Here is a 125,291-nt window from a genome sequence, read left to right on the forward strand (position 1 = left end):
TTTGTTATCCTCACTTTTCATGCAGGAAATGGAGTACAGAGAAAAGGTGCTGTTCCTGAGGGCACGGGGGGAGCACATGGCAGCCCCAGGGACTGGACACACTTCCAGAGCCACTGTCAACAGCTTTAACCACATTCCCTGTCTATAAGGTCAAGATCAGTATTGTTCCAGACTGCAGTAAATTATTTAGGTGCTGTATTTAGATTTAGAGAAGATACTGAGGAGCTCAAGTGATGCAAACCTTTTGTATGGTTGACTTTGAGGGGAAAAAAATGTGTCTTCAATTTATTCAGTGGTACTGTCATTGTAAGCAATTTACTACTTGACATAAAGAAAAGCCTCAGATTTTGTCTCTAAGATACTGCAATGGGTTTTGTGCAGGTAGAGATTGAGATATTTTAAGTCTATGGTTTTGCTAATGGTGATGTGCCCAAAAAGCCCCAATATAGGTGTCTCAAATATGTCAATGCAGTCATGAAAAGTCTGTGGTTTTCTTTGCAAAATACTTTGGGGGACTTCTGTGAGATCTAATGGTTGTTCACAGAATTAATGCAAAATACCTAACTTAGAGCCATGCAACATCTCCTTTCTAAATATGTTTATGCTCAACTGAGCTCAGCTTCCTATTTTTATTTGTGGCTTAAAGTAAATGCCCTGAGCATATTTTGCACTCAGATTAATAACCACTTTATCATCACAAGCCTTCCTGGGGCTGCCCATTTGGGGTTTTGTTTGGTTTTGATTTTGTTTCTTTCATGGAACAGGGTCAGCATGGTTCTGTCTAGCATTTGTAAAGAGGGAAGTACGTGAACTATCTGTGCCCTTTATTCAGATCGTTCATTTCACATTTGGAAACTGGCCTTATTTTCAGTAGTCAGCCCAGTACGTAGAAACTGGCTGGTGTAAGTGCTGTGGTTGGGGGTTTTCCTTGGTTTTGGTTCTTGTGTGATTCCAGGTGGGTCTGGGGGAGCGGGGTTTCACTTGCAGTCAGTGCTCAGAGCTGCCATCAGAAGGAGATCTCCGGCAGCGCTCGCGCTGTTTCCATATCACAAACCGGGAGCACAACCCACGGCGCTGGGCTCGGCGTGAGCCTCCTGAGATGAGTGTGTGCAGAGACCTGGGTTAGCTGCCTCTCACCAGTGCAGGGGGCTCCCAGCTGTGGGATACCTCTCCTCCTCTCCTGCCTTTCACTGCTAGCGCTGCTGGGGCAGAGTCAAGTGGTGCTGCCCAACTTCTCAACAGGTAAATCTTGTTCCTTTCTTACTGCGTCATCTGAAATGTGCATGAAGAACCCCTCCGCGAGATGCTGGGGTTTATTGAGGTGTGGGGATTAATGAATTGCAGGTTGGTAATTGAGAAAACCTACTTTGAAGCAGTCTAAGGTACAGAACTTGCTGTCTGGTATGTCCCTGTGCCAAGTTCCACAATGTCAGTCCTTGGCAGGAAGTGCAGAGAGCCATTTCCTGGCTTTGCACAAGTGGACAGTGCTTTGCAGATGTCAGTAGTTGAGCTGTACAAGATATTCTGTAGAGGAAAAAGGCCTGATGCTATCTCAAATTAAGTAACTGTGATTTTTAAATTCTTACTAAACACAGATTTCTACTTTTCCTGTTACTGTACTGTAAATACTGTTGGGTTTTTCTCCACTGATTCAACTCTGCCGTGCTTGAGGTGCTTGCTTTTTGATGGAAGTGTTTGGACAGCGACTTAGGATAAGAGTCCTGTAGAAAACGTTTGGGTCTTTGGACAAATTCCCTGAGGGAGGCTTATAATGTGTAATGCTAGGGAGTCTACCGTCCACACAGGAGTCTCACTGATCTGGCTTGATTTGGGAGAAGTGCTGGAAATGTCCCGAGTATGAATGAAAAGTGTTTCAGACCCCAGGCCTCAAGACTTGGGATCCTGTGTCTGGTACCGGGTTTCCTTGGATAGACACAGTGAGCTGAGCTGTCCCTTCTGCCTGCTGGGGCTTGGGAGTGTGTGGTCAGTGCTGTGTGGCTCCAGAGAATCCAACTCCCACTCAAATGCTCTGTGCCAGGTTCCCAGGGCAGGGAACTCCACCGGACAGCTTTGGGCCAAACTGGTCCCACGAGCCTGCAGCTTCCTGGGGAAAGAGGGTGAGGCTGTGTTCTGCTGCTCAGAAGGATGTAGCTAGTCCTGAGCTGTATTTCTTCAGTTGCCACTGCCTCTCCTTTGTGCTCCCAAACATGACATGGGGGAGGCTGCTGGTGCATTACTCTAATGATGCCTTGCTCTGTTTGTTCTCTGCTGCTATTAGTGTCACTCTGCAAAAACGGGTTCTTAGCGTCACTCTGCAAAAAGGAATTACTTAATCCTCAATTCCTCCACCCCAGGTTGAGGGAAGTGTTAATACTTCAGTGCTATTCCATAATCTTATGGAGAGAAAATGTGAAGCGTAGAAAGATTACATGACTTGTGAAATTTAGAGTTGGGAAGAGATTCCAAATCTCTCTTCTTTTTTGCTGTTTATGTCCCCACAGTGCTTTTCCATGGCTTTCTGGGATCATTAACTGCCTCCTTGGTTTGCCTGCTCTGACCATAAGAAGCCTGGGGCTTTGATAGGGCTTGGAAGCTGGTGACGCTGAGGTAGGATTGAGGTTGAATCCTTCACTGTGGAATTCTGTGGCAGCCTTCACAAAAAGTCCTGTGCATGTGGACACAAGCAGGACCTTAGCCTAGCCAGGATTGCATGTGTGCCTTGACTCATGCACATGCAAATCCTCACTTTTCTGAGGAAGAACTGGAAATACTTTAGGCTAACTACAGCAGAACCATGGTGGTACTTCGGTGACTAGTTGTGGTATGGATTAGGCTGAACAAGGTGCCTCTCAGAGCAATAATTTCTGGACAAAGAGAAGCTGGCAGGCAGTGCATCAAGCACAGCTTATTCAGGAGAGCTCTTGCAGTGCCTTGATGCTGTGCTGATTCTGGGCACTGAGGAGTTGGGAAAGAGGAAACAGCCCGTTCGTGTCCATATCATTGCTGGAAACTCAGTAATCATCAGCCCTTTTCCTGTGTAGCTGTGAATGTCTGTAATGTTAACAAAAGCTCCTGGCCCTGTTTTTTGGCAGATAGATCTTTAGTCCATAAGCTCCTGCCTCTTCTTTGCTGGTTGTGTCAGAACAGGCCCGGGCAGGGTGGCCTTTGCCTGCCTTGCTCAGGCTCTTTGCCCCCAGCCCCAGTGTAGCTCAGCAGTCAGGGAGCTACACACCAGTTTGTGGTGGAGAACTGAGACACACAAGGGCACTTTGATTAGGATCACACAGAGGAGTCTATAAGAGTTGGAAATGTAACTCTATTGAGCTACAAAAATTCTCATTTGGACCTTGAGCAAGTCTTTAGAACTGACGTGAAGCACGGAAGCCCTTGTGGTTCCTGTATCTTTTGTCCTCTGTAAACTTAAATAGTTTCTATCTTCTGACCTGGGTATTTTATCAGTCAGGATAGGCTGGAGGTGGTGGGATAGGTTGCTGGTTGAATCATTTTGGAAGCCAATGCTATTAACATTATGCAAGAACTAAATCTTCCCTGAAGTGGAAAGTTTCCCTGAAGTTGGAAAAACAACTGAAGTGTTGCTTAGCCCATGCTTCTCAGATTCATGTGAAGTAAAGTAAGTCAAGTGAAAATAGTTTTGAGAGTAAGAATCTTACTCAGAGCGTTGAGATCAGATTTGAAAGGGTGTAAATTACAATCAAATTGATCAGGAGATACAATCACATCTAAGAAACAGATGTGCTGGTTCATTCACAAGATAACATGTGTAATCTGGTAGAGTTTAAAAATGGGGGAAAGAGAAATGTTGCTACTGAAGGACTTCATGATGCAAGAACAAGTGACAATAAATTGCTCATTAAAAAAACCAGCCTACCAGGCAAGGAACTAGAAGACTTTTAAGCACAAGATCAAAGCTTTAGACTTAGTCACTCAAAGTAGTCAGGGAACTCACCTAGAGAGGTTAGTTATGATTTTGAGAAGCGATTTATGAGATGGTGGCAGTTACCTTCTGTTGCCACAAACTTGATTTAGTAGCCCGTAAGTTCCTCTTTTAACAGAAAAGTCTGGCAGAAAGGCCACATTTGCCAGAGTGTTACTGCCACTGTACTTTCCCAAGGGAGCTGTTCCAGTGCTTGGCTAGCCTGCCTTTCTGTAGAAGTGTCCATGGGGAACCACAACGAGCTGTGTTACATCTTGATCTACTGCGAGACCTGAAAAGATGTGTGCATTTGATTTCTCGTAATACAAGCACAAATCGTTATTGCTGCAATTATTGGAATGAGAGTTTTCTCCCTGCCTGGTCTTCTTAGTCCTCTTCTTTATATGTTTTGACTAACAAAGTCTTTTATCCTCCTCTGCTTGATGCGGGGCTTCGGCCAAATTTTTCCCTCTGTCTTTTTCCAGAGGGAATAAAGAGTGAACACGTTGATGGCAGTGACGCTCCCCTGGGTTTGCTGTCACACATGACAGCAGCACAATGGCACTGTGCTGCTAAGTGGGAGTTGTGCTTGGGAGATATTTTTTCATGTTATTATAGAGACAGTGATGGAGTTAAGGCTATAATGCAGATCACACTCCTGTTATGCTTTGTAAAAGGCTTTGCAAGCTTTTATTTTGTGAGTGAGCACTGCAGCCAGAGAAGCATTTCTGGCAGTGAATTGCACATGGCTTAGGGGGGTTAGTGTGATGTCTCATACCATGTCTGTCCCAAGGACAAAGCCTAAAATTTGCCCTCTCTGAGGAAACAAACAGGGAGGGGTTCTGCTGTTCAATTTACCTGCCCAAGTCAGCAGCCTCATCCCCAAGGCTTCCTCTGTAGTCTGTGGAAAGGGAAAAGTCCCTCAAGAACACTGTTCAGTACTCTGTGTTAGGCTACTACTGCATTGCCCCCCAGGAGGAGCTTTTCTTTCCTGAGAATTTGTGATGTGAGAAAAACTGGCTTTGTACAACTTAGGACTTAAATCAGGTGTAAAGTACTATGACTGTGAGGATTCTCTGCCCTCTGCCAGGTGCCTGAGAATGCATTTAGGACATGAGGCTTTCTTAAGTGGCATCTCTGCAACACAGAGGACTCAATAGTGCCAAAACCATGCATTCACATCCCTGTGCCATTTGCAAAGCTGTGTATGTGACTGACATCAGGGTAGTCTAAGGCCCACAAACATTTGGATAGGTTTTTCAGATCTTGTGCCCTTGTGGACAGTGTAGGCCTAGGCTTCATCCCTGCTGGATCTAATCCCAGCAGGGAATGCTGACCCTGCAGGACCCTGGAAGGTGTACTTGGTTTTTGGTATACAGTGCAACTCAGTGTTGGTTTGGGGGTTTATATGTATGTGTGGAAAGCTGTTGAGACATTTAAAGTAAAATTGTGGTGGGTGCTTTTGCTTTGTCTGCATCTTCCTTGAGTCATGTAAAGCTGACAAAAGCCCTAAGGGCTGATGCTTGTACAGTTCTGCTTGTGTGTTTTTTTCACACCAGGCTTCGAGAAGGATGTTCCTTCGGTGGGTGATGGGAAGGTGGAAGAGATGTACAAAGCAATCGCTATATCCTGGCAGTCTCTGGCATTTGTCTGCAGTCCTGCCTGTAGAAAACTGGCCAGATATGTTAAAGGTATTGTAGAGTGTATTAGTTTAGCAAGGTTTAGCAAAAAAAAAAAAAAAAAAAAGAAAATTGTGCAAGACTTGACTTCATTTGCATCTGGGGAAAGATGAATTCTGTGCACTGTGGTTGCTCCCACTTGAATAATGACATGCAAAATTTGGATTCCATGCAGGTGTCAGTTACAGTGAACCCTTGAGAAAGGTTGTGTCAGTTAAAGCAATGGCTTTAATGTGTTAGGATATGGAGTGGAGGTTGGAAGTTTCCTTGCTGCATCTGTCAGTGACACTGTCAGATTCAGTGTGTCCAGCCTGTGATGACCAAGCAGAGAATGCAAACTGAGACTGAAAAATAGAATGAAAATGCTTAACTCCACCCTCCCATCAGCACAGCCTTCCCTAGAAAAGCAGCTGTAGTCTCTGCTCAGGGATCTGGCTTGGACAGCACTTTTACACTTGTCCATTCCTATGGTCATATCTGTTCCCTTTCCACTGGTAGCTGAGGGAAGGCTCAGGCTCTGGAGGCTTCAAGCCACCCTTGCAGCACCTTGCGCTGATCCAGGAGCAGATGTGTGTGACATAAGCTGGGACTGGCTTAGACCTGCCTTTGGGAAGAGGCACTAGGGTTTCTCTCCCCCTAGGGCAGTCCAGAGTGTCAGTAACCCCCTCCTGCCTCAGCCAGCTCCAGATGCTTACACCAGCCCATTTGAGCCCCAATTCTGACCAGAAAATGCAGGCTCAAGGAACTATAGCTGGCCAGAGGGCAGAATATTTGTTGTCATCCTCAGTTAAGGTCCTCTCATCTTCAGAACTTGAACATCTGATCAGACTACAAAACTGTCTGTAACAGCACAACTCTTCTCTGAAGGAGACTGCAAGTGTTTCATGCTTATCTCTCAGGGACTTGGTGGCAACTGTGCATGGCTCTGCAAGTAGAAAGAAATCTTTTTTTTTCTGTGACTGCCTCTCCTCCAGATGCAGCCTGAACTCAGAGACCTGAGCTGTAGTCTTTCCATCACCCTCTGATCAGAGGGTTTGATAGAAAAGCTGAGTGTGCAGCAGCACCTGTGAGCTGGGGCCAAACAGTGTGCACAAACAGGCATCCAGGGAGTTCTCTCTGTAGGGCTGCTCATGCACGAACTGGAACTGAGCCCAGCTGCTGCCCTCCAGCATTATTTTGAAGAAAAAAGTCACACTCTTCTATGTGATGTAACTGTGCCCTTAGTACTGCCTTTATTGCCTCAGGTAGAGCCTGCTGGAGGGACCTGGGGACTCAGCAGTGCTCAGGGCTGATGGGGAAAAGAGCTCTTTAAGCTTGCCATTATCTTTCATTTAACAGGTGGAAAAGATGACATAAAACAGGTAAAGTGAAGAGTTACAAAAAACAAAAAAATTCTCAGGTGACGGTTTTTCAGAGAAGGTAGAAATGCATGATTCATCAAGAGACTCCTGCTTTCCCAAGCAGTAAATGATGCTGCTTTCCTAACTGCACTATTCTCAGCTGTGTATTTTGTGATAAGAACTACTGACAAAAGAGAATTTAGCAGCACTGCTGGCCTTTGTCCAGCCGAGCTCAGCCTCTTCATCTCCTCCCGTTTTCTTGAGCTCTCCCTTGTGTGCCAAAAGGAAAGGAAAGCCAAGGTCTGTAGGTGCTGTAAAGTGAACTCAGATCCTTGGCTAGGTTTTGACTTGCACACAAGCAAAACTTCAGTGACCCCCACATCTCCTAATGTGCCTGGGATTCAGGTTTCTGCTGAGGTTCTGGTTGAGGTCTCCCTTCCTCTTCTTGCTTTGGGATGTGAGGGTGTCCAGACTCACAGTCAGACCTCCATCTTCTCTGGCAGGGAAGCCAGAGAAGGAGCCTCAAGCAGAAGCAGGGAAGGTCACTGGTGTCCTGTGTACTCTGAACAGCTCACGATCTTGGTTATTTCTTACTGCAAACAATTTGGCTGAGGGCACATTCCAGCCACAGCAGGCACTAAGCAGAGCTGCCAAACCTGCTGATTCAAACTTCCAGCAGACAAGCTAGTGCTCAAGATCCAACAAAATCCAGGTCTAGGGGTTTGTGTTGTCCTGTAGAAAACAGGACCAAGGGCTGAGTGCACTGAACAGGGTCAGGCCACCTCTCCAGACAGTGCCTGTTCAATCAGTGACTAAGAACAAACATTTAAGGGGCAGCTCCAGAGCCAGACTTCTTAGAGTTTGTACCCTGGGACTTGCTCTCTCAAGCATCCTCATGTAAGGCTCTCTTAGCTGTAGATTTTGATCTCAGGATTAGCATTGCTATTTGACAATACAGGAGCTCCAAAGGAAGCTTTAGTCTTGACTGGTGCATTTATAACTCAGCACCACCACTTTATTTCCCACATCTTTCCTCTTTGTGCAGAGGAAGCCTCCAGAGAGTGGAGCTTAGAGAGCTGCAGACATTGTCTTTTTTAGTTCAGATAAAACAGGGAAAGGTAAATGCAGTTACCAGCATAGTCCATGCCTGGAGCAATTCAGCTCATTTGGCCAAAAGCCTCAGAAAGCTGAGGAATAGGCCAGGTAAAAGAATGGTTCTAGAATACTTGTAGAGCACAGTTATGCTCCCAAATATCTGCTGGGTCCTGAGCTCTTGCAGCTGATAAAAACAATAGCAAGCTGCCCTACCTGATTCTTTCTCATCATTTCAGCCTTGCAGGTAGAGGAGAATCCATAACAAGATAAAGCAAAAAAGAAGAGACAAGTTTTCTGTCCCAGTCCAGGAAAAACAACCTGTTGGATTTTAATCTGCAAACAGTGGAGAGTGCCAGCATGAGCAACGAGGGGCCGGAGAATCCCATTTCATCTACACTGACTGAGGGCCTGAAGAGAAAGAGGGGGAGACCAAAGAAGCAGCCACAGGTGAGGGAACATCATCCCAAGAGGCTGCCTGAGGATGCCATGGCAGGAACCTGATGGGATTTGCAGGCAGCTCTGGAAAACTGCTTGCTAGCAAGAACAGGGGAAGGAGAGGTGTTCCGTGGTAAATGCTGGGGCTACCCAGGACAGCAGCAGGATCTGCACCCTGGGAAATCTCAGCTCCTGGTGTCAGAGGTACCTCTGATGTGACAGGCAGTGACAGTTCAGCCAGGACATGTGTGAAAGGGGCTGACCAGGTCTCTGTTCTAGCCTGGAGACTTTCACATGTCGTCACCTTCTATTTCTGCACCAGTAATTGGATAGAACAGGCAAGGCCCCTTCACCAGAGTTCTTGGAACTTACTCATTTCCCCAGCCCAAAAGACAAAGAGGTAGGAGTATTGCTGATCATCTTCTAATGCACTTCACTCTGCTGGAAAAGCAGAGACAGCCTTAGAGATCAGGGCACACTTAGTGGGGTAAGACAGTCCAAGACCAACCAAAATGAGAGAATGTAACTTGTTTCAGGGATCAACCTACTTAAATGATTTTCTCCTTTTATCCCAGGAGGATGGTGGAAACACAGGTATTATCCCACAGCATGATGTGGAATCTCAGCCAGTGAAGAAACCACGAGGAAGGCCAAAAGGAAGCAAGAAAACAACTGTTCTAACTGGGGGAACGGTAAGAGGAAATAGCTTATTTTCATATCTATTTAATGGAGAAGTGCTGCCAGAGAGACAAGCAGTGATGTTTCCCTTAGCTTAAAGATAGTGAAAGTTGCCCCTAATTCAGCTCAACATTAATTGCTACTGTTGGACAAATCAGTTATTGTGGTTTTAGTCCTAACTCACCTCCCAGCTTTCCTGTGTTGCCACTGTCTGTTCAGCAGTTTCCTCCCAGTGTTTCTCCTCCACCACTGCCAAATAATCACAACCAGTGCAGTCAGGCAGGTGTTTCCTCCTTAACTGTCTTCTATCCCCAGCTTTTGCTTTTTCTGCTACTTGTGAGACAAGACCTTTATACAAAGGTCCCCCTGGCCATGTTGAGTGGTTTAGTCACAATGCCCAGCAGATCTGAGAGCTGACAGTATTTTTCCTCCTTTGTTTTCAATAAAGGCAGAACCTCCTGCTGGGAAAAGGCCAAGAGGGAGGCCTCGCAAGTGGGTGAGTACCCTGTTGAGTCCTTTCCCTCTTCTCCAGTCACACATCCTGGGGAACTTTCAGCTGTGTTTGCCCTTCTCAGACTCCGTATCTGCCACAACATTCTTTCAGCCTTGGTAGCCTGGAAATAATTAGGGAAGCTCTGACTGCCTTCCTGATGGCCTCCAAGATTCAGCTGCTGAAGAATTTGGAGAGCCCAGGGGAGATGCTGTACTTAATTCAAGACAGACTGGACTTCCACAGTATAGCACGTTCTCAGGTTTGGAATGTCAGACCAGAGATTCCATCCTTTCTTACAGAGGGGGGTTGTCTTCCCAGGAGACTTGAAAGACTGAAGCAATTGCTTAGCATGTCAGTTTGTCTCAAAAGAAGAAACTTAAAATTAAGGTAAAGGAGAGTTTTGATGAAGGGAGAAACTTTTGAGTCCTGCCAGCAGGAGACTCTTTTATGCAGCAAACAAAAGATTAGTAAGAATCAGGAGCTAAGAATAAAACATTTCAGGTGTGAAAACAAGACAAAAGCTTTTAACCAATAAGGATACTCAGTCCTGTGAACTATTAATGGTATGTTACCTGTCATTAGGAGTGATTAAAAAAACCCACAAGAACCCCAAACCATTATTTAGTATGCATCACAAAAATTGCTAGATCCAAACCCAAGCTGTGCACTTGCTGCTGGAATCCAGAGGTTTGTTGTGCAGCTGTAGTGGCACAGGAGTGCTCGGGGGGAAAGGAACAATTTTGGTCAGCAGAACCAGAGGGACAGAGCAGCCTGTGAGGACCATGCAGAAGGCTTGGAAGGAAATGTTTGCCAGCGAGGAAGTGCCAGGATATGGGAGAGATCAGAATTGTGACAGTGACCTTGCCATTGCAGGTATTTCCTGGATAGCAGAAAACCTTGCAAACCCTGTGCAGAACTTCCCAGACAAGGGAAGTGTTCCATAAATCTGTTTGTTCTCTGCAGTCCAGGTGCAAAGGTAACAGTCTAGTTCAGCACACTGCTCTTGCTCAAAGCCCATTGCTTTTCCTAAGCCCAGTTATGTTATTTGAATACACTGATTAGGGAACCCTGTGTTACCAGTGCAAACTGGGATCCTCAAACTCTATGGAAAATCATCAGAGGCAGAAGTGGCCATGTCTTACAGAGCAAAACCTTGCCCAGTGAATTCTGCTGGTATCATTTGTGGACTGACAAATCTCAAAGACAAGCAGAAAGACCTAGAGTTTTTAACACTTCAAAATGTCATTTTAACTTTCGTTAGTGAAGTATTCTGATGTTTCAGTTCAGAATTAAACAGCTGAAGATTTTTTGAGGGGCAAAACCAAAGCAGAAGAAAAAGAAGAATCATTTTTGTTTTAACTGCCAATAGACAAAATGTTCAGCTGGTGAAGACTGGGAAATAACCTGAAATACAGAAAATATTCTCAATGAAAAAAGTCTCCACAGCTGCATAATGGGCAGATTTTTTCAAAGTGTTGGGCTGTATCTCATAAGGCTATTAATGGGATGGTTTATTATGGATTCTGACAACTATTCAGAGACTTGTGAAAGTATGTGGACACTACATGCCCTGATGTGTGCTCTTGCCTATGGTTGGATGTAGGAGTTGGTGGGAATGAATGTGCTGTCAGGGCTGCACAGTCTTGTTTAAATAATAATCCATCTACTTTGCATAGTTGCAATTTTGTCTTTCAATACTTGATTTTGCATGGGGGGGCTTATTTATTTTTGGTGTTTTTCTTTGTAGCCTCAAGCAGCAGTCCAAGAAGGAGAGTCTCAGGAAGGAAATCCTCTGGAAAGCAATGACTTGAATTTGAACTCAGCACCAGCCACACAAGGTTTGAAATTAGATAATCATAATTATACGAGACCAAACAGTGGAGCCAAGCTCTGGCAAACCATGCACGAGCCCACAAAGCTCCAGCACTGGCTGCAGTCTTTCTGGTAAATCCTATAAACAGAGAAGCATTTGGAAGGCTTCCGGGCACATTCCTTCTATCTAATTCAGTTGTGACTACTTCAGCAGAAGTGCAGATAGAAAAACAAGAAGGGAAGAAAATCTGTCTGTCTTTCCAAGAAGTCACACGTCTGAGGTTCTGGTCACTGGTACAGGTACAGCTCAGTGAAATTGGCTGGCTGATGTGTAAAAAGTGAAAATAATCTGCTGTTAATGTCTTGCCTTACTTGAAGAACTTTCTGAATTGAAGATCCCTTGGTATTTGGGACATTTTAATACTCTGGGTTAATGCCAGAATGCTTCCAGGATGGTCTTCCTCTCTCCTTCCTGGCTTGTACTCTAACAGAGCTCTCTGACAGTGGCTGACACTGGCAGAGTGCCTCAGCAGCACAGAAAACGATGGCACGGCCAGTTTCTGTAGAAGGCTTCAGTTTATGTAAGCTTCTCTGAGATGAGATGCCAGATAACTGTTATTGTTGTAGGAATGTACAGGTGCACCATCCCAACCTTGCCTGAACCCTGCAAAAATACAAATCTGAGTCTATACCATTCAGGACTGTTTCTGAGGTAGCTTCCAGGAAAATTTGTGTGCATCTGTGTCCTGCCTTCAGTGGGCCTTGTAGAAAGCTCTTCATGAAATGTTTTCCCTGGAGGGAGAAGGGGCCAGGAGCCCAGGGGAGGCAGATGTTGCTTGGTTTGCCATGTGGCAGCAGAGCTATTCCCTCCTGCCATTGGTGTGCAAAGAGACACTGGGCAGCCCAGCCCCGGGTTCTTAGAAAGTCCCTGGAAATGCCACATGATTAAATGCCAGAGGAGTTAACCTCAGTAGCTCAATGCAGTTTCCTCTGGGGCTCCTGCTCCCGTATCATTTCCTGCCACGGCGTCGTGCGCTGACATCAGCGGAGCCACAGGCTCACGGGGGATGAGCTCACCTCCGCCCGGCTCTGGTACAGTTAGACATCGCCCCAAACCACAGCCAGAACGGGACTTTCTTCTTCCTTTCAGTTTGAGTGGGGCCCAGGGCGGTGGCAGGAGGATCTGTGTCCCTGCTGCTGCAGTGAGGTGGCAGCAGATGTGACAGGATCAGCGGATGCTGCGGTCGCCGGGAGATGGCCGTGCAGAACGTGATAGTGCAGCCTCAACTGCTGTGCTTCCCCATGGACAGGGGACTTCTGCTCCTGGGGAGTGTCTGCACTTCTGTGAGGACAGAACATGGCCAGGATTTCAGTGGGGATAGCTGTAGGAAACCAGGCAATCCTCTGGAAAAGTTCTTAAGTGGCTTTTTGCTCAGGAGCTTGAGATGGAGTGGTAATCCTGGCTTAAAACTCCTGACTGGAAAAGGAAAGCACACTGTTCTGGCTTACTGGGAACTGTAGATCCTCAGGATTGTTTGCAGGCACAGTGCAGCTGCAGCAGCTTGCACAGGTAGTTTCTGGATTAACCCATTCTATGGGTCTGGGTTTAACTGGGGTATTATATGTCTTTTTGTGCAAGTTTTTGTGCTACTCCTGCAGGAGACTACTGCTCTGAGACTTGTTAGCAGGAGTCTGTGATCTCATAATGGTATTCTTCTATAGACACAGCCAGAGCTTTGGTCATTGTGGGGTTTGGGGATTTTTTTTTTTCTATCCAGGTGAGGATTTTTGAGGTGCCGCACCAGGGAGGGGATGGGAGGGTACAAGTGCCTGCCCATCCTGCGAGTTGTTCACTGCACAACTCTGAGTGGAAAAGAGATCTGCCCTGGGCTTCATGTCTGCCGCATTCTGATGAATTGCTGACATAAACACAGACTGTCTCTCAGTCTGTTATGGAGAAAATCAAGATATATGCAGAGCTGAATTAGAAATATGCAAGATTTGCAAGCCTCCAGTGGGGCATTTAAAGCCAGGTGGTCTTTTTTCCTATGGCCTTTGCCTGGGGGTCTAGCTCTAGGTTTCCCAAGGCAGTGGCTATGGGGCACTCCAGGTTATCCAAGAGCAGGCAGGAGTTTGTTAATGGATCAGACTCTTATCCATTGGTGGATTGTGTTGCTACCTGTAGATGCTGCCAATCACAACTCCAGCATTGAATTTCTGTTTTTCTGGGTCAAGAAGTACTTGGGTTTTTTTTCTGTGAGTACAATTACTGAAGGATTGATGAATCTCATTTCATAGGGCTCCTAAGCCACAGTGGCAGGTGTGGTTTGTCCAAATAACTGTTCTTGGCTAATGGACTGTAGGTGTGAGGAGGAAGAAGTTTGCTTTATGGTAAAATTTCCAAGAGCCAGTGCAAAGCCCAGAAGGAGCCTTGGGATCTTGCTCCTTTTTGTCTGTCTTGCCATCCCTGCATTCTTTTTAATACAAATTTTGTCTCACTTTGTTTCCTCTGCTGCCCCAATGGTCACCTGGGCTCTCCTGAAAGCCAGGGGTGAGGCAGAGATCACAGCAAGCCTGTGTAGCCAGAAACATTCCCCACTCACACCATTTCCAGACATTCTGCACATCTACTCCCTGGTGTTTAATATTGGCTAGGGTACTTCAGGTATGTGGTGTCTCATAAGGATTTGAGGAAATACATAATTGCTGTCAGCAGAGGTGGTTGATGAGTGTTTGCAGAGCAGAAACCAGACAATTTGACACTGCCTTGTCACTCCTGGGCCCTCAGTAACCTCATGTTGAGCCCTGCTGCCAGAGAAGCCATTTGTGTCAGGAGCTTCATTTAGCCATGGGAATGTTGTTGTGAAGACCTTTGGTTGTTGGGGAGTGGATCCTTGTACTGGCTCTGTAAGGGGTACTGGGCAGCAGGGCTCCTGACCCAAAGCTCTAACCCTCTCTCTCCTGTGATCTTTCCTTTAGGCATCACTGGAAAAGACGGTTCCAGGTCTGGCAAAACCACTGGTCTTAGGAGAGGTCTGAGTAACAACCCTACTGCAGATCAGTAATGTCCCACCTGTTCATGACTTGCTGAAGCCAGAGGACTGGAAATCAAACAGGACTTTTAATGTTGTATTTCAGATTCTTAATTTGTGATAATGTTAGCCAAGCTCTCTCCTGTTGCCCGTGGACTTGCTTACCACAAACATCCAAACAAGGACTTAGGGGAAGAAATGGCAAATGCCTTATTGGAGAGATGCCTTTTACAGTTCATAGTATATCTTTTGTGAGTGTAATAATTTCTCTTTAAAATAATTGGATAATCTGGTGCCTTGCCCTGCCACAGAGAGCAGTGTTTCCACAGAAGTTGACTTAGCAATACAGATACAGGAAAGGAAATCAACTTACACAGCTAATGGCTGAGCTTGTCTGCCATATCACCTCTGGCAGACTGATGGAACAGTGCCATGAGTTATATTTTGTTGTATTGCCCATAGGGACTGCAACTGAAAAACAGCCTTTGAGTCCTTTGACTATTTCAGAAAGAAAAACCTTCATGGCAGTTCCAGCTTGCACTGTGCTGCTGTTCCAGTGCCCAGTAACTTGCATGCTTTAGGGGAAAGTTTGCACCCTGATGTCTTAAGGATTGATTCTGAAATTTTTATGTTGACATGATCAGCTCAGGGTCTTCTCCTATAACTTCTTCTGGCCTGGTGGCTCTCCCCCTGAGTCTGATAGCAGCTCCAAGTGCTTACAAGCTTAGTCACAGCCACTGGATTTCATCCCTTCAAAGGAGTGTCTGTAAAGAACCAGTTATACAAAAGTTGCTTCCTTGCAGAGCCTCGGGATTCAATTTAAATTAGTTTAAATTCAGTCCCTACCATGCGTGTGTGGGGTCCTCTAGTGTCACAACTATGCAAATAAAAGCTGCTGATAGTTTAGTCTTGGGGAACAAGCAGTAACCAGTTGGTTTGAGATTGTTGCTGGCTGCTCTCAGTTTCACACTGTTTGCAGATTTGTGCTTTTGGTGTCAGAGCTGAACTTGTTAAATTCTGAGGAATTGAGAGTATTTCCAATATCCAGTTGCAAATAGTGAAATCCCAGTGCTATTTTCCATCTCCTGGATGTTCTGCCTGCCTGTTAAAGGGACAAAGTGGGTATTTCAATTATCTCTGACAGGATGTAAAATAGGCTAGCTTTACATTGTTAAATATTTAAACAGAACATAATTGGCTTTAAATTTATGGTGGTGCAGAGCAGAAACCCATGAAATGGCTGTATGTATTGAACTCATTTATTATCTTTTCATCAGAGTTCTGTTCCCTTGGCAAGTATTTATTTAACACAAGAAAATGTATGCAGAATTAAGAAGGGCTGATTGGAGAGATAATGGGGGGAAAGTGGGTTTTTTTTTTCCTTTTGGATAATTTTGTCCAATCCACCCAGATTAGTACTGATGATTCCATTAATTCTGCTTAGTAGTGATGAGAGTCCCAGTCCTGATTCTCTGTGGTGTCTGGTTTGCCCTAAGGGTACTCTGTGTGTATGGAGCTTGGTGGTCTCAGCAGAAAACTGCACCACAGATAATCTTTGTGCCTCCACTACCAGACAGCAGAGAAATCAAGGACTAAATGGATTAGATCACAGGGACTGACCTAAATCCTGTGCTATAGGATGAGTTGTGCTGCCAGATACAAGGAGGAGTTTGACCCCCAGCCCTGCTGTGGGGGTAACTCCAGGTGGAACATGACAGAATTGCATCTGTACTGTTGATGGTTACATGAGAAGGTGCAGCTGGTGCTCCCCTGAATTCTGCTGCTCTTCAGTGCACACACAAGTTCAGCTGCAGTTCATGTCTGTGTTCAAAGGCCACTCCAGTAGCAAACCAAAATATTTTACCAACTTCTGTGCCTGATTCTCAGTAGAACTGGCAGGTTCAATACTCTGTTTGCACAGCTTTACTGCCTGTTTAATTAACCCCTGCTACCTGACAGCAAGAGCTGTTGCAGTGTGAGACTGGAAGTTCAGCTTCTAAATGGATTAGGGATTACATCTGTAAGAGACTCAGGCTTTTCCTGTGACATCAGTCCTTTCTCAGGTGGTGGCATGGAATAGAGGTGCAAACTGCATTGGCTAGATAGTAAATCCATCTGCTTTAGGTTAGCAGTATTTCTCTGGGAAGTGCATGCAATGTACTTCTCTTAAAATTAAAAAAAAAACCAACAAAAAATCTAGTCTTTGCTACCTCTTACCACTCTGCTGAAAAACCACAGTAGAGAACTTGTTTCCATAAAAATGCAGGTGTGGGAAGAGAACAGACAGAATTCCAGCTCTTCTGTGAGTAGGTGAAACCCTAATCCATAACTTTCAGCTTCCATGTTTACACAGAGAATCAGAATGAAAGTTAATGGCTGTGAAAGGTGGGCAGAATTCCAGATATCTTCAGGGACCTGGGATCTCACACTGGATCACTTGGATTGTCTTTTCTGAAATTATAAATGTTTTTATTTCCCATACAGTTAATTACCTTTTCTGTGTAAACAAACCTACCTCTAAGCAAGTGCATGTCAAGTGTTTTTAAGCTCAGGTAGTTTTGGTCTGACTTGGCCAAAAATAAGAGGTCATTACAGTTGGTTAAACCACAGGAGGTGAGCAAGGCTTGTTGTCTAGCAAAGTTTGGAAGTTTCCCATAAATGGTTTTGGTGAAGGCATAGAGAGTGTTGGTAACTTGCAAATTAGCCTTGAAGTTTGTTTTAAATAAAGGTTTTAAACAAAAGCCCCTCAGCTCCTGCTTTGCCTCCTCCTTGTGCAACACTCTCAGCACACATACACACACCGCTGGACAAGGTGGGTGTCTCTTGACCTGGAGTTTTGGGGATTATAAACAAAAACTTGGTTGTTTGGGAGCTGCCCCAGATGGATGTGAAAACAAGAAATGATGAGCAGGAGGAATCACACATGGAGAAAACCAGACAGGCTCTTAAGCCCAAGTGTGGGTGCCTAATTCCATCCTTTTGTGTGTCTTGGAGGCTTGATTGGAACACAACCAGTTCTGCTTCACATGTACACCCAGAAGTCTCCACAGTTGAGTCTGCTCTCCCCTGCACTGTTCTCTGGGCTATACAGCTATTTAGCTTTTCATACAATTAATTCTCTGCCTGTGCATTGTCTCCTCAGTTCATATCGCAGTTTTCCTAACTAGTCCCGAGTTTTGGGGCTGTGGGCCAGATGAGGCAGCAGCAAATCTGAAATAGATCAACAGTGTCATCATGTTCTGTTCCCATTGGTGTGGGCAGAGTTGCAAGTGAGCTGATGAACCCCTGGTTTGAACAGGAATTCAGATCAAGGATAAGTTAGGATTTCTTTTTGTACTCTGGATGCCCAGGGCTGGCAGCTGGAAGCTCCTGCCCTCCTGACTTCTCCAGCAAGCCTTTCAGAAGAGATCTGAGTTTCTGTGCTGTAGAACACTAAACTTTGAGCCCCACAGAGCTTCCCCTTCCATGTTTTTCACATTTAGTTCAGTTTTTAAAAGAGCAGAGGAATTCACTGTACACAAATTACCAGCAGATACAGGGGCTACACTCCCAGCAGTTTCTGTGGGGAAAATGCAAACGACAGGAGAAAAAGACAATCATACCAGACTTTCATGTAAATAGTTTAATTATATTTCAATGCTTTAAAACACAGAAACACTTGAATTAAATTACATCATAATGCTTCTGCTACTGTATATCCAAGAACTGAGAGGAGGTGCTATGCAATTAAAAGAATATTCCAGTATGAGCCCAGCAATTACCCATAATACTCTTTTAGTCTTATTCTCTGTACTTCTTTAAGGGCAGTCATCACAGGACAAAGCCTACCATCACAGGGAGAATAGTTCAAGAGAATTCCTCTGTAGGTGTGTTTGTTGTGCTGCAGCACACTGGGCTGAGGCATTGAGGAAACAGCTCAGCTCACACTTTTTATTGAGTTTAAAACAACCATTGAACTTCCAGTCCTAAGAGTTCTGGGGAAAATGCTGCAATTTAAGACAGCTGGACCCCCCTAGTGCCACGTGCATCCCTGTGCTGATGGAGAGCAAGGAACGGGCGACAGGCAGTGAAGGGAGGAATCAGATGTGTGGCTGCTCTCAGTAAACACTTGCAGGAGCTGGGAAGTGTGTGTGTGGTGGGAGGTATTTGTCTCTCAGCTGATCACTGGGAATACCCACAGACAGATTCCAAATTCTAAGGACCTAATCTGCGTTACACTGAGCATTTGTACCCCTGCACCTTCCTTCCAGCAGCATCCCTGGGGGGCAAACAGTAACAGCCTGGGAGTGCCTCCTGCCAGATCTCCTGGCAATGAGGACTGGGCTGTTTTCCATGCTCCAACCCCTAATATACTCCCAGAAATCCCTAGTTCTAAAAAGACAGCTGGATACTGAAAAACTAAACCAATTTAGCCCTGTGGGAAGCTGTGTCAGTGGAAAGGGAATGCTGGTAAGGAGCTGTGCCCTGCAGGGGTCATGGGCAGGAAAAGGGCCCAGGAAAGAGTCTGCATTTAATTAATATGGGAAAAACAATCACACAGGGGAAGAAAATAAAGTATTTGGGAGAACAAAAACTAACTGGCAAGTCCAAACTTGAAACAAAGCACATGATACCTGAATTGCCACTCTGAAACAACTCCTTGCATAAAGCTTTAGATCTGCATTCAGATTTTGGCTTGTCCTGATTCCCTTTTACCTGGTGCTGTGGATGGAATAAAATCTGATGGACAAATGCCTGTAACCACACAAAGATCAGGAGGTGATCAGGGCATGGCTGGGCACTGATGCTGGTCTGCAGTGCCCACCAAAGGGACTGCACATGCCAAGGTGGCCAGAGACCCCTTTGCACTCTCTTCCTCCAGCAGCCCTGAAGGATGCACAGGCAGCAAGATGCTTCAGGGCTACAGGGAAACCCCTGGCTTACCTGTCTAGTCCCACCTACCTGTTCCTAGCAGGTAACTTGAGCAGAGGCTAATGCAAAGCTCTGTGTTCCCTTCAGCAGGAAGAAGAGAAGGCTCTGACTGCAGGTCCTGGCAGGTAAGGAAGTACAAACCACCTGTTAGTCATCTCTGGGGGCAGACATTGGGCTGTTGTTGAGCCAATACATGTTCTTCTTTTAAAAGAAAATATTTCAAAGCTTCATCTTTTTTCCTGGATAACACTCTGTAGTGTAGAAACTTCCCTGAGCCAAAGCAGGAGGGGATAAATGGTGATGGAACCCTAGTTCTGCTCAACTCCTCTTTGTGGCCCAAGCACTGTTATTCCTAGCTCAGCAGCAGGGCTCACATAGCCAGAGAGTGACAGTTCCAGCCTCTAGCTGTGTGAAATAGCCTCTGTCTATACAGCAGCTCTAATTTGGGATATTCAGCCACTTCCTCAGTTAACATGTTATCAGCCAAATGTTTGGTTTCACTTTTTAAAGCCAGTGAATTCCCTGTGCTTCGACATCACCCTGGTGCACATTTATCAGCAGCCACAGGCCTGGGAGGGGATAATCCCGTGGTTGTGTCCCCTGCTGTGCCCCAGGTCACCCCTCAGCTGGGGCAGGCAGTTCTCCTCTCCCCTGGCTCAAAGAGGCTTTGCCACCATTCCCTGCCCAGAGCTGTGCTCACTGCCCAGAGACTCATCCCTTGCCTTCCTTGGGGCCTGGGCACACCAAGCCAGTGGAGAAGGCTCTGAAACGTGGACCTCTCTCCTTCCCTGGCCCAGAGAGCACAGCTCTGTGCTCTGACAGATTCATCTACACAAAGCAGGCACTGTTCCTAAGCACAAAGCTTGGTAGGTGGTGTCAGGCAGTGCCAGCCCAGGAACTGGAGCTCAGGACCTTTTAGTGGGAACACACACACCAGAAAATCACCACTGCCCTTACAAAGGTTTGCTTCCCAGAGTGATGGCACTTCCTGTGCCCACTTGTAACACAAACCAAGAGGTGACCAGCTGGGCTCAGTGGATCAGCCATGCTTGAGGGAAGTCACTGCTTTGTTGGCTCCATCCTCCTGGTTGTGAGCAGGCTCCGGGAGCAGGGCAGGTCCCAGTCAGGCATTGATGGCGTTGGCCACATCGGTGAACACGAGGCGGCTGGGCCTCTGCAGGGCCCCCTGACCCGTCAGCAGCACCTGCAGGGAGCAGGAGAGCTCAGAGCCAGCCAGCCTTGGCTCAGGGCTGGGCTCAGACACAGGCTGCCTGCCTGGAACTTGATTCACCCCTTCCAGGGGAGGCTGCCTGGCTAACAAGGCATTAACAAGGCTGTGACAAGAAAATACAACAGGCTGGAGAGTAAGGCAGCACATCCATGCCAGTTTAAAATCCCCACATCACTGGATTACTGGGTCTTGCTACTTATATACACAAAGCAGCATGAAAAGGCTTGAGATATCAAGGAGGCCTGGAAATGTGCCATTGCCTCAACTTGAGTTGCTGTTTTAGACTCTCCCTCTTTTTTTACATTGAATCTGTAAACTCTTGTGCTTCCCAAGCATTAGCAAGAGGGATCTGAGGATCCTGCTGGCCAGTCCCTGGAGAGGATGATTCTGGTTCTACTGTGCTGAGGTTAATTTTGGCCTTAGAATTTCCCCCCTTTGCTACCTCCAGGTAAGCCCCTATGTGGACTAATAGAGGGATCTGATGTTTCCTAGCATGTGCTACTTGGAGGACAAGATCCTTTGCTTTAATACACTACATTTCCTGCTTTTCCAAACTAGTATATTCCAATGTTGGTTATCTTCCATATTCCAACACATCTCCTTTGTGCTTTTTAGCAAGTTGAGAATATCTCAAGGTAATATTTTATAATTACAGTTGTATTTATTATTTCTTCTTTCCTTTTCTGCTCACGCCAAGCTTGCTACAGATTTTCTGAAGGGATAAAGTGTGTGGAAACTGAGAACTGTTTGGGAGAACTCCTGCTCTTCCCTGGGATGGGAAAAGCAGGGGATGACATGGGCAACACAGAGCAGCTGGAGAGGAATGCATGAAAGGAAAGGTATGAAAGCTCCAAGGACAGGCTGTATCACTGGGTGAGACACACCTGTTCCAACAATCCCTGCTGGCTCTTTAAAAAAGGCTTTTTGTGTGGTAGTGGTGACAAAGGGAACAGGTATCATTGTGAAGCTGGACCCAGGCAGTGGTGAGAAGCCCTTCTTTCCAATTTCTGCTACCCCTTGTTACACTGGGCAGGAGAGAGCCTCCTGTAAAGGACCTGCCTGACTCCTCGGCCCACCCTAAGCACTCCAAAATGCTCAAGTCCCTATCTCCAGGGTTGGCAGAAATGGGGAAGTCCTCCTGAGGTCTTACATGGCTTCCCTACCCTAGTGCAGCTCTACAAGGTCTCCTTGGCCCTGTCAGCAGGCAGTGCAGGCAGCAGTGGCTGCAGTGACCCACGTGGAGGTTGCTGCCTACCTTGCTCTGTGATGTCTGGGAAGATGCTGCGTCCCGCCCATGCTCCAGCAGCTCCTGCTCCAGCTCATCCTGCTCCTCCGTGGGATCAAAGTTGTACATGGGCATGAGCTGGTGCCGCAGCTTCTCCAACCTGCCCGTGGGAGGGGAGGGAAAGGCTTGGTTGAGAACGACAGGGAGGGCTCAGGCTGCTTCCCCACCCCACTGCTGAGGCTTTCTGCATGCTGCTGCTCCTGCTGCACAGGGATTCTGCTTCTGTGGCTGGATGAGGCTAAAAACCCACTACACACAGCTGGCAGGAGTGAGAGACACCCAGAATGCAGTTACAGGGATTAATTGCCATCACTAATCTATGTTGGCAGGCATTTACACACAGAGGAATCAGGATTTAAGTTCCTGCAGACCTTAAAAGATTAGGCTTTATGTGGAGGGACAAAAGAAACAGTGGAACATACTGGCTTGGCATTTTATGGCTTCTGCCCCTGTCCCCTCTGCCCACACCAGCCTATCCTGCCATGTCACACTCTGCCAGCAGCAGTTCACTTCAAGCTCCAGTGGCCCATAAGTACTTTAACTCTGGGGCTGAAGTACACAAAATTAAACAGAAAATAATAAACAACAAATACAAAATAGGAAAGAGAGAGATTCTCACAGGGGGCTGATGCCTGTGGACACTGTCCCTGCTCTTGTATCACTGCTCCAAGAAACAGAGCTATGAATTATTACTCAAAGGGTCTCCTCAGAGATGGATAGGGTGGCTTCTGGGAAAACACTGAGTCCTGCCTTTGGCTACAGCTGAGTTTTAGAGTAGAAGGAAACACACAAGCAGTTACTGGCAGTGTCACCACAAATATCTATTTTGGCAAGTGTTAGGATGACACATTCTCCTCTGCTTTTCTACAGCACAACCATTATCTCCAGCCTACTTTCACAGGCCAAGCATTGGCTGCTCCTGCAGCAGCGCCCAGACCTGGCCTTTGGGGCTGGCCTTGGAAATTTTACCGTGGGCAGCAGCACTTTCTGGAGGTCTGTGGCCTGGCCTCAAGGACCAGGGAGGGAGGAGGTACCTTGTGGATCTTCACTGGAGTCCCTGCTGTGAGACGGAAGAACCAAGACATGATTCTCCCTGTGTGCTGCTCTCCTCTCTATTTTCAGCCAGGAGCTTAGCAAGGAAATTAAGACATTAACTCCTAGGGTGAAGCTAGTGCACATCTCTGCGCTGTGCTGCTGCCAGCTGCTGTCACTGCCTGGGCTGTTAGAAAACAGGAATCTGGGAATGGCTGAAACCTGAGATCCACACCTTTCATGATGGAGTTCCGAGCTTCTTTATACACCCACAACCCTCTCCTCTGCTTTGATGCCTCTCATAGGTGAAGTGTGATGAGTCTGCAGGATCCCTGACCTCCTCCTGCTCAGCCTTATTCTCCTTCCAAAGCTGTGGAGTCTTTGACACTCTGGTGTCAGAGGGATGCCCAGTCCAGGAGTGCCATGTCCCAGCCTCAGTGACACAGTGTTCTCACACAGCCATCGCTTTCACTCTCCCCATCTCCCCATCTCCTCCTGAGCTCACTCTGCTTTTGAAGCACTGAGTTCCCTTCAGCCAATAACAGATCTCACTTACCTCTTCCTCTTCCTGATATACAGAACCTGAAGGAGAAAAAGAAGCATCATTACAGCAGTCCCAGTAGGATGGGGAATAGCTGAGAAGAGAAATTTTCGGCACACAGGAAAGAGGTGTCACTGTGCACCAAAGTGGGGCAAGGGAGAAGTGACAAGGAAAATGACACTTCATGTGCACCACTGTGAACTTGGCAGCACATCATGTCTGACACTAAGTGCTCAGTGGCCTGTTATTAGGTGTGTTAGTAGGAGTAAGAGTATTAGGTATATTATCAGGTGTAGGTCAGCACCGTGGCTGCAGGACATATGTTGCAATTTAAGAGTGGATGGAAAAGCTTCCCTTTGTGGTTTCCATGTGCAGTTTTCCTACAGTGCAGAAGTGCTGCTATCCCCTCCCCAGTACAAAGGGAAGAAGCAAAGAGGGAGGGCATGCTCAGGGACTTGCCTCTGCCAGCCTGTGCTGGGAAGAAAGGGAGGCTTTGGGCCTCCACAGCTTGTTCTGAGAACTAGGAACGCTGGATGCTGCTCTTGGGAAGTTTGGACCGTTTCCAGGTTTTCTTAGGGGCTTTTGGGAAAACTCCTCCTGGGGCCTGCAATGACATTTTGCAGTGGGCTCCTCTGATGGCTGTATTAGTGAAGCCCTTCTTGTATGAGGAATGGGAGCTTGCTGCTACCTTCTCTGTGGGCAGGGAAACCACCTGGTTATACAGAAGGAGAGCTGCAGCCCTTGCACTGCCCATGGTGGGCCCAGATCTGGGGTTTCTGGAAGCTTCTCTCCACAGCATTAATGCCAAGGTTAGTGACACACCAAACTTTCAAGGACTGATACCCAGCATGCAGCACCTTGGAAGAGCAGTCCAAGGTGAGTCTTGCTGAGATGGATTCAGGCTACTTTAATTCAAAAAGAATTACTCCATGTCCACAGACATGGTTTCAACAGTGTGCTCAAAAAGTTAACATGGATAAACTTTCCTGTGGGGCCCAAGAGAAGGTTTAAATCAGGTAACGAGTCAGAACAGAATCTGCTTTTTTCTCCTTTTAACTGAACTTCCAATTGCTATTAAAAACAAATACTGATATTACATATGGTTGTTCCTAGGCCTGCTGAGCCTCCCATTTGGACCAGACCTCAAGCAGACTGCAGAAATACTGGAGCACTTGATAAAAGCCTTTAAAAAAAAAAAGGAATCTCAGGAACTACCAGTTCCCAGCAGTTTTGGGTGAGACTTTAATAGAATGCAAATAAATTATCCAGTGCAAATCAATCCTAGAACCTCTAGCCACCCTCCACCCTCAAGAGACAGGAATGTTTATCTGAGTTCTCTTACCATGGCTACAGCCAACCCAATCACAGTAATGATCCCAAAGGAAAGCAGCATGGTGCTCATGCCAGGTCCAGTGCTGGCCACATCTGGGATTTTGGTGCTGTTGAAAGTGGTGGTCTCAGGGCTTATGGTGGGTGTTTGTGGTACAGTCACATCCAGAGCTGTCCCTGGGTCTGGCTTGGCCGTGCTGGGGGTGCTGTGATCCAAGTCATGCACAGAGGGTGAGCTGTAACTCATCCTGCCAGCTCTTGGTAGCTCCTGTTACTGAGCTGTTGTCCTCTCCCATCAGCTACAGAAGTGCAGAGCTGCCCTCACGTCAGATCCCTCCTGCAGCATCACCATTGATGGGTTTTCTTCAGGGCAGGGACCACATTGGACTCAGCCTAGGAGAGAATGAGAACAAATGAACAGGGCAGAGCTTTTGGAGACAGCCACAACCTTTCCCACAGTTCCCCAGTTCACCAGCACAGTTTTTGAATGCCTGCTCAAAATAAGAAAAAAGGGTTTTTGAGTGTACTGAGAGCCCCCCAAATCATGCCTGATTCACCTGGAGATGGTGATAACTCTCCCCTCACTGCTTCAGCTCTGCCTCCTTGCAGGGACTGTGAGGGGACAACCTCAGAACTCTTGTCTCTGGTGTGCCCCAGGCTGCACCAGGTGGTCTCTATCTGCCCCAGGACAGAGCATCTTCCTGCTTCTGTCTCTTCCTTCTAATTTTTGGAAAGTTGCATTGATCCCCTTACCAGTGGGAAAATACCCAATAAAATGACACTTAGCTGTGAGGCATCCCTATCTCAGGATGCTTTTTACTGAATCCAAAGTAGGAGTTCCCTGTTGTGGTGAGTCCCTGAACTCACCTCCATTGCACCACTGCTGCTCATCCCATGTGCTCTGTAAAGGGTGGGTAGCATCCTGCCATTTAAAGACACCAAGTATTTCTCAATCCCTCATGAAAGCACCCACTCAAGCTTAGTCATGCACTGGCAATTATCAATATTAATTTTAAAATTAGTCCAATTTTGGATTGGAGTTGTGAAATTTGATAGATCTGTTCATGCTGAGAACATGAAAGGCTTTAATTGCTTCATGCTTCCATTGTGCAAATGATTAAGAGTTGCAAAACACCGTGGGGTGAGCCTATGAGAAGTATTTGCACACTTTGTTTGTAAGAGCACTGTATGTAACTTGAGATCATCAGTTGGTTCCCTGAAAATGCAACTACCTCTGGAACTGAGCTGACCTGAGAACTTCTCTAGCAGTTCTCTGATTTCCCTGCAGTTTAGCAGACATGACATCTCTGGGCTGGAATGCAGCTGGGACAGAGGGGTTAGAGAGCTCTGAACAGAAAAAGATGTGCCTGCAAAGAGAAACAAGCCATTGTTCTGCTGCACTCTGTTCCATTCCAGGCAAGGTTACAGTGCAGTTCCCATTGTGTGGTGCCTTGCTGCTGTCCACAACTGCAGGGAGCAGCATGATCAACATCTGCCACTAACAACTGGAGCAGAGAAACCACCCCAGGCAGGCAGCACCAGGCTGTGCTGTGCTCACTCAGCAGCTGGAGTTGTCACCTCCATTTGTCCTGCAGCTCCTTGAGCAGGTAAATGCCATGCAGGCTCTGCTTCAGCCCCCTGGAAACAACCTTGTGAAGCAAAGGAGAATTCTGAAGTCCCTGGGAGACTGTGGGAGCTGTGAAACTCCCTGGAGTTTCCAGACAAATGTGAATAGTAACAGTTCTGCTCTGGTCTCTCCTAACACTGTGCTGGGTGACGAGTCCATGGCAGCTGAAGGGCACTGTGCCCTTCACTGACCATTAAGTCCTGCCCTCTGCTTAAACCACGGGGCACCTGGACTTCTCCAGCCATTACTGACCACAGCAGAGCTCAGCTGTAGTGGACACTTGGGCACAAAGATGGCAAATCTGAAATCAGTGTCACAATAACAGCAGCAGCAGCAGTGATAGCCCACCAGGGAAAGGGAAGGAATTATTGAGTAGATCGAGCAGCTGCTCAGGCAGAATCCATTTGTGCTATTCAGGGAAACTTTCCATAATGATAATACCCATTTTTAAGAAAGCCACTACCAAGGAAATAAAAGGTGGAAAAGTGACAGGCGTGAAGCAGGCACAAGGGCTTTGCAGAGTATGGCTCTAGATATTGAACAGCTCCTAAATTTTAGGCCTTTAGCTGAATGTGGTGTCAGTTCTGGAAAACCAAAAAAGGCTGGGTTAAAATGAGCCAGCTGAAAATCTGGTCGAGGAAGAATGGGGGCTCTTCTTCTTGCTCTTGGCATCCTATTCATGCTGAAGGATTCCCGTGCCCAGACCTAGCTCTAAAAGTAATCCTGTGTCAAAGGTTTCTGACCTGGCTTAGACAAGCCCTCCCAGGTCCAGACAGAGCTGTTTGTGCTCCCCAGCTCCCCTGGTCCAGGCTGCAGACAGTCAGACAGGGAGGCTGAGAGCAGGGATGACCCAGGGCCCGCAGCTTTCATGGCAGAGCTGGGCTGGATCATCTTTCCCCACCACCTTCCTTCCCCAGCTGTCATTCTGGTGCTGGAAGTTTGATCTGCAGGCTGGGCACACTCCAAGCCTCTGATGGCAGCTGTAGGGCCAGGGACAGCTACTACCTATCACTGGCAGGCCCCAGCACAGTCCATGCACAAATAGAACAGAAGAGGAACCAGATCCTCAGCTACTGCCAGCTGGCATTGCTCCACTGCCTGCACCAAGAGAGCTCCTCACACAGCCAGGACTGCTCTGCTGGGCTCTGCTGGCTCTGCAAATAAGGAGAACACATTTCTTTCTCTCCCAAGCCAGCAGTTCCAAACTGGGTGCTGCTCACTTCTGAGATGCAGAGAATTGTTTTGGGCCCCACTTTGAGCCTTTTCTGAAGTCTTGGTTTTAATCTCTCTGTGCTGCTGTTTCATTTTAGGTGTGACAGGAGCAGAGATTTGTGTCACAGGGATGAAAATGGGTCAGAGAGTCTCTGGATGAAGAACATAACGAGTATAGTTTCTGCGTTACTTCACCGAGATGAAGTATCTCTACTAATTCAGCAGTGCAAGCGACACTGTGTTGCTGCTGGCAACGGGATGTGGCTTCCCAGGGGGTGAACTTTTGACTTTCCCCTGCTCTTCCCCAGAGATGCCCGGGCTCCGGGGCAGCGGAGAAGCCCCGGCCGTGTATTCCCGCTGTCCCCGGCTGTCCCCGTCCCGCTGTCCGAGCGGAGCGCGGCCCAACCCGGCCCGGCCCCGGCGCGGGATCCCCCCGGGGATGTCCCCGCTCCTGCCCCCGCCCCGAGACACGCTAGAACAGCGGCGGCCGCCCCGAGCCCGTGCGGTGCCGCCCGCCGCTGCCCCGGGCTCCATCCCTTCCCCATGCCGAGGAGAAGTGTCCAGGCCCAGGATAACGGGTCACGGGGCCCTTCCCGCTGCCCGGGCGGCGCCGGCCCGGCCGCAGCCTCACAGCCGGCTCTGCCGCCGGGCCCGCCCGGGACACGGCCCCCGAGAGGCCGCGGCAGCCCCGCGGTGGCCCAGCACGCCCCTCCCCGAGGCGCCCCCCGCGCCGGGGCGGCGGGGCCGGCACTTACTGCGCGCTCCCGCCGAGGCGTCCGGTCCCCCCGGGGCGCGGGCGGAGCGGCCGCCGGGGGCCGCGCCCGGGGCCGCGGGGGCCGGGCCGGGCCGCGCCGCTCGGCTCCGCGCGCACCGCCGCCGGCCCCGCCCCGCCGCACGCTGCCCCAGGCCATTGGTCGGCGCCTGCAGGGCTCGGCTCGCGATTGGTCGGCGCGGCCGTCAGTCATGCGCGCGGCGGCGGCGGGCCGGCGGTGCGTCGGGGAGAGGCTCCGTGCGTGGGTGTCCCTTCACGGCCCCGCCGCGGACTGGTGGCGGCTGTCCCTCGGTCCCGGGCCCCGAGGCGGCCGGCGGTGCCCCCAGCCCCGCTGGGAGCCGGCTGGGGAGCAGGCTGTGCCCCCGGCCGCGCCGTGAGGTGAGGCGTCGCTGTGCGCTCGCTGCCCTCAGAGCAGCCCCGGGCCCGCTCCCGCCCCGCAGGCGGACGGAGCCCCCGACCCCGCTCATGGTGTTGTGTGTGCAGGGAGAGCTGAGAGGCTGGAAAAGGAGCCGCCTTCGCCCCCGGCGCTGCTCATACAGCAAGTTCGCCGCCGCGGGTGGGCAGTTGCTGGCCGCCCTCCCCTGTGTGGCCTTGGGGCTGTGCGGGGCTGACTCAGCCGGGCTCTGCCTGCGGCTGGAGCGGGCCTTGGGCAGTGCGGGCCCCAGCCCGTGCTGTGAGCGGGGCCGGGCCCAGAGTGCGGGTGGTTGGGCCTTTCCACAGCCGTGTGGGGCTACAGGGAGTGGGAGCTGGGGCTGAAAGGACCAAACCACGGAGCTGCAGAGGGGAAAGGAAATCTGCTTCCCACCTGTGTCAGACAGGTATTTGTACCAAGAGGTAGTATGTAGGGACTTCGTTAAGGTGTCCTTTATTAAGATGACAAGACAAGGAGCCACTGGAGAGGATCTAGCAAAGGGCAGCAAACACAATGAAGAAGAGTCTGGTGTTTGTGTCTTATGAGAGACTGCAGGAGTTGGGCCTGTCTGAGTCCAGAGAAAAGCAAGAGGGCATTAATACATATAAATATATCAAAGGAGGTTGCCAAGAGGGTGATGCTCAGCAACAGGATGAAGAGTAATGGCCATAAAGACCAGTTCCAAACAAAAGAAGTTTCACCTCAACATTAGGAAGAACTTCCTTACACTGAGGGTGGCAGGGCACTGGAATAGGCTGCTCAGGGGGTTCATGGAGTCTTCCTCTCTGGAGATATGCTGAACCCACCTGGCCACGTTCCTGTGTCACCTTCCTTCGTTGGGAAGTTGGACTGCATGATCTCCAAATGTCCCTTCTTACCCCAGCAATTCTGTGCAAATTGCTTCAGCCAAGGCCAATCAAAGTCTTCTCTGCCTCCCCTAGAAGGTTATTAATGTTTTATTCTTCTAGCGTTTCTCTTGTAGCAGTAAACAAGATTGATGTGGGAAGCTTCCGAAATAAATAATGTAGCTGACAGACTTTACATAAAGGCAAGTTTTGATGGGGGCTGTTTGTCTCCCTGCTGAGAGTAATGCAGATGGTAAAAAGGGGATCCTTGGGCTCTTAGAACATCCACCCCTTTGCCAGGAGGTAGCAGGTGAGACAAGCTGGAGATCTCTGCTGCTTCTCTGGGCTGTGTTTGATTTTACAAAGGAGGGCAGTGGAGGCCTGACTGTTCCAGGGTTTCCCTGTGCAGCAGGAGCAGGACTCTGGTGCCAGCATCTGCCAGGCTGGAGCTGAGTTGGTCTCCCCAGCTCTTCCTGCATCAGCATTCCTAGGGGGCAGCAACCAGCTGCTCAGGAGAGGTATTTAGTTGTTTGTGTGGTGGTTTTTTGGAGAAATTGGAGTAGGGGAGGTTGCCTCTCTGAGACAGTGTTGAAAAGCTGCCATCAATAGAGGGATGGCAATGAGCACTCAGGGAAAAACCCATATTGCTCCAGGGACTGTGAGTCAGAAAGGAGAGGGGCCCTCATTTCTTGTGGATCACAGCAGGAAAATGTGGTTGTTGTTCTGTTTGTCTCACACACAGTTCCAAGTGTGATATGCAGCAGCTGTTTTGTAAGGTTTCATTTCCTTTGTCTCCTGCAGTCATCTTGTTTGGTTTTATTCCCTCTCGGTCTGGCTCTGCCTCTTCTCTCCTTTAAGAGACCGACTTCCCTCTGGCAGGGTTTGCCCTTTCTGGCCTTTCCATCTCTCAAGTATTTCTCTTCCCTCTAGTACGTTGAGAGGTTTTCTCTTTCCTCTGCTCTTAGCAGTTCAGCTCTGGCTCTGTGCCCCCTTGTTTGCCCTCTGGGGATGGTGACAGTGTGAAAGACCCGTGATCCATGAAGTCTAGGTCTTCTGTGAGCATCCCTGCCAACCTCCAACATGTGCTTTATGGACAGAGAGAGGAATGAAATAAATAATCTAGGAGAGATTGAAGGTCTTCCTACAGGGAAACCAGAGTGACCCACTTGGAGGGTGGAGAGCCAGGGACTGGAGCTGAGGGTTGGTGTGTCACTGGTTTTCTGGGACCAAGGACAGGCAGAAGAGCTGTGCCTGTGTGTGGGCAGCTCACTTCTGCCCTGCCATGGGCACAGGCTGGCCTCTGACCTCTGGGGCTGGGCTGCTCTGGGAAGAAGTGGGTTGCAGTGGGTTGCTGGTTGGCAGTCACATCAATCTTTTTTTGGGGAGTCCTTTGGTATGAGTGATTGGTTTTGTGCCTGTGGCCTGGGATTAGGGTGAGCAGTTGCATTCTGTCACAGGGGAACCTGTTGTTTAGTAGCCTGAGGAATTCACAGTCTTCTCTTGCCTTGTTTTCTAGTCTAGAAGAGCTGCAAGTGCTGCCCTGTGGAGAACCCACTGGCTGTGGTCAGCTGGTGCTCAGCCAGTGACTTGTGGCAGCCCCAGGTGAATCTCAGCACTGACAGATTAGTGTGTGGCAACAAGGAACACGAGTGGAAGGCAGAAACTTCACCACAATGAGATGCCTCATCCATCCTCTGGTCAAGAAGTTGTTGAGCCTCCCACCTCAGCGTGTGCCAGGGCAAGGGACTCCAAGTAAAGGTGCTGTCCTCAGTCTGAGGCAGTTGTTTGTGAGGAAGAGCTGCAGTGCAGGACCTGGGCTCAGGACTGCCACTGATATGGTCAACTATTGGCAGAAGGTGTTCGAGACAAATGGGATCCCTGAAGCACGAGAATCCAGTCAATACATTGTGTCATTTGTCCTGGGAGCAAAAACAGTTAAGTAATAGGAAAAGAATAAGGTCTGTGTGTGCTTCTCAGTTTTTCATTTTGATTGAATCTCTTACCTTTTTGTCTCATTTAGAGGGAGTAAAACAACTTGTCTTCCCTTAGATGGCAGAGAAGGTGAGGAGTGGTTTATTATTGCCAGTAGAACACTCGGGGGTCTCTTAAATGCTCCCTTTTGCAGACACTGAAGTGTTAAATAAACATCCACCCTGACTTGCATGATAAAGTGATTCTTAATTTTAATTATTTTTGTGAACCCCAAGAAGCAGCAGAAGAACAGTTGTAAAGACGTGTTTCTAAACATGCAGATAGGTTCTTCTGATTGCTCTCCAGCTGGTTTCCAGCAGTCCCAGGCAATTCTGCTTGTCAGCATCCTGTATCACCCTGCAGGATGCCCTTGGCAGGGTGGCAGAGGACCCTCCTTGTCTCAGCACAGCTGGTCTGTAGCTGGACAAGATAAATCTGGCCATAATATAAATTCAGTTTGGCTCTCCTAGTGCAGAAGTACACGAGTCCCCAGATAAGGTGATGATAGGATAGAAACAGAGACCTCAGGCAGCCCCATTCATCCCTGGATGCACACACATCACTGGCCAGAGATCTGGGCAGTGCAGAGATCCCAACCAGTCTGCTGTCCAAGCCCAGGAAATTCAAACCCCCTATAAAAGAAGCTCTGAACAATAAAACACACTGTTCGTTGATGACCCTGCGTGAGCTGTGTCGTTTGTCTCCAGCCAATAACCCCACATAACACCTGGCACAGGTGGGCAGGTTTTAAAATGACCTCTTCTTCAGTTTCAGAGCCTGGATTCCAGAAGTCTTCACACTCCACTTACAGCACTGCAGCAGGAACAAATCCAGCAGCTGAGCCACAAGCGGCTACAAAGGTAGGAACATCCTCTTGTCTCTGTTCCTTTGGAGGGCTTCCCTTCAGCCTAAAGCAGCCAGGAGAATGGCAGCAGAGGGAAGGCAGCTCAGATGTCAAGTAGCTGTGCTGTGGTGGTCTCTTATGGTCATTCAAGTGAAAGACACAGCTTGTCTACCTGCAAGACCAATGTCCAGTTGGTCAGGCCCCAGCCTGTACTGGTGCATGGGGTCATTCCTCCCCACTTTATGATTTCATGTTATTCCTTTCTGAATTTTATGAGATTCCTGTCAGCCCATTTCTGCAGAGGTCTCTCTGAAAAGTTGCACACCCATCTGGTCTGTTAACTACTCCTAATTAATTCTCTGTCACTGCAGGCATGCCAAGGGTGCTCTGTCCCTTCACCCAGACCATTAAGGTGTTACGGGATATTGATCCTGGGGTACTCCACTAGGAATCAGCCTTCAGCTGAGCCTTGTGCTGCTGAAATAAACCTTCCAAGCCTGCAAGTTCAGTCAGTTTCCAGCCCACCTAATTTATCCACTCTGTATTGCATTAGCTGGTATATGAGGATATGTGAGACAGTGTCAGAACCCTAGGGAAAGTGAAGACGTGGTTTTGATGCACCAAACTGGTCGCTGTGTCATGGGTGACTATCAGCTCACTCAGGAATGATTTCCCCTTTGTAAATCCATGCTGACTACTCCCAATCACCTTCCTGATTGTGTTTGGACACAGCCTTGAGGACTCTTTGTTCCAGCTCTTTCTGTGGTATTGAGGTGAGGCTGACTGACCTGTAGTTCCCAGTTCCAGCCCTTGATAACAAACTAGGCTGTGGGAAGGAGCTCCCGCTGCTCCTTCAGTGTGCGCATGCACATTGCTGATGCATTGCTGGCCCTGGGCAGGGGTTGTGGTTATCGGGGAGGTAAACATGGCATGACAGCAGCTCTGGTCCCCCAGGGCAGTCCCAAAGCCTTCACACTCCCTTTGCCTGCCTCAGGATGCCAGTGCAGTACGTGCTTGGAGAGTGGGACTTCCAGGACCTGACCCTGAAGATGAGACCCCCAGTATTCATTCCACGGCCTGAAACAGAGGTATGAATGTGGGGAATGTGCTGGGGGCAGCCTTGGGTGTATGAGTTACACAACACAATCAGGGCATTGCTGTCAAGGCATCTTATATGTTGTGAGGCTGTAGTGATGAGGAAATCAGATCACTCCACTTCTTTTAGAATGGGGGTGATTCAAAGCTTGTGATCTGGAACTGATGCTGATAACCTTTGCCCCCTGCCTCAGAGGGATGTTGCAGGCTGATGTATCCCTTAATTACCCAGAAATCAATTACCATTAATGGAAGGATGTGGCTTTGCTTTCCCTAGTTCTGCTATACTAAGGACTCCTAAAAAGTTCAAAACATCTAGTGCTATATCCACTATATATAGTGGCTTAGTGCATACAGGAATCCAAACATTGGCAGAGGTTGCCAGCAGAACCCTGCAGTAGCAGGAAAACAATAGTGGAATCCAGAGAGCCTGAGTGCCGATGTGCTGCCTGGTGGGAAGTAGCACCTACATTTCTCTCGTGGCTCCATGGTGGTTTCTGGACAAATACAGGAAACTGAAAGGTAAATTCTGACCTGGGCTGGAATTAAATGTGACTGTCAGTCATAAGAATGCAGAGGACAGCCATACATGACCAAGTTAAAACTCTGTGTTCCCCAGCATTCCTACTGCTATGAAGATCTACATGATGACACTTGCCCTGCTTTCACTTTCAGCACATGGGCCATCCTAGCAGGGAAACTTTTTGTTTACTAGTCCTCAGGAGGGTTTAGGATTTGCAAGGTGGGTTTTTTGTTTGTTTTTATTTTGGATTGGTTTGGGTTTTTTTACCTTCTGAGAATTTGTTTTCTTTTGGAGATGAATTGGTCTTCTTACCTTCTTATCAATTTATGAGTCCCAAAAGCTTAAACCTGTTTCAGTCTAGTAGTAATTTCTTCAACTGTTTGCCTGTTGTAATGTGCAAAATTTAAACAAAAATTTAAGGACATATTCAACCTGTGCTTCTGTTGTGCCCTTTGAGGAAAAGGCTGCTACTGAAATCCATGAGGAGGTTCCAGATATCCTCTCAAGTCAGAGAGAATGAATATTTAGAACCAGAGTCTTGGTTTGCTGTGGGGCATTGGCAGCACCTCATGGACAATCTGCTGGGCCCTAAATCATAATGCTGACACTTGTGTCCAGAGAACTTGGGAACTCTCTGCCTGGTCTGGGTTGATCAGTCTGTGGTGATTGAGTTTGGAAATGGAGCTCCAAGCAATAATTGTGCCAGTTAGAGCCAGCAATGGTTGGCTTTGTTATTGTCAACAGTATTTCTGCTCCGGATGATTCAAGAGGGTATTTCCAACCTTCAAATCCCAATTAGCTCATGGATGCAATGGGAGCATTAAAATCAGGGAGAACTTGTATATTCTGCAAGTCCAAGTATCTGCTGGTGAGGCTTCCTCTGGAGCTGTGCTCTAGTTTGTCCCCATAAAGTGCCAGGCTCAAAACAAAGGCCTGTTGTGTGCAGGGGAAGCTGGGCTGGCCAGTGCTTGAGAATGTTGTTAATTGAGCCCACATGCCTGATTTGGGGAAAAGCATCTCTGCTGGTCCAAACTGGAGTAACCACTTAATATAGCCTGGTGCAAAAATGGGGTGTAAACAGCTTAACCCAAACCCTGTCTCTGGCAAAACTTCTTTTATTGTGTTACTTAACTGACTATGAAGGCACATTTTTAGCACATTTATTACAGAAGACCAGAAGTCTATGATAATAATTCAGGAATGGAGCTCTATGGGCAATGGATAGTTTGCTTGTGATGTGCTGGGGAGTTTCCTGTGACAGGAGAAGCACAGGGAAAAAACGCAGCCATTCAGCAGCACCTGGCAGGACATGGCTACAGATGGTGCTGCTTCCAGGAGCTGTGTCCTGTCTGTAAACTGTGCACAGAGTGGTGTCCAGAGCCTTTCCTTCTCCTGGAAGGAAGGCTTGGTAATCTCTGACTTTGTGTGATGTGTTTGGATTGGGCTTTGTCTATGTTTTGTTTCATCAGAGTAATTTTTTTCAGCCTTCACTGCACTTGAAAACTGCAGTGGAAATATCTGCTTTCAGGAATGTTAAAGCTTATTGTATCTGTTAATTTCCTTTTGTTTAGAATTTGTCTGCAGTGTTCTTAAAACCAGTAGTGCTGAAACTTTTCACAAGATAATTTCTGTAAATAATCCTTGTTCTTTAGGAAGTAGTTAATTGTTATCCTAGGTTCAAGTTTATCTATGACTGCACGCACAAGCCACGTGTCTTGGTTTTGGCTGAGAAAATGTGAGTTCCTAAACTGACTCATTACTGCAGATCCACAGGGAGCTTTAAAATGTTCTTCCTAAATTTCTGTATGTAGGTTCTGCAGGTGCTCCTGTGTGCTGATTCCAGTCTGAGAAGAAGGGGAGCCATGTTAATGGCACGCATGTTATTCTCTGGTTGCAACAGAAGGGTTATGACTCTTGCTCCCAGTGCCTTGGTAATGGCATGAAATTAAACACAGCATGACCCAAACCATGAGCATTGTTTGAGGCCTGGGGACAGAGACACATGCAGAGAGAGAAGCTCCCTTGTCTGCTTAATTCTGTCTTGTGTGAAATTTGCCCCCATGTCATCTATTCAGTTCTCTCTGGTAGCTGAGCACTCTCCTGTTCTCTCCCTCTGGGAATATTTTTGCAGCACATGTGGCTTCGTTCTTCTGTTCCATGGGAATCTGTCTGGGGAGGGGACAGGCAGCCAAAAGTAGGGAAAGAGCAGGTCCTGTTCCAGCTGTGGCCTGCTGGGAGGAAAGCTTTGGACTGCCTGCTGCAAGTGTGGAGAGGGTTTGTGAGGGCCTTTGGAACTTGGCATCCTCCCAGCTTTCCTCCTGTGGCACCAGAGCCAGGCTTCTGCACTGCGGAGTGTTTGGACCAAAGTTATGGAGTGTGCACAGTGAATTATCTTTGTTGGGTGATTATTGTAATGTCAAGGCATCCCTGTCTCAACACTGCTCCCTTGCTATTAATGGAGAAGACCTTTTCCCAAAGCAACTATATTTTTTAGCTTCTAAAATTTTAGAAGGCCTTGCTTTGAGAGAAATAGTACAAAGAGGAGGAGAATTCATCCAGCCATGAGCACGTCATTCCTTTTTTGTCCGCTGACTGCGGGCTCTCCGATGCTCACTGTGGCTTTTTGGGGACAGTTTTGGCTCCGAGGGCGGGGTGTGCGACACGCGGCACCGCTGCCCGCAGAGGGCGCTCCAGGCTCACGCTGGCGGGTTCCCGAGTTCGGGTTTCTCTCCGTTATCCCGGGATTTCTGGTGCTGCTGAGAAGGCTTAATTGTTCCGTGCAAATAAAAATGGCCATCTTTTGTGCCTCACAGCTATCGATCCCGGCTCCTATAGCAGATGGGGAGAGCAAAATGATAAGAGAAAAGGTGGGTGTGGAAGGCTCCCTTCTTCTCTTGACAGTCAGCAGTTAAGGAGTGTTCTTAGCCAAAGCTGGATTTGGGGCCATCCTGCTTCATAATTGCTAATGGATCTGGCCCCCACTGATTTGTTTAATCCTCTTTGGAGTCTGTCTAACCTCCCTGGCATCGTGTGACAGCAAATCTTGTATTGAACGTGGGAAAAGTGCATTCTTTGCTTCCGGTGCTGCCTGCTCATTTAAGCATAAAGGAAAACCTTTAAGTTTTGCTGTACGACACTTAAATAATTCACTACACCATTTGTCATTTTTAGTTATGTCTCTCTCTATTCTTTATCCATCTGTGGTTTTCAAGCTCTGCTGCCTGTTTTCCAAAATAGGTTGTTTCTTTCCCATGATAACATGCCTGAAACCTGAAATCAATACTGTTTACTTGCACCTCTGGAATGGCATTCATTGTGTGGGGTGTTCCGTGAAAGCACTTAAGTCAAAGATTGCCTCAGAGAAACCTTTCATGAAGTTTAATTTCTAGATAAACATAATCATTAACCTTTCAAGAAGGTCCAGCACACAGAGAAGGGAGAATTTTCCCTTGCTGACCTGTGTATGCACATAAACAGATTGCAAGGTGGGCCCTTTCTCTCTCCAGTCTTTTATGTCGCAGCAGTTTTCTGTTCCAATCAGTGCTGAAAGGAAGCCTTTGATGCAGAAATGTCCTTTCATTTCCCTAATTTCTTTGCCACAAATGGATACTTCTTGGAAGGGTCTAAAGGTCACACTGTCTAGTGAGTACAGCCATTAATCAAGAGTCAGGAGATTGGCTTTTTTCATAGTTTTGCCTCTGAGCAGTTGTCTCTACAAGGGAAGGCTGCTTCCCTTTTCTGTGTAATGGGCTTCCCAGTCTGAGAAATGAGAAGACTAATAGTGCTCTGTCTTGGCATAGCTTAAGGTCCTTTCTTGAAATATGTGTAGACTTGTATAAGGCATATTAAACATAAATGCAGTAGAGCATTTTTTAATAAATCAAAAATTATCTGCTGTCTGTCAAAATAGAGCTGTAAGCAAATGTGCTGAAGATGGAGCATTGCTGTTGTGGCCTCACAGATCAGATTTTGCCTGTATGAAAGGCAATCCTTCATCAGGAGAACAATATTTCCTGCACATGGACTGTGGCACAGAGGGTGGGGAATGGAAATCATGAAGAGAGCCGGCTGTTGCTGCAGAGCAGTTGGAATTGCCCTTTAAGCTAGGCACAACTGTTTAATAGGATCATATAGAGAGAGACAAATAGAGCAGCCTGTGCCTTGTGGCTGAGGCACTTGTGCTGCCAGAAGGGCTTGGAGAAAGATTTGGGATCCCCAGTGTCTTAGGGATATTGGCTGACCAGGAACACCCACTTTTGCTGCCCAGTGGGCTGATGGGGTCCTTGCATGTGGGACAGGGGAGTGCCATATGCACACAGCAGCATTAAATAATGAGTATTGCAGCAGTGAAATAGCTGCAGAGCTATTATGCCCAGTTATGTTACTGACTGCTTGAGGAAGAAGTGGAAAATTAGATTTGGAGAAAAAACAATGTGTGGATTAATAGGTTGAAAAAGTCTGCCTTGTTGTTGAAGACTCTCTAGCTCATCAAAGACAAGCTCAAGGGGTAAATTATCTGGCACAGACAGCAGAAATTTGAAAACTGAAGTCTCTCTGGTTTCATAGACAAGTGTATAATAGGTACTATAAATGCAGGCCAGAAGAAAAGGTGCACGTCTCAACAGGGAGTGTAATTAAATGCTGAAACAGCGTAGCAAGAGTCTGTTGCTGGCCACTTGAAAATCAGGACAGAATGTTTTCCCCAGACAGATTTCTTCTTGTTCAAAAGGAAATGATGGAAGAAACAGGGCTGTTTTTGGCTGACTGGCCAAGATGAACTGTGCTGGTAGTTTCTGCTGGCTTCCTATACAAGAAAACAAGACTCTACTAGTGGAGAGAATTACTTCCAAGTTGGTGATTTTCAGGACACACTAAAAAATGGAAATTTAAAGCTAACATTTGTCTTGAAGGCAGGGAAAGCAACAGCTGTTCATTTAAGTCATGCACAAACCTGTCCCCCAGGTTAACTTATATAGACTTTTCTAATATGTTCCCACAGCTCTCTCTGTTGTTAATGCCCTTATTTTGGGGGTTTTTAATCTCCCCGTTATGATTAAAAGAGCCTCCTGTTTCCAAGTGTTTCTGCTGAGTCCTGTAGCTCATCAGCAGTGAAACCAGGATGTAGGACTAGAGCTGGAGAAAAACAATCTCTGAAATGGCTGTGACAGATGGGACTCAAGGAGATTCCCACATAAGGGAGGAAAAAAATCCATTTCCTCCCCCAAGCTCTTTTCAAACATCCAAGTAACTAGAGCTAGGGATTAGGAAGCTAGACTAGTTCATCTGTCCAGATGCTGTGTCTGGCAGTGATCAATACCTGTATCTGCAGAGAAAGAAAATGCCTTTCTCTGGGAGAGGTGTGTCTGGCCAGAGCTCTGTGCTGGACACCTGAGGTATGGGCAGTGTGCAGTGACTTGGATCCACTCTTGCCCTCGGGCATGGCTAAATTTAGACATGACAGCTGTGGTCATTTCTCTTGGGCACGAGCACATGTGGGTTGCTGCCTGTTGATGAAGTAATTTCTGGATGCTGTCACAGCCTCTGCTCCAGCAGATGAAGCAGCACGTGGCATGATGTGCCCTGATAGCAGGAGCTGCTGCTGTGTGACCACAGCGAGACCCCTTCCTTGTATTAGGTATGCTTTGACATTGCTAATGCCTGAAGCCAACCTTTCCTTCAGGATCAGTGGCTCTTCTGGAGTTATTCAGGTGCTTTGATTCCCATAAGTTTATAGTGGGAGTTCCATGGATTTGATCCCCATGTGGGCCATTCACTTAAGAGCTGGACTGAACAATCCATGTGAGTCCCTTCCAGCTCAGAATATTCTGTGATTCTGTGATTTTTCTCTTTCCTACTGTGGTGCCAGGCAGAAGAGCCCAGGAGAAAACCCCTGCCTGCCCATGAAGCAGTGGGCTGGCTTGGTGGTTTGGTTTTGGAAGTGGGATATGTGGCAGGGATCTTCTAGGGCCATTGCCATGGATTTGGGTTTCCAGCTTGGCTTCCTGGTGTTTGTCATGTGCTGATTGGCAGCCAAGTGGGCAAACAAGATGGGAGAGGTGATTGGGTTAATATCAGATCAGGTTCTATGGAAAGTCCTGGATTCTGAGAACAGAAGTTTTTGGAAAGCACACAAATAAGTGAAACATTCCCAGGAAGTGCGAGAGCAGAGAGAAAACTACCAGGGTTTCCCTGGGTTTTTTTGCTTTCCTTCTCCAGTTGACTCACCTGGGAATTGAGTCTCCTGCCACCCTGGCTCTTAGCCCTGGAACCTTGTCTTCCCTTGTGGTGTGAAAAAAGGGTGCTTGTAGAGAGTGCAGTAGGAGTTTGTGACTTCCACCCTTGCCTTTCCCATTCCTCACTTCCTCTTGTTTTATTTAGCTTGTCCTTTTTGATGGCAGAAACATATGATGGGTCATTCCCGGGTGCTGTAGCAGAGGATCCCCTCAGCTCTGTCCCTGTGCTGGGCTCTGCAGCCACCCCTGAGCCCAGGAATCTCTGCTGCCTCCTCCCTGTCTCGGGGCTGGAACTCAGCTGAGCCTGTGCTGGTTCTGCCTGTGCTGGTTCTGCCTGTGCTGCAGCTGTGCAGCCTCTGTGGTTTGGGTGCTGGCAGCCCCTGGCCTTGCACTGCTTTGTGCAGCTGCAGTTCCCAGAAATGCAGTGAACCAGAGCTCTGGCCACAGGGCAGAGGTGACACCCAGAGTCTGTGAGAACAGAGAGGGTGCTGGGGGGCCTTGGGGAACCACACTCGTGGGTGGAAGGTGAGGCAGAGGCTCAGGGGAAGCTGGAGGTGTTCACAAAGTTTTGTATTTGTTGTACTCAAAGAGAATATTGGTAGGGTGGAACCCAAATAAATGACAGTGTGAACTTAGGGTGAATCTGGCAGTGAAGCAAGATTTCCTGGAATCACAAGGTGAGAACAGCCACAGTGAGTGGTTTGGCTAAGAGACAAAAGCTTGAGAGCCCCTTGAGTGCTGAAAATTAGGTGGCATAAGAAGCAAATATTTGTGTCCCCTGTACAGACAAGCACAGGGTAATCACAAAATAACAAAACAGCTGGGTTTGGAAGGGACCTCTGCAGATCATCCAGTCCAACCCCCATGCCAAGGCAGGGTCACCTGGAACAGGTGTCCAGGTGGGTTGGAATATCTCCAAGGGAGAGACTTCATGCCCTCCTTGGGCAGCTGCTCCAGTGCTCTGCCACCATCAACATAAATAAGTTTTTCCTCATGTTGAGGTGAAAGTTCTTGTGTTTTGGTTTATTGCCATTCATAAGATTTGCTTCAAGGGAAAGCAGGGGCTACTGAATCCACTTTTCAGTGTGACTTCTCTCTCTTCTTTGTGGCTGTTTGAACATTTCTGCTCACCTGTGTATGGAATGAAATATGTGGTCTGTCCCTGCATGCAAGTGTCAACAGCTCCATTATGGGGCTGCCCAAAGCGTGTAGGGGACCTTCCTTCCCTTCCACCTTGCTGCTATTGCTAGCAAAAGCAGGCAGAGGAGTTTTGAGTCTTTCTGCTTCTGTCTGTTTGCCATTCAGTCCCTTCACTCCTTCCAAAACTGATTTTTGCTGCAGGAAGGAACTTCTTGCTCAGACTAGAGGAGAATTCTTCAAAATGTTCCATTTCCTCATTCTAACACAATTATCACACTGGTACTCACATGTTTGTACACCAGGCTCCAGGCTGAAAGTAGTTCTGCCAGTACCTGTAGCACTGGCAGAATTAGCAGATTTTTTTTGTTGTAGATTGGGTTGTAACTGACAATAATGACTCATACTGTAAGCAATAATTTGAATGTTAATAACTCTACAATTGAGAGTTCATTCTACCCATGATTCTACCCATGATTAGCCCATGATTGGCATACTGTGGGCTAATATGGAATTGGGTCGCAAAATGCTTTATTTTATTTCCCAGTGGAATTTTTGTAATTTCATATCTCAGCCTTCAAAGCCGGTGATCAAAATGATGGTTAAAGTGGCTTTTGGTAATGTTGGCATTATATTAGCAGGCATTTGTCCTCTGAATCTGTTCAGTCTGAGAAGACATGGGGTATCCTACCCAGTAAAGGCCTCAGTCTTCTGCCAGTTGCTATTGTCCCAGTCCCAGGTTCTCTGTGCCAGTCCCAGGCACCTCTTTTTAGCACCATCAGCCTCTTTGTTGATTTCCTCCACCTGTGGTTCCAGTCAGATTCTTGTGCAAAGGCTGGGAATGTCTGACTTGAAGGTGTTTTGTAGTCTGTGTATGAACACTGTAATACTCAGCCAGAAATACTTCATCTCCCAAGATGAGATTTGAAAGGAGCTCTGCTGTGCTCTGAAAAGCACTGTAATTTATCAATTTATCAATTTCCAGTGGTGATATTTTGAGGTGATGGTGTGATTGGAGAAGCACAGATTTTGGCTGGATCATTTGCTAGAAGATGAAGAATACTCAGAAGAATCTGACGAATACAGTTTCAAAACAATTTTTGATAATTTAATCATTGCTGAAACCTAGAGGCAATGGGAGTGGGATGACTGGAATACTCTGTGTCATGGTTGCTGGATTTTCCTGATTGTTTGTCAGTTAGAATACATCTTCTTCTTTGCTTGTCAGTCAGGTTGAAAATAATTATTCAGCCTTTTCTGGTAGTGGGGTACTAATGTCTGGCAAATTATGCCATTCCTTTAGGTAGCCCCATTATTTTTTATGTCTTTTGTACTATTATGGTAAATGTGTATTATGAGAAAACCAGCCTTTGCTCAGTAAGAATTGTAATGAAATGACCAAGACAATGAGGTAAGGCAGTCAGAAAGCAGGATACAAAGCCTAAGTAATATCAACGTCCCATTTTATTTATATTTTATGTGGTAAAACCTGAAATCAGTCATGTTTAAATGGAAGCTTTGGCAAGCACACTAAAATGCTTTCACTGTGGAATGTGTAAAGTAGGCATTCCATTAAAACCCATCAAGCTTGAAATTACTAATGATAAACCTTAAGGAAGTTAATAAATGGTTTAGAATAGCTCTAGTGTATGGCAGTCACATTTGGACATTTGTAATCAGTAACTTGTGCTACTCTGGGAACAGATGGTTCTGAGTTACTGTGGAGATTTCCAGGAAATGTTTTTAAGTGTCCAGAAATAGCTGGTATTTAAAGAAGTGATTTAATAGCCAAGCAGAATTTTTTGTGTGCCTTTTCTTCTGTGGTCTTGGAATCCTCAGCACCTCACCTGCTTTGCTGTGGTTGCAATCTCTGTCTGTCTGCAGTGCCTGGGTGTTTTCAGGCTGATTCATCTGGAGCTGTTGGAGTGGCCAAAGCCACTTCTCACAGAAGTGGTTAGATAAGGTGTTTATTTTTCCCTTTCGCTGTCTGAGTCCTGTAATAGTTTCCTCCAAGTCGGGAGCCTGTGAGACTGTTTTCATCCATGACTGTCTAGGAGAATCTCAGAGAAGCAGTGAGGAATCTGTGATTTTGGAGGCTGTTAGCAAAACTCCTGTGTGAGGGCAGTGCCAGTAATGACACAGTAACCAGGGCAGCACATTGTGATGTGGCTCCTCATCCCTGGCTCAGTATATTTCCATATCAGTTCCCAAACTTGCCTGTTCCAGGGACCGTTCATCAAAGCTCATGTACTTGAACATGAGCTTACATTTTATATCTGTTTGCATGTCCCTTCCCACTTACTGCACACGTGCAGTGGCCTGTCATGAAGGATGACCAACAGCTATGAATCTCTGCAGAAATACTGCAGCTTTTCACAAGGCATCTCTTATGCTGCACCCCAGTCTGGGTGAGAGATCCAAGGAAAGGCTCCTGCCCTTATGCACAAGCCTGTCCAGTTCAGGCTCCTGATAAAAGCCATTGTAAAGTAAAAGAGAAACTGACCTGCCTGCCAGGACTTGTTCCTTTTATATATTCCAGCTTATGCCACTTATTTTTTGTAAATTTTATTAAACTTTCTGTATTTACAGGAGAGATCCAGGGGCAGCCCTCCCAAATGGAGAATCCTAGCTATGTTGGGAACACCAAGGGCAGGAAGGGCTGTGTGTGCTGTTGTGCCCTGAAAGCTCAAGGATGGGAGGGAGCTGAGAGCACCTGCTGAGCTGCTGATGCACTCAAGGTGTTCATTAGGTTTCCATCTTACAGTTTTCTCCAGCGAATAACAAAGGAAGTTCATGCTGCAGTCAGAGGGAGGCACATGTGTGCTTTCTCTTACATCTCATTTTCAAAAATATTTGAGAACTCTCCTGGTCTGTTGGATTTTATATAACATGGCAAAGGGATTTAAAAAATAAGAATGGTGTGAGGGAGGAGGCAGAAATGGCAGAACTGCATACAGATCCAGGAGCATGGATGAAACTCTTTTCCATGGGACTTTATAGCAACAAGATGTAGTAGGAGTCCACAATCTGAAATCCATGCAGGGAGCTGCTCCTTTGGATCATTTAATAACTCATTGCCTTGACTTTTCATCTGCAGGTTGGATTATTGGTTTAGATGCTATTTTAGGAGCTGTGCAACTGCCTCCTGGTCACCTGCCTACTGAGACTGTGTAGAAATCTTGAGTTTTGAAGCTTACAAATCTGAAAGCCAAAATTTTGGAGTAAATAAATGGCGTTGCAGAAGATAATGTGCTCCAGCTATCTTGTTACTGTTTTTCCCAACAGTGCTAGAAGATTTCAGAGGATCTGTGGGAGATTGCATCCTGAGGATTTGGTTACTAATCAAAGCATCCTGTGGGGCAGATGGAGCTGAAGGGACTTATGGCGTGTCAGTTCCATGACTACCATCTGTGTTTTTAAAATTAGCAACAAAAATACATTTTATTGGGTACAGAGTCAAGAAGTTTGAACTTCAGTCCTCAGATCACAAAGGTGTGAGTCAAAACAGCTCCCTTTGTAATTTTGTTTGTTTGTTTTCTTAGGATCTTGTCTCTTTAGTTGTGGAGGAAGGATTTCAGAAATGTGAGAATTCAGCCCTCTGTTTCCCAGTTGCTGTTCCTCATCCTGTGATCCTGGAAATCGGGTGTGGCTCTGGAGCAATTGCTCTGAGTCTGCTCTGTAAACTGCCACAGGTGAGCTCCCTTCAGTGCTCCTGGTGTAATAGATCCCTGTACTAGAGAACAGTCCCACTCCGCTCATCTTCACTGAAATGTCACAAACTTCTCTGATGGAACTTTGGCAGCTCAGGTCTCTCAAAGGCTCTCTAAGTTCCTACCTCTAGTAGGTAGAGGAGGGATATTTGGGAATTGGTCCCTCTCCCCATCTCTCTGCAGGAATAGCAGAGAGACATACTCAGAATGGGAAAAAAAAGTGAATGTGCTCATTCTTGAGCTGCTGCAGCTCACTAATAATCACCTTACCTTGTAGCACTGGTGGGTGTTGGTTTAAGATACTAACCTAGAGGGACAGGAGGGACTGAGACATGGTCACACACTGTTAGTTGCATTTATGAGGCAGTCATCTCTAAAAACCACCTTGCTGTGAATCAAAAGATCTTGTCTCATGGAAACTTAAGGATTAAATGATACAGGAAGGAGATTACCGTAGCAGTGTCTGTTCTTGGGATCAATAAGACAAGCAAATATCGCTGCCACAACTGCCAAACCATGTTTTTGTTTTGTAGTCGTTTGTTCCCTAGTAACAACCCACAGCTTCTGAACAGAATCAAAAGAGCAAGAAGGGGATTGAGACCTGGGTGACCAAAGCCGCCCTTGTCCCTGATTCCTGTGGCCTGTGACATGTTTATGGAGATACTCTTGGTCAAGAAAATGAGAAATGAATCCAAGATCTCATTGCATGTGGCCAAGGGAGAAGTACTCCCCTCTTCTCAGAACTGCAGACCAGCCAGTTCCTTCTCAGGAATGAGAATTGCTGTGACCAGCCGCTTTTCTTATAGAAGTATAAGCCCTACTGTATAAGAATTAGAGGTTGATGCTGCTAATGGAAGGGGTGTTTCTCCTCCCAGTGACCTGAGAAGGTTAATATTTGAGCTTCATGACTTCAGGGTATAATTCCACTGATTTCCTGAGCTAGGAGAAAAGCTTCATGCTCTTTTCCTTGCTTGTTAACTGAAAGAGCTGTGTCAGTCTGTCTCTGTAACTCGTAACAGTCCTTTCTCAGCCCAAACTGCTGTGCCCAGGGAAATAAGGAGCCTTGACTGATTAGAATTAGCGGTAGCCACACTGACAGCTAAGTGGAGTTACACTCTGAGTACTCTCCTTAGTGTTTGAGGCAGAATTTGGCAATAAGGTACTGAGAAAATAACAGCAACTTCTCATTTATGGTCTCAGCTGTGTCTTCACCTTAAGGGCGAGCTTCATGTGTGTGGGTGCTGGCCTGGGACCATGAAATTAATCCTCTTAAGAGTGATGGCAAATCACACCATCATCTCCAAATGCAAAGCAGTTTCTTCAAGCATGTGTCCTCTGTATAAATGTATAAATCCTTACTAACATCTGTGCTTAAATAAACATTGAGCAAAGCAAAACCAAGTTAGGCCTTGGCCTGTGGTTTTCCCAAGGTGGAATTGAAGGTGAAACAACTCTCTCTTTGTGGAGCCCTGCCTCTTACCATTATGCTGGAGAGCTCTCCAGTACTTGACACACAGTCAAGTACATGCAGTCAATAGAGGCAGGGAATCTGGTGTATGGACTGCAGTGGAGTAACTGGGTAAAAGGTGTCTGCATAATAGATGGAAAATGCCAGAACCTGTGTCCAAGTGGTTGTGTTAGTGTGGAGAGGGATCTGTGCTGGGGAGGATAAATCCAACCACATGACCTTCCTGCAGTCTGTGCCTACCCAGACTAGCCAGAGTGCTGACTGTCACCCTGCCAGGAGCAGTGAGGGCTCAGGTGAGGTCAGTCACTGTGGCTCTGTTGTTGTCAGTTCTGGTGGGCTGCTGGCTGTGCTGCAGAGCCTTCAGTCACCTCAGGGCTTTACACACAGCCCTTGTGATCCCAGCTGTGCCCTGCATGCATTCCTCAGGAGCTGTTCCTTTCAGCAGCCAGGAGTGAGCAGTCTCTTGTCAGTTTTGATCTTGCATGTTTGGCAGAGCCTGTCTGCTCAGGAATCTTGATGTTATAACACCTGCTTGGTAGGGTTTGTTGTTTTTTTTCTGTTCCAGAGCAGAGTCATAGCCGTGGATAAAGAGGAGGCTGCCGTGGATCTCACCAGGGAGAATGCACATAGGTACATGATCATGTATAACTCATTCTTTTGTAAATTGTTGCTTGAGAAAGACTAAGAGTCCTCAATACTTGTACATGTGGTTCATGTTTATCACCACTGGAAACCAGAGAATGTTTAGTTGTTGAACTCCTAAAGTGTGTAACAACTAAAAAAAAAAAAAAAAAGCTTATGCATACCAGGGTGTATTTCTTTGGCTTGTGAATATGTTTGCAAAGACAACAGCCTAAATAAAGCAGTGGTACTCACATGCTGTTCATCAAGGGGTTTCAGGGTATTTTTTGGTAACTACTCTTACCCCTGTTTGTGAACTCAGGAAGCTCAGGACTGAAGTAGGAATGTTTATGTCACTTATGAGGTTAAGGACAAGTGTATCCTGAGCCTTTATCTCTCTGGCTCCCTTGATCATTATTGTTCTACTTGTTTCTGTCCTTGCTCCTCCAGAAGTGCTTGCACAGTTGTCTTGGTTTGGAAAGACAGGTGTCTGCCAGGGAAAGCTGGAGCCTCCCTTGGAATGGAGAATATATGGAGAACATAAAGCCCCTCCCTCCAAATTATTATAATTTTGAAATTAAAGGGCTTTTAGGCAAAGATATGGGAATAGGAATAACAGTTCTTTACTAGAAAAATTAAAATAAAAATGTAGTAGTACAAAAAAGCAAACAAACAAACAGAAGAAAGAAAACACTGACAGAGTCAGAACACAGCCTGACCCCCTGTTGGTCAGGGTGTTGGGAGCAGTCCAGTTAAGTCCCCCTGGAGTGACAGATGTGGTTCTGTTGGAGCAGAGATGGTCCTGTAGAAGGCTGTAGTTTCCCTCTGAAGGTCCAGAAGTGATGAGATGGGTCCAATGTTCCTCTGGGAATCCAGTGCAAACAGGCTGTGTTGGTGTTCTGAACCTCAGGTTTTATCCAGGTGGGAATGCTGGGCTCCTCCCCCTGGGATGATGGAATTGTATCAGCCTTGCAGTGAGCCTGGATGGCCCATGGACAGCAGAGATCCCCTAGAGGGAGGATGGGTGGTGGCAGAGACAAAGAACACTGCCCCAGCTGGTTTAACAGCTGCCCATTAACAGAAGACACCCACCCCTCCCCTGGAGGGAGGATGAGGAATGGGCCATAGAAGAGATTAAGAAAACACCTCCACAACCACTTTCAATAGATGGTAACAGAATACACACTGCTGGTTACATCTTGCATTGCAACTCAAGACAGCAGTCAAGTAGCACTTGTCCTCTGATGTGCTGTTTGGTGTCCCTCAGCATCCTCCCTGAATTCTTGGTTTGGTGGGAATGGTGCTGCTGGATCCTGTGCACTTCAGACCTCTGTGCTGTGGCAGGATGGATGTTCAGAGCTGCTGGCTAAAACAAACACCTCGTGCTGAAGTCAGGGAGATGTCAGGTTGTCCTTGCCCTTCCTAGTGGCTCCACTTCCTCAGCTGCTTCTTCTGTCAGATTGTTCTGGGCCATCACAACCACAGGGAAGCCCAGAGCTGGAATTCCAGTATGCTTCTGAGTCTCTGTAGGCTTTGTCAAATGAGGTCCAGATTGCAGTCATGTTCTCAGTAGCTGCTGGGCCCTAGACATTCATTAGAGCAATCTCAGAGAGAATTCCTGTTGCTATTTCTCATGGAGTCCCGTACAGCTGAGTCTCAAGAGGTGCTCATTATGAGATTTCTGTCCACAGGCCCATATATCCCTCTTTTCCCAAGCTGCTGCCAGCACTGAGGGGGCTACTTCTGGTGCTGGCTGCACTGGGCTGCATTTCTTCACTTTCTTCACTTCTTGCAAGTCCCAGCTTGTGTGTGAGTCTGAGGGGCTGAGTAGGAACAAGCCCTTCCCAAACTGGTCACCTCACTGTTACCCTTTGCCTCCTAGCCCAGTTACAGGGAATGGGGAGCAGAGGTTTCCTCCTAATGTGTCAGTGTCAAACCAAATTCTGTTGCAATTTTTCATAGTTATAATAAAAGCTGGCCAGATCTTTGTTTCCTTGATAAACTATAACTCTGGCTTCTGGGGGAAATCGTCTTGCTTATTAACATTGCTTGTTGGCTCAAGAGTGGATGAGGGAATATAAATGCCATGTCAGAGAGCTTAATATTCCCCATGGATATTTTAATTGTGTTTTTGTGATCTTGTCCCTGGCATGGTGCCCTGTAGCTCTGGGGAGAGAAGCCAGCAGGATAAGCTGTGTTACTGCTTGACTGAACCCAGCTTAGATCCTGCCTGCTTTTCATAGTTCCCTTATCCCAGCTGTGTTCCCTGGATGCTTATATGAGTCTTACTGGACCAATCCCAGTGCCAGATCTGGGTACCTGGCACACAGTTCAGGAATCCCTCCCTTTCCTGATACCTGTGTATCCTGATAGGGGAGGACCACAGGCCCTCAGCAAAGGGAGTAGAACTTGTGTGTAAGGGCACTGTCGTGGGAGAATATGTTGGAAATATCTTGGCAGTTGTGAATATATGTGTGTCAGATAAGAGATGCAATGTTGAAAGATCTGTTTGTAGAATGTACTGCTAATGAACACAAATATACACCTCCTAATCTTTCTTCTTTCTGTTGTTGCATCTGGATTTTTGCAGGCTGCAACTCCAAGAAAGGATTCACATCATCCATCAAGATGTTTCACACAGTAACTCTTTTCACTGTTATAATATCCTTTGTCTTTTTCCCTTTGTGTCTTTGATGGGTGGAGGGAGGCATGAGAGAGAGCCAAGGGACCACTCTGGGGTGCAGGGGGCAGAAGAGAGTTGAAGTTAATAGAGAAAAAGGTCAGTAAGAAGTGAGCCAGTGGAGCTTTTCCCTGCAGAGATTTCCAGGGCGGATGATCAGCTGACAGAACTCCCTGATTGTATCAGAAAGTGAATAGTTCCTGGGTTTAGGTGTCCCAAGGCTGTGCCTGAGCTGGGAGTCCAGGTGCTCTTTACAGTTGCTGGGGAGAGGCAAATAAAGAAAGAGTGTAAGTCATTCCATGATGACATGGAGGCTTTAGATAAACTTGTACATGCCTGTCTCCATTGATGGGAGAGGGAGCCCATATATTTAGCTTAGATTAAATGCCCAACCTGAAATCAGGTTAGTTCAACCAGGAAAGGATGCTTTTCTTCCCCAGAGCCAGCTGAAACCAGTTAAAACTAATATTTGGTGGGGCCTATCCAGTTAGGTCGATAGTGCTTGGCAGTTTGTCAGCAGCTGTGGAGCCAGGAGCTGTAGCTCCTGTAGGTGGGTTCATTAGCACACCTTTCTGACACTTGTTTTTGACACTCTGCCATCTCTTAGAGCTGAAAGCCCTGTGCCAAGGGCTGCCTAAGGACAGTGCCACAACTCACATGGCTCCACGAGGTCTGATTCAGGGCTGGCCTGTGTCAGGCAGCAGCAGGAGCTGCTCCTGCTCTGCAGAAGAGCAGCCCATTGTTGTTTTTGCTGAGGGGCCCTGGCTCTGCAGCTCGTTGGAGGTCCTGCTGCAGCCCTGTAAGAGGAAGGATGTTCTGGACAGCCAGTCTGAGCTCCCACTTAGGCCTTTGTGGGCTCTCTGAGTTCTGGTTGTTGCTTTAGATCCAGGTGGGCACAGAGCTCCAGGGCATTAAGCTCCTGTGCTTTTTAATGTGTTTTGTTAAGTAGGCTCTTGATTTGAAAAAATGATACTTTGCCTGTGCTTTCCTTTGTATCACTCTTGCACTCCTGGAACAGGGAACAAGGCACGCTATTGCAAAAAGAAATAGGATAAAATTATATTATCACAAAGCAGGGCCAAACACATTTACATGTGCCTGGAGACAGTTTCCTGGGCAGGGTCTTGACACTGAGCTTATAGGGAAGATGCTGTGATTCTTCTTCTTTTCTAGGTTCTGCCAAACAGCTGCTGCTCTGGGGCCCCATAGATGTCATAGTCAGTAACCCCCCATATGTTTTCCATGAAGACATGGCTTCCTTGGATGCAGAAATCCTCCGGTAAGACAGAGAGATTTTTCCTCTCCTGTTCCTTGAAGCAAGGTTTTCTATCTGCTTCCTTGTACTGCACACAATTGCACACAAAATATGCAAATGTAATATACTCATGCAAAATATAGGTGTGTTTATTTGGGATATAATATTACAGGCTTGCCTACAGGCGTGAAGCAACATGGAACTGTTTTAAAGATTTATTAAAACAGAGAAAATACACAGTTTGAAATTAGCAAGTTCCCAATCCAAAACTGACTGTCATGCATGTGAGGAGAAAGTCCTGCCCCATCTGTATATGAGGTGTGCACCAGAGCAGGTCCTGACAACTGAGCTTTCTGCATCCCTGCTGGCTCTGCTGGGTTAGCCACAGCCTGAGGTGGTGTGTTGCAATGGGACACAAAATAAAGATGCTTGACTCTAGTCAGAAGGCAGTAGAAATCAGAAACTTGATTCACAATTCATTCAGCCCTTTTATAACATGCTATGCTAAAGGCACATTATTGGTCCATAGGGCTGACACTTCTCCCATTGGCTCAGGAACAGAAATAGCAAACAACACCTGTTGTTATGGGGAAGGAATATTGTTTACACAGGGTTGTTTTGGGAAAAAGAAAACTGTTGAAAAGTTTCCCTTGAGAAGAGCTAGCTCTTCTCAAGCTCAGAAAGTATCAAGTCCACAGTGGTGTTTGGCAGGAATCAATCAAGGCCTTGCTGTACAACACCCTCACTCTCTGGCCAGCTTAGAGAGAACACACCTGTGTGCTGGGACTGTGAGATCCCAGCTACAGTTGGCTCCTAATTTTCAGAAATACTTCAGGAGATGTTTTCTGCTTGTACTAAATGTGGGGTTTCTCAGCCCAGTTGCAGCTGCCTTCTCCCTCCTGGTATTTCCCATAAAAGGGGTGAGTGTTGTCACCTGCTCTGGAGCACTGGAGTTCAGGTGTGTCAGGTGTACCTTTCTTTGTGGGGTGATGCATTCTCAGAAGCCTCAAGAATTGCTGTGAAATGTCTTTTTCTTCCCACACTCCAGCTATGAGGACCTTGATGCCCTGGATGGGGGAGGTGATGGTATGAGAGTCATCAAAACAATTCTGGCTTTGGCTCCTTCTCTTCTGAAAGTTTCTGGGTAAGCACTACCCTCTTTTGAATTTCATGTCTTTCATACATCTTCTTCTGTAAATTCTGTACTTCTCTGTATGAAAACAAATCAGAGAGATAATGGTTGCCAAATTGGCCCAGTTAATAACAGCATTTTTTAAAATGTCATGTGTGTAAGCAAAATTAGCTTGAAATTGATTAATAAAGTGGTATCAGCCCTTTTCTTGGCTGTTGGTGTTTCCTGGTCATTAGTGAAGTGAGACTCTTTGAAGGTCAAAGCAGCGACAAAAAGAACATGGAAGTGAGTAGCCAAGAAAGAGAGTGCAGAAAGCAGGAGAACTTTCTAAGGTGAGTAACTGATGGAAGGAGAAGCAGTGGAGAACTCTTTGAGGGTGGATGAAGATCTCCACTTCCCTCCCACCCTTTAATTAGGGAAAACTTTTTTGTTGCACAGTATATAATGCTGAATATCCCAGGAGAAAGATCAGTCAGGGATGATTTCTTAAATGTTAAATTTCTCCATGATTAATATTCAAGACTGATTGTTCCTATTCTCTGTCATGTGGGATCCATTTGGAAGGTCAACGTGCTGATACTCAAAAGTCTGAGTACTGTTCATGTGCCAGGGCATTCACACATCCTGTTGAATATTCCTGACATTTGGCCACCATAAAGAGAGGTCGTTGAAAATCTGCTGTTTTGAGAGGAAGAATGGGAATATTGAGAGGCATAGTGCATGCAGAATTAATTCCTCATGCTTTGCATGACCACAAGAGCAGAAGATGCTCCCCAGAATTTCCCAGCATTAGAGACTGGTCCTGTGGGGTTGTTTGTTAAAATTATTTCTTTTCCTTCTCTTTTTGCTTGTTTAATAAGGTGGAGCCCACACTGAGGAGTGGAAGTTTTTTGAGGTCAGAAATGAGATCCCCACCCAGCTTGTAGTTAGCCTGGTGAATTTATTGGGAGTATTCAGTGTGGGATGTTTTAAGAGTTCTCAGGAGAGCACTTGATGGGGTTTGGCCTGTGTCCTTTGCCTGCTAAATGTGTCTCTTGCTGTGTCAGGCCATAACCAGCCCCATCACTCCCCATGCCTGTGAACTGGGGTGGTTCTGCTTAGTCACAGGAGGGGACATGGGAATGAGCCAATGTCATAAAGCCTGGAAATAGCCCTGCAGTGTCCAGGCCTGGTCCTGGTGCCCTAACTGAGGTTATTTGATCAGTTCTGTAGGCCTGAATGCTGGTGTTGTTTTTATAACTGATTTATGGAGACATTTACTGTGGAAAAATGTGTGTTCTGACTTGGACTTCATGTCTCTCACTGCTTATACACAGAGAGACTTCAGGCTGCCAGGCCAGTGCTCAGTGCTCCTGCAGCACAAAAACTGCCTTCTGCCTTTAAATCTTTGGGGTTTCAGAAACACATTGCTGGTGGTATCTCTGGGAGGGCTTCAGAAGAGCTCCTTACATCTTGATACAAGGCTTTAACTGCTCACACAGTGTACCATGAGAATTCCCCCCAGGATCAACACTTCCTCCCCTGAAGGAGACAGCTGAGATCTGCATCTGACATGGACAGCTATGATCTGCTTTAGGGTTGTTGGATTGCACTGTGTTTACTGACCTTTTCATTTCCTGCACTGGTCAGAGTCATACAGAAAGAAATATCTTCATTTTTATCAGTTTAGCAACCTAAACGTGCATCTCCCCAACTCTGCTCCCAAATGTGTGTTTTCAGGAGTGTGTTTCTGGAAGTTGATCCCAGGCATCCAGATATGGTGGAGCACTGGCTCCAGGCGCACCCAGAGTTACTGCTCACCCTCCGTGCCATTCACAAGGACTTTTGTGGCAAGTAAGTCTTTTTTTGATTTTGCATTTTTGGAGGTTTTGTGTCCTTTTGTCTTTGACAAAATAGGGGCTGCCTGGTAGTATCAGCCTTCTGATATCCTGAGACAGCCTGGCAAGTGTTTGAGTCAGAGATCCTGACACAAGTGAGCATTTCTGATGGGGTGACTGACTCTGGGGGGGTTATTGCCATTGGGAAATTACTGCTTTTATAGAATGGAGGTAGAGGCAGATTGTCTCTAGTGAGACTTAAAGCTCTGCTCTTTGTTTCTCCCACAGGCCTAGGTTTCTGCACATCCAGAAACAAAGCAGCTGACAACTGTGTCAGACAGAACTCTCCTTGCAGAATGCTTTTTGCTCTTGAGCCCAGCCGTTGAGCTTGTTGAAAACTCCTTCTGCCTTGTGAAAGGATCTCCATTCCCCAGAGTGCTGGACTCTCCATACAGTGACAGATCCCTCATTTCCTGACACAGGCCTCATCCAGAGATGCAGAAATTCAGCTGAGCGTGTGGAAGTGTTCCACTTTCCTCGGGGAACTGCATAAAACATTTTAGTCTGCTCTGCTAAAGTGACCCAATCATCTCAGGACCCAAGACAGAAGAGTTCACAGCTCCAGATTAAAAATACAACTTCTCAACGTGCCAGATCACCCATTTGGCCTAGAAAGAATTGAATTCTATTTTTTTAAATTGGCCTTGAGATACATTTATATAGAATGTGACCAGATAGGATGATAAGCCCAAACCCAGGCCTGTACTGGCACATGGATTTGCAGATATAACAGGACATAACTGTTGTGAACATTTCAAATGTACTTCTGCTCCAGGATCCTGATGCTCCAATAGCAAATCAGCCTTTGTTTCCCACTCCTGCTGAGTGATTGTCCCTGAAGGATCAGTGCACATGTCACAGCACCTGAATTTACAGCCCTTGACACTTGATGGATGCTGCCAGAAACAGTCAAAGCATTGTAATAAAGACAGTGCTTCAGATCAGGGTCCTTAAAAGAATTTCACTGCAACTATTCAGAGATACTGTCAGGCCTCAATAAACATCTGGCACCCACACATTGCTCTGATAGTAATACAGATGCCTAAATTCTACATTTAATTGCAAGACTTTACAGAGAAGGCCAGAGTCACTACTCCAGTTTTGCAGATGGAGAAATTGAAAAACAGGAGGTGAAATGAGCTGCACAAGATTTGACAGGCTGAGTTTGGAGTAGGACTCAGGGTCTTGACAGGTGTGGGAAGAGCTGAGGTCTGTCTCTTGGGAAGGGTGACTCAGCCTAGGGCTGCCTGAAACAGCACTGAGGGAGTCCCTGAAGTGGACAGTCAACATCATGTCAGTGTAAATAATGGCAGGATTAAATCCAAGCTGCTGCTGCTGTTGCTGCTGGTTCCAGTGGTGCAGGTTCCCTTCTGGACCATAGATAGCCAGGGAAGGAAGGGAAGCAAGCCAAGGAAGGGATCTTCTCTGCCAGTCCAGATGGAAGCAGTTGCTGGGCCAGTGGAGGTGAGCGCTCAGGAGGGATGGGAGTGTCCACACAGGGCTCTGCTGTGCCCAGGCTGACCTGGGGCTGCACAGCCGGACATCAGGCAGGACATGCAGCAGCAAACTGAGTCTCTTGGAAGGCTGCAGCAGGTTCAGAGGGTGTTAAATGAGCGTTGAGACATCTGCTCCCTTTCCTCTCTGCCTCTCCACACTCTTACTCCTCAAATGAGTTTTTTCTCCATCCCCTAAACTCCTGAACATCAGCCCTGCTTTCCTACAGACACCTGAGCTCTCTCTGATGAACCAGCACTTGGGTTCCACCTGGAACCTTTTGCTACTCACAGCTCTGTTCACAGACTTGCCTTTCACCCATTGTACATCTCACACTACATTTATCCACCTCAGTAGTTTACCATGTCCTGTACACTCTGTACTTGAATTTGTGAGTCTTCTCTGGCCTGCAGTACCTGCCCTGGCCTGCAGTACCTGCCCTGGTTAAATATAGCAGACGAAATCTAGGGAAGGAGAGAACTGAAAATAGGTCAGTTAAAGTGCACTTGAGCATGGGTTTGGAAATACCATTTCAGTACAGCTGATTTCTGGCCTCCTAGAGCCATGAGTACAAAGTACAGTCAAAGGGGTGGTATTTTGTGTGGTTGTGGATTTTTTTTTTTTTTTTAAATAGTAATTATGTGTTGCTTTGCGTATCTGTCTCTCAGGCCAGTCCAGCGGTCGGCTGGACCACCCTGCTAGCTCTGATACGCCCCAACAGTACCTTTGCGTGGGTCTTGGCTCCGCAGTACCTTTGCCTTGGCTGTCACGGCCGTGGTTTGAAAGAGGGGACACTCGAGGCTCAGGAAGAAGGTTTTATTCGGGAAACACAGAGGCAGTCCCTGGTCCCAGGCCTGTGCCTCAGGAGAGTGACCCCGGGCCTGGTTTGCAAGAGGTTTTTGTTCACCAGAAATCTCAGGGGTGGGCACAAGTTACAAGACCAATGAAAGAAAGCAAGGTGGCTAATGCCAAATGCAGTACACAACATTAACGAATCAGGTAAATTGGGGTGGGGTCCTGGGAGTTCCACCCACTGTCCGACACCTCTCAGCAGGTTTCGGGCCTGGGAGATGATGGGCGGGGAGGGGAGATGCATTGAGATGAGGGAGAAAGACAATGGGATGACTTTTAAAGTTCAGTTATTCAGACTCTGTTTAAAAATTAAATTTTAAGAAATTAGTTCTCAGATTTCTTCTGAGTGTTAGCAGTGTTTGTGTATGAAACAGCTTTATACACAGCCTATTTCTGCAGGAGGACTTAAAAGCTGGATAGTCCTTGGGCTGATGGGAATGTTAAGCAGCATCATGCTGCATTCTTTAGGGGATGGGCTGGTTCCCTGCAGCAGGCTGGTGTTCGGTGGCCCTCTAGGAGTGCCAGTGGCTGGACTGCAGAAGGCAGTGTGCTTTTTCTTGGAAGCTTCAGCCAATCCCTTGTCTGAGCCCTGAGCAGGACAAATCCCCTGAGAGACAGACTATTGGTCTATTCCAGTAGGACAAGTGTTAAATTCCTATATTTATCACTAAAACATTTGCATTTCTATGTATTTCTGTTGCATAGTGGTTCTATATCTTGGAAAATCACATAGTGCTGCTGACCTTTTCATAAAAGGAAAAATTGCTGTTCGTCCCAGGAGGTTGGATGTTCCTATCAGACTCACATCCAAGGGAATGTGCTGGTGCTGTACAGTGTGTTCCTCAGTGTTTTACACAGGGCTCCTTGTGGTACAGAAGCACTGCAAAGCTCTTTGGAGGTTTTAAGGAGCCTGGCTGGAGCCCTGGGTCGTGTCTGTGTTGCCTGAGGGCAGGAGGCCGAGCTGACACTGGCAGAGCCCTGGGAGTGTGAGCTGTGCAGAGGCAGAGCTGCTCCCTGGAGCCACAGAGGCTGAGGCTTCACTTGGCATTCCACATAATCCAGTGCCTGACACATTGAATTTTCTGGGAATTTACGGGTCTTGGGAACTGTATCAAAATGGTGATTTGATTCCTGAGGTGATGCTGTCATAGGGGGGCTTTTTTGCTTTCAGGACCCTGAGGAGCATGGCTGTGTTTGTGCTCACATCTGTGTTTTGGGGGTTACCAGCTGTGTGGTATCTGCTGGGGTGATGTAGAGGCCCTGGAGCCTCTAAGGGAAACTTCTGTCTTGGAAGAATCTACCATAGGCTTCAGAAATGCCCCATTGCCTAGGGTGAGGAAAAAGGGTCCCCCCAGGGTGCTCTGCAGCGCTAGGTTCATCTACCTCGGTTTTGCTTTTCCTGTTGGCCTGTGGGCCTTGCCCACCTCTATTGTTCATGTATATCCCCAGCTGGAGAAGGTTTATCCTTTCCCTGTTTCTCCACTGGCTGTGGCATCACTGATGGTCTGCCCTTATGTCCCCTATAGGTCATTGTCCTTTGCCCCGCCCTTGTACTGGCCCTGTGCCCTCAGACCATTGGTTCCTGACCCCATACTTAACTCTGGTCACTCCTTTGACCTGGGTCTTTCTGTCCCTGGACCCTTCGGTGTGAATCTGCAAAATAAACTTTGCTGGAATTCTACACAGGAGATCCTTCCCATCTTTCTTCACTGAGCTGGCCGTGGTGTGTGTGTGTGTGTGGACTTGTGTGACTGCTGTGTGCCCACCCGAGCAGCTTCTTGAGAAGAGACGCTTTTTGGGGAGAGGTAGCAGCAACCACCATCCATCACCATCATCATCCTGCTGCAGGGTGGCACTGCCCTTCCCCGAGGAGCAGCCGCTTTGGCAGAGCCCTGCAGGTGGAGCTGCGGCCCCAGTTTAGCTGTGTCCACGCTGGAGACACTCCTGCCTCAGCCCTCCTGCTCTGGGCAAGGTGCAGCCCCAGGGAGAGCGAGAACAGCGGTCAGCAGAGTGCTGGAGTATAGGTGCAGCCGTAAATGGGGCTTTAACCTCAGTTCCTGTGCTGGGGAGACAGAAATTCCACAATGGGCTCATGTCGGGAGACTGGAAGGGGACTCAGCTGTGACACAGGAGTGGTGTTCTACCTCCTGTTGTGAATGGAAGGCCCAAAACCCTCCTAGGGCTGGAGGTCAGAGACAGATCCCATTCTTGTTTTGGTGTAATGTCCATATGAGCACCCTGAAGTGCAAGCACTGACCGTGCTTTCAGTCTCCACCTGAGATATGGAGTGAGAGACCTTAGAGAGATAAACATCCTCACAGTGTTCTCTGCTGAGCCTCTGCTCTTGTAGGGCTGGGACTACTTTCCATGGAAGGAACTGGCAGACACAGGGACTGCATTAGGGTGACACAGGGCATCTCTGGGGTCCCACATGACTCTGGGTGTGTGGGTTACTGGCCAGCCCTCAATTCCTCAGTGTAGGGCCATATATCAAAATGGCTTGGAAGGAACTTGACAGCCATCTAGTCCCATTTCCCCATCCAAGTAAGCATCAACTTGCCTTACATCATTCCTGACAAATGTTTGCCCAGCGTGACCCAGAGACTCCCGTTGCTGGTAAGGACTTTACCGTGCAATCTGTCCTGGTGCTTTGTAGTTCTATCTGCTAGAAAGTTTTCTTTTGTCACGGCTCTGCTGTGACTAAAGCTGAGCATTTCTGAGGTGGGGAACAGCTGTCTCTCTCCTTAGAGCACCTTCCATGTGGTGGTCTGTTCCCATATTTCCTCACAGTCTTCATTTCTGGGGCAAAGAACTCCAGCACTTCTTTCTGTCGGCTGCTTGCACATCCTTTCCTCCCTGCTTGTGAAATGTAAGGAGGACCTTACAGTGTATGCTTCAGACTTGTTAGGGGTGATACTTGTGCCTCTGGTGAGTGGGATAATAAAGCTGCTAGAGCTCACCCTGTTACAGAGCAGTCATTTCTCAAGTGAAGAGCAAGCCAAAACTTGCATTAAATGTTTGTTTGTTTGTTTGTTTTGTTTGAGTGGGGTTTTCTGTTTGTGAGTTTCGGGGGTTTTTTTGTGTGGGTGGTTTTTGTATTTGGGTTTGTTTGTTTTTGTCTGGGACAGTTACCTGAAACTGTATTTAAGTTTTAATAAACTGCAGTCCTGAGGAACAAATACAAAGGCTTCTTTCTCACATTCAAGAAGATAATGAGGTACCAAGAGAGACTTATTCCAGTTTCCAGGCTATTTCCTCTTCCATAGATGTTTTGAGATGCTATGAGTTCCGTGTCAGAAGTTTCAGCTGTTTTTCTGTGGAGGGTCATCTCACATGTTCTTTTCTTTGGCAGCTGCTGGCAAATCTCAGTGTGGTGTCTTCAGTCTCTGGTGAGCACAGAGGGCACTTTGATGAAATTCATCTCATCTGCTGCTTGGTGACAGGACTCAGCATCCTGCTGCAGTGTGATGAACCAGATTGGCTTTGCTGTTTTCCAGTGCAAACCTGAGGATGTGGGAGTGAGCAGAGCACCAGCAGCCACTTCTCTGCAGCAAGTGCCTCTCTGAGCCTGATGAGAGCATGGCAGGGGCTGCTGCAGAGGGCTGGGAAGGTGCACCCTATGCACAGCAGCTGATGCTGCTCTGACAGTGCTCAAGGGTCATGTGCTGTGCTGCACACAGGTGCAGACAAGTGCTGCCACGTATTGTGGTCTCTGTGGTTTGTCTCCTTAGTGTGGTTGATGTCAGAACTGTAGTTTTGTTTAAGCAGGAACTTCTAGCTCTAGAGATCTGCTTCATCTGCTCCCTTCACCAGCATACCTGAATGGTCACCCTTCAGGGTTTTGTGTGCTCATCTCAGCATTTTGGGCAGAGTGGGCATTGGTGTGATTTCCGTGGCAGCTGCCCTGTCAGCATTACAGAGATAACCATGAACAAGGTTACTCCAGGGTGGAAGGCCTTAGAACCACTGCACGTGAACAAAAAACTGCTGCCTGGGGAGGAAGGGGCCTTGACCCCATTCGATGTTTGCTCTGGGTTCAGCTTGCTTCAAAGGTCTACATAAGTAGTTTCACACTTCATCCTTTCTTTTGTGACAGCTGGGATGTTCTGAGATCATTGTGTCCATGGCAGGGATCAGGTCCTGGGCTGAAATTTGCAACATGGCAAAGAAGAGTTTGCTATTCAAATATCCAGTGGCAACAGTTGTGGTGAGAAACTGAGGCACAACAAAAGAAGAGCCATGGCAGAGTCACAGCAAGAACTCAAATGCTCTTAGTGGCAGTTTTGGCAAACCCAACTGTATCTGTATTTGTTCCTCCCTTTACTGGTTCTTTAAATAGTGCCCATCCCAGCTGTTCCTGGATGGTGGTGCCTCGAGAGCAGAAAGCAGTGATTGTTTCCTGAGAAATGTTGGATTTTGAGGGCCATGGTGTTGGGATGTGACTGGAAGGTAACTCTCACAAGTGTGTTACTGGCACAGCCATTGCTAAATGGCTGGAGGCACACACATTGCAGATTGTATGGAGGATGGGAGAGGTGAAGAAACCATGTCATGAAGCTCATCTAGGGAAGAGAAGATTCTTGGGAAAGGGTGTGTTAAAATGAAGCTGAGGTTTTAGGAGGGAAGGCCTGTGCTACCACATTCTTGCTTTGCCACTCTGAAATCATAAGTACAAATGTGGGACTGAGTCTCTGTAAGGTGCCAGTTGTATATAGGAGACAAACTGAGCATTTCTACTCAATGCCTGCCCTTCAGCAAATGTGTGGAGCCCCTTCTGCAGTGTGGATGGATTCCTGGTGGACCACAGGAGCAAGCAGCAGTGGACAGAGCACAGCACTCTTGTTCATCAAGAGCAGAGCACTCTCAGTGTGTGACAAAGATGCCACTGGCCTGAGTTTCTATAAACACAATTTCTATGGAGGTTGCCAGGCTGGGTGTGAGTATAGGGGAGGTAGAACTCTGCTTCTCAAGGCATGTCCTCAGCAGTGGGAGATTTTTGATTCCCACTTTATGCCAGCTGCTCCTTGTATTTCCAGCTCCTTGGCTGCTGCCTCTTCTGTTCTTGGTGGCCAGCTTGTCTCCCATGTTTTGTACATACCCAGCAGCATGCTCACAGTGGGACACCTCCATCAGCTTGGGAGCACAGAGCCTGTGGCCATGGGGTCCTTCCCTTGGCAGCCTGAGCTGCTGCAGGAGCTGCAGTGTCCAGCAGTGCTGGTGGGAGAGTGGCTTCTGCCATCGACTCTGTTCTTACTGGAATACTCATGTGAGACTGTCTGGAATGTGAACACAGTTGCTTGAGTTGTTGAAAAATGCTTGAATTATTATAAAATTCCTGGCCTGGCATGTGGCTGATGATTAATTACTTTGGTTTGCGTAGTACTTTGATGTTCTAGATGTAAACCCAAAGCAAGCTGTTACAACTCTGTTGACCTCAGTGGAGTCATCCCAGTCATTCCAGTTGGCACACCTGGTGCTGTGTGGTATTTGTATTCTGTGAAACCAGCATCCAGGCATTGATTTAAGTCTTTCCAGGGACTGGAGGCTGTTACGCTGTTAATCTTTTTTCCTCTCCTGTATTGATTGCTGTGCCACTTACCAGCAGTGACCTTCTCACCACACCTTTTGCCTTTGAGCTTGCTGCCTCTCTGGAATCCTTCTCTGAGCCTTTGCAGTTTGTGGTGTGTTTGTATTGCCACAGTACTTAGAAACTGCTCACAGGTTTCTCTTTTAAGTTTTCCCTTCTCTACTCCCCCGCCAGTATCTTGTTGTGTAACTCTCCCCCAGCCAATGTTGTTGGCTTGCATAGATAAGTTTCTTGATGCTGGATAATTTGGAGTAACCTTGTGACAGAAAAATCCCCCTCTAAAATATGTTTGAGTCTTGCATTGTCCTTCAGTGATTTGGCAGCTGGTGGGCTTTGCTGGGTGGAGTCCTGGTGCTGACTTGTGCTCTCTGCTTGAGAAGAGCAGATTGAGCTCATTCTTCATTCAAACAAGGCTTCTTCATTTCGTGTGGATGGGCAGCAGGCACTCAGGCTGAAAGTAGATTTTGTACTTTAACTTCCAGGTCAGTGGAGTTTTTGTCCTGTTTGTGTTAGCAGACAGTGGCCCTTTGTTCAGCAGCATGACTTTTTCCACCTCAGCAACACACACACACACGTGATGCAGGTCCTGAGTTGTGCAATAAACCCCAGCAAATATATTGTCTGTTCCACTTCAGGGCTTGATTGTGTGCCCTATTGACCAGCAATAAAGCCAACAGTATGGACGTAGTTACTTACTCATTTATTTTGGCTTTTCCATCTGCTATTGCCTGTGTGGGGAAGAAAAAGACCATAAGTACTTTGAGTGAAAATTTTGTCTTTAGAGAGGTGATCTTGATAACTTGTGCAAGCTGGATAATTTAATAGGATTAGTTAAGTATTAAATTAAGTATTTAATTTAGTAATTATGTAATTTTGTTGCTAAGAAGGGACAGGGTAAAGTCAGGGTAGTAAGGAGCACAAAAAAAAAAAAAAAGATGAATGTCCTGTAGCCTGTTGGAGTCCTGATGACAAAACAACTGCTTGGAATCCCGTCTTTGCAGGGGTTGGTGCTTGCTGGCACCTTCCTCTGCAGAGGCTGGAAAGGCAGGAGGAGAGGCCCATCCCTCTCTGATGCTGAGCCTTTTCTGAGCCCCTCTGGAAGCTGTGAGCACTTACTAGTAGAGCCACGAGCATTCGCATGTGGATGGGGTGGTACATCCCACACAGAGCACAACACTTCTCCCTGTCCAGGTGTGACCTGCTGCTCTCTGCAGCCCCTGGGCAGAGGGGTGAAGGGAGCCCCTGTTCCCTTCCTTCTCCAGTCTGGCAGTGCCTCACTGCTCCAGCAAGGCTCTGCTCAGCTTGGGGCCAGCTGTGCCTGCCCTGCCATAACCTCCCTGTTTGTGCTGTGAATCCCTGCAGAATTCCCTCCATCCAGATCCTCTTGGACTTTGTTCCCAGCAGAAAATCCTGCTCGGGCTTCTTGGAATTAAGACACATTAGTCTATCTCAGAATTGCTGTTTCCTGGGAAGTTCTGATGCTGTAAAGATTGTTTGGCTTTTTTTTCTCTTTTCCTTGTAATCTGAGTGAAATAATGTTTAAAATTATGAGGACATCGTGTCCCAGATTTTGAGTTTTAGAAGTGTTTTGCTCTGGGATTTCTGAAATCTTGTTTTGAGTTATATCCATTTTAAGTTGTTGTACTGCTTATGCTTCCTGTTGATTTGCTAAGTAAAGCCTGGTAGCAGGTCACAGTACGTGTATTATATTTTAAAAAACTGTGGTTAGTTACTTTTTTTTTAATCAATAAGAACAGCAGCTGCTTAATATGATTGAAACATCTCATTTCCTAGAACAAGAACTGCCTTGTTTGCAATGTAATGAGAATTTGGCGCTGTCATTACAACACCCAGCAATGGCTTAATCTAGAACACTGGGTAACATTTTATTATGGAGTAGGGAGCAATTCATCTTAATGATCTGAAAAGTAATAAAATACTTCACTGTTTTTATCATGTTAGGACAAGGTAATAATGATGCATGGGGGATAAAGACCTCTTAAGATAAAATTTGGAAATTATGGAATGGAGATTCTGAGCTGACAGAAGCAAGGCTGTTCCAAGGAGCTTTGGCAGGAACTTTTATCAATGTTCTTAAAAAAAAAAAAAAAAAAAAAGGTTTGTTCTTATAAGAAGTTCTTCCCAAGAAGTTGTTTTGCTGAGCTTTTCCTGCTGTCCTATCCCAGCAAAGACCTCTTCATTGCACTCCTGAGCACTGTCAGTAGAGAAGTCTTGAATGTTCTCACTTAAACCCAAGACTCCATAGTCAAAGTCCTGAAAATCCCCTCACTGCACCAGCTGCCCTCCCCTGGCTCTGCACTGCTTGTGGCCCATCATGTCAGCTGTGAGGGAATTCAGGTAATCTCCTTCTCCCAAGGCAGGAATGTGCTGCTCAGCTGCTGTCCCTCCTCACAGGGGACTGGACAGCCTCCTCTCCCTGCTGGACTTCTCCATGGAGCCTCCTCCACCTGCAGGAAATGCCAGATGTCATCATGCCTGTTTGCTTCTCCAAAGTGCTGCCCAAACATTCAGCACAAGTAAGTTCCATAGAACCCCAGGATGTGCTGATCAGGGAAGATGGCTTGCATGATTGGGAGGCCACAAAATTAATGGAGGCAGAACTTCCTTTCCTGTCCTGCTTTACATTGAAATGGGATGTCTGGTGGGTGGGCCTTGGCTTCTCTTCTGGAGGAAAGTGTTCCTGTGGTTACCTTGCAGCCTTTGTCACTGCAGACACTGCTGGGAGCCCATGGTTTGGGGACGCAAATTCCAGTGTGGATCCCAGCACAGGTGAAGGATGTGTCAGTCTTAAATTAAATTCATGCAGCTATTATACTGTGTAGTTAAAAGAAAAGGAACTGGTACTGCAGAAACAGCTCATTTGTTAAAAACAAATATGTTCAGTTTGGGAGTAGCATCCACAGTGGAGGAGCAGATCTGGGCTGTGGAAGAATTTATTTCTAGGCTAAGATCTGGGTCTAGCTATGTCCAAATTGATTCTTTAAGCATGTATGAGAATGCCTTTGCTTGTTCTTAAGTGGTGTTTCATATGTTACTGTTCCCAGTCTGGGTTTATACTGAAAGTGGATCTTGGAAAGGCAAGGCAAAGACTGAGATGTGAGAGACAGCACAGCTTTGTAATATTAAAAACTGCAGGGAAACTGCAGTGAAATGCAGGCAGCAGGGGGTTTGCCCATAAGTAGGGAACAGATGTTTTCATTAGCAGGGGAGCCTGAGGGAAACTGAGCCCTGTTAGGAGAAGGATGTTCCCATTGTTCATGGCAGCAAAGAGGGTTCAGTGGATGTATGTGTTCAGCTGCCTTTTAGAACTTGCAGAGTCCAGGTAAGGGCTGTGAACTTCTGAGTAGGACAGGTCTGAGATTTGAGGGTCTGATGGAGACTGCTTCTGTCACCACTGCCTGAGCCAGAGAAGCTCCAGATTTCAAATGAATGTGTGGTGAAGAGTTGGGGCTCACATGGCTGTAGGATGGTTTCAGGGACACAGCTCTGCTGCAAACAGGGAGTTCAAACAGAGCTGCAGAGTGTGCCAAGAACTCTGCATGGAGTTCAGTCTCAAAAAATGGGCAGGTGCAGAACAGGGCTGGGAGGAGGAATGAGGGACAGAAGGTCTGGCAGATGAGGGAGAACCAAAAGAGAAGAATTTGTTTTGCCTACAAACCAAAGCCTGGGAAAGAATGGGATGTGTCTCTCTAAACACTGAGTTGCCAAATAAGTATTAGAGGGGAAGAAAAGTCCTTTGTAATAAAGATCAATGCTGGCACAAGGACAAAGTGGTACAAATTTGCTATTAATAAACTTAGCCTGGAAATTAGATTTTCAACCACCGTAGTGAGATTCTGGAGCAGTGTCTCAAAGGGAGAAATGGAAACCAAGGGAGCTTTGTAAAGGAGCCTGAGGAGCCTGCAGTAGCAAGTTTTCTCTGACACAGTCTCATTTCATTTCATTTCATGCCTGCAGATGCCTCAGACAGCCTGACCCAGCAGTCCAGACAGGAGGGTGACTTGCAGGAGCAGGTGAAGCAGCTGTAATCAGGAATCAATAGCCAAGGTACAAATCAGCTGCAGGAGAGTTTCAGAGATCTCTGCAGACACCCAGTTTTGACTGTATCTAGTGGTTGGATTCTATGAGTCCTACATCTGTAGTCTGCAGGGAGAAGGGATTTTCTTTCACTTTTCTTTTTCTGCAGTAATTGAAAAATGGAGTTAGAGAGTTATTATTCTATAGAGACAAAAGTTTTCTCCTCAGTTGTCCAAACAATGCCTGTTCAGCTATGACAAGAATATCTTTGTTCTAAGCTGTCGTAGGATGTTTGCCTTAGCAACACAGAGGCATTTGGAGAAGCTGCCTACGTACAGCCTTCTCTCTCTTGGCAAATAGAAGAGGGGAATACAACAAATGCTCCTCACTGAGAAGTTGAAAGCTTTGAGAAATCATAATTAAGATGAATATATCTCCTTCTGATACTTCCTCCAAATTCTTTTGTACTTTTTGTCAATTTAACATAGAGAATAATCTGTATAGGGGATAGTCAACACAAATTTCTGTATTTCTTTCCATGTTTTTTCCTTCCTCTGCCACTCCATTCTTTCTCTTCTTTCCCTCACATCTTAAATGAAATCAAGGAAGGTGCTTGTGTTGTATTGGTTTCATGCCCTTTATTTGTAATTCTCTTAGTTAATGTAAGAAACATTTGCCCATTAAGGGGTTATTTTTATTATATTAGTTCTGGCAAACAGCAGTAACAGAAACAAAGGGCTCAGATCTCATTTGCCTTCCCTTTTTACTACTGTTTACTCCAAACCAGAGCAGTGGATGTAATCAACTGTAGTGGACGTGAGAGAAGACTGAAAGAATTCTGAAAAATTAGCAATTGTAAATTTGGAGTTTTGCCCTGAGTACACACTCAGTTTTGAAACTTTCATGAGTTTGCAGGTGTTTGACCTGAGAACAGTGGATCCTCAAGAGTTTGTGTATTTCTGTAAATCATATTGAGAATCCCTCAGCTGTGGGCATTCCAGAGTGGCAGTGCCCTCAGAATAGTGGAAGATGTTTGAAAAATGTTTTCCATGTCTCTTTATGTTGTGTCACTGCCACATGTCTCTGCTGCCTGTAGGACTGAGCCACAAAATCTTGTTTCACCTGGTTTACACAACCACAGGGCTGCCCTGCAGGCCTGGAAGTTTGTGAAAGCCACCAGTGGGTGTCAGACCCCACACTCAGCTGGATGGAGAGGCAGCCGTGGAGCAGCCCAGGCAGACTTCTCCAGCAAGAGAGGGAAGGTGAATGGTGTTTGCTGCTTTGTACCCATAACTGGGTTGAAAGAAATTTCAAGGTGGTTTTTCCCAATTAAAGGGTCCTTTTACCACAGTTCCTGCTTATCCTATCAGAATGATCTGCTCAGCTCCTCCCTTAAGCTGAGTTTCATTTATTGCACTAGTGCCAGGGATGAGGGTCGTTGCAATGAACCTGTCCAATTCTGGTTGTATCAGCCTCAGTTGGACAGTAATCAATGCAGGGTGGAGTACATGAATGATCAAAGGTGTGTTCATAAATCCCTTTGAAGGAACTCAGAACAGTTTCTTCAGTCAAAACAAACTGAGTTTGGAGTGTTGTTGCTCAAGATAAATTGAAAAACACAGCTACTGTTGCTCTGTAATCTCAACGCTCCTACTAATGATTGTTGAGATGTTCCCATTAAAGGGATAAAATCCCTGCACTGAATAATGAAAGGTCTTTATCCTAGAAGTTGTATCCCCCATTTGTGTCTCAGTTAGGACATCAGTGCAGCTCTGGTGCAAAGGACACCCCATCTCCTGTCCTGTCCTCCCACCAGCTGTTCCTGTCCCCACACTCAGTTTGGCAGCTGGGGTTGTTCTTTGTGCCAGTGCAGTTGGTCAGTTGTACTTAGATGGTTTTTTCCTGCTCTGAAGGAAAGGCGAGGAGCTAAAACAAGGTCTGCCATTATCCATAAGGCATTAGGAGCCTGGTGCTACTTCTGCACTGCAGAGTTCCAACCCCCAATGGATTGGACCTTGCCACTTTCTCTGAAAGACAGGCCAGCCCTGGGGATTTGTAAACACCCTTCCACAGAGCAGATGGGGAGTGTGGCAGGAGGGAACTTGGCACAGCTCTGTGGCTTGGTTCAGATTCAAGTGATGTGAGCCTGTTCTTGAAATATGTCAGTTATAACCAGTGCCACGTCATCAAATTTTGTACCACTTCATTGTAAAAATATCTGAGGGGGTGAACCTTGGTCTTTGGATGTGGAGAGTCTCCCATGCTAAGTTCAGTCACTGCTTGCAGTCTCAGTGTGAGGATGCAGCAGATAAAAAGGAGGAGCAGATGGATGAGAAGATGGATTAATGAAATGAGGAAGAAGGCAGCAGGAAGTGGAGATTACCCCCATCTTCCTTTTTCCTGGCTATGCCTGGGCTTCTACAGTCTTGGTAATACAGAGCTCAGTGCTCAGCTGGGAAGTATGGCCCAGTTCCTGAGGAGGAGGTAGATTTTAATGTCTATTTCTCTGTCTAGGATTATGGATACTGTCTTTCCCAGATTATGGAGACTTGTAATAAACAGGGACTTGGTGATGATCTCAACCTGTGGCTCCCCTGCAGGTTGTGAGGACCCTCCTTTCTTATCCTTTTTACCTGAGTGCTCTGATTTCATCTTAGACTTCTTCATTTCACAGGGGTGACTGCTGCTGGCTGTGACTGCCCCTGTGGTTCAGCTGGAACCTGGACGGTTGTAATGCCTGTGGGTTCCATTGCTGCACCATCAGACTCTGCCTTTTCGGGGCAGGGGGAGGGTTTCCCACCAGCTGGGGAAATGTACTCCTTTAGCAACTCATGTATCTCCTTCACCAGAAGCTCCATCCAATCTGGGTGGTTTATTTTTGAGATGGGCTGTGAGGCAGGGTCAGGCTCTAGCGCAGCATCCCTGTTCTCAGGGGTAGGTATCAGGGTGATTATCCAAGTCAATCTCCCCTTATCTCTGAATCCTAAATAGAACAGGCCTATCAGCAACACCAGCTACCATATGCTACCATTTGCATGTAGAGAAGATTTGACCCCCTTGAAAACTGGTGGGGTGGACCCAAAGAGCTTCATGAAGGGCTGGGAGAAAACTCCCCACAGTGTCGTTTCCTCACAGTAGGTAGCATTATTAAAATAACTCCAAAAACATACACTAAGTCTTTGATAATCATGTATCCATATGCCTGCCTTCCAGAGGAAGTTAAAAATCCAATAATTCCTCACCTTATTAACCGATAAAGCAAAGTGGATAACAGCCACAGTGGCCTCAGTTATAAGACTCGTGTTTAGATAAGGGCCTGCAAATGGGAGAAATACAGCCACAACCACATGCCATCTGAACCAGGGTAAGCTAGACCACATGGTGCCGCCTAATGAGGCTTCTGTATCCAGCACACAAAAAATTAGGTCACTAAAGAACTGTTATTCTTTTTTCAGTCTTTTTGTCTTGATGCCCTTGGGCCCCACATTGGGCACCAAAATCTGTTTTAGTTTGGAAAGGTAGATGTCTGTTAGGGAAGGCAGGAGCCTCCCTTGAAATGGAGAATGTAAACCCTCTCCCTCTGAATTATTATAATTTTGAAATTAAGGGACTCTCAGGCAAAGATATGGGAATAACAGGATTAGGAATAACAGTTTTTTACTAGGAAAATTTTAAAAAAATGCAGTACTACAAAAAACCCACTGACAGTCAGAATGCAACCTGACACCTTGTGTCTAATTAAATGGTGGCTGCAGTCTTCCTGCAGTGACAGATGTGGTTCTGTTGAAGCAATGATCCTGTAGAAGGGTGTAATTTTCTTCTGATGGTGGTGAGATGGGTCCAGTGTTCCTCTGGGAATCCAGTGCAAACAGGCTGCCTCTGGTGTGTTAAATCTCAGATTTTGTCCAGGTAGGAATGCTGGGCTCCTCCCCGCTGGCTGGAGCATCTCCCAACGGGATGATGGAATTTTATCAGTCATGCAGTGAGACTCAATGGCCCATTAACAACAGAGATCCCCTGAAGGGAGGATGGGTTGTGCCCCACCTGGTTTTAACAGCTTCTAATAGAATACATACTTTTGGTTACATTTTGCATTGAACCTAAGACAGATACTGACACTTCCTTTGTACATCTGACTGCAAGGGAGTCCGGGCAGCAGTCAGCAAGATGCAGGGGTGGGATTCAAATGTAGCTGAACAATCAGGAAGGACAAGAAGGAAGGGATGTTTTATGATGCTGCGATCTGTATTCAAGGCAGTGGTGCCAGACCTTGGAGAGGAAATCTGCTTGAGGAAGCGAACTAACATGATGTAATACCCTAAAAAGAACTGTACAAATCAGTAACCACTCCAGCCTCAGTGCTGTGCCTTTTGTTGTGGCTCGTCTGTGCTGCTCCTGACCAGGAGAAGCATTGCAGTCCCTGCAGGCATTTGCCTTTCATTTCACTGGCTCAGAGTAAGGGATATCACACAGAGACAGGCCATCATCTGGTAAAAGTTAAGTTCAGCTGCAAATGTCATGGAAGATCACAGTGATATTTGTGTGAGGTGGTTCTAGCGTGTTCCTATGAAGGTGTAGTGCTTCTTGCTTTACCCATTTTCTGAGGGCTTTACACCTTCACAGTTCCCTTTGACACCTGGTGAAGCAGCTGCAGCACAACCCCTCAGAGTGACCTGTCACACAGCCTTGATCTGCAGCACACCTGTAATTTTCCACCTCCAAACCGATACTGCTGGCAGGGCTTCATGTGGGTGACTCCTGCCAAGTGTCTCAGGCTCTGCCTGGTGCCTGCCCAGCTCTGATAAAATCTCTGCCAAACGGTTTGGAGGATCCCTTGCTCTGATCATAGCAGCTCATGTGGGTGTTGTCTCCACACCCCTGGCTCTACTGGCAGGCATATCACTTGAAGCTGACAGCTCACATCAGGCTCCTGGGCTTTTCAGTGACTTCACCTGAAGGAGAGAAATCTAAGAGCTGCATCTATGATGTAGCACACAGTGTCATAGGTTGTGGAGCATCAAAGAGTTTGGTGGCTTTTTTCATTCTCTTTTAAGTGACAACAGAAATAATGACCAGATTATTTGGGTTTTGGTTTATTTGTTTTTGCCAGTGTTCTGTGCAGAGCTTGGCCCATATCAGGGATGATTGACCTCTGTATGAAGTATTTCATGACTGATGTGATGAGTGGGGACACCTGTGACCAGTGGCCTTTTCCTGGGTGGTGAGGGCTGTTAAATGCTTGCCCGTGGTGCAGGCGTTATTCAGGTTCTGGGAGTAAATCAGGAGTTGGTCTCCTGCAGAGCATGCTTGGCACAGCTTGGGTACAAGGTCTGGTCTGCAGAAGTGCTCCTTCATATCTCTCTGGCAGAGTAAAGATGTCTCAAAGCAGGTACTGATTAATTTTTCACCTGTTTGACCTTTCCTCCCTGACAGAGTGGTAGAGAGACAGAGCTCTGCTCAGCACAGAGTGGGGATGAGGCTGCAGCAGTTTGCAGCAAAATGGTGCCGTATTGACTTTTTGTTGATTCATTCCAAATATTTATTTCTCAATAGCACTGTTTGTTGCTGTGTGAGCAGCGAAAGAAGAAGTGGAGAATTGTGCTTAATATTAATTTTTAGTGGTGCAGTTAATTGTAGCATTCTCTGAAAAGTGAATATATCCCCTTTCCTAATGTTCCTTCCCCCATTAACCTAAGCATAGGTGAAAGCTTTGACTTTCCAAGATAACTGTATCAGCACAGGGTTGTTACTGTTTTATCTCTCAGTACCAGGTGTAGTGAAAGGAAACAAATCCAGCCCTACCTGTGTGCATGAAACATAAGGGTTGGTCAGAAGAGAACAAGGAAGTGGGACAGGAGCTCTTTGGTTTCCCCAAAGATGTTTCCCATTATGCCAGGCATTCTCACTCCTCCTCTAAGTTCCCCCTGCGTGGAAGGGAGCCTTACAGAGCATGGGATTTCAGTGCCTTTCTCCTGGATTGAGGGTCAGGGTGCTGATATGGAAAAACTTACCCACAAAGACACCTTTTTACTCTGGGCATCAGCACAGAATTCTCTGATGACTGTCAACAGTGAGTCATTGCTGGAGACCACTGTGACCTCCACCACCAGGCATGGCCAGTGAGGGGAAGGGCAGGTGCCTTGTGGGTTTGTGGTGAAAGTGGCCCTTCACCCCTTACAGAGTGACAGCACTGTAAGGACGTGGCACGGGTGAGGTGTCAGACAGCCAAACTGACCTCAGTGGTGGCTGCCTGCTAAAGCCAGGCCGTCACCAGAGTCTCAGAGATGAGGGGGGCTGTTTTTGAAGGCTTTTGGAAAGACTTTTCTCTGGTAAGAGGGGCTAAGTGAGACCCAAAGGACAGAAGCCTCCCTGAGTACCACTGTTCCTCTTCATTTGTAGCCAGAAGAACATTTAGATGTCTTCATAGAGATGAGTATTGCCACAGTTGCCCAGCTCTGGTCTTTCCTCTGCAAGGCATTGACTGTGGGACCCTACACCACAATCACTGAAAATGAAGCCAGCACTGAGTAAGAGCTGCTGGTTAAGCACTGAGTCATGGAGCAACTAATGTGGCAGCAGTTTCTCAGAACTCCTCCTGCCTTAAGTGGTAGCAAAGAGGAATTCTGCCTGTGGTTGTAACTGTGCCAGGAATTCCTAGATTTGTGCTGCTCTAGTGCACAGGCAGCAGGAACAGCCAGCACAGGTGTTGGTGTCATCTGTCATCAGTCCTGGAGTTAAGGGCAGAGCTGCAAAGGGGCTGTTTCATACCTCTAGGAAGTTGTGCCTTTAGTGTTGTGTGCTTTTCTACTCCTTGGTGGGCCTAACAGCAGCCTGCTGGAGGTGTCCTGTGCACTTGGTTTTGTCTTTGTCTTTGCACAGGGTGATTCAGTGAAGGTGCCAGGAAGGAACAGTTTGACCAAACACTTCATCAGAGACTGAGATCAATATTTTTTTGTTGGGTGGCAGAAGACACCCATGGTCCTAGGAGTTCAAAGCTTTTCAGGAAATGCTGTTGTTTACGTGGTCCTTTTCCATTCTTGCTTTTTCCTCTTGCCTCCACCTAGAAAGGTTTTATGCCAAAAGAGACCCAAGAAAATATTTCTACTCCTTTCACTGATGATCTCTTCCCTTGCTTTTCCTTTTGTTTTTGCCTCAGTCCCCCTCAGGCAGTGGGGCCTCAATCCTCAGCTGTCAGCCTGCCTCAGGATCAGCACTGTGCAGAATTCAGGCTCTTGCTTTGTCCCTCTCTGCAGTTTTCCAGCCATAATCTTTTAATTCTCTTCCTTCACACCCGTTTTTGGAGCACACTTCTAAGGTCCAAGTCCAGCAGCAGTGAGAGCAGTGGGAGGATGCTCTGCCTGCCAAGGAGAGCAGCAATGTCCTCACCCAGTGCTGGGGGTGAAGGTGCACGTTGTCCCTTGTGCCACATTGACTCAGAGACAACGAGAGCCCAGGGTTGTGCATCCTGAGGAGATAAACCTGTGGTGGTCGGTTACACAAATCAGCAGGTGCAGCTTCTCAGAGTGGAAGGATTGATGTGCTGTGTGGACTTCCAAGAAACCATTAAATAGTGTTTTAACAGAGCCAGCACATCTGGGAGCAAAGAATTTCAGAGCTGGATTGGAAGCTGGTAGTGGCTGCATGACTGTGACCTTGTTAAAGGTAAACCTAAGTGAAGACTCTCCCAGTTAATACCATAACATGTAACTTAAGCAAAGTTAAAAGACTTCTTGAGTTAAACTTGGCAAGTGTTGTGTAAGAAAACAATATTAGAGTTAAGTATTCTTTAAAAACAGTTCAAAATATGAATTGCCATCAGGAAAGAATTATCTTCATAAAAGCTGATCATTGTTCCATAGTGAAGACAGCATTAGGAACATAAAAGTGAAAGCAATGTGGAAGAGGAGGGTGAGCTGAGCACAGTTAATATAAATTAGAAATGAAGTGCAGAAAACTAGAAATGAAAATGTAAAATTATCCTTGACTCCTATCTTCAAGGGTGCTAAAGAATTGAAACATTCTGTTTGAATCAGAAAAAGGAATTGTATAAGGTCTCTTTGAAATGGAAATGCTGTAATTATTAATGATGATGAAAATAAGTAGAAGCATTTAGTAAGTATTTCTGATCTGTGTTTGGATGGCAGCAGAATAATACACTAGACTCACAGGAGGACAATGAATTAATTTCTCAATTATTAGGCACCAGGAAAAGAAAAGTATTATAAAATAATAACTAGCAATAAGCATTTTAGAAAGTACATGTTCAGATAACATGCAGGCAAGAGGCCCAGTAGAGGTGTTGAGAGGAGAGGTGGTGTGCATATGGCAGTTCTTAACGGTGGGGAAATCCAGGATGCTGGGGTTTTAATGTGCCAAAAGGAAAACTGGATTAGTCAAAGCAAAACAATCATGTGGGGATTTCAGAGTGAGGGGCTCCTTCCCTGTGTGGCTCTTTCCCTCTTTCTCTGTGAGCTTAGGGAGGAGCTCTGAGGGAGATGATCCCTTTGTATAGTTGCTGGATTTACTGCCTGTCATGACTTACAGGACTGAATGACAAGTCAGCTTCTTTAGGAGCAGGTTGTTTGGAGACATGGATTCAATAAATAAAATTTTAAAAGGCTTTGGATCAAGAAAAGCCCCAAAGTGCTGCTGACCTGAGGGAGAAGTGGGTTGGCTGAGGTTCCAGGCCACCAGTCCCCAAAGAAATGTGGATTTTGGATTCACTGGTAGTGGGAGTGGTCCCATGCAGTTTATTCCTGGATATTCTGTCCACCAGGGAGTTAAGCTCCTGCTTACAAAGAAATTAATTTCCTGTGGAAATGTTCTGAATGATGATGCAGATGCTGAAATCAGTAGTTCCTCCTCTGATGTGTGAGGAGTCTGTACAGCTTGGATCCTCCCTCTGAAGAAAAGCTCTGCTTGCAGGTGAGCTTTTGGGGTTGCCATGGACTGTCCAGCTGCAGGGCTTGGATGCTCTGTGGAGCAGCCTGTGGAATGAGGGAGTTTTCCCACCTTTGTACTTACTCCAGGACAGGATTTCCAAGATGAACTCCAGGAAGGCTCTGTGTGCTGGCTGTGTCTCCACTGAGGTTTCCCTGCTATGGGCTGGAGGCCTGGATGAGATCTGGCAGCCCAGACTGCTCCTGCATAGCAAACTGGAGCATAAAAGGGTGAAATGCTGCCCAAAGAAGCTTCAAAGATACAAGACAGATGTGTCCGGGTGCTGGTTTAAGGCCACTGAGCTCCTCACTGCAAAAGGGTGGAGCAGGAGAGGGAAACCTCATCAAAGGAACAGCCTTTGCCCGCTTCTCTCCCTTGCCAAGAAGGCAAGGCTAAGTGTGAAACATTACACTGTTCACATGCTCATTCTGCTTTCAGTTGTGTAGCAAAAGATATTTATTGTATTTTTAATATATTAATATATGCACAATCCCCCACCTCCTCATCAGCTTTGTCTTGCAGCTTCTCCTGGGCCTCTGCTTGAATGGGCTCACCACAATGGCAGAGGTGGTAATTCCTCTTTATGTCCTTAATGCTGCCTTGCTAGGAATGTAATTTGTTTTTTCTTAAAATGCTGGAGTGCTTTTCCCTGAATTGTTATTTAACGTGCATTTTTCAGATGTACTGACATCTCCAGTGAGCGTTTCATAATTTAAGGGTAAATTATTTCTTCTCAGTCTTCTTGGAAATGCCAGTACCTGTGAATATCAGATAGAGAGGCCTTTGTGTGTTCAGTTTGCTCTGAGATAGGGGAATTCAGTTTCTGTGCTCTTGCACTTTGCACCTGGTATTATTCATCTCCATTCACTGCAAATGAACTTCTCAGCCTAATCTTTTGTTCCTATCGTCAGGCTGGTATCTGTAATGCTGATGTAAAAGCAATATTAATTATTGGATGAATGGCAGGAACTAGAAATTGACTTACAAATGGAATTACTAGTATTTATGGAAACTTAATTGCACTGTAATATTTTGTAGACCTGCATTGGAAAAGATCTTCACCACACAAGGAATTCTTTTCCTGGTGCAGCTTTACATAATCAATTCTCAGTATGTGGAGCTTTCAGGAGGTCGTTTTTAGACACATTTTTAGAGCCCAGTGCTGCTTTTTCTGTGCAGAGTGAGGGAGGGAAGTGAGCCTGGGGGCCCTGCTTGTCCTTATCTTCTGGGAGGGGGAATGCAGTAAATGAAACCAGTTCAGGGAAACTTAATCTCTCTACATTATCTGTCTGATCTAGCAGAGATCCCATGTTATGCAGAAAACATTTTCCAGGAATCAGTATCTTCTACATCTGGGAAGTAATTTCAGTCCTAAAACTTCTTTGGCAAAAGCTGCTTGGAGGATGTTTTAGGGGCATGCTGGGAGTGTGACAGGCTGTTCCATCTGTTTGCAGAACAGTTGCAGGCTGTGAGCAGAAGAGATGGGGAAGTACAACTGACCTCTTCAGGGGTACTGCCAAAGCTGGAAAATACAGCTCAAAAATACATTTTAAAATACTTTCTTAGGTGTTAGCTCTGCATCATGTCCTAACTGTCACTGTGAGGCTTGGGGTGCTGATATTGCAGAAATCCATAAAAATGAAGGTCCAGATGTCAGCCACAGGCTTTGTAGTTTCTGAAGCATTTCAGCACTTCTTAAATGTCTGACCATGTTTCTGCTTACAGAATATTTTCTTTGTCTTATTCTTTTAACAGTTATTAGGTTAGATTGTGAAGAGGATATTTTTCATAATAATCACATGAGACTGGTAATAGAAAATAATTATTTTAAAATGTAATTCTCCTATTTAGCACTCCTCCAGTAAAAATATATATTATTCAGAAGAAAAAGCCAGAAAATTATGTCTTCCAGTTTATTTTTTAAGACCTGTTATTAGTGAATCTGAATGAGTGCTGGGCTGCAGGCTCCTGCCATTTTTCCAGCTGCAGTGTGACTGCTGCCTTGTTTTTATGCATTTTGAAGTTTGACTTTGTCTTTCAGTGACTTCTTTACCTGTTGCTGTTCACAAACTGACAGGACTGACAGATTAGCATTGCGGCAGAGGTACCTGTTATTGCAGAGCTGTTGTTTCCTTCATCCATTATAGATGGGGGCTCCAAGGACATTCTTATTGTTCAGTGACTGGCAGACCATGATTTCTATCTGCTCACTAATTCCCTCTCTGTGGGCTGTGCATTCTCAAGTGGTTCATGCAGTGTGACCCTGGCCCGGGTCACTGTAAAGCCACATTTAATTTAAACAAGGGTACATTCAGCTGGCCAGAGTGTGTGTTTGGAGTTTAAACTCATGGTGGTTTCCTCCTGCCTCCATGGGGCTGATTACCACACATTCCTTTCTTTTAATTTCAGCCCTCTGCAGTTCTAGGAAAAGGTCCTTGATTAAGTACTGAGAAACCAGTCTATTTGTGGGTCTAATTTTATTGCTTCAATTACATTACTGTATGCTAAATATAGGAAAGCACCAAGCAAATCGCAGATCCAGGGCAGAACAGGGTGTTCAAGAGCACTGTTCACGTTTAAATGGCATGGTTTGGGCCTCTGTTTAATTCTAGCTAATGAACCAGTTTCTCACAGAGCATAAATGAGCGCATCTACATTGATTTATAGGCAAGGAGCTGGGTCATCAGTTTGGCACAGCTAAAAATGAGCCTAGTGCCCAATTCTCTGCTTCCTGCTCCTAATTGAAGGGAGCAGAGATAAATGGTGTGTCGTGCTGTGGAGTTCAGAAGTCCTGGAGGGACAGCAGGGTGCTTCGATCTCTAAGCTGGTGCTTGAGGACCTGAAACTCAGAGAGAGGAAAATGTTCAACAGCCTGTAACCTGGTCTAGTGATTTGCTGCTTGCTCTGCGTTGCTTTCTGTGCTATTCCCTGGGTGGGTTTTTAATATCCCTAAAATCCATGTAAGATAGTAATGAAGCCTGCTTGTCTCACAGACCTGGGGATGTGGCGGTGGCGTGGAGGGACCTCCAGCATCCGGTGTAACCCCAGGCGGATTGGAACTTTCCTTCTGTCCAGCAGCTGAAAGAAACACCCAACAGACCCAAAACCAGAGCATGGAGCTCTTGCAGTAGGTGAGAGACTGATTGCAGTGGAGACAGAGCCTTATCTATGAGCTGAGAGCTCCTGTATCTCGGGTAGCAGCCGCTGGTGGCATTGGGCCAGGCCTGTCCAGGGATGGCAGCGCCACTGGGAGCCACCCCCGGAGACGTTCATTGCCATCCCCGGGGGCTGGCTCAGGGCACCAGGCTGCTGAGGCACACACAGGGTGTCACACCTCCCAGCAAAGCTGACACAGGATTTCTTGTCTTTTCCAGCAAGGTCAGGCTTGAATTTTTTAAAAGCTGTGTGAATTCTCATCCAACTGCACCACTGACTGCAAACCTTGCAGCAGGATTTCTCCCTCTGTTCTTAACCATGTGCTGCTGCCTTGTATTTCTCGGGCAGCATGTGAGGAACTCTGCAACAAACTTATTCTGGTTTCTATTTTCCTTTTTTCTGTGCCTCAAGGCTGTTCTGACATTCCTCACAGCTGGTGACTACTCCATTTCCCTGAGTCTCATTCAGTGCTGTACCTACAAGCCAGATACTTGTCATCTCTAAAAGATGTTTGTTTCCACAGAAGAATAGCAATGAGGTTACTGTCTGCTCTCTTCACAGTCAGCTAGGCTGGGAGAAGTCCAAATATCCAATCATCCCTTGTAATTCATAATGCTTGAAGATAAAGCAGCCAAAAATAGTGTCTGTGAGCTGGATGGCCCTATAACTTTCTGTGTTTATCTAACAGGAAGATGTTAAAAAGTACAGTAGGTCAGTCACTAAACTGAGCAAGATCATGGGCCATGTGGGAGTTCATGGAGATGAGCTTATTGGTTATTTATTTGATTAACTTAACCTCTCTCTGCTTGACAATTGCCTTCTTGCATTGCTTTTATGTTTGCTTGATGATAAAAGGAAAACCAACCCAGCTGTACTGTGAGGCATTAAGAGATGCTGAAAAGAATCTTTTGAGGGGAGGAGGGGGGAGAGAGGAGAGTTTGCTCAGCTCTGCCAGAGCCTTATTTTTTCCTGCCTTCCAAGAACAGGCAATGTTCCATCCCCTGCCGCCCCCTCAGCTGGTGCTGGGAAGAGCAGCTGAGTTTAGCTCACTGTTCCTGGAAGTCACTGAGACAAGGAGCATCGAGAAAACAGCATTTTTCTGTAGCCTCTCTCTGCTTCAATGGAAAAGATGAGCTGATCTTGATCCTGCTTGTTCACTAGCCAGGATTAACCCTCACTGCACCAATACAAAATATGCCCTTTCAGAAAGGTGCCATGTGTGTGGAAGCCACTCTGAACTGCAGTATCACACCAGCAGCAAATGCATTCCTGATATAACTCAGACTGTCCACGTTTATGCTAGGACCCCTTTTATTGGTTTTTTTTGCCCATCAGAGTTGAAGCAGAGCATTTGTTCAGCCAGGCTGTACCAGTGGCCTCCTCTGTGTTCAGTGAGGGAAGTGCCTTTTGCAGAGCAGAGAGCTCAGCCACAGACTTCCCCAGAACTGCCCTAGTTAAGAAAAACCTTGAGAGGGCAATTCCAGCTTGGTGCCGTGTACTGATGCACAGAATTAATGATTTTGTGCTTTTAGAACCATATAACAACCATGCCATTGGGTAAATTCCACTCAGTTAAATGAAATTACTTCTATAAGGGTTACAGTTAGAGAGGAGGAGTTTATAGTTTATGATCCTGTAATTTGGATTCTGTTTCTTATTGCGTGATGGGTTCTCCAGTGCCTCAGTTTCCCTGAGTAGTTTAGGATATACTGATACTGTGGTTCAGCTGGGCATCCTGAGAGTTTATTAGTGCCTGTGAGGTCCCCAGGCAGAGAGATCTCCAGAAACACAATCTCTTACCAGATAACTGGAAATGCACTGGTTCATTTGCTTCCTTACTTAGACTGATTCAAAGCTTGTTATTCCCCAGCTGTGAATGTCACAGCCATAGCCCCAGTGCCAAATTTAGCTGCCTGATGAGATCAGGAAACAGCTTAAAGTGAGCAGAACAGGCAGATGTAGGCACGTCTGGTGATATTTCCATGGATGCAATTAATAGAAGTAGTCCAAAAGGTTTTGCTCTTTCAATGTTTTTGTCTTTCTTTATTCAAGGGATTTAAAAAAAATCCATTTCTTTCCCTGTGCTTAAAATTGGCTTAGACTTCTCAACTGACACAGGTCATCACTGATACTTTACTTTCTCAGTGGAGTTCTGATGAGAGCTGGCCCCTGATTTCAGCTCCTCTTTGCAGAGTGCCTGAGAAAGAAAACAAACTTGTTATGTGTACCAGCATGGCATCTGGTACAGAGCACCCAAAGGAGAGAAGGTGTTGGGGTAGCAAAACCCTGGTAGCTGGCACTGGTAGCTGCATGTAATGAGACAACTCCTTTAGATGGTTTTTGTGCTTGTGCAGAGTTCATAGGAGTGACTGAGTGGGCGTTTTTTCTGTTGTGGAGGGTAAAGGAAGAAGGGCTGAAGCACTTGGATCCTACAAGACTCTGCTTTACCCTATCCTGTCCCCTGGAGGGATTTCACTGCTGTTCAGTTGAATTTCAGGCTTCAGAGCCAGCCTCCCACAGCCCTGTGAGGCAGGGGAGAGGCTGTGGGGTGGGATCCCAGGCGAGGGGAAGGAGCTGAGTGCCCATCTGCTCTCTTACCTGCTGTGCTTTGTGCAGCTTCCTGGAGCAGCAGCTTTCTCCTGGAGTTTGCATTCCAGGGTTGCAGGGGCACAGTGCTGGAGCTGTGGGGGTGCAGAGGGGCTGGAGGTGCAGTCACTGGCAGTTCCCTGAGTGCAGAGCTCAGCTCTTCTGTTGCGTGTGGTCTTATTTTGGTTTGTGCTCATTCTTCTTACAGTGTGGGAAGTTGCCAGAGCAGCAATGCTCATGCTGCTGATCAGCCTGTAAGGGTTTCTTTGTTTGACTGCCTCAGTTCTTGGAATTGATCTAGGCCAGGCAGCATCTTAAAAAACATTAACTAGAAAAAATAGCTTCCACCTGATATTTTTCCTTTTAGCACAGATTCAAGGGGAAAACAAGAGCTGCTGCAAAAGACTGCAGGCATCCTGTGTGGTGAGGAGGTGTCAGCAGCTGAGTCAGGCCCACAAAACACTTAAACAGAAATCTGTGTGTATCTGCTTGTCTGGACACAGCTCCATCCCTGTGCTGTGCTCACAAGGTGGGTGAGTGTTTGCAGGGTGCAGAATAACTAACACACACTTACCAGGCATGATACCGACGGGTTTGGACCTTGCACTGTGGCCTTGCAGATAACACTCACAAGAATAAAATAGTCATCCTCTTTCTGAGTAACAGACTGATCACAGTGAAATAATACATGATAACACTCAAAAATTTCCAACAAATTCGTTTTCCAGCAGCCTGGAATTTTCATGGGTGAAAAATGAGAATTCTCTTTGATTTACATTTTATGATTAAAATGTTCCTCTTTTGTAACCAGAATTTGCAGGGTCAGTTGCTCCCCTGCACATAGGTTCTATCCACAGTTCTTCCCAGGCTTGCAAGCCCTGGGATGTTTGGTCATATAAGCTAATTGTCCTAGAAATATGAGGCTTGAAACCTAAAGTGCTCATTATCATTTCCATTACAGACCCATTCAGCAGTTTGCAATCTGGGATGCATCTAATGTTACAGGAATCCATCTCTCAGGAAGCTTGTATTTGATACCAGTGAGGCAAATAAAGGGGGAAAAGGGGCCCTGAAGCCCAGGGTGCACCAGTGGTTTGTCTCAGGGTAGCTGACAGGTCTGGGCAGAAAGGGAAATAAGCTCTAGGTCTTCTGAGTCTCAGCCAGCAGCTTTGCTGCCCCTCACCTGGGAGTAAAAGTCTCTGAAAATGGATGGTTTGATCACTGTTGGCTCCTGCCTCCTTCTCTCTTCATTCATGTTTAGTAGCTTGTTTGCCAAACTATTTTGTAGGGTCTCCAGAAAGCAGAGGGTTGGAGTTTGAGAGTTCAGCTGCCATCAAGCTCCCAAAGGTGCCTGTGAGTTTTACTTGTAGAACAGAAATTTCCAGAAGCCTACTAGTGTCCTAAACCCTTTGCACCAGGTGCTGTTGTGCTGGCACAGCTTGGGAGTGCCAGGAGGAAAGAGAGAGAATCCTGGATGGCTGGAAAAGGGCAATGGTTTGTATCTTGTTGTATCCCCAGGCTTTAAGGCTTTAGTTATTTTTCAGCAATGGCACTTAGAGGTGAGCAGAGACCCAGAAATGCGAGCTCTGGCTCTGGTGTCCACTTGAGAACTCAGAAGGGACAGAGGCCTCTTTCCCTCAGTGTGGGGTTTCTTTGCTCTCTCCACCCCAGGGATATTTTGTTATCGATTCACCTTCCTTGACACTCCTAAGGGACTCTCCCTGTGATCTTATCTCCATCCTCCCTGCCCTTCTCTTTCCCTTTGCTTGGCTTGCACTCTTGGCTTCTTTTCTCCAGTATCTTGTGCTCCTGACTGTCTCCTCCCCAGTCCTCAGCAGCACAGACTGCCTCCTCCCTTCTTGTGTCTACTTCTGTCCTTTCTTAAATTCTCTTTTCTTATCCTTCCCTCCACTTTATAGCTGGTTCCTCTGTGGCTGTCAAGCACTCTTGTCCCCTCACCATGTGTTGAAGAAGAACAAACGGACAAATCAAGGTTTGGCCGGTCTTTGCTGTGCTCTTGATAACTTTGGTGTTTCTGTTGCTCCTGGTTCTGCCGAGCATGCCGGCAGGGAGCCCAGCACCCCCTCCCACGCGATGAGCTCACAGGGAGCTGCCACAGTTTATTCTAAGAAATCAGCTAATGTACAGTACTCGGCAGAAGCACCCCTCCCCTGGGAGGATCAGCAGAATTAGGATGTGCAGCAAGTTATCTTGGGGATTACACAATCTTATCACCTCCTCCAGGGCACCAGGGAGAGGCTAGCTCTGCTCGAGCACTGAGTCACACTTCCCCTGAAACGTGGTACAGGTTTCCTGACTCACTTCCTCCCAGGACTTCTGTTTCCTTAGGTCTTTTCACCAACAACACAAGAAAAAAAGAAAAGTGATAGAGAAAGGGAAGTCAAGGCAGCCATGGCCTCTGAGCCATGGGAGTGCCTGCCCTGTGCTCACTGTCTGTTCTGAATTGGAGTGGGAAGGCAGTTCCGCTCAGCAGGCAGTGTATGGAGAGTCACTCACTGCTCAGGATTTTGTTTGGCTCCCTGAGACAGCTGGGATGTAGTTGAGCACTTTCAGTTACATGGCTGGTTTCTATTATTTAATTTGGAAATACCCCATTATATATCTACAAATTAAATGCACCAGTGATCATCCTCCTGTGACTGGCAGTTTGTTCTTGCATCATCTGAGTCTGGAATGGAGAGAAGAGGTAGGAGCTGGGAGTGGGCAGAGCTGATGTGGCACACATCCTGCCCAGGAACCTGCTGATCACTAAAACCAGGTATTCTGAGCACTGATGGTGGGCTTGCCTTGCTGCTGGCTCTTAGTTTAGGCTGGTGCCAGCTCAGTCTCCAGTATCAGGGGATTCTCTCTGCATAGCTGCTGCTTTTCTTCAGCCCTCTGGATTTATAAGTCTCTCTTGTCATGAGATAGTCTAGGATACGATTTTTTTTTTTTTTTTCATTATTTTTGAGCATATTCTCAGCCCTTGTAGTGACAGAGGGAGCTTGAAAAAATACAACTCTGTGAGGGATGAGCAGCCTGAATGCCAATAACCAGTCCCATGCAGCTGTTCCACCCTGGTACCCCAACTGTGAGCATTTGTTCTATTGTGCTCTTGAGAGCTGACTGCATTGAGAGCACTTGTGCACTTGCTCACCTACTTCAGTGGAGTGGGAGGGGATTGCTGAGATACTGAAATATCTGCCTCTTCAGTACCTGGAAATATTCTCTCTCTGCATCACAGCCTAGTTCTACAGTGCACTTTGTGACATGAATAAGTCCAGGTTGCTAGTCATCCCCAAGGCTCAATTTTGTCAAGCCTTTATGATAAGGGAAAGGACCCATCTGAGGTCTAAGAAGTCCTGCTTATCTCCACTGTGACTTGCCTGGCAGTGTTGGGTTTCCAGGACACGTTGATAGAAAGTCAGAGCCTGGTTTGGTGTAGCACTGCCCTGCAGAGCTCTGGATCAGGCTGTAGCTGCTGCTGGGCTTCTGACATCTGCCCCTGACACCACCTGTGTGTCAGTAGTAGGAAATCACCCTCCTGACCTCCAGCTTGTGTCTCCCTGCTGGTAGAGGACAAGTGGAAATGAGCAGGCCTTTCCATCCTGTGTTGGATGACTTCTCTGAAAACACTGCAAGGAGCTGAAAAGAGAATAAATGTGACACTGAGTTCCTGTGTTTATTTGTGTGCTTGTAGCATGGCAGGAGAGGGGAGAGACAGGGGAGGGAAGTGTGACTGTGTGAGGACTCCCTCCTCCTACCCAGGATGTATCTTGTTGAAGGAAGATTTACTCACACTAGTCAGTGAAGAGCTTGTCCCAGGGAATTGGATGGGGGTTAGTTCTTTAGGAAGCTTGGCTTTCTGTGCAGGTCAGAAGGAGAACATGTACAACTAGGCTCTATTGAAACACCAGGAACTTGCATTCTGCCTCACAAAAGAACACTCTAAAAGGGATGAAACACTTTGGCCTGAGCTGAGCAGAGAATTTTCTGTTGTTCTGACAACAAAGATCATAGAAAGTTTGTTTTTTTGTTGGTTTGTTTAGGTTTTGTTTTGTTTCTGTGTTCATTAGCAGGAGCAAATGCTGCTCATCTTGTTAGCTAGTAATAGCCCAGGAATGCTGCATCCCAGCAGTGCTGGCCCTGTGCCTGAGCCAGAGATAATAGTCATGTTTTTCACTCAATTAGAGGTGTACAAAGCCAGCAACAGCACTCCTGAAAGAGTCACAAAGTACCAGCCAGAGTGTCTTACAAGGCTGAGACATACCAAAGGTTTCCTGGGTTTCAGAAGGGGGAACAAGGACAGGCTCCTAGCACATGTGTGTTGGAGAACAGGAGTAAGACCTTGGCCTCTGCTTTAGGTGGAGGGAGATGGTCTGGAGATGCTCAGTGGCAGGGGAATAGAAAATCTGTGTTGTGGAATGTCCCAGCCAATGTCAGGTTCACTGCTGACGAAAGGAGGGATTACAGACATGGTCAGATCTTAATCATGAACATGTGAGGTGACTGGCATGTCCTCTTGGAAATCTGTAGCAGGTGTTTACTGTGCCCATTTCTGTGTGCTTTATGTGACTACTCCTCTTTTCTTTTAAATCTCCTGTTTATGGACCTTTTTTAAAAAAAGCTACAGGTTTCTAAGAGAGTGTCAAATTTATGTTAGGAATGATGTAACCCTACAGTGACTGCTATAGGTGCATCTTAAATAAGTGCTTCTAGCAGGGAAAGCCTGACCTCACAGCAAGGTCACTCTTCCCTTATGCTCCCAGTGGGTAGCTTGTGTTTAGGGGCAGGGAGTCAGATGGATGGAAAGGACACAAAATAGTCTGTGTGTCCAGGTCACCTTGCAGGAGACAGGAGGAGAGGCTGCTCTTCTAACTTTGGAAAACAACCAGTTTAGCTCTAGCTGTCCTCAGTTTGGAGAGGTGGAAGGATTTTGTGATAGAAGCTGGTCTCATTCTCTATTCCCCCTCTGACGTCCCTGAGCACTCTCTGGAACACTGGGAGTTTATCCCCCATGTCTGTAAGGATTGTCTCCTAATATATCTGATAGCTAAGGAAGTAATTTCACAGCCTTGTCTTAGGGTAAGACTCCTTGCTTGGCAGCCCTTACAGTCTAAACAATGCAAGATAAAACCACAGCTGATAAAACCCAGGGCACAAATCAAACGAAAGGTTAGCAAAAGGGCGGCTCAGATGTAAAACAAATTAGACATACTGAGCTTTTTCCCTCCCCCCACTGGAATGGTTGATATTAGTAATGTGGGGAGAGGACTTTCCTTAGAGGCTTGTGTTGAGTTTGCAGATCTGATCAGAGTGGAGCTTTCTGCACAACTGTTCTGGTGCCTCGATCTGCTCAACCTGCACAAGGGGAAAATCTGTGCAGCAAACAAAAGGCAGCTTTGACGTCAAGACCTGGGACTGTTGCCCTGACACTGGGAGGAGGAGCCCAGAAAAAAATCTGCAGCTAATAGGCTCTGGACTGGAGTGCACTTTGGCAGAGGGACAACTACTATCCCTTCTTTCCAGGAATAATATTGTTTATTTCTATCTCACTCTCTGGTTAGAGTTACCCTACTCAGGTTTCATTTCACCTGTCTCTACCACAAAGTCATCAGAGCCCAGGAAAAATTGAATCTGCAGACTCCCTGTTCTCCAAACCCTCTACCTGAAGAGGGATACGTCAATACTGCATATTTATCTTATTTTTTTTACTTTGCTGAGTTCATGACTGCAAATATCTCTTACTGAAGCTTTTGCTAGTACAATTCAATAAACACCTGCACATGAAATTTGCTCTATGTGTGGCTGCACCCATGTGCAGATGCTTGAGCAAGTACCTTTCCTGCATGCTGAGGAGCAGGGGTGGCTGTGGTTGTGTGTGTGACAGCATTGACTGTGTGTGTGTGCAGGGTTCACTGTGTGACAGCAGTGGCTCTATGTGTGCGTGTGCAGGATTCACTGTGTGGCAGCAGTGGCTCTATGTGTGTGTGTGCAGGATTCACTGTGTGGCAGCAGTAACTGTGACAGCAATGACTGTGTGACAGCAGTGGCTCTGTGTGTGCAGGATTCACCATGTGATAGCAATGACTGTGTGACAGCAATGGCTCTGTGTGTGCAGGATTCACCATGTGATAGCAATGACTGTGTGACAGCAATGGCTCTGTGTGTGCAGGATTCACCATGTGACAGCAATGATTGTGTGACAGCAGTGGCTCTGTGTGTGCAGGATTCACCATGTGACAGCAATGATTGTGTGACAGCAGTGGCTCTGTGTGTGCAGGATTCACCATGTGACAGCAGTGACTGTGTGACAGCAGTGGCTCTGTGTGTGCAGGATTCACCATGTGACAGCAGTGGGTGTTTCTGCCTTGCGCAAGTGCTCTGTCCTGGGGACAGGAGCTTTGTTCTGGGAAGTTCCAAAATGTCGCAACACAGCGCGGTGACAACCTGAAGTTCAATGGATTTGTTACAGGGAGTTGATTGGTTCTGGAATGATTTTAAAAGGCTCTATTTTTACATCCTTTTTAGGTTGCCAGCCTTTCCTGGGCAGACTGAACAAACTGTTGAGTCATAAATCAGACCTATAGTAAACTGTTCCATATTTTCTGTTTTATTCATCTTTCCCTGTAGCTCAGGTCAGTGTGTGCTTGCCCCCTGTGCCCTTGGGGACACTGTGCCTTTGAAAGTTTAGGAGCTGAATCCTAGCATCTGGACAGGATGGCAGAGGCACTCTCAGGTGTAGCTGTACTTGGCTGCATATGATCCAGGGAGAGATGAAAGGCAATTTTATGAGCAGCTTTGGAAAGCTTCACTCAATAAATCAAATCAAATTTGCCAGAGTCCTGTGAGTTGTAATCCCTGATCACTTGTTCTTTAGGTTGGCTGCAGGGAGCAACCTGTAAATAAGCATTCCCTCTGCTGCACAAGGCAGCACTGCTACCTAGACTATAGAATTAGAGACTTTTTCACCAGCTCTTGTTTAACTCTTCCAAGATTTAAGCTCACAAAAGTGTGCATTGCCCCTCTTTTTCTGTACACATATCATATGGATGAGAAGCCGAAAATAAGCCTATGAGATATTGATGGCCTAAGAATTTAGAGCTCTGTCTGGTTTTGAGATTTTTTAAATTAAACACCCCTTTAGAAGACATGAGTTCATTTTTTCCATTCAGGATCAGGACTGTCCCTGGTGAGATCTGACTTGCTTTGCTATGTTGGCGGCCACTTACTTCCTCCTCCCACCTCAAATTCAGGCATGGAGATTGTCTGTGTCAAAAAAAACCCAATAGTTTAAACAAAGTTTTCATCAGCTCCTCAAGTAGAAACATTTAACAGAGGTTGATTTTTCCTTCTAGTTCCTAGCAAAAGCCTATTGAGGATCTGCAAGTTTTCAAGCTTGAGTCAGAGCTGTCTCCGCTTCTCTCTATACTTCCCTAATCTGAAATCCTCACTCTGTATGCTGTAAGTTTCTTTGTGTGTCACTCTACATAGAAGCCAGATCCCAAGAAACAGTAAGAAGTTTCTTTTTAAAACAGTATTTCCTCTTACAATCTCTTGGCCCACTGTCTGATTGGGTGGTTGGCAGATGAGGGATTCTGCTCTTCCCTGATTTCCTGGAAGAGCCTGGCTGTGGCTGAAGTGACCGCAGCAAGGAGGATGGGAGGGACTGCAAAAAAGGTGGTGATGGATGAGTGTTCATGGAGAAGAAGGAGTTCTTGGACTTGATTTAATTTCCCCAGCCTTCCTAGGAAAGGGAGGAGAATGAATGCATCTCCCACACTGCACTGTTCCAGCTGCCTCCTACCCTTCCATACAGGCATAGCTCCATGTTTCTGTGTTAAGCAACAGAGAACATGCTCCAGTCTAGACCTAAGGCATCTTAACACTTATGCCATGGTTCCTCATTCTGTTTTCTACTGCATTTAATTACAGCCTGTTCCTTAGAGCCCTTGTTGTCTCTATGAACTGCCCTGTGAGAAAAGATGTTTCTTTGGGTGGCACCCAGATATTTCAGCAGGGGAAGAAGGAAAGGTGGAGCACTTGGAGACAGAGGAGAGGACTGGAAAGGTGAGCACACTGGCTGGGTCCTCTTGATAAACTAATTGTCAGCAAAGTATTTAGCACTGGCACATTGCCATCGCTGAGCATTGATGCAATTTGTTTGGATCAGGCTTTCAAGGTTTTTTGCCCAAGTCTTGGTTCCAGCAACCCCAGCAGGGAACTGCAGCTCATCACAGGAGAGGGGTGATAAACTAGTGTGATAAATCTCATGGCTGCCCAGCTGTGATAGGTGTAGCTGGCGGATGAAAAGTGGAGAATTTCTGAGTATCGATTAAGTCAAATCCTGGCAATCCAAAGGCTGTTTAGAAACCAGCTCTGTGGGGAATGACTCTACATTTTTTTGCTATCTGGGCAGAAAGACCTACTGGGGATGTGTGTAGAATTAAAATCCTGTGAGATAAGCCTGGCACACCAGTTGTTTACTGGAAAAATTCAGCAGTTATCTGAGTGCTGGCTGAAGGAGTTCTCTCAGAAATGGACTATGGCTGTTTGGACAGGCTTAGAGTTGGTGCTGTGCTCAAACTCTGAGAACCCAAAAGGACTAAAGAGGGATGTGGAGAACAGCTCTTCTCTCCTAGATGCTTCCTTTCCTATACTCCCATCCCATGGAATACAGGGTACAAGGCAGGTGTCTGATGCTATAGCAATGATGAGCAACTTTAATCACCATCTTAAGCGGTAAATATTATTTATAGTTGTGCTTTGATGGCTTCAGAAAGGGTACATCCAGGATGAAGAATGAGGAATACCTTGTTCAGCTGATTCAATTGTTTTCTGAGAAAAGGTGGAAGCTCTGTGGTCCTGTCAAAGGCTAGACAAAGCAGCACCACAAAGTTGTGGAGAGAGAACTGAGGACAATGATTTATCAGGCTTGAGTTTGCTGTGTGTGCAAATTGGCAGCAGTTATGGTACACACTGTATTGAGAAGTTAATATGTAAAGGCAGGGTTGTGTACTCAATTAGTGCAGTTTTACGTTGCCTAAAGGGTGGAATTGCATAAGGGATTGTTTTTCTGAGGTTCAAAATTTCACTGTTTTGGCTAGCAGAATTGGAGTGAAGAGTAAGGAAAAATAATGGCTGGGTTTGTAAACAGAAGAAAAAAGGATGGTGGCTTTATTTTTTGGAGTGCTTCCTGCATCTGTCTCCTGCCATAACAGTAAAATCACCTCATGTGCTCTGCCTGAATGAGAGTATTGTCTCCATTGTCTGTAACCGAATAGCAGTTTGAGTTACAGCAGCTGTACATTTTCTATGTAACAGTCTATTACATGTTTATCCCACACGTACCATACATTTATACCTAATAGGTAGGTTTCTCCTAGGATACTCACAGTAAAGCTGATGAGGCCCAGCTCCCACCTCCAGGGAATTTTCCTTAAAGCTGTTGCCCACATCATCTGATGCTGCCATTCTGCCACTCAGAAAGGGTGTTCTGCTTTCCATGATGTTGGTGCAGAGGGGGTTATGAACATAGTTAACCTTTTCACATATCTGGGATGAATCTGTAACCTATTTCACATTCCTGGACCTGCTGTATTTTAGCCTCAGTTTTAGAGATGACTACTCAAGGAAGCTGCTTAGAATTTAAGTGGGGGAGCTAAATTAAGAAGGAGTGAATATAACTCAGTGTATGGGTGGAGGAAGAGGAGCATCACCTGTCAGCTCCCACCCAAGGCATTCAAAGACTCAGGGAAACTGTTTGTCACTCATCACTAGGAGTCTGGTTGTCAACACATTCGACGTGAGTAACTCAAGACTTGCCACCAGAAAGTTCTCCTGACAGTAGGCATCCTCTAGTTAGTCATCTTTTGTGGATGGCAGCAGGAATCCATGGAAATCCCCCTGTCCTAAGGGCTGCAGCTTGAAAGCCACTGGTTAAGAGAGCTTAATGGTGCCTCTTGGTGATGTTGGTGTGTGTTTTATAATGTCTTTTCTTTCTGTGTCAGAAAGAGGCTTGGATCTCAGAGAAGTCTCTGCAATATCATGGGGTCACTGTAGACATTGTGCTGCTGGGTCAAAGCCAGTGCAGGTTTGTCCAGAGTCTGGGAGGGTTTTCAGCAGGAGCTCCTGGCCTTCTTCATTTGGCATGTTCTCACCTCTCAAGAAATGTGGATTTTTGCTGTTTATTCTCCACTTGTGTAGCAAGGAATGGTTTTCTTCTGGAAAAGTGAGATCAATCTGTGGACCAGTGTCAGGCTCACAGTCCTCTTGATTCCTGGCTGTTTCCTTGGCCACTGCAGCCAGGAAAAGAACTGTCCACCAGGCAGACTATGGTGACCATGGGGCTGTGAAGAGCAGGCCAGAGTGCCTTTTGGCACACTGTGTGTGCTCAGTGGCCTGGTTTTACAAACCACATCTCGAGGTGTGCAGGTATGGGAGGTTCCAGCCTGTTGAGGTTTCCAGGGAAAGCTGATAAGCCAAACTAACATTTCTTTGGATCCCATGGAAAAGGCAGTATTGCACATCACTTGCCCATTGCAGTTTCTGCCCATTTAAACTGGTGTGTGAGCACAGAGGCCCCAGGTACCTGCTCTCTGACAACAGTGCTTACTGCTGGAATTCTTCCACACAGACCAGTGCCTCACTCATCTGTAATTCATGGCTTGAAAGGATCAGTAGTGTGTTCTGGGATCATTTTACAGTCTGAAACTTGACATTTTCTTCTTTTTCCTCTTGTGTGTAATAAATAATATTTAAGTAAGCTGTTGAGAAGGATGTGGGATTGAAAGCCCTCTTTCTTCCAGAAGCCCTCCCCCAATACGTGTAGACAGCTGTAAATATTTTTCATTGCAATTGTCATACTTGGTTTAAGATCCCAAAGGTGAAAGTCCATAGTAAACTTTCTGTTTTACCCAAATACGCTTCTTTGACATTATGAAAAACCAAATAAACACAGAGTATTGTGGCCTTGGAGACAGGCCAGGAAAAACGCAGTAAATGGAGCAATATCATCACCTTTCATGGCAGTGCAGATGATTGAAGGAAAAGTATGTGCTGTCAACAGCAGGGAAATCCATTTAGAGTATTTACTTTCCTTCAACTCCTGATTTTCATCCACCATGTTCTGGGTTTTTCTGGCTGTTACTTGTCAGCCAGGTGCTCAGCAAGCTTCCTTCTGTAAACCCTAAATCTGTCTGCAGCCTAAATGCTGTGCTGGGGGAACCCAGGCTGTGGCCAGGTTCCTTCTCCATTGGCTTGGCACAGTTTCCTTGAACCAGAGAAATTGCATGGGATTAGCTAAGAACTTGGTCCCAGCCGTGTCTTGGCTCATGTTATAGTCATCTATATATCTGTGCACACGGCTGATTGGAGCAGAGTTAGGGGCCAAGGTGGCTCCTGAAAAAGCCTGGGGTAGAAAAGGTGCTCTATAAAATGAGGGTCCAGGACTGCTCTGGTGTGTGGTCCTTGTATACAACTGCCATAAAGGTACTGGAGTTTATGCCAGCCTGGATTGCCTGTGTTAGGCTCAGCCTAGTTAAGCCCTCGCTGTTGTATGGCCGATTTCCATCTTGGTGATATTTATTATCGCTGATGTTTCCTGGTATAACGTGTGCTAACACTAGAGAGGATTTTCAGTGTGATACCCAGGTGTGGCTGCTGCCTTTGGCAGAGCCGTTTCCATTTGCAGGGGCTGAAGTGACTGACAGCAAAGCTGGGATGAGGCAGGAGCAGCGCCGGGCAGGGGAGCCGGGGGAGCGGCGGGAGCTGCTGCTGCCAGTGCAGACAGGCCACAGCTGGGCTCATCCAGCGCTGGGAAAAGAAGGTCAGAGCAACCCTCCTGGGACTGACGTGAAGCAGGAGAAGGGAATGTCTGGAGAGGCGAGGGCCGTGTGCGGGGTGGCTTTGCTGCCATCGTTCCGCGCTGCCGTGGCCCGGCCCCGCGGCCCCGGGGGAGCGCAGCCCCGGCGGTTCTTGGAACAGCCCGGCCCGGGGCGGCCGCCGCCAGTTCCGAGAACCGCTGCCCTGCGGGACGCTTCAGGGAATTCTCGCTGCCATTCCAAGCATGGCAAAAGAGCTCCTCCGCTGACCTGAGGCTCCCCCGCGGCCGGGGGCAAGAGTTTGGAGTCAAGCCACGGGACTGGGAAGATTACCAGACACTGGAGGGGCTGGAGATTAATGCCCCACTCAGCTCTTTACTACAGAATGTTGTTTGGCTTCTTGAAGGATCGAGAGAAGGAATTTGCTACGTAAGAGACAGCAGTAGTGACCACAGGAATTTAGAAAAGGGATATGGAGTTAAAAGGTCAAAATTTCCCGCCATCAGTCATCATCTCCATGGTAGGAGTCTGAGAGGGTGCCAGGAGCTCAGACAGATTTTGGGACCCTGAAACCTTCCACCACCACATGACCCGGATTAAATAGAGCAAGGCAGATTGAGCACCACTGCCTGGTGCTGCTGTCCCACACTTTGTGCTTCCCAGGGCCACGACTCATCAGTCCTTGGCCTGCCCCAGGTTCAGGCCTCTGCTGCATGTTCCCTCCTTCCAAAGCAGGACATGATGGGAACTTTTATCCCAAACCCTGCAGAGCTTCTAAGGAAAATACTCAGCATGACACTGACAAATTAATGTTATTCTTACTGCCCACTTAGAAGTTAAAATTATTTTGCATGCTGCTGGCAGCCTGAAAGGAGCGAATTTCTCACAGCATTTGGCTTTAAACACATCTTTTACATGCAGCTACTGAGTTGCTTTGGGTTGACTTCAAATTAGCACGGAATTGAGGAAGTGTGTAAATTGGATATTGGCTCCCAAGGCACTTCTCTCAGTCACTGTAGCAATGCTGCAGACAGTGCCTGCCTTCTCAGTGTTTGGGTAGGCACAGGTGGAGGGGTCTCTCTCCTGGAGAGGTGGGCTAACCTACCACAAATTGCTCCAAGACAGGAGGGAGGGACTCACATTTTCTGGCCTTCTGGCCAGACCAGATGAGTCCTCTAGGCCTTGACTTCATCAGTGCTGTGAATTCTATTGGGATGTTATAATTTTGCACACTATTTCCATTCTAGTCCTATTCTTTGAAGACCTGTGAACTCTGTACCAATTCTGATCCTGAATTTTGCTCCTTTTTTGACCTGGGCTGACAAGCACAGCTCTGTCACACTGTGCTCCAGCCAGCGTGTTCTCCTCTGGGGCTGTTTGTTTAATGCCATCAGCTTTCCCCTAGACTTCAGTGCAGTGTTTCTTTACTTTCACATTTCATGCCTTTCTCAGGTACCAGTCAGCCCCCAAACCTCTTTCTCCCCATTTATTTATTGTGATTCAGCTCCTAATGTTTGATCAGACTTTCTGATACTGGTTTTCATTCTCTGTTATTTTCTCTGTATTTTTCCACTGTGGAGAAACTTCCATAAAATGAGAGCCAACAAAGTCTTTTCAGCTCATGTATATCCTGGGTTTGGGAAGAAGCATATGCTCATGTTTGTGTGGGAGGCAGCTGTTCTTGCTCTTCATGTAAAAAGACCTTAAAGCATTCACAGGATTATGATGCTGGAATAGCTATTCCATCAAAGCCATAGCAACTTCCTCGTTGCCTTTCATTTTCTTAGTCTATTATATGTGTTTGGTTTCTATGAACAACTAATTAAAATGCAGAAGAGCAGCTCTTTATTAAGGTTTTATTAACATTTAATTTGCTTTTTAGTTTTTGGTAGGAGATCAAAAGGCTTAGTTAGCTCTTTCCTAGAAAGATAAAAAAAGGGTTGCAGTGCTGTGCTCGGATAATGTGCTCTAACAACTTCATGTGCTCTGCAGGGGGTGGGCAGAGATTTCCTGCCCTCAGGGGGACATGGAAGGAGGGCCGGGGGGACATTTACCCAAACTTGGGGTCTCCAGGAGCCACAGGCAGGAGCAGCTCTGCCAGCTGCACTCAAAGCATCCTTCCTGCCAGTGGTCTGCAGGGGGTTCTCTTGCTTCTTGCTCACCTGGACATACCTGAAATGCTGAGCTCAGCCCCTCCACTCCACCCTCCCTCAACCCCTCTCCCTGTCGTGCCTTTACACCACCAGGGTAAGTGCTGGGGAGAAGGTGATCCCTTGCACAGCTCCTTCCTGGTCTCCCCAAGTTTTTGCGGGTGTATAGTTGATGCAGGTGCTAGTGAACAAAGCTGTTGAAGAAAAGATTGCCTGTGGACTCTTCAGGTGGAGTCTTCCTTTTTCCTCATACAGGTTTAGTTCCCTTTTTGTCACTTTTCTGTGCAAAGTCCTTGAGGAACTGGGAGATCAATTATATTTGCTTTGCTTGTAGATGCTCTGCTCTGAGGGAGTTATTCCCGGGTCTTTCAGAGCATCTCCACTGAGCCTGAATGTAGCTAAAACAGCAGAAGGAACTTTTCTTTCATGTTTGTTTCTCCCTTGTTCACCAAATTTTCTCCTTTTGGATGCAGGCATGTGTTTAAAATTCACAGGACTCCTTGGGTTTGTGACTTGCTGCTTTGCTGCAGGAAAGAGACAGGATGAAGCTGAGGGAAAACCAGAAAATTCTGTATGAAGATGGGGGGAGAGAAAAAAAAAGATATTTTCTTTCTTCTCTCTTTTACCTTTCTGCAATCAATGCAGGTGCTCCATGTCATTGTTCTCTCAGTTATCAGCTGCTGCTTATGTGGATAGACCCTGCATTTCAGCTGTTGCTGACTGCCAAGAAAGGGGTGGTTTGGTGACAGAAACTTCTTACTGCTGTTGTAGATGAGTGGCAGAGAAGTAGAGCAATTATCTTGTTTGTTTGTGAAGTCCTGAGGGATTTTTGATCCATGCATTGTTGTATTTTCTACTGATTTTCCTTCTAGCAAAGGTTTGCTTTGAAGTTTGCACGTAACTCATTTGTTACGTGCGTCTGCAAAGGGTGAAACAAGTCTCAACTCTTCCAGCTCCTTGCTTTCAAACAAGCTGTGCAGTGATTCCTCAGAGGAGCTGTCAAGGAGTTAATTTTTTATGAATTTGTTACCTAATCTGAAGGATAGGGAAGATGTTCAGCTTATGTTTCCTATGGGAAACTGGAGTCCTAAAGCAAACAGGTCCTCCCCCTCCCTAAACACACAAATTTATTGCTATAATACTTCCTTATACTTCTTTTGTCCTGTAAGAGAACCCCCTTTCTTTCAGATATTAAATGCAGAGGTAGCTCCTGCCTGAGCAAGTTTCCTTGTGAGTTGTCTGCAGTGCCTGGGATTGGCATGGCTGTGTCCCCTGCAGGTTGGACTGGCTACCCACGGCCCTTTGGCTAACTGGGTTGTGCCATGGGCTGTTTTGGCTCCTAGAGTAAGGCAGCTTTTGCCCTTCCTCCTCTGGGGTGTTCTCTGTGCCACGTTGTCATGGCAAGAGTTGCAGTGGAAAATCCCACTTGCTGGGCTCCGTGGAACTGCTGCTGACAGCTGGGGCTGGCACAGCAAGGAGTGTGGAGCAGCTGGAGAGAAGTGAGATTAGTTACAGTGGAATGTTTAAAGACTGTCCTGGTCTCTTTGTGGAGTCCTAAAGAAGGGGCAGAAGGCATGACCCTCCCTGCCTCGTTAGCTAGAGGAGACATCTGTCCAACCTGAAATTAGTGCTGTCCTTGAAGAGGGTTTTCCCTGTGAACTGGCTGCTGGGTGGGGTTTGGGGAAGGCCTGTGCACATTTCTTGCTCAGCAGTGGATAAGAAGTTTCCAAAGGTATTCACAGCACCATATGGCTGCAACATGATGTAGTGCCAGTGTATTAATTCCTCCTGAGACTGCATGTCTCTCCCTCTTTGTTTGCCTTCTTGTTTCTTAGTTTATTCTCCTCTTGCATGAGACTGTCTGGGAGAAGGCTGAAGGGAGCAGAAGCAGGTGAAACATTTAAAAACAACACGATTTCCTGGAATAAGGCATTAGCAGTTGTCTTTATCGATGCTTCTCAGTCCCAAGGGGATGTTTAAGCAGCTCAAAGGCTGTACAAACCATCTGTGATAACAGTACAGGGCAATGCAGGGGCTGATGTCCTGCTGGCACAGCCCTCCCTGACCTCACAGCCAGACCCCACTGAACCCCTAAAGCTGCCAGGATGCAAATGGGGATGTTTGCATGATTTGCTCCCCACAGTTTGGCAGGAGGTGCTGCAGTGCCACAGCTCAGAGCCATCTGCTCCAGCAGCCCAGAGCAGGAGAGCACACACCACTGGAGCTGCACAAACAAAGGCTGTGTGCTCAGTGTCCTTGGCCTTACTTCCCCCACTTTGCTGTGTAATCACCTGAAATGGGTTTGCGAAGTGAGCAGCAATTCCTGTCACAGGGTGAATTCTGAGTGGATTTTTGCCCTGCAGCTCTCACTAAAAGTGCACATGAGGCTTCCATCTTACCTCCTTTCTGGACACTGCTGCCCAAACTGAGAAGCCCTGATCAGTGTAAGGTGCAGGCCAGGTGTGGTTCCTTCCATACTCCAGGGAAAGTTCATTTTCAGCTTTGTGTGCTTCCCTAGGCAATATTTCCAGCTGATCTACCTTCCTTTCTATATTTTCTGTTTTTCCTAGAATTTGCTCCTAGAGCAAAGCAGCAGATTTTGGTTGGGTGGAATTTTTTCCTTTTATTTTTTTTTTCTTTGCAATAAAGCTGTTCAATTATTTTCCTTAGAAATGCCTCCCTCGGTGTGCTGATGAGGCGTGTGGCAGAGGAGGGACTGTTGTCAGCACGGCTCAGTTCCTGGAAGAGCTGAAGTGCAGTGGAAATGACCCCAGGGAGCAATGGGCTTTCCACAGAAACCTGATGGGGGAAGGGCTGCCTGAGCCTGGATGGCCTTAAGAGCTTATTCAGTTTTCTTTCTGCAGCCTGACAAGGAAAGGGAGGGAGTGACAGTGTTACACACAGCTTCAATCACAGCATCCTGTTAGTGCAGCATCCTGTGCAGTGAAGACATTGGGGCCATCCTTTGCTGGTTCTTTGCCCCCAGGCACCCTGTGGGTGCTGTCAGCATCCTGCTCATCCCCAGAGACTCAAAGGCTCAGTAGATAAATTTGTCCACTCCTTCTTTACACTAGAGATTTGTAATTCTACATCATATTCCCATTTGTATGATGTTTTCCTTCACCTTTCAGTATTTTACTTGCACTGTTCCTGCCTCTCTGCTTTTAAAGGAACAAACATGAATTGCAAATTTCATAGCTGTGATTTAACCTTTTTCCTCTCTTGAACTTCTGGGCTGGTGATAGGGCCTGGACTGATCTTTTTGGATCAGTCATCTTACAGAGGTTTTGATATTTACAGAATTACTGGTATCTTTTATCTGCACTAAATATCTGTTGCCTCATGCTTGAGGGCAACCAGGGAAGAAGAGAGAAATACTACCTCAGTCCTTATGACAGGGGCCTAAGGGAGTTCACATTAAATCAAAAATCTGCCTCTGCCGCAATCTGGATATAAGACAGCAGTGGAAAGATCTGGAAGCTTCTTCCCAGCCCAGCTTGCCTTGGTTGCAGTGTCCTGTGGGTGCAGCCTGGGGTGTGAGCAGGCATGGGAAGGTGCTGCGGCCTTGGTGCTGTCAGACTGAACCTGCCATGTAGGAAAATGCTGTGCATGAGAGCATTCCTGAAGGCTGCAAACCTTTGGAGCCTACGGCTTCAGCTGCCCTGACCTCAGGAGCTTGTCTTTGTCAGGAAGTCAGAGTGAACCCAGGCAGTGCCTGGATTTAAAGTGCTTGTGCTCTGTGTACTCAGTGTCTTCTGAGAAGTCAGTTTTATGTAAAATGACTTAATTACCTTGTGTCTGAAACTGAGAGCAAAATATGGGAGATCTGGGGTGCTCTGAGGTGCAGGAATTTGCCACCTGCCTGCAGGATCTGCTGGGCTCTCAGCAGGACAGACTATTGTTCTGAGAAGTTATCCACTCAGGATTGATTCCCACTCCTGTAGTGTGGGGTGAGCCTCACCTCAGACTTCAGGTGCCATTGGCACTAACATTTAAAGTTTTCTTGCCTGCACAGGTGGCCCTTCAAAGTTTAAGCAGAAAAGTAATACTGCTGTTGATGTTGTTGATGTCACACTTGATCCATGGATTGTGCTCACCAGCAGCAAATATAACCTTGCTTCTTGACAAGAGAAAATCAGAAAGGACTCTGCTTTTGTTTCCTGCCCCAGGAGCTTAAGTTTCCCCCACTGGCTCCTCCATTCCCACATCAAAGCCTTTTGTTAGGCTGTCTGCAGCCACTGCTGCACAGAGTGCTTGTGACCTGCCCTTTCCCACACACCTGGCTGACTTAGCTGGGAGCTGCACCACATTTTCCACAGTATGGGAGGAATTCTTCATACATTACAAAGTATTAGTGCACCATATAAAAAAGGCAAAAAGTACTTTTCCAAGCAGGGGGGGTTGAGTGCAATTAAAAATTTATTTTTCCAAGCATCTTTGGTCAGCATTGGAGACTCAAAAAAGTAAGGTTAATACTTGTATATATATCTGTGTATATATATTTTCTTATATATAGATAAGCCTAACACTCATAACAGAAGATCTTGACATTTAACAACACAGGGAAGTGAAACTAATCAGATACATTGTATGAAGACAGCATGAGGAAATGCTGGTCTGTAGTTGGTTCCTTTCCAGGCAAATCGTCTTAACTCTCTTCTGTCAAGTGAAAACAGGGTGGAGGAGGTGTTTGTCATGAGAAGGGTGTAGCTGGATGTAGTTAGTCACAGAATCCAACTTTTCATGGAAAGCTCATTAGTGAGGAGTCAGACCTGTTCAGGTGCTGCACTGCTGCTAATCCATCAGCAGCAGCAATTCCTTGGCAGCAGAGCTGCCTCCACCAGGGTGGGGAGAAAGGGCTGGGCAATGCTGAGCACAGCACTGGGGTTTGTGCAACAGAGCAGAGCACAGGGTGCGAGTTCTGGGGTCAGAGGTCCAGCCAGAGTTCACAGTTTGAGGGGGAAAGGGAAGGCTTTATACACTGAGAACCCAGGGACAGTTTTACCTCCCGAGCATGTAAAGCCAGGATCAGAAATGTGGCATTGGTTGCTGTGGGGACAAGAGAAGCCACTGGTGCTTTCCTTTATGGTCCTACCACTCTGATGCACTTGTCTCCTCTGGCAGTGCAGGGAAGTAGGGAGCTTGGGTCACTTACAAACTGCTCTTGCTCAGATTTTAGGCAGCATTGCAAGGGCAAGAAAGAGTCACCTTTGCACAGAATAACTTTGGGCCCGACTTGCTTTGTGTCGAGGTTGCTGGTGTGGGGCTGAGCTCAGCAGAGGCGGCAGCACGGGGAACCAACCCCTCTGCGTGCTGCCATAAGCATTTCTCTGGGATTGCTCTCTCTGGGTTGTTTGGAAGCTGCCCTGGGTGAGACTCTTCGGGCCCGGGCCGAGCCCTGCCTGTTCTGGCGCCGGGCGCTTTGCCCACTGTCCGTAAAGGCCATTCCCGCTGCGGTGGCACCAGCCGTGAGCCAATGAGGTTCTGGGTCAGAGCAGCAGCCTGGAGGACTTGAGCACAGTTTGGTCCCCTGGCCCCTCACCCAGGGTCCTCTCCAGGCCACCTGTGGGCAGCCCCTGTCTCCACACCACTGTCTGTAAGTCCACTGACCCAACGTGAAGTAGTTGTGTAGCCCTATGCCAATCCTGGGGATAGAGGAATGGTTCAGACTCTGTTCTTGGGCCGTTCCAAGGGGTTTTGACAAGGTGCACAGGATTGCTTTTAGTGTAAAATGGCAGTAGGGGCTGCCTGGTATAGGCAGAATAACTGGTTTGAGTGAACACAGCTCCAGCTGGGCTGCTTTGACTTTGATGTAGAAGAAGTGACCCACTTTTGGCAGGGACAGCTGGCCTTTGAAAACAGAAGTTAAATTGTTACTTGGTAACTGCGTAGGGTTTGAAGTGCCTTTAGCGTCCCAGTTTATCCTCAGCTGCTGAACTTTGTGGTTGCCTTTGTGCGTCTCAAGGTCAGGCTGGTCACCACTGATAATTTTGTATCACTCAGGGATTTTCTGATGATATGGAAGATCACCAGCGCAGGGAGCAGAAAGGAGGAATAACATGAAAACACCCCCCATTCAGGCACTTCTGTCAAGTACCATGTAGGAGATGCACACTGAGTCCTGGTGTCCTCAGCCTTTTTGTTCCTGCCTCCCCACTGGAGGTCATGGGGAGGACACACAAAAGTTCAACATCTCTGCAAAACAAAAAGAGGAACCAAAGAGGAAACTTCCTCTGTTTGCTAATTTTCCTTATGTTCCTTGAACATGCCATAGTTCAAGTGGGAAGGGAGGAGAAAAAGAAGAAAAGAAGTGTTGCTGAGGTTCACAGCTCTAAACAATCAAAAAATTTAAAAATACAAAGGCTTTTCAGTGCAGATTGTCAGTGTCTGACGTTTTGCTGTAGTGATAGTCATTGCTTTAACTATTTACAGATTTTCTTCTGTCCTTGCAGCACTCTCCTTTCCCTTGTTGCTGTTGGAAGGTATCCCAGCCGTGGTTCTTTCAGGATAAGGGTCAAATTAAGGGGTTTGTGTCCGTGGGGCAGGACTTCAGAACACGTTTCATGTTGATTTTTAACATAGTCATCTTGGTATATATACTGGTCCCAAGGTTTAAAACTGAGGCTGGGAGATGAAGCTGAAGAGAGTCTGTAGGAACCATCTTTGCTCACTGGCATTCTTCACACAGTTGGAGTTTTGGGGATGTCTTCCCCAGTAATGAGTTGGGCTCGTTCTTTGGCACCAATTACAGCTGGCACAAATACCTAATGGCAGAAAGGCTAAAGGGGTCTGGGTTTTCCCCTTTTCCTTTGGTTGGCAGCATAACATATCAACCTCATTTGACTTACTTCCCATTGCATGAAAAAACAATCTACAAGGCAGAAGAGACATGAAAAGTCTGTGTTCCCTGACAGAACTTGAAGTGCTTCCTTTTGAAGGCTTTAATCATCAGCTGCCTCCAAACAAGCACTGCTGCACTGATTATATCAGCCTTAGGAAGGCTTGAGGGAAAGGGTAAAAAAATAATTGCTTTATACCTTGGTTTCTGTGACATCATCGTTTGAAGTGCCCGTCTTGGAAAGCGAACACCTTGGAAGAGCCAAGCACTGGGAATATTTATATCTGTGGAGTTGGGCAAGGTGAGCCCCGTGAGGGGTTTGACCTCAGCTGGCTGCGTCACACTGTGTTTGTTGGGCTATTCCATGAGATCCAGGGCTACCTGGAACCACCAGTGCCTGTAACTTGTTCTCTTTGCTTTAGGTCATTTGTTTTGTCAATAACCAGGAATTTTGAGAGCTTTCTGTTTCTGCGCCAGTAAGAATTGGTGATGCTAGTTACAGGGATCGCTGTAGGATATACAGTATTTCCTGTAAGCCTTTAGGGTTTTAACTCACATAAATATTAGGCTGAAGAGCAATGCTGCTGGTGGGAAATGGGGTGAGAGGAAAACCAGCTTCTTTGACAGTTTCCTATTTCACTTAACTCCAGTATAAGAAGAGAATGTTTCTTTTGACTCACAGGACAAAGATTGCCCTTGGTTTAAGAAGTTATTTGACAGGAGTGTTGTTCTTCCGTCAGCTAATTCCTCTAAGAAGAACTGAGACTAAGGAGATGATTATTGGAGTAATTATAGGCCAAAAGGCAAATACAAAATAACATGCAAAATCTTGCGTGTTGCCTCCTGCAAACTGGGTAGAGAAGCATAAGCAGGGTAATAAATTATTTTTATTGTTTATTAGTCAAGTAGGTCTGGACTGAAAATATGTGATGGGGTTGTCTGGTTGTGTTATAGAGTGGACTTTTCTGAACCTACCTCTCTTCTAATCCAAGACTGGTGGGGTATTTCCACTTCCAGTAGCTGTGCTGAACCATCCCTTTGGAATGATGGTTTTTATAAGCACTAATACCAATGTGATGATCAGTGCACATTTTCTGTTAATGCCAATGCACTTCTATGTTAGGAAACAGCAGAAGCCAGCACGTGACACCTTCACTTACTGCACCAGTCAGTGTCACACTGTCACTTGACGCTGGCACAAGTTATTTTGTTTTCAGCTGTGTGCCTGACTTGTTCTGGTTTACGTAGTGAAGTTTCCTCTTTAAGGCTGTGCTCTCCAGCCATGCAGGAGAGAGCTAAGGGATGCAGAAACTGCCTTCAGGTGCCTGAAGGGATGTCTTCGGGTGCCTTCTTCATGTGGCACTTCTTAAAAGGAGAGACCCACACACCAGGGCAGGTATGGACCAGGTCTCCTCCCTACCTGCTGTGGGTTGGCAAGGCACTGGGAAATTCCTCCCTTAACCCAGAGCCAAGCTAGAAGGTTGTGTGCAGCCTGGGGTGCATGAGCATGTCCGATGGAAGCTGCTGTGGATGAAGAGAGATGACTGAAGGAGTAGTGGGGACCATAGGAGCAGGAGACCAGTCTGGTTTGTGTCATCAGAGGGCTCTGCTCTAGGAGTGGAGAGTGCAGCTATTCCCTGCATAACACAATCCACACCTTCTCCACCAAAGTGCTTCCCTGCAAGCTCCATGGCAAACTCTTCCTCCCAGCTGGTTTTCAGTATCCCGGGGCAGGGAGGGCGTTTCAACATCTGCACACTCAGCTTGGAGCGGCTGTTTGCGGATAATCCTGACTCAGCTGCCTGGCAGGTCACGCTAACCCCGCTCCGAAGGTTTTCATCAGCAACAAAAGGTTCTGCATGCCCAGGGAAGCCTTCAATCTCCTGTGTTCTTGGAAAGAAAAGACTAATAAGGAGTCTCCATGTCAGCCCACACCCGGATTGTTCTGCCCCTGCTGATCCATCCCCAGCCTTGCAGTGCTGTTTTGTCTCTGTTCTTCCCAAAATGCTGCCCAGTTCCTCTCAGCCAAGGTTGATTTCCATGGCACAGGACTGGAAGGAACAAAACTAAAGGAGGTGAATTACAAAGATTCTTAAAGGAATGTAAGAAGTATTCCAAAACCAAGGGCTTAGAAAAGAGTGAGGCATTTTCATAAAGTTAGAGAGATTTTCCAAAAAAATTCCCTGGAAATTAATAAATAATGTTAGGTCATGCTTCAGGCTATTTTCAGATTTATGTTTCAATTATAACAGCACCTTTTATTAGTGCTGAGTACTTTCAGACAAGTGCAAACATATAGCATGTGCAGTGGGCAACATATTTCTTCATCATATTTCCAGGCTTGGAGGTAGTGTTTTGAACTCTGCCTCTGCAGTGTTTGGCAATGGCGGTGGTGACACTTGCATGATGGGAAGAATCCTTGCCAAATTGGGTAACTTCTAACAAGTACAAACACAGCTCTGCCTTCTGTAATCTAGATTTCAAACCTTGTTGCTGTTCTAGGGAGAAAACAGCCCTGACATTAAAGACTCTGCAGTCAATGATCAGCTATTAGATCTCTGCTCCTTTGCACTGAGTGAGCCCACAAGGAGCAGGCAGTGAGGGACAGCTGGCAGGGAAGGGTGTCCCAGGAGATGAGTAGTGGTCTTGCTATCTCTTTGTCCCAGATATAACCCAGATCTGTTTTTAGGAGTTGTCATCACAGAAAGCTCTGTCCTAGCCAAGGTGAAACAAGTTTGCTGAGATCAGTTCAGACTTGGCTGCTCAGTTTTCCATGGGCTGATGTTTATGTCCTGAAGTGGCATTGCACATGTTCTGACTGGAATGTTTGTAGGTGAACTCAAGAAAGCCAGAACTTATTTGTAAACTGCACTATGGGCTTTCCTTCTGCTTTGAAAAGAAAAACCTCCATGCTGGGTTTGTGCATGCTGGAGACAGTGTGTGAAGGGAGGGTTTTCTTGTGTTAAATCATCAGCACTTCAGTGCTACAATTTCCCTTGCAGACAAATTTATGTCAGAATTTCACCAGGGATAAAATTCTTCTCTGTAAAACTAGGAATACAAAGTGGACCAAATTCAGCCCTGAAGTAAATAAATTCCCATGTCACTCCTTGGGAAAGGAACCTGGATTTAGCCTGTTGTGTTTTGCAGGTTTCCATGGCAGGGCTGTTTCAGCAAGGGCAGCATTTCTCCAAGAGGCACAGTTGGAAAAGTTGCAGAGTATCTTCCAGACCAAGGTAGTCACATGAGGGAATTACTGGCCAGACCAGAGTCCAAGGAACTTCAGTCCTGGCTGAGCTCTGCCACTGACTTTTGATTGACCAGCTCTTCCTTTGTCCTTCCATCTGGTATATTTATATCAGGGTTTTGAGAAATACCAAGTCTCTGATGATCTGTTTGGGCAATCTAATGCTGCAGTAACTGGTATTATTTCAGGCTTTTATTGTCACTGTAGTACCATGGGGGGACATTAAAACAAATGCCTTTCCTGGCTAGATAGAGTGTTCTCTTTAAATAGCTGTTTTGACAAAAACTAACATTGTATTCAGTTTTTGTAACTCAAATCTGAGCTGCTGCAAAGTACATTTACATTGCATTTAGGAAGTAATGGCATTGAGGGGAAAACCCTGCCAGTGAGGTCTGAGGAAGAGGAGCAAAAGGAGGAGGATAGTTCTTGTTCATGAAAGGAAACCCTTCTCTGCAAATCTAGGTTGGTCTGTCAGGCTGGAGCAGTTTTGACTGAACCCTTTCCTCTGCTGGGCCAGGCTGCTTCCCCTGGGACTGCTCTTTCCTATATTTAAATTAATCAAATGAGGATTTTGCAACAGGGGAATCGATGGGCCAACAGCTTGTCTCTAACCGTGACTACTGCCACAACTGGTTACAGGGGAACTGAAGGACTAAGCCAGCAGTGGTTTGCAGTAAAACTTCCTTTTTTGTTGTCTCATCTGTAGTGAATATAAGCTGGAGTTCTGAAACTTTGTTGTTTTCCCTCTCCTCTCCAAATCCAAAAAACCACTCTGAATTATTATGTTAAGATTGTTATGATGTAAAGCCCAAATTGTATTTTACTTTCCACAGTTTTCTTTTGAAATTTAATGTCCAGGCTAACAGTGAAGCCTTTAAATTAGTTTTCCTCTCTCTTGTCAACATGTTGCTTACTAATAGCCTTTTCTTCTGAAAAATGTGTTATTTTTCAAGTATAAAAAATTACTAGTCCTTGCTAAAGTTTGGAAGACTATATTTTTGTAGATTCCTTAGTCCACATAATTGACCACTAAAAGACACTAATTTTATTGCTTGGGCCGCTTTGTCATTTTTCCCTGAGCTTGTTTTTTTGCTGTACAGCAGAGGTGATGACAGATGTCTGATGGATGCTGCAGGGTCGTGCCTGCTGCCGAGGGCCACTGGCTGCACTTGTTTGTGCAGGGAGCAGCAGCAGCCACATGATGCTCCTGTTTCTCTGGAAGCGGCAGCGGGACATCAACACGAGGTTCATTCGAGGCAGCATTAGCCTCCAGATAAAGCTGTGTCTCCACGTGTTCCTGTTCCCTGAGCTTTGGCACCTGGCACTGTAAAAACTCACAGAGGCAGGTCTGGGTGTGGGCAGGGAACAGACATGTCTGAGTCTGAATGTGTTATCAACACCGGGAGCAGCTCCGGGGCCTCCTCGCTGCCGAGCGTTGGGCAATGCTGGCAGTGCTGCTTTCCCTTCCCTTCCCTCTTCCAAACTCAAAGCCTGCTTGCTGTGAACAGACAGAGGATGAACGTTTCTGCCCAAGGACAGGGTGGATCTCAAATACCTTATTTTTATCTCTGACTGGGTATTTTTGGTAAGGAGCTGCCCAGACTGATGGGGTTTTCTCCCCTTTCCCCTGTGAGTGATGGGTAGGGGTCACTGACAGCATGATGTGAGAGTTGTGACGATGCTGCCCATAACTGAGGGAGCTGGAGGATGTTACTTAGCATCCAAAATTGTTCTGGCACATGGATATCTTCACTGGATATTGCTTTACCCTCCACTCCAGACCTTTGGACTGCTGACGATTTCTGGGCTGGGAAAGAGGATACTGCAATTTCTTCAGGATTGCAAGGGTCCCAGCAGCCATTAGGGACCGATAGGAGAGGGCTGTGATATTGGCTTCTGACAGATTTGAACACAAGAGCTTGTTTGGTACAACAGCCAAACAGTGTCCAGTTAATTTTGGTTTTAATTCCCTTAATTTCATAGATAGCAGGTAAGACTGACAATGGAATTTGGACTAGAAATGACAGTAACTGGAAACACCTGACCATATCTGTCCTAAGAGAAGTAAATACACTCTGCCAATGCACTTGATTTGATGCTGGTTCCCTTGGCCTGTACTGGGGGATGTTTGGCACCAGAGATGTGGGGAAAGGACTAAGATTTCAATAAGTTAAAAAGGATAGGGATACATGCATGTGAACTGGTTATTTTACCCTTGCATATGTTGCTTTTTCAGAAGGCTGATGATTTAAGAGAGAAAATGATACCATATGTGCCTGACAAACTGCAGGGGAGTTCTGCTGTGGCATTGGGCCATGGGAGTGTGGTTTCACTCATGGACTGTGATTTCTATTCCCAATCCTATCAGTCTGCTTTTCAGACTCTGTGAGGGCTTTACACCCTATCTGTAGACAGAAACTGTAAACCAAGAGAGAATCCAAATTGTGCATTGGCTCAACGAACCATACAGGTGTCCCTGGGAGAGGAGTTACAGCTGTACTTCAGGGCTGATAAAGGCGAGTGTGCATTGCCACAAGTGCTCCTGGTTCCAGAGATGTGGAACTCAACTGTAAAAATCAGCTCAATCCGCACAGAGGTTTGGCACAGGAGTTTTCAGAACATGAACCTGTTTTCTTTAATGAAATATGCTGAAGGTGCAGGAGTGGGACTTGCTAAGGTTACAGCTGATGAGGTAAAACTGTGACTGCAGCTTTGGACTAGCCTGGCTCATGCCAGTCATCTCCACCTTCAGCCTTTGGAAAGGGAACAGCAGGGTTTCCTATGTGTACTCAGAGGAAGAGTTTAGCCCAGCTAAGAAATCACTCAATAATGTGTCAGAAATGCTGCATTTTTCTTTCCAGGTTTTTCCAGGCTTTGCAAAGTTGTTTTTTTTTTTTAAAGATAGATGCAGCTTTTCCTTTTGTTTTCGTGTTTCCACTTATTTTGTGTTTTGCTTCTATCCTATGCAGTTCTCTTTCCACATTTCCCATTAAACCAAGAGGGATGCGATTGTTTTTGTTTAACAACTTGATCTGGAACAGATTATGGCACCGCCAACATTTCCTGGTTTGGTGTGCAATAGAAATCTACCCAGAGACTCATGTTAATGAAATTGTGGAAGCAATATTTGCTGGGAATGCAAGCTCCATGGCTGCATAGGAAGCACAGCATGTGCTTCAGGAATATTCTAAAGCAGTATTTTGAACTTTGAAGCCAGTGGATTCACAGAAAAGGAAGAAGGATGGGAGAGGAACTAATTCAGTTTGTTGGGTTGGGGTTTTTTCTGAGTGTGTTTTCCATTTTCCAGTGGTTGGGAGCACACTATGCTTGCTTTGGGCAGGATAGAAGGACATCTCTTGGGCATCTCCCCTGGAAGAGGTGCACAGAGGGACCACAGTGGAGTCACCTCCCACTAGTGGTGTTAGCTCAGTGTGTTTGTTCCCTGTGTTTCATCCCTGGACAAATGAGGTGTCCTCTGTCTCCCTGTGACAATTTAGGGCAGAACCACATCCCCATGGTTTCCCCACCTGCTGTCTGGTGTCTCAGATGATGTGAGGGGAAAGGCTGCAGGGCCACACCACAGGTACAGGGACACTGCAGCCCAACAGTCCCAGGAAAGGAAATGGATCTGTCCTGGATCTCCCACCCAAACCACTGTCTGCCCATTTATGTTCTGTCTTCTTTCCCCTGCATTGTATTGGTTTTCTATGGCACACAGAAACAATACAAGAATCATTCCTGTGTTCTTCCACATTATTAAAAAATGCTCCTTCAGTCCTCATTAACTTGAGACATAAGATGTGCTGCTGCTCATCTGTGTGCAGTAGGAACCAGGCCCACACTGAGGCTTTTGGTGTTTATTCTCCCAATATCAGAAGGGCCTTTTTTTGTTAAAAGGCTTTTTGTCTTGTTTGAAAAAAAAAAAATGGACAAGAGTTTGCCCTGTGTTCTTGGGCAGGATTTCTCTAAACAGAAAATTAATTCATCCATTTGGATTTTACCAAAGACTTTTACATTGAGTGGCTTTAACATATATTTAAGATGTTTATTTAAAATTCAGATTCAAATGATTTTTAACAAACTGTCTCAAGATAGAAGAAACTGACTTTTTGGAGTAACTGTATTGTTTATTTCCTGTATTGCAGTAGCACCTAGAGATCCCTACTGTGCTAAATGCAGAACAAACACAGAACAGAGCTGGTCCCTGCCCGTGGGAGCTCACAGCCTTCAGTTTGGAGTCAACCAGGAGCTCCTGGGCTCTCAGGGGGCAGCGAGTCAAACCCACAGCTTGACCTCCCCATCACTCCCAACAGAGAACAGATCGAATAGGAAGCAAGTGTCAGAGAGCTGAACAACCTGCCCTTTCCTGCTGTGCACTTCTCCAACTGATTTTTCTCAAGCTGTAGTTACCAGGCCTGTGGCTGAGCTGTGTGGGCTTCCTGATGATATCACTGCTGCTCCTTGGAGAGCCGTGGTTTCTTGTTCCCAGTGTCCTCTGGCAGATAGAGGTGCTTGGATAAAAGGAAGCCTTTTCAGTGGTTTATCATTTATATTATTTAAAAAAAAAGTTTTCCTTTTTGCCTTCTAGATTTTCATTCTCATTCAGTACCTTCCCATGGTTGCTGCCATAGAGGGCAAGGGGGAAGGATATACCAAAAAACAAACCTGACATCACACATGCACACTGTCAATCATCAAAGTATCAAAAACAAAGCTTGCAACAGCACAAACTTGTATAAATGTGGAGAGAAAAAAAAAAAAAGGACACTGACTAAGCACATCAGGCCATCTTGTCCCTTTCGGCAGCTTTAAGACAGGGTGGAAGAATCTCACCCATTTTTTGAGTTTGTCTCCTGGGTCACCATCCCATGCTTTTCCATCTTCTCTTCCAACATTCAGCTATAGCTGGGGGTTTGTCCATTCTGATTTACAGAGCATTAGAGAGAGTCCCAGGGAGGGCTGAACAAGGAATCCTTAATGTTCACTCATGCTAGAACAAGTCAGGGGCTCCTAGGGGCAAAATAAGCCAAATGATAATTTCTGTAGACCTGTCTGTTCCCTCCTCTACTCTCATCAATGTCAAGGCTGGGAGGATGATGGGATTCAGCAAATGAACAGGAATTTGTGCTGGTTTGGGGCAGATCCCCTCTGCTGTCTGTCCCTCCTGTGTGTAAAAGAGCAGGGGAAGAGCCATTGTGCCTCATCTGCAGGGGGTGAAAGGATGGGGTGTGAGAATGAAGCCCAGAGCCAAAAGCCTAATTATGGATAACAAACATGCAAGTCAGAGCTGGAGGAGAGGAGAGGTCTGGACCTTGGCAAACAGCAATGCTGGATTGTGGTTTGCAGTGTGAGCTCCAGCCTGGAGCTGGCAGGAGCCGTGGGGCCGGTGACTAATGCTGGCAGGAGCAGAGCCTGCAGCAGCCTGGTGTGATGGGAGCAGGGAGCAAGGACAGCTCTGTGGGCTGAGGTGCCTTGAAGTGGTACCCCAGAAATAAATAAATAAATATCCTGAAGCTGTGCGTGTCACTGGGGCAGCCCAGCAGAGCTGACCCTGAGCCCCTGCTCAAGGAGACCCTGGTCTTGCCCTGTGTCTCAGGCAAAGGCAAGGTCAGGGAACAGCACTTTGAAAACACAAGCCAGACACAGGGTGCTCTGAAATGAAATCCTTCTGCCTGCATATGAGAAAATTTGGTTTCTAGTTACTTGTTTTGAAATGTTTTGTCACGAACATCCTTTGGAGATGGAGAAGATGGAAAAAAATGGGATGAGGGCTCCCTGGCCCAACCTCACTAGCCAGATCTCTGCTTAGAGCTTGCAAGGAAGAAGAGCTTTCTCAAAGAAGTCTCCTGTCCACATGTGATGCAGCACATATCTCTGGGACTCCCCACTGTGCTCTGAGGTTGTGATACCCTCTGTAGAAAAAAAAAACAAATAGTCTTTACCTCTGTAGAGGTGGGTCTGGATACAGTCATCTGAGTCTCACATACCCCAGAAGCCTAGGAGAGTTTGGATGTGGACTCCTGTAACCTGTCACAGGGACAGGTTCAAACAGAAGCTGTTTGGATGTGAATCCAAATCCAAATTCCCACAGAGCTTTGGCTGCCAGGTGGCTGGGAGCCTTTATGCTATCTCTAATTCCACAAAAGAAACAAAACCAATAAAGTAAAAGGTGCTTTAAAAATACCATGAGGAGAGAAACTGCCATGGAAATAAATAGCAAAAATAACAACGTTAACAAGTCCGGTGTCACACAACTCTGACATTCAAGTAGTGTGGCCATGCCCACAGAGCTTCTCACAGCCACTGCTGGCACGGCCCAAGGGTCAGAGCTCAGCTGGTGCCCTGTTGCTCATTGGAACAACCCACTCCTCCCTGGGGCTGGAATGGATGTGAAGAGAAGGGGAGAGGAAAGATGGATGCAGTCTCTGCTGATCATCAGGTCTTCGCTGTGCCCACCTTTAGCAGGACGGACACACACAAAGTTCGGGTGGTTGTGTCCCTGTGGTCGGGGCCATTCTCAGAGCTGGAAAGGATACTGCTTCAGGTACTCCTCCATCCGCCGGGGCAGCGGGAGCTGCTCCACGTGTGCCGTGCACTTGTTGATGCGCAGGCGGCACAGGTGCTGCAGGCTGGGAATGCTGTCCTTGCGGCCCAGCGGCCGGATCAGCTTCAGGTGCACCGCCGCCGCCGCCATCTCCTTCTGCAGGGGAGGTAGAGGAGACGGGGGTGGGTAAGGAGCCTCGGTCTTGCTTTCCGTCGTGCAGGACATGAGATAGTGCTGGATGAGGCTGACCACGTCCGGGAAGGCCAGGATGCGGGGTTTGGACAGGTAGTTGGAGTCCAGGCGGAACTTGCTGTCGGTGTACTCGATGCGCACGTTGGTGGGCCCTCGGTTGGTCTTGACGGACAGGGTGAACAGGTAGCTGGGGTGGGTGCTGTCCCGCACCAGGAACGTGCCCTCAGGCATCTTTTGCAGGTGCTGCTTGGCCTCACTGGCGGTGATGGAACCCCAGTACCAACCTGGATAAAAGTCCGAGACAGAATTTGTTAGGGAAAGAACATATTATAGGACTGGCACTATATTTAGGGAAGCCTTGAGGACAACCATGTTCAGAGCCTGGGAAGCAACCAGAGCCAGAGTTGGCAAGATCTTCATAAATTCAAGTTCTAAGGGTTTCCTGCCTATGCTTGCCATTGCTGTGCTGGGGCTTGGGATAAGGCTGGCAGCTGCTGCAGCAGCTGCAGTTTATAGAGAAAACGCAATTTGCTTTTTGCAATTCCTTCTCCCAATTCAGTTACAAAACATAAAGCAATAAATTAGTTCATGGTATAAGCTTGTAGATACTGCAGATAGACTTGCTGTATGCACAAGAGCCAGCCATGGCTGTGACAGAACCAGGTTCCTGTCTGAAGTGGAATCAGGAGATTCTTCCTGGTGCTCAGATTGTGGAGTTGGGTCCCTGCACCCTTCTGACCCTGTGACTTTGCAGTTGAGCCTTACCAGATTCTCGCAGGTAGGAGAAGGTTTTTGCAATGCAGAGAAGGTCCTCTTCAGGGTCCCGTGTCTGAGGTGGGTTGCTGTCTGGAACTGGAGGTGCAAGGGCAGGCACAGACTCCTCCTGGAAGGCTGTAACTGGGAGAGGCTGCATGATGGGCTCTGACAATTCCTCAATGCCCCTGAGTGACAGTCTCCTGCTCTTTTCCTCTGCCAGCAAAGGATGAGGTCTGAAATGAAAGGCACAATCTGCTATTTCTCCTTGCCTTGTGATTGGTTCAGGGTCTATTCAGTGCATGCCACATTCTACTACAACCTGTTATGTTTACAAACAGATCCTCAGCACCATTGTTTCTGATAGAGGCAAGGGAGGAGGAAGGAACAGAGCTAAAGATGAGCCCAAAGTTTGCCTCTTTGGCCATATAGAAGGTAGTCAGTCTTGCCATTTAAGATTATTTGAACCTGATATTTTTAGATGTTGCCTTTTAATACATAGTTTCAGGGGCAGTAAGATTTATAACAGCATTACAGCTTCATTTACATGATTACAGTGTTGGAGCATTTCTGTTTCTGCCAGTGGGATTGTCATTTACTGCAATATAATTAGAAGCAGAATTGGGAATATCTTGGGTTTTGTCTTACCCACTTTCTGCTCAAGGATGACCTGGTCCTAAATGAACCTCTCAGAACTCCGAGTGAGCTGATCATGTAAGAGAACAATGGGAATTCTTGTTTTAGCCAAGCCTGTGCACTACACCCACCCCACCGTTCAGCAGTTCAAAGGAGGAGTCAGTGTGGCTGAAATCCCTGCACGACTGCAGGAGGAGGCTCTGCCATGGCCAGAGTGCTAGAACATGTATTCCCCTGTGGCCTAAAGTGCTGTAGCTATTCAGCATCTAAATGCATTTTCACAGAGCCTGGAGCTCTCATGGGTCATCGGGGCTCCTCCTCAGCAGCACAGGGATTCCTCAAGGAAAGCAGAGCTCCAGGAGGAGAATGGATGTCAGAGGCCAGGAAAGTCTTCATTCCCAGGCAATTCCCAATGCTTCTCCTGAGCAAAAATTATTTCTGTCCTATTGTTGTCTTGTAAGCTCCTTGCCTGTGTCCCCTGTCCTGCTGCATGTCCTGTGTTACATCCTCCCACCATCCCCAACACAGCTGAGATGTTTTTCAGACACTTTAAAGAAAAGATGGCTGAGAGAAATACACTCAGTCCTCAGTGTGACACTGCCACAGCACCACTGGTGCTGATAGCACAGGGTGTAGCCACCTCCCCACATTACTGAAGAAAAGCAGAAGGAGACTCTGAAGTCCTAAGTGCTTCCCTTTGGATCTTCCTCCTTCCCTGTGCTCTGTGTGAACAAGGCTGCTTCAGGTACATAAATAAATGTGCTGTAAACTGATCTGCACCTCATCATAGCTGCACTCTACCATCTCAAAGTGCTGAGATGCAAGTATGGGACAGAGAACAAGAGAAAGAGATGTGAGAGGTAAGTAGATTAGAGAGAACCTGGAAGCACCTTCACACCTTGTAAGTGAGAACCACGATCAGTTCCACACCTCTGCATTTCTAAACAAACCATGGAGGTTTGGAGTAAGGTTTTGTAAAACCACTGGTAAATTTAAATCTACAGAGAGATACTTCTTACCCATGCAATACACAGCAAACCCCCTGCTATTCTGTTGGTATTTAGGAAAGAACATTCTTTCTTTTTCCATGTGTCAAATTACATTTCAGAAGAAGGATACCTGCTTGTCCTTCATGGTAGCTAATATTTCTTAATTTCTATTTTCTTAATTTCTATTAATGGGTAGGAAGCCAGCCTGAATAAAGGTAATTTCTGGCCCTTGGTCGCAGCACCTGCATTTTCAGGGGTTTTTGTAGATCTGGATATATTTTTATATCTGGAGATCATTGTTGGTAAAGCTCTGAGTTCTCTTTTAAATCCTCCTGAAGATACATTTATAGGTGTTGAGGCTTCATTTTTCAAGATATTTGGATGTCTCCCTCTTAATGTCTTCACAAAAGCCTAGCTCCCTGTCTCCTTGGGGAATGGAGATTCCCAATTCTCCATTACCCCCCTTTTTGCTCAAGGAGGACCATAAACCAGCTCAGCTGCTTGGAGCATGGTGCAAATAACACCAAGGTCATGGATTTGGTGCCCATACAAGTCATTCAGAGTTGAACTCGATCATCCTTGTGGGTCTTTTTTAACTCAGAATGTTCTGTGATTCTGATCCTTGTCTGTGCTGAACCTAACTACCAATTGGTGCTGTGCAAAGAAGGTGTCCCAGGCCTGCTGGCAGAGCAGTGTCTCTCATATCAACTGTTCCCTGAGCTGAAAATGACTGTGACTGATTCTAAAGAAAATCAGTCCTGCACCATTCATTCCCTGGAACTCAAACACTGCAGTCCAAGTGCCAAATCTCTCTGAACTTACTTTCTCCTGGACAATTTTTCTGGCCTACCCTTCCAGAAAGGTTTGGAACATAAAGAAAACTTTTCATATCGTGGAACTTTTTTCTTTTTATAGACCAGCTTCAGAGAGAAAATTAGGAATTGGCTGAGAGGTGGCGAAGGAAGGGAGAGATAGCAAAGCTACACAGGGAAATGTCTGCCATGAATCGGGAGGAAAGCTGTTACTTTCAAGGGCTGTACCAGTTCACAGTTTGGTTCTCCAAAAGCCACATCAGCTGTGTGAATGTTTCAGTAGGTTTCTTTTACAGAGTCCATGTGCTTGAGATGAGTTTTCCCACTGTACTCGTGCTCTGCTGCCTTACACTTGGTGCCAGGTGAGGCTGGAGGAGCCCAGACCCTGTGCAGGCACCGTGGGGATCTTTCCACTGCAGCCAGAGAAGGGTTGGGCTCACACATTTCCTATTTGCCTTCTATACACCAGCCTTAAGCCCCCACAAAACCTCCCAGTGAGGCTGTAGGCTCAAAGAAGTGTGGAGAAAGAGAGGAGAAGGATTAGAAATTTTGAAAGACTGGGAGGTGCTGGTATCCTAAACAACTCTGTATGTCTGTACGTAGGCTGAAGAAAGAAGAGCTGCTGCTGAGAACAGAGCAGCTCCAAGCATAGGAATGGGAGAGCAGAGGGATCAGCAAGTAATGAAGAACATTTGCCAGAAGGTTAAGAAGACTTTGCTGGGATGAGGACAGGTTGAAAAAGGTTTGCTGACATGAGAAAGTCGGCTCTTTGGTGGGGCAAAGAAAAGATTTGCAAATAGTGCTTGTAATAGAGAAAGCAGAGGAAAGATGTGGAGAATCAGGACTAAATAGAGCAAAGTGTTCGTACAACAGTTGTGAGGAGGAAGCAAACAAGCATGTGAAATTTGGCATGTCTAGCTGGGAGTCTGGGTGCACTCTCCAGATAGACAGCAAATGAACTTCCCTGTGCTTTGGCAGTTAGTGTTTCAGAAAGCCTTGGAACAGCAAGAAAGTTCAGGAGAATCAGATATGTCTGATCCCATTTAGTGTTGGCTTTGTAGTTACTGTGCTGATAAGCTAAACTTCATAACACAGTATAAACACTACAAGAGAAAGTGTGGAGCCACTCTCCCTTCCCTCAGCCACATCCCAACACTCCAGTGGGAGCTTGGTCTGAATAGGACGGAGAGTATGGAGTCCAGGATATATGAAAATCCTAGAGGATTGAAAATGGAGTAATAAATGGTCTTCAAAATAGACATTAAAAGAAAAACATCTACACATCTGGCTCCATAATAAGTTCTTGGTGGGTAAGGGAAGCAATAGCTCTGGTATGTTGACCCTGGAGAAAAGCTTCAGATAAGGGTTTCCCAAAGGCCAAGCTGAAAACTAAATTCATTCTGCCATGGCTATAGGAACTGCAGCTGCAGGCTGAAAATAAGAGTGAAGACAACCCCCCTTGCATAGTAGGAAATTAGTGGTAAGCACGAGCTCTCCTTGTCTGTGGAACAGATTTTGGGGGGGAAATGGCAGAAAAATCCCTGTGCTACGGTCATTGCAAGCAGACAAGGAAGATTTTACTCTGAGGAAAATCCACCATACACCAGAGTGACAGGAAAATCTGACATGATGGCTCAGACTGAAATAAATGCTCACATTTTCCAAGTATGCAGCATGTGTAAAAAATATCAGGGGATTCCTGCACACCAGGTGTTCCTCATCAGCTGAGCTGGTCAGAGGGACACTGAAGTGCCAAGACGTCAGTACTGATATCACAGAGGGCACTTGGATGTCACCTGTTCTCCTGAAGGCAGATCTGGAACTATCCGTGTGCCTCCTGTGGCTCTCACTCTACAGAAAGCTGTGTATATGTACATACACTTAAACTTACATGAAAGTGATATTAATTTAGCATAAATATCTCCTTAGACCAATACACATAAACTCCAGGGAAGGGTTTTTTTCTTTTACTTCAGTAAGCAGTTTGATTCCAAGAGTACTTTAGAGAACACCTGTGGTGTTGGGTTGGAGTCTGCACTGGTGCTGTGTCCACCTCACTGAACAACACACTACGAGTTATTTGTTACTCTCCCAAAGATTTTGGAAACCGGGTAGTTTTTCAGCAGTAGAAAGCCCGGAAATCAGGAATTCTTTATGGTTCTATGATTTTGGCCTTGGAATCTAAAACACAGACACACAGAACTCAGCACTGAGCCGGCCAAAGTCATTCCCATTCCAATACAGTCACACATGGCAACAACACACAGGAGCTGAAAAACTGTCCCAGAGAACCTTCCTAATTACAATTATCAAAGCACAGCTTTTCACGGAAGGCTGCAAAGTATCTTACCCCTGAACACAGAGGATCATGTCACTCCCGGACCAAGGGAAAAGCATTAAGTCTTCAAGAAGATGGGAAATTATTTCTCCTCTTCTTTCCTTCTTTTCTTCCCCGAAGCAGCGAGTTCAACCTCTAGTTGGGGTTCACGGTGAGAGAAGGCTGGCGAGTCCCAGCAAACCCCTTCTGCAGGTTATTTCAGAGACGGGAAAAGCCAAGCAGAAGACGAGCTGTCCGACAAAGACTTCAGCAACTTTGGCCAAGAAAATACGTGCGTTCTCGGTGCTTTAGAAAAAATAACGTGTTCTTGTTCTGCTTTCCAGAAAACAGCAGCAAAAAAAAAGTTTAAAAAAATAACCAGAGAAAAAGGAAATTACATATATTTAAAGAGGAACTGATCTTCCTTCAGAGCACTCTGAAATAGTAATAAATAGGTACCAATAAATAAAATCTTCCCTAGTGCTGCGGGAAGAGCGGGAGCAGCGACCTGTCTCAGCGCTGGCTCCGGAGAAATGAAGCTCCGTGGAAGAAGAAAAAAAAAAAAAAGGGCAAACCTCCTTAGTAATCTTTTGTGCGTCCCTTTTAATCTGTTCCAGGAAGTGAGGGATTCCTGGAATCGTATTGTGTTCGCATCATTCTTCCTATATCAGCCACGCGAGGAGGGGGGGAGGAAAAATAAAAAAAGAGACGGTATAAATAGCTGTGTCCAGCACGGCCGCGTCCAGGCTGCCATGGCCGGGGGAGGGAGGGGAGGGCAGCGGAGCCCTCCCGGCGGGCGGGGGAGGGAGGGAGGGGAGCCGTGCGGGGCCGCCACCGCGCGTGTTCGTGGAAACGCCTTTGATCCATTTCCAAGAACTTTCCAGGAACGCGGGGCCGGCGCTGCCAATGGGCGCCGCCGCCGCATGCGCGGGGCCCACCCGGGGCGGGGCGGCAGCGCCCACCGCCTCCTGCCCGGGCCGCCGCACGCCTCGCTTGCATTTACACGCACTTGTGTGTCATTTTGCTTCCGTTCCGTTTTTAAGCGTTTGTAGTTCCGCGGAGTCATTTTGTGCCTCCCGTAGCCGGCGGTTCGGCATCCTGGCCGGGCTGGGGCGCCTCCCCGCGGCGCTGGAGCGGCGGTGCAGCGGGGCTGGGCAGGGGCTGGGGGAGTGAACAGGGGCTGGGGGATTTCCTGTGAAACCTGCCGAGTAGGGCAGGGTGTGCTGCAGGGTCTGCCGCTCCGGGCAGCGCCTGTGTGCTTCTCACTTTTCTTCAAAGGGTTTGGTTATCTGGGAGTCTGCTGTGAATCAGGTATCATCAGCTCAGCAAAGTCTCCTGGAAAAGGCTACGCCACCACCGGTTTGTCCTGCGTTTATAGAACACTGTCAAGTTATAAAATCTGGCAACCCACGAGGAAATATTTCGCTTTCTCTTAGGGTTATTGAACATTTTATTTTTGAACGCTTAATAGCAAAAGCTTGGTTGCTTTTGTCTTTTCCTGCCACGAGCTGCCACCTTCTCGCTTTTTAGAGATAAGAGAGAATGAGAGTGGTCTGTCTGCCACCTCCATTGGAGTAGGTTGAACGCTTAAAAATATTAGTAATCATTGTGCCATTCAGAACATTCAGAAGTAGATGGGGCCAGGAGCAAAGGGGAAGGCAGGATGCTGATAAGGGTGAGGTTAGAAGGGTGTTCCCTTCTAAGCTCATGGACATGAGCCTGAGAGCCGGCAGGCTGTGTTCAGCTCCTGACTCAGCCGTTCAGTCCCTGCAGTTCCATTTGGCAGCTGCTCAGCCTCCTGCACACTTCCATCCGTTTTGTGTCCTGAATCAGGGGCACTGCAGTAATGAGTGCTGCTAATAATACCCAGCTATCCGAAGAGGGAGGTCTGAGGGCCATCTAAGTATCCTGAGTATCCATCTAAGTACTCTGAGGGTCATCTGAAGGGGGTGGAAATGTCAGCCTGCAGGCACTCCTTGACCAGTTTGCTTCTGGGCCTTACAGACTTCAGCTCGCATTTCTCTGGATCTGTGTAAATTCACAGTGGAGGCGAGAGGCTGGCAGAGGAATTTCAGTCCTCACCTTTCCTGTGCAACATTCAGACAATCATTCGGAGGGCCCTTTGTAGCCCTGGCTCAGGGTTGCAGAGGCCTGTGCCCCTTCACATCTAAATCCGGGGTTGTTTTAAACCTTCTGTAGGTGGTGCAGCAGCACGGTGGATTTGAACGGATCTAGACTACAGAGGTGGAAGCAGCTCTTGTCTCCGGCTAACCACAGTGAACCTGCACGTTCAGAAGGTATTTAATTCGCTGTCAGCCTCAGGGGGGACGCCGAGATCCCAGCTTGGTGTGCCGGCAGCAGCGCTGCAGCCCGGCGTTGGCAGTGAGGAGCTGTCTGCAACTTTTTTCCACTTAAAATTGTGCTCCAGGTAGTGATCCGCGCCCGGAGGAGGCTTTTTGTGCAGGCTCTGTGCTGGGGGCTGAGCAGCCATTAGTGTCTCCGGCGCAGGGAAGGCACGCTCAGAGCTGAGCAGAGCAAACATCCCCGCAGGAGCGGGGTCTGCACTGGCAGTCTGCGGGCAGCGGCTGCTCCAGGACCCCTCTCGCTCTCCCGCGCTGCTTTTCCAGCCGCAGGCACCGGGCCCGAGCCACTCTGTCGGTCCTGCGGGGACTCGGAGAGATGAGCATTGTCTCAGTAGCAGTAGCTGATGGGTGTGCGCATCAATGAAAGGAGCTTGCATTTACATTGGGAACTTCTTTAGGGGACCACCTCCAAAAAAAAAAAAAAAAAAATCAAACAAAAACAAACAAACAAAACCACCACCAACAACAACCACCCCCCCCCCAAAAGAAGAAGGGAAAAAAAAAAAAAAAAAAGAAAAAAGAAAAAAGAAAAAAAAATAACCCAAAACCCAACAACCAACCACCAAAAAACCACACATATATATGTATATCTCAGGCATTGATCAGTTTGAAGTCAGGAGCACTCAGCAGTGCTTCATCACTCGACATGGACGTTGTGCTCCTTGGCACTCCTTGGCCACAGGGCAATGCCCCAAGAGGGAAACAGCACAGCGTGCCCGATGTGCCAGTGTCCCAGGCCCTGCACAGGCAATATAATTGCTGCCATTCACACAAATTAGTTGTTTAAACTCCGTTTATATTCATATAAATTACTTTCCAGAGTACTGTCTTGAATAAAAAGAACATTACAGAAGCAGTAGCAAGAAATACTGGTGATATCATTGAGTGCTAGGCTTTAGTTATGAAAGGTATCAAAGAAAGCTCAAAGCTCGCAATGAAGTCAGGGAAGAAAATCCAGAAATAGTGAGGTAGTTAGTCCCTCAGGAAAGTTCACTGACACAACAGCACCATCTGCTGCTAAATGTGTGCTTGGGAAAACCGGCGGGCAGAGTCCCTTCCCACTGCAGGTGTCACACGGCTGTGCCTTTGGACATTGCTGTGACTTTGTAGAGGTGGTGTAAATGAAAATGTCATCCAGAATCGTAACTCTTGAGAGGGGCCTGTGTTCCTGGGGTCTGAATTTATCTTCACCAGTAAAGCCAGGGAAAACCTTTAAAATAAATGGGAAGCTGGACGGGAGCAAACACAGATGCAATCACTGTGATTAATGCTGCGTTCTCCATTTATTTAATCTAAAATGGCAGGTTATGTACACTTTGATATAGCTTACAATTGCAGTTACTTCTCATTGGCATACAGCACAGGGAAAAATGCAAACAAACATTGTTTTACTTTTCCTTAAGGTGGCTAAAGTGTTCACACTAATAACTATACCTATTAACCTCTAGAAAACCCACTATCCCTTGTTAACAGTTAACATCTAATTTCTAACTGCGCCACAGGCTTCACAGTTGGCCCTGGTGTGGGGCCCAGGCCGGGTTAGCTCAAACCTCACTCCAAAATATCTACACACCAGTAGCTTGAAAGACTGAAAGTAAGTCACTTCTTTGATTACTGCCTGGCCCTTACCCTGAGCTGTGGTGTAAGAAACCCCAGTGAGTGACCCAGCATTACCAATAACAAGCAGCTGTTCCTTGCTTAGAGGGGCCAGCTCGTGATTCGAGTAGCACCAATTCCTGTATTCAACAACAGGTGATGCATTTAATGTTGTGGTTTTGATTTCCCAACCTTGTGAGTAACAATGGAGAAGTCTCCAGGGTGTGGGTGAGCTGTGCCATGGATACAGGGACTTCTGAGCTGGCTCCGTGAGAAGTAGGATGTGCAGAAAGGAATAAGGTTCATTTCAAGCTGTGAAAAGTACCTTGGGTTATTGTAAGGAACCCGGGTTATTTGTTGTCCCAAGGCTTGTGGCACATGGTGACCTAGAAGGTGATGGCAGTGTGGCATCTGTTGGGTGGTTTGCTGTTTGATTCAAATGCTGCAAAAATTGTATTCCTGAGTGGTCTGCAAGGCCACCCCAGGACTACTAGGCAATGCTGTCATACTTATGAGTTGCAGGATGTTTCAATGAAAGAGATTAATTTCTTCTGCTCCACTGCAGCGTAAAATGAAGCACCATCTCCTGTAGACAGATTAGAAGGGTTTTATGCTTTTGATTTATGACTCTTCTGTGAAAAAAATGGGGTTTTTTTTCCTGTCTGCTGGAAGGGAAATATCCAGCTGGTATCTCCCCATCAATAACCTGCGGAATAACATGGATAGAGCCTCCCAAAACCTTCTCAATGACCAGGACAAGGCACTTTTATTAAGGTGTCTGAGACTAGACATAAAAAAGCATCTTTTCTATCCTTGTCTGTATTTCAACAGGAAAATATCTGTTTTGTGCTAACATGGAGGAATTAATCTTGAGGAACGAAGTCAGGTACTAGGACAGGCTGTTCAGATTGTGAGAGTGGTGTTCTTGAGACTTCCCTTTCCTTAACTAGAAGCTGCTTCAAAGCCAGAGTTCTAATTCCTCCTGGAAATCATGCTATAATCCCACAGACACAAGGACAGGGGGTGGTGAGGATAAAAGAGAAGTTGTTCTAGCAACAAAGCATCAGTAAAGATCATTGCTTATGAAAGAGCTTTATAAACTTGGTTTTGTGTCAGCCAGGAGAGAAAAGAGCCAAGCTGTTTGCTGATGAGCTTTTTGAGTTTGGGTTTTTTTCATGCCTTTTTGATAAGTCTGAGACAGACACCTCCAGAGCAGAACCAAAAGACAGGCAAAAAAACCCCATGTATATAGTTTGTGTTTCAGACCACTGTGTACATGACAGACTAAACTAAAGATCCTACAAGAGGCTGCTCTTGTTCTCCTTCATATCAAAATATTACTCTGTAGAGCTGCCCTTTCTTTTAATATCACAGTTGCAGTTTCTGAAGAACTTCCTGGGGAATTTAATAAGGTTGTTGCAACCGCCCAACCAGACAAAGCCTTGTCCTCACTTCAACCTGACAGTACAGAGGATTTTCTCTTTGGTGACATCTATATAATGCATCCTGTGAGCATGGATTTCTCATAACAGCAGAAAAAAAAACCAAAAACAAACAATAGAGAGCTGTTACTCAGAAGAAGGAAAGGTTCAGAAAAACAAGTCATTGGTTTTCTTTAGCTGATAATTTCTTTATCATAACTGATGGGATTTCCATGAGACATTGCTGTCAAAGGGCTGACCCCCAAGCAAATCACTTTTGCATATAAGGAAACTGAGATCCCTGTTACCATTCAGACATCACTCCTCAAGATATGCCATCCCTCAGAGAGCATTTGATGACATCAGCTTTCCTAGCTCTCCAGATGACAGCAAACTCAGTTATTTCATTTTGGTTTTATTAGGAAATGAGACATTTGAAAGTCTGAAATGTCTTTGATCCCAGTTATTGAATTGCTACAGCATGGCAAAGAGGCACTGAAAACACCCAGTGGAATAGCCGGAATTAACCTTCTCTGTTTAAACAAGAGAAGTTGTTCTATCTGTAAAGTTTTTCTGTCATCCCTGTCTGTCTGTAAAGCAGATATCTGTGATATCCAAGACATGATAAAATCAGGGAGAACATACCCAAACTGCACTAGCTAAAATAAAAAGCTTCATCAGGTTAAGATACTGGTTAGAGGAAAGGGGCTGCCCCAAAGCTTCTTGATATTAAGAACAGGACCTTAACATTTGCTAGTTTCTCCTATAACCTGATTTGTGGTGGGGTTTTTTTGTTTGTTTGTTTGTTTTGTGGGGGTTTTTTTGGTTGTTTTTTTTTTGGGGACAAAGCAGGCATAACTGTGCTACCAAATTCTCTTTTGAAATTTAAATTGTTTTGTGTTGTTGCTGTTGGGGACTTCTGGTAAAAATAGGATTAATGTTTAATTTACAGTGTTAGGCGTTTTTGTGAAGATGAAAGAACTTTAGCTGTAGTGGGCTCTTAGCCTGTAATAGTACTGGTTTAGGCTTTGGGCTTTTTTTTTTTTTTTTACTTCAAAAAGCAAACATCAATAAATAAATAAAAACATCTGTTTGAATGAAAAATGTCCCCCGGCTCAGGGAGCTGCAAATGAGGAGGAACACATCTCCAGAGGATGCTAATGGAGCTCCACCTGCCACGAGCACAGAGAGGCTTCAGGAGCTGCTTTTTATTTTGGAGTCATCCTTGTGTAGAGTGAGGTTGTCTGATACTTGGGCTGATGCTAGAAAGGCTTTTTAGGAGTTTATGGTGGCTGAAATTAGTAGAGGATTGATGTAAGGCCTTATTAACCATTATTCACACTGGGGTTTTGAGGTGTTTTGCCCTGTTTAAATTTATCACTGGCTGCTGGTAAAATGAACTTTGCCAAGAGCGTATCCAGGCAACATCAGGTGGTAAACCTAAACAAGTTTTTCGTCCAGTGAGATACCCTGTGACTTGAAAAATGTGGTTTGTATCCTCCCAGTTTAACTTATCAGGAGACGGCTCATAACTAAGACGTGTAGAACCAAGTAATTTCACACATCCTGTCTCATTCCCTCATCTTTCCTCCTTGCTTTTCATGCACAGCTTATTTTTTTAGAAACTCATTCTTGAAATAGTTAGAGTCATAGTTTCTTAATGAAATTCCTTACTTCTGACACTCTATAAAAAATAGCAACCCCTTAAGTAGACATCTGCTTGGAATTTTTGCAACATTTAATATTTCCTAGAATAGAGCCATAAATCACCTTCTACCAGCTTCAATGTGCTAGTCAGTGTAACTCCTGCCTGCTTTGGGCAGCCATAGGCTTTTGGGTGAGAGCTGCATGGAAAGATCCAAATAGGGCCAGGAATGGGAGCTATGGGTGTGAGCAAATATGGGTTTTAAATTAAAGAATGCAGAAAAAACCAGAGAGATTTAGAAGGTTTCTGAATGGTCTGGCCCCCAGTGACTGGGTGTGGAGAACAGGACCTGTTGCAAAGAGAAGGAAGTTACCATCCAGGACAAACAGAAAAGCAAAGACAGGCAGAAGCCAGAGCGAGCTGGTGACCACAGAACCATGTTATTGGAAGTTTGCAACCTGGGAGCTCAGTGTTGCATATACATTTCTCCGAGACTACCGCAGTGGGAGGCGATGCAAAGACTAAGAAGGCTGACAGCTGTACCAGAAATGATTGGAAATAGCTGTTTTCCTCAGGGATTTGATTAGCCCAGAATAGGTGAAGTGAATCAGGAGACCGGGCCCTCCAGCAGCTGAGCTGCTGAAAGCCTGGAAGGGAAACCTGAGGCAGAATAGCTGCAGCGTCACATCACATGGTGATGTACTGCAGATCTGCATCCTGCTAAGTTGAACTACTTTTTATTCCTCGGAGAAAGGGCTCATTAGTCCTTTTAATTATTTTCCTGACTGCTAGAACTCCAGATGCCATTATGTTATGTAAAATGACAAATGTATTTTTAACTTGCAAAGCATGTGAACTTTAAGCTCCTTCCAGTGATACGAATACAGCTCCATTTCGACGCATGACTCATCTTCACATGTAGGGAAAAAAGCTCAGCATTTCACATCCCTGGAACCATACTCTGTGCACCAGTGATGAGCGATAGTTGCTGTAGGAGCCATCACTTTTAGTATCCTGACTGTGCATCCGAAAGCGCCGAGAAACACTGGCCGCGTCTGTGGTCGCGTTTAAT

At 46.5% G+C, this 125,291-nt stretch overlaps 4 protein-coding genes across 9 annotated transcripts; 2 read left to right on the top strand and 2 right to left on the bottom strand.

Moving 5' to 3' along the window:
* Nucleotides 1-996: 996 nt before the first annotated feature.
* LOC310913852 (uncharacterized protein) lies at nucleotides 997-17,241 on the top strand. Of its 2 annotated transcripts, XM_083869642.1 has the most exons (7): nucleotides 997-1,242; nucleotides 2,502-2,607; nucleotides 8,285-8,495; nucleotides 9,059-9,175; nucleotides 9,610-9,657; nucleotides 11,402-11,492; nucleotides 14,446-17,241. In XM_083869642.1, exons 3-7 carry the CDS (start codon nucleotides 8,406-8,408, stop codon nucleotides 14,529-14,531), a joined length of 432 nt encoding a protein of 143 aa, XP_083725768.1. In that variant the 5' UTR covers nucleotides 997-1,242; nucleotides 2,502-2,607; nucleotides 8,285-8,405; the 3' UTR covers nucleotides 14,532-17,241. The 2 variants fall into 2 exon arrangements, with proteins under 2 accessions (XP_083725768.1, XP_083725769.1); XM_083869643.1 differs by lacking the exon at nucleotides 2,502-2,607.
* An 864-nt stretch (nucleotides 17,242-18,105) lies between these two features.
* On the bottom strand, nucleotides 18,106-28,481 carry LOC310913746 (uncharacterized protein C3orf18 homolog). The gene is made up of 5 exons (XM_083869409.1): nucleotides 28,422-28,481; nucleotides 24,841-25,220; nucleotides 23,514-23,539; nucleotides 21,896-22,025; nucleotides 18,106-20,613 (listed from the first exon to the last, which is right to left on the bottom strand). Exons 2-5 carry the CDS (start codon nucleotides 25,072-25,074, stop codon nucleotides 20,533-20,535), a joined length of 471 nt encoding a protein of 156 aa, XP_083725535.1. The 5' UTR covers nucleotides 25,075-25,220; nucleotides 28,422-28,481; the 3' UTR covers nucleotides 18,106-20,532.
* A 235-nt stretch (nucleotides 28,482-28,716) lies between these two features.
* Nucleotides 28,717-120,265, top strand: HEMK1 (HemK methyltransferase 1, mitochondrial release factors N(5)-glutamine). 5 transcript variants are annotated; one of them, XR_014590875.1, is made up of 13 exons: nucleotides 28,717-28,823; nucleotides 31,212-31,629; nucleotides 32,435-32,526; nucleotides 33,505-33,598; nucleotides 36,942-36,995; nucleotides 45,041-45,190; nucleotides 47,242-47,306; nucleotides 49,888-49,937; nucleotides 51,151-51,256; nucleotides 52,281-52,376; nucleotides 54,084-54,197; nucleotides 54,470-55,705; nucleotides 119,394-120,265. XR_014590875.1 is itself a non-coding variant. In XM_083869328.1 (12 exons), exons 2-12 carry the CDS (start codon nucleotides 31,369-31,371, stop codon nucleotides 54,504-54,506), a joined length of 1,119 nt encoding a protein of 372 aa, XP_083725454.1. In that variant the 5' UTR covers nucleotides 28,717-28,823; nucleotides 31,212-31,368; the 3' UTR covers nucleotides 54,507-60,033. The 5 variants fall into 5 exon arrangements, 4 of the variants coding, with proteins under 4 accessions (XP_083725454.1, XP_083725456.1, XP_083725457.1 ...); XM_083869328.1 differs by lacking the exon at nucleotides 119,394-120,265 and having other exon boundaries at nucleotides 54,470-60,033; XM_083869329.1 differs by lacking the exons at nucleotides 28,717-28,823; nucleotides 119,394-120,265 and adding an exon at nucleotides 29,240-29,256 and having other exon boundaries at nucleotides 54,470-60,033.
* Nucleotides 111,110-117,988, bottom strand: CISH (cytokine inducible SH2 containing protein). The gene is made up of 4 exons (XM_083869301.1): nucleotides 117,770-117,988; nucleotides 117,228-117,527; nucleotides 112,453-112,676; nucleotides 111,110-111,971 (listed from the first exon to the last, which is right to left on the bottom strand). Exons 2-4 carry the CDS (start codon nucleotides 117,272-117,274, stop codon nucleotides 111,469-111,471), a joined length of 774 nt encoding a protein of 257 aa, XP_083725427.1. The 5' UTR covers nucleotides 117,275-117,527; nucleotides 117,770-117,988; the 3' UTR covers nucleotides 111,110-111,468.
* Nucleotides 120,266-125,291: the final 5,026 nt, after the last annotated feature.

Source organism: Zosterops lateralis, assembly GCF_965231275.1.
Source record: "Zosterops lateralis genome assembly, chromosome: 11".
Lineage (NCBI taxonomy): Eukaryota > Metazoa > Chordata > Aves > Passeriformes > Zosteropidae > Zosterops > Zosterops lateralis.

Excerpts from the sequence above, each read along its gene's own strand:
- CISH (XM_083869301.1), bottom strand. The coding sequence starts at position 117,274 with ATGCTTTTCCCTTGGTCCGGGAGTGACATGATCCTCTGTGTTCAGGG. Across the intron at positions 112,677-117,227 it reads ATGATCCTCTGTGTTCAGGG|ACCTCATCCTTTGCTGGCAG; the intron begins GTAAGATACTTT and ends CTTTCATTTCAG. Across the intron at positions 111,972-112,452 it reads CTCCTACCTGCGAGAATCTG|GTTGGTACTGGGGTTCCATC; the intron begins GTAAGGCTCAAC and ends ACTTTTATCCAG.
- HEMK1 (XM_083869328.1), top strand. The coding sequence starts at position 31,369 with ATGAGATGCCTCATCCATCCTCTGGTCAAGAAGTTGTTGAGCCTCCCA. Across the intron at positions 45,191-47,241 it reads TGCTCTGTAAACTGCCACAG|AGCAGAGTCATAGCCGTGGA; the intron begins GTGAGCTCCCTT and ends TTTCTGTTCCAG. Across the intron at positions 47,307-49,887 it reads ACCAGGGAGAATGCACATAG|GCTGCAACTCCAAGAAAGGA; the intron begins GTACATGATCAT and ends GGATTTTTGCAG.
- LOC310913852 (XM_083869642.1), top strand. The coding sequence starts at position 8,406 with ATGAGCAACGAGGGGCCGGAGAATCCCATTTCATCTACACTGACTGAG. Across the intron at positions 8,496-9,058 it reads GACCAAAGAAGCAGCCACAG|GAGGATGGTGGAAACACAGG; the intron begins GTGAGGGAACAT and ends CTTTTATCCCAG. Across the intron at positions 9,176-9,609 it reads CTGTTCTAACTGGGGGAACG|GCAGAACCTCCTGCTGGGAA; the intron begins GTAAGAGGAAAT and ends TTTTCAATAAAG.
- LOC310913746 (XM_083869409.1), bottom strand. The coding sequence starts at position 25,074 with ATGAGTTACAGCTCACCCTCTGTGCATGACTTGGATCACAGCACCCCC. Across the intron at positions 23,540-24,840 it reads TTGGGTTGGCTGTAGCCATG|GTTCTGTATATCAGGAAGAG; the intron begins GTAAGAGAACTC and ends TTTCTCCTTCAG. Across the intron at positions 20,614-21,895 it reads CCCAGACATCACAGAGCAAG|GTGCTGCTGACGGGTCAGGG; the intron begins GTAGGCAGCAAC and ends TGCTCCCTGCAG.